This window comes from Pipistrellus kuhlii, unplaced genomic scaffold (assembly GCF_014108245.1).
Source record: "Pipistrellus kuhlii isolate mPipKuh1 unplaced genomic scaffold, mPipKuh1.p scaffold_m20_p_10, whole genome shotgun sequence".
NCBI classification, from domain to species: Eukaryota; Metazoa; Chordata; class Mammalia; order Chiroptera; family Vespertilionidae; genus Pipistrellus; species Pipistrellus kuhlii.
The window spans coordinates 25,377,151-25,521,329 of NW_023425405.1; the positions used below are offsets into that span (position 1 = coordinate 25,377,151).

At 39.2% G+C, this 144,179-nt stretch overlaps 2 protein-coding genes, 1 long non-coding RNA gene and 1 other non-coding gene across 9 annotated transcripts; 2 read left to right on the top strand and 2 right to left on the bottom strand.

Annotated features, from left to right (window-relative positions):
• Positions 1-43,411: 43,411 nt before the first annotated feature.
• On the top strand, positions 43,412-109,622 carry FAM126A (family with sequence similarity 126 member A). Of its 6 annotated transcripts, none has more exons than XR_006740895.1 (12): positions 43,412-43,546; positions 65,390-65,468; positions 75,996-76,097; positions 81,002-81,181; positions 82,311-82,391; positions 82,891-83,006; positions 85,628-85,723; positions 89,409-89,525; positions 91,664-91,751; positions 92,257-92,416; positions 105,060-106,124; positions 106,163-109,622. XR_006740895.1 is itself a non-coding variant. In XM_036429193.2 (12 exons), exons 2-11 carry the CDS (start codon positions 65,418-65,420, stop codon positions 104,109-104,111), a joined length of 1,260 nt encoding a protein of 419 aa, XP_036285086.1. In that variant the 5' UTR covers positions 43,412-43,546; positions 65,390-65,417; the 3' UTR covers positions 104,112-104,138; positions 105,060-105,197. The 6 variants fall into 6 exon arrangements, 5 of the variants coding, with proteins under 5 accessions (XP_036285086.1, XP_036285082.1, XP_036285084.1 ...); XM_036429193.2 differs by lacking the exon at positions 106,163-109,622 and adding an exon at positions 103,843-104,138 and having other exon boundaries at positions 105,060-105,197; XM_036429189.2 differs by having other exon boundaries at positions 105,060-109,622.
• Positions 109,623-122,934: 13,312 nt separating this feature from the next.
• Positions 122,935-130,356, top strand: LOC118714201 (40S ribosomal protein S8-like). Its single transcript, XM_036429194.2, has 2 exons — positions 122,935-122,942; positions 129,643-130,356. Exon 2 carries the CDS (start codon positions 129,671-129,673, stop codon positions 130,295-130,297), a length of 627 nt encoding a protein of 208 aa, XP_036285087.1. The 5' UTR covers positions 122,935-122,942; positions 129,643-129,670; the 3' UTR covers positions 130,298-130,356.
• Positions 128,174-133,133, bottom strand: LOC123651911. Its single transcript, XR_006740899.1, has 2 exons — positions 131,837-133,133; positions 128,174-128,608 (listed from the first exon to the last, which is right to left on the bottom strand). It is a non-coding gene; the product is annotated as an uncharacterized LOC123651911 (long non-coding RNA).
• Positions 133,134-142,381: 9,248 nt separating this feature from the next.
• LOC118714631 lies at positions 142,382-142,455 on the bottom strand. Its single transcript, XR_004986635.1, has one exon. It is a non-coding gene; the product is annotated as a small nucleolar RNA SNORD93 (small nucleolar RNA).
• Positions 142,456-144,179: the final 1,724 nt, after the last annotated feature.

Sequence of the window (144,179 nt, forward strand, 5' to 3'; positions counted from 1 at the left end):
GGGCTCTGCTCTGAATTCCTAACTGAGTTAGGAGGAAAAGGATCCAAAGGATTGCCAAGCAGTAAGTGTTTTGTCCATATCTCAAATTTGAGGTTTTCTGGGTGATTAGATTGCCTTAACTTTCCCAACATTATATTACAAAAACAATTCCTATCTAGGCAAGAAGGCTAGAGAATGTCTTTCAAAACCATTCACTTTTGGTCTAAATCTGAAAGGGAAAAATCTGATACTGAAGGTATAATGAGGAGTCAACATTCTTTGAAATGTGATAGCAAGAGTCAAGGTGGTGGTTTTCAGCTCATATACCAATATGTTAAGTGGCCATGCCCAAAAATATAGTGTGTGTATGTGTGTGTATGTGTGTGTGTTTTCTCAATTAAAATGCCAAACATATTTAGTCTTCCATACTCATGGAAGTCTTAAGTGAGAAAAAAGATGGTAATTTAGCCCTGGCTGGTGTGGCTCAATTGGTTGGGCATTGTGATCAATGTTTCTCTCTCTCTCTCCCTTTCCCTCCCTTTCTCTCTCTCCCTTTCCCTCCCTTTCTCTCTCAAATTTTGCTTTTAGCCCTGGCCAGTGTGGCTAAGTTGGTTGGGCATATATATATTTGATTTTTTTACAGAGAGGAAGAGAGAGAGGGATAGAGAATTAGAAACATCGATGAAAGAAAAACATCGATCAGATGCCTTTTGCACACTCCCTACTGGGGATGTGCCCACAACCAAGGTACATGCTCTTGACCGGAATCGAACCTGGGACCTTTTAGTCCGCAGGCCGACGCTCTATCCACTGAGCCAAACCGGTTTCGGCAATAAAAGTATATTTTAAAAAATAGGATAAATTTAGTCACATCCTTAGCTTAAAATATATGAATTAGATACATAGATGCTCTGTGAAAAAGACTTGGGAAGGAAAGACAATAACTCAAATACCTTCAAGGAATTATTTGGAATACAGAAGAAACCCAAGGAGACTGGAACATTTTTTTTTATAATTGCTTAATTGACTTTTTTGCCTGTGGGTCATGCACTAATTCACTGTAACCGTAGCTTGTAATTAAAATGCTGTTTTAGAAGACAACATGACAATGAATCCGTCTATGAGAGGATTTCAGCCCAAGGCGTTTGTTCTGCCTCTGAAGTCAGGTCAAGTTGGCTGCAGTAAGTACATGCTCTTTCTGAATTCCTTCCCACTGCACATCATCTTTTTCCAGTTTATCTTGAAGGTCCATCTGCTGCCTGTCCCACGCTTTTAAGGACAGATGTATTCTCCTGAGCTTATATTTATCTTCGTTTCTTCCTCATTGCCCTCCCCTTTATCCCAGAAACACACACATCAGAGCCACCCTGTAAAATCAGTGGAAATTTGCCCCCCTCCCCACTTCCTTCTCACTGAGTTCTTACAGACTAGACTTTCTAGGTAACTCTTCCCAGCTTCTCTAGGTTTATTTTCTATCCTCTTTCCCTCTACATTTCCACATATCTTTCCCCATACTCCACAAGCATTTCCAACAATAGACAAAACACACAGAAAAATTACAAATGCTGATTTTCTAAATCCCCCAAATAGGTTGAACACAATCCCAACTATTCTAATGCTGTTCCAACATTCAAAATCTGTTGAGAAAATTTCTGTGTGTGTGTGTGTGTGTGTGTGTGTGTGTAAGCATTTAAGGGAAAAAAAATCTTTTGACTTATTATGTAATTTCTGGTTCCCTCACTGAGTTCAATAAAAATCAGACAAGACAAATGATTCTAACAAATAATTTTACTCAAGAATTTTGCTTTTAGCCCTGGCCAGTGTGGCTAAGTTGGTTGGGCATCATCCTGTGCACCAAGAGGTCACCAGTTGGATTACTGGTTGGGGCCCAGGCCCAGGTTGTGGGCAGGTTGCAGACTCAATCCCCAGTTGGGGGCCTGCAGGAGGTAGCTGATCTATGTTTCTCATCCATGTTTCTCTTTCTAGAATCAATAAAAATATATTTTAAGAAGTTTGAAGCTCTGTACTGTTCCACACGTTACCTGAGATACCTGCCTGTCCTTCAAACAGAGTTCACAGTTACTTTACCTGTCACTTTCTTCTTAGCGCCTACCTGTGTGCGGAAGGAGGGAGCCATCCTTACCTTCACCCAAGAGTATTGCTTTCCTTGTAGTTTTGATGCCTTTAAGGTTGTGATAAATATACACTGTGTATATACTAGTAGCCCATCACATGGTATCGCATGCAGTAGGCTGCCCGCTGCTTCCGCAGAAGCTGGTGGGAACTGCAGTGCTCTACCGGAAGCCACGTTGCTTCCGCGGAAGGCGGGCCTGCCATCTCCTCTCTGGGATGCTCTCCTCAGCCCCCCTGGCCCTGTCTGTGTCCGCTTTGGCTCCGGGGGGTCAGCCCAAGCCAGCATGGCGACGAAGCAAGCATCCCCCCCCCCCCGCCCCCGCCAAAACTCCCCTCCTCCCCCCACCGCCCTCCCAGGACTGGGGGACTGACTCCAGTGGGGCTGAGAGGACTTGGCGCCATCATCTTGTGGCTATGGGCACCACCATCTTTGTGAGGGAGTGATGGTTAATTTGCATTATATCTATCTATATATATATATATTACACATATATATTACATATATATATTACACATATATATTACACACACACACACACACACACACACACACATATATATATATATATATATATATATATATATATTTTGCTTGCAGCAGCTCTCTAGACCTGTGCTTCCCAGCCTCTCATCAGATGACTGCCACCATGAAGGACGTGACCTGGACTTTTAAATACAATTCACTATAACCATCTCACTATCCTAAATTACCAAAGCTCTGTGTAAGAGAAAATGGTCCAAGGGTCTTTACTGAAAGAACTTTGAAATATTATAACTTCCTTATATTCGCTATATCTGTTATTCCTTCTTTGTTTCCCTGGAAAACTGGTGAACATTCTACAGGGCAACAAAACCATAACATCTTTGGGTCTGATTCCTCTAAAGGCTGCAAAATCATAACACCTTATTCGGTCCTTCAGGGTAACCTCTAGCTTCACAGGGCAGTAGCACCATTTTCTCTTTTACCAATTGTGGCTTGTTAGTCAAATATACTTTGAAAACAAAGTGGCCATACGCACTAGAATGGGAGGAGGATAAATCGGACTGCAAAGTTCCACTAAGTCTTTCTTCCAGTATTAGCTTTGTAAGTCCCCAACATTAACCTTTGTAAGGGAGCCGGTACTTTCCTATGCCACCATTGCTAGAATTGTGTTTAAAGTAGGAATAAACAGGCTCTAGGAGGCAAACCTAGAGATGTAGCCCATGACTTTCAGTTTTGTGTGAAATCTGTTTTGGCTACTCAGAAACCTCTTCTGTCCACCAGCTAATTGCCCACGGAGTTCTTTTTAGGCAAAAACAAACAAAAACAAACAAACAAAAACGGTTCCCTATTTAGCTGCCTTCACAGCCACTGCTGTTTCTCTTGAATGCAAGAGTCAGAGAACTGTTTATATAATAAAACTGGACTGACCAAGAGAAATCTTGTGGATGGCAGGGATTTATTTTTTCTCCTTATCTTAGAATCCTTATCCTAACATGGCACAGTCAGTAAATGAAGTGAGCATATACAAACATCACTAGACTATAAATACTTCTTGTTTATGACCTTTACCTAGTGCTGGAATGTGATGAAATGGGATAAACGAGTTTCTGAAATGCCTGTTTGAATGTCAGTATCTTTTCCAAAAACAAGGCAATCGGGTATCCTGTTAACTCATATGCATGTCTTTTTTTTCTTCTTCTTTTTTTTTTAAGGAAAAATTGTTGAAAAATCATCAGGAGGTGGTGGATTGATGATTCTCTCTCATCATTGATGTTTCTGTCTCTCTCCCTCTCCCTTCCTCTCTGAAATCAATAAAACATATTTAAAAACAAAAGAAAATCTTACATACATTTTTTTCATCCTCCTGCTAAGTACCTCTAATTTTTTTCTCTCTTCAACAGATATAGTAATCCCAAAATTTGGTTCATTTGTGAATTTTAAAGGACAACGCCTCTTCTTTGGGGGCACTATGAGCTTCTCAGTGATCGGAAATGAACACAGCACTTGTTGCTATGTGCTTACTTAGCACTCGCTGTTACTTGCTTCAGACAAGCAGGGAAAAAGCTCTTTTCAAGACTGAAATATAATAATAGCAGTTGACAGATTCTATAGTATTGCCTCAAAGTGGATAAAAATCATATTCTTTACCTGGTAATCTGCTATAGTCTTAGGAAGAATCTTGTAACACAACAGCAGTGTGTGTGTGTGTGTGTGTGTGTGTTTGTGTGTAAGAGAGAGAGAGGGGGGTGTTTAGATGTTTATTTAATTATTTTTGCTTGAGAAACAATCTAGATTTTTAGAGAGAGTTTGGGCCCAGCTCACATGAACTGTGTGCCAAGGTGTAACGAATCCAGGGGACAAGAGCGGGTTCTCTCTCTGCCCTCCGGCTGCCTTATGAAGGGCCTGGGAGAAGTTGTGCCCTCCACCTCAGAGTGGCGGTATTTAATGCTTAGATCCAAGAATCGGACATTAGTCAGGGATCCTGTCCTCTGGGTGGGGTGGGATGCCATTTGCTCTGATGAAAACTGCAGCTAAGGGGAGGAGCTGGTAAGAGAACCCCTTAGAACCCAGTGATACCTAATTATCACAGGCAAAGAAAAAAACAAAAACCCCACAACAGGAAAAAGTGTATTTCCTGCTTTACAGAAAGCTCCAGAAGATCACAAGCCACAGCTACAGTGTCCTTGGAGAACACTGACTTCTCCATCACTGCCAAGGAGGAGGTTAAAATGGATATTTTTACTTCAACCATTTGGGAACCCTGTTTAACCTCAGAGGAATAGGGATTGTCTGAGACTGAATATTTGATTTCTTGCTCATGACTCATATCTTGTCCTCTTTCCGCCTCTAAAACAATTTCCCCAAATTCTGTGGTTTCCCATCCTCTTCCCTTTTGGGGTTATATGTAAATAAATACCCATAAGAGCCCTAGCTGGTTTGGCTCAATGGATAGAACATCAATCCGCAGACTGAGGGGTCCCAGGTTCGATTCCAGCTAAGGGCAATGATTCTCTCTCATCGTTGATGTTTCTATCTCTCTCTCCCTTCCTCTCTAAAATCAATAAAATATATAATAAAATAAATACCCATAAGCGATTAAAGCAAGAAAATAAATTAGAATTAAAATACCAATTTTTGTTTTTCAGCCCTTTCTCAAACCCTTCTTGGCACCTGGAAATTGTGTCTGTGTTTTTCTACATATTAGTATCTTTTCTTTAGTAGAAACATGGAGGAATGTCTCAGAGGCCAGTGAAAAACCACAGCCTCTAAGAAAAGTAGGACATAGCAACTCAGTCTGCTTGGAGGAGTCAGTATAAACTCAAGATTTACAAAAGGGCTGAAATCGGTTTGGCTCAGTGGTAGAGCGTTGGTCTGCGGACTGAAAGGTCCCAGGTTCAATTCCCGTCAAGGGCATGTACCCGAGTTGCGGGCACATCCCCAGTAGGGGGTGTGCAAGAGGCAGCTGGTCGATGTTTCTCTCTCATCGACGTTTCTAGCTCTCTATCCCTCTCTCCTCCTCTCTGTAAAAAATCAATAAAATATATTTAAAAAAAAATTTACAAAAGGCATACTATGTCCCTGCTCTGCCCCAGCAAGAAATAGTAAGCAGTCACCACAAACTCTCATGAGTACTTACAATGCTCACATTTGGGTCTTTGATACTTTTCTCCACTAGAAGGAGCCTGGACTCCTCCGACTGTAGTAGTTTCCAAGATTAGAGATGGAGGTGGGGGTGGGGGTGGGGTGGGGGGGTTGGGAATTAAATGGGTAGGAAATGTCCTTCTATTGCCAGAAAATTAGGATTCTTTTAGAAATACAGTAAAGTCTGTGCAGACAGGGCCAAAGGAGCACATTAAAGGTGTTCCCACTGACTAAATTTCTGAAAAAATCAATAATCAAACAATAATTTTTACTAATTAAGTTCATAATGAAACTCAAAAGCAAAAAGTTAGGTGGAGCAGGAGGCCATCCTGGGCGTGGACACCCGACAACAGAGATGAAAGGTTCGGCACAAGGAGCCCTCAGCCAGGACGTCTACCTGCGGCTGTAGGTCATGCTGTACAGGTTTTGGGCCAGAGGAGCCAATTCACCTTGCAAGTCGTGCAGAAGAGGTTCATGAATGGCACCTGATGGCCGCCCCTGTTTCTTTCCCTGATGATCCAAAAGATGATGCTTCCTGGCTGGGGCAAGGGTGAGGATGTGTGCAAAACCGCTGTGGTCGTAGGGACATTAACCCATGACGTGCGTCCAGGAGGTGCCCAAACTGAAGGTGTGAGCAGCCACGCCCAGACACAAGATCCTCATCCTCAACTAGCTGGCCCTGGACTCCCCCAAGGGCTGTGGCGCTGTCCTGCTCTCTGGTCCTCACAAGGGCAAAGAGCTGTCCGGGGATTTCACCAAGGCTCCTGGAACCACGACAAACCTTATCTGTGCCAGGGGGCCAAGGAGCCAGCCACAGCCACACAAACCCAGATCCTAGCTTGTTATTAAAAATATTTTGGATGTTGACAAAGAACAAGGTTAAAATGTAAGCAAAAAGGTGGATATGAGACAAAAGAATGGTGACTATGAATATATTTGTTCAATTTTTACTTAATGAAATGAGATAGTGTTTTTGTTTTTAATTTATGCCTTATTAAAGAATAATTTTAAAAAGAGGGCATTATATTTATATGGCTCTCACATGTAGATACTATTAAAATACAATTCAACTGAGTAAATTTAAAGATGTAATTGCTATTATTTAATGATTCATGAATTGGGCAATCTTCCATGTAGCAGATGGAAAGAAGCTTCAAAGAGTTGTACAAAATGGAAAACTTCTATAGGCAGAACAAGGCAGGGCAAGGAGCTTGCTCTAGCAGAGTGAATTGTTTTAGGCAAGGTCATTCTCCTTTTGGGACAGAAGAGGTCTAGCAGGTTGATTACCTCACTAGTGCTGACCAGGTAATCTATCCTATATAATAAAGGCCTAATATGCAGAGAAGAGAAGTATCTGGTCTGGTGTCACACTTGATTTAAGGGCAGAATCCAGGTATCCTGATTTCAAGACCAAAGTTCTGTCCTCTGCACTGGGTCAGAAAAATCAACAACTCCATAGGGCCGACTCTGGAAGGTCCTAATACTGGAATGTAGTCCTTGGAATGACTGGTTGCTATGACATGTACTGACCACCAGGGGGCAGACGCTCAATGCAGAAGCTGCCTCCTAGTGGTCAATGTGCTCCCATAGGAGGAGTGCCGCTCAGCCAGAAGCCAGGCTTAAGGCTGGTGAGTGCAGTAGCAATGACGGAGCCTCTTCTGCCTCCTTGGCAGCGCTAAGGAGCAATGAGCCAAGCAGTGAGAAGCAGCAAAGAGGTGGATGGTAAGGAGTGAGGAGTCTGGACTGTGAGAGGGAACAGGCTAGGCTGAGGGACCTCCCTTCCCCAGTGCATGAATTTTGTGCACCGGGCCTCTAGTGTATCCTACATAATAAAAGAGCAGTATGCAAATTAACCATCACTCTGCTACACCCACCAGCCAATCCCAGAAAGTATGCAAATAAACCAAACCAAGATGGCTACAGCCACAGAGAGCAGGAGGGAGGCTTGCATTTCCCAGGCAATGGAAGAAGCAAAGCTTTCCACACACCCTGGTAGGCCTAAGTCTCCATTCCAGGCTACAAAGTTTCAGTTGTAGAAGGGAAATAAATTCCAGATACCAGGGCCTCTGCTTGGGTTGCTAGAGGGCATGGCCAGCCTGCGAACCAACACAGGCCCCTCGCTTAGGCTGCCCCATACCCCAAGGGAACCCCACCCTGATCTGGGACACCCTTCAGGGCAAACCAGCCAGCCCCCACCCATTCACCAGGCCTCTATCCTATCTAATAAAAGAGTAATATACAGATTGACCATCACTCCAACATACAATATGGCTGCCCCGATGTGGTCGAAGATCTTGCCCCCATGTGGACACAAGATGGCCAGCAGGGGAGGGCAGTTGGGAGGCACCAGGCCTGCAAGAAAGGGCAGTTGAGAGGGACCAGGCCTGCAGCTGGAGGCGATCAACCCTGCAGGGGAGGGCAGTTAGGGGTGACCAGGTCAGCAGAGGAGGGAAGTTGGAGGCAAACAGGCTGGCAGGTGAGCAGTTAGACATTAATCAGGCTGGCATGGGAGTGATTAGGGGGTGATCAGGCTGGCAGGCAGAAGTGGTTAGGGGCAATCAGGAAGGCAGGCAGGCTAGCAGTAGGGAGCAGCAATCTGGATTTGAGAGGGATGACTGGTGGGATCGGGCCTAAACAGGCAGTTGGACATCCCTCGAGGGGTTCCCAGATTGGAGAGGGTGCAAGCTGGGCTGGGCTCCCCCTCTCCCTCCACCCGTGCACGAATTTTGTGCACCAGGCCTCTAGTCTATATTATAAAAGGACTGTAGCCATAACACCATAATGCCATAACCACCAAACTACCCGTCACCTGGAGGTGCATTGATGAGTCTCACGGCATGGCGGGTCTGGGTCCCGTGGCGGCACAGTAGAGTCTGGGGTCCCGTGGCGAGGCAGGTCTGGGGTCTCACGCAATTTCACATGCTGGGGCTCTGGTATATTTAAAAGCCTAAGTGACCAGCTGGCTGGCTGGTAGCTATGATGCACAATGACCATGACCAATAAATGACCAGGGGGCAGATATTCAATGCAGAAACTGCCGAGTGATTGCAACTTTGCAGAGTGCCCTCTTGTACTCTGGGACCTCTCGAGGAATGTGGGAGATCTGGTTTCGGCCTGATCCCTGAAGCCAGGCCAAGGGACCCCACCTTTGTATAAAAATTAATATGTAGCCCTAGCTGGTTTGTCTCACTGGACAGAGTGTTGGCCTGCAGACCAAAGGGTCCTGGGTTTGATTCCGGTGAAGGGCACATGCCTCCATTGTAGGTTCCTCCCTGGCTGGGCCCTGATTGGGGCACGTACAGGAGGCAACCAATCAATGTGTTTCTCTCACATCCATATAGCTTTTCTCTCTGTCTTTTCCTTTCTCCACTCTCTAAAAATCAACAGAAAAATATCCTCAGGTAAGGATTAAAAAAAAAAATCAATACCTATTGGAAAGGCAACTAATTAAAAGTAAAAGTAAGTTTTAACTAAAATAAAGGTTTGATTTAATAACTTAAGTGGTATGGGGTAGAATGATTTTGGGCTGTGATCAGATTCCAAGTCCAACTGAGCAGCAATCATTTGATTCCCCTAACCCTGCAGTTCTGGTAATCAATATAATATTGTGAGTGTGTTTGTATTATAAGCTGGTTAAAATATTTATAAAAACCTGATAGGTTAAATTTGTGATTTTAAGTAATTATCAAGAGCATATAATTAAATAAGCTTATAATCACTATCAGGGAAATTTTAAGTAGTTAAATCTGTGATTTGGTGTATCAGCTATATGAATAGTGTATGAATGTTTAGGAAAATGTTGATAGTTTAGTATTTAAATTAATACTAATTGTTTAATGCATCAGTTAAGTTTCTTGTGCAATACTGATGCATGAAATGCAACCCCCAAATCACATATTTCATATTCATGGCCAGCAGGAGGCTCTCCGTTAGACTGTGAGTTGAGTTTAGGTTTGCTCTGTGTTCTTCTATTGTGGGACCAGTGGCTATTCAGGGCTCTTCACAAGGCAGATGGCAGAATTACAAGAGGAGAGTAGAAACATGTGACTACCTTAATTCCTTGGCTCAAAACTGGCAGGCTTTCTTTTTGGTCCACATTCCATTATCTCTAAAGCAAGTCACATGCTCAATGCCAACATAAAAAAGATAGGGGCTCTCACTGGTTTGGCTCAGTGGATAGAGTGTTGGCCTGCACACCAGAGGGTCCCAGGTTCGATTCCAGTCAAGGGCACATGCTTGGGTTTCGGGCTCGGTCCAACGTGCAGAAGGCTGCCAATCAATGATACCCTCTCATCATTGATAGTTTTTATCTCTCTCTTCCTCTCCCTTTCTCTCTGAAATCAATAAAGAATATTTTTAAAATAAGATAGGAAAAAATGCTCTACCTGCATTTTTGAACCATGGCAAAGAGGGAGGAGGGAAGGCAGAATCGTGAGCAAATAAAGTAATTTACCACACTCAGTACATCCCTGAGATAAAAATATTGGATAGTAACTGAAGCACAAATAGTAGTGATTATTTTCCATGCACAAAAGCTGCTCATAAATTAAAGACTTTCTACAGCCAAGTTCTGGGTAGTGGAAGGCTATTTATTTTTGTGGGGTCAAATGCACTATGATGAGAACTTAATATCATTTGACCTTAGTGTTTTTGAAGCAGGATTGCAAAGTTACTCATGATATAGAAATTTAGGAGGGGTTTAGTTTCTTTTGTCTACAGCTGATTTGGTCTTGTGATCTGGTACGTAGCTGGAAAGAACAAAATCAAAGCTAACTCAATTTAATCTGGTTTAAGATGTATTCTGACCTTGTAATTTAAACCACCTCTTTAGGTAATTTCTCAGGTTCTTGGGTTTCCCACATTTTCACACCCTACTGCCTTCTTATCTGAAGAGAATAGATCAGTAATCTGAAGCTATGGGGTAAGGAGAGGGGCCCCTGTAGTGTTTGTTCTCTTGGTTCTTAATTGTGTACTGCTTAGTTCATCCAAGTTTTGGCTATAGGCTTCAGTGGGTGCTAAAATCATTTTCTTCTTTTTTCTTTTTTTCTTTTCCGGTTCAGTCAGGGCCTAGTCACCCTTCCTTGTTGACTTGGGCCCCTTCTGCTCTTTCTGGCTGCAGACTCTTAAAGGTATCCCTCCACTCAGCCCCTGGCCAGGCTGTTCCTCCTGTGCGATCATCTCCCCCATGGCCACAACAGGGCCATGGCAGGCTGCTGGCTCTCCATTTTATGTGTCACCAAGGCAGGCTTGGGAGTCCAACTGAGGTCTCTCTCTCTCTCTCTCTCTCTCTCTCTCTCTCTCTCTCTCTCTCTCTCTCCCTCTGCTCTCTCCTCTCTCTCTCAGCCTTTCTCTCTTGGTCTTCTTCCTCCCTTTCCTTCCCTCCCTCTCTCTCTCAGGGACCTCAGCACTCCAGTCTCAAAAGCATGCTGGGACACGTGGACACTCACACTCGTGTTGAGATTAAGCCACTCAGCACAGCTATTCCAGAATTCCACAGAAAGGGTCCAGATGACCACCTTGGAGCATGAGTTTCTCACTGTTTGTCTTTCCCTTCCTCTGGGCGCTCTTTTCCTTCTCACCACCCCCTGGACTACAAGTGGGAAAGTTTACTTTTACTTCTATCACATCCTCCTACCACAGTGTAGGTGTTCCTTGGCATAGTGTTACAGGCAAACAGGAAAAGCTCTGTGATTTGGTTGGCCAAGTCTAGCTCCTAACATGTTAAGTGGGAGCCAAAGTGATGTAGAAAAAGATCTCTTTCACTTTGACAGTTTCCCACTGCAAAATCCTAGTTTATATGTCAGAAGCGGACTGTTATTTATTTATTTTTTTTCATTCCTAATTACCATCCACCCCTCGACAGGCACAGAGATGGATGCTTTTAGATCTGTAAAGAGAAAGTCATGACTAGGAAAAAGCAAAAGAGAAAAGCATGTGAATTTCTCAGAGTTCTGCTGTTGGCACACTGACACTTTGCATTTGTCAGGGTTCCAGTTGAGTAATAGTTCAGAAAATCTGATTTGTTTTCATGGGCAACGTTGGGAGAGCAATCTGGGACGTACATGATATGAAGGTTGACATTCACTGGTAAACAGCCATTAACTTTATGTATGTGTGCATTTTGGGGGTTGGGATGATGAGGATTACCTAAATAAGAAATGAAAATAAGTGAGTCATCTCCAAATTATCTGTCATCACCGCCGAGGCACTAGGAATCCTTGTCAGGTATATCACCCACCTTTAATCTCTGACCAAAAGAAGACATGCATTGTCATAATTCCCCTCGCTCTCTCTCTGTGGCCAGATTCTGGGATATTCAACTTTAGGACAATAAACTGGTGCCCTGTGGCATTCAGCATCTCAGAGGGAAACACCAGTTCTTCTTGACAGTGACCTGGGAACATGAGGAGCATTATTCTAACAGTACCTGTAACTCTCAAAATGAATGCTGCCCCTGCTCTTTTCTTTTTTCTTTTTTTTCCTTTTTTTTTAAGAAATGAAAACCACTTCCCACTTAGTGTTCAGCTTATCAAATCCCATCCAGAGCAGAGTTCTAGAGAGTCTCCTAGAGGAGATTTGAAACAAATGCCCAGCTCTCTCAGGACTTGTACAATCTGGGAGATGAACTGATATCTCCAAAGAGAGGGACAGGCCACATCTCCTGCTTCTATTCTATCACTGTGCTGGCATGTAGGACTAGCAGAGATACTTTGATGACTCTACACTGATAGCATCCTGCCCTGTGGAGTGAAACTCTAAGAGTTACAACCTTCTCAGTAGAAGATATTATCTCCCTCGTATATACCCCGGGGTCTTTAAAATCCCTTTAAAATTCAGAATCATATTGAAATAAACTTTTTGGGGGAAATCAAAGCTGTCAGGTTGATTACCTAGTCAAGAGGAGAGTTGTAAATATTTTGAACCACTCTGGGCAAAGAGAGAAAAACAGCATTCTAGGGACCATTACTATATTACTCACTGCTCTCTGTGGTATGAACTCAGCATGAGCACAAGGCCAGTGGGGCTAAAATTATGTGTTCAGATCTCCAGGGTAGAGAGATCTGACTCAGTTTTTTGGCTTTAGATGAGCATCCCATCCCCACCCTGCTCCTGGTCATAAGGGAGGCAAGGGAATAATCTTCAGTTGGAAAAAACATCTTGCTAAATAGTTGGTGTTTTAAGTATCTACTGCTGTGTAGCAAATCACCACAAATTTAGCAGCTTAAAATAACATTATCTCACAATCTCTGTGCGTCAGGTGTCCAGGCACACTTTAGCAGCGTCCTCTGCTTTGGGACTCATTTAACTGCAATCAGATGTGATCTCACTGGGAGGTTTATCTGGGGAAGAACTACTTCTGAGCTCACTCAGACTGTTCTGGCAAAATTCACTTCCTTCACTGGTAGTGAGGGCCCCAGCTTCTTGCTGCCATTGGAGGCTGTCCTTAACTCCTAGAAACCATATTGTTCCTAGAGTTGCCTGCAGTTGCTTGCCTTGAAGACTTCCCAATATGGCTGCATACTTCATCCAGCTAGCAAGGAGAGTCTCTAGAGGCTGTGTACTAGCAAGACAGAGGCTGACATAACGTAACATGATCACAGAAGTGACAATTCATCACCTTGGTCTCATTCTATTGATTAGTACCAAGTCACAGGTCTTGTACACACTTAGCAGGAGGGGATTATAGAAGTACATGAACACTGTGAGGTGGGGTGATGAGGACCATCCTAGAAGCCGTGGTCGGCAAACTGCGGCTCACGAGCTACATGTTGATCTTTGGCCCCTTGAGTGTGGCTCTTCCACAAAATACCACGGCCTGGGCCAGTCTATTTTGGAGAAGTGGCGTCATAAGAAGTTTAAGTTTAAAAAATTTGGCTCTCAAAAGAAATTTCAATTGTTGTACTGTTGATATTTGGCTCTGTTGACTAATGAGTTTGCCAACCACTGTCCTAGAGACTCTGGCTGCTACATTTGGGAGAGAAGATAAGTGCTGCTGAGGGTTTGGATGTTGCATAAGGTCCAGATTTAGGGGTCGGTGAGTGAGCTGTATCATACCAGGTTAAGGAAAGGCAAGGAGAAAGAGTAAACATTAAGTGGAGAAAAGAGCCAACAAGATAGAGGGCAGGATTAGGCAAAGCCAGTGAAAGAACATGGTAATAACCCGACCAAAGGGTCTTTTGAGAATGACAATGCTTATGTTACCTGAGTGCAAACTCTCCCTGTCTCCCATGAAATCTACAGTAGAATCTACTTTTTTCTGGAATGTTAGTTGGGAGTGATTTTTGTTTTGTTTTGATGTTGCAGAAACTGAAGAAGTTTGTCCCAAGTTTGACATGAGAGGTAATGGAGTGTGGGGCTGGAGCAGGTCCAGAGGACATGGGGGACTAGAGCTGAGAGGTTCCAAGGTGCTAATTCACTGAAGTCTTGGAGAGGCCTTCAAAATTTCCCCTTGTCAGGGGAAGTGGCAAGAGATATGAGAGGCTAGGGTGCCTCCAGCCATAATTGGCATTACATAGAAATATGAGGACTTTAAATAATATTATTTTAAAATTGAAAATTGGGGGAGTGGGGAGGAGAGAGAGAGAGAGAGAGGGAGAGAGAGAGATTTGGGGGTAAAGAAGGGAATGCATTTATTAACCTAAGTTGACTATGTCTTGGTTGCCTGGATTACTCCGACTTTAAGCAACAAGTCACACAGTCACTGAATGAAGGCCCTCCTATGTGCCAGGTCTGCAGAGTTTAAAGAGAGATTAAGCAAGAGAACGCTTTCTATGTATTTCTAGGTGATCCTTACCACAAGTGCTACCAAGTAAGGCCTGGACTTCCCATATGACACATTTCAAAACTGAGTCTCAGAAAAGTTAAATAATTTGTTTAAGGCCACATGGCCAGTAAGTGGCAGAGCCAAGATTTATATCCATGCCTGTCGCATCCTAAAGCTCATCTTCTTTTCATTCGTTTCTCATCCTAATGTTTAAGGGAATTTTGGGCTGTCTGACAACATAATGTTATTATGAGCCCAGTTAAATTGTGCAATGCTTATTTCCCCATAATATATGCCTGCATAGCGAGCTTTAGGAACTCTCCTAATGTCACACATCAATGATTTTAGTTTAGATTTGAACTAATTAGGAAGCTTTTGGTTGCAAGTAAGAGAATATCTGACTGAACATTGCTAAACAATAGGGGTCTATTATCTTGCATAAAAAGAAGTCTAGAGGTAGGAAGTTCCAGAAAGCTTAATGATACCTGAGCTCCTGGTCAGCTAGGCTGCCATTCTCTTGGCTTTCTCCTTGTGGCCACAAGATAGCTGCCACTACTCTAAACATCACACCCTCATCTAATAATACCAGCAAAAAGAAAGGATTTTGTTTTCATATGACTCTCTCTTTTAACAGGGAAGAAAATATTTTTAATAACTCTCAGCTGGTTATCCTTATAATTGATTTGGCACCTTTCTTTCTTAAATCACTGTAAGTAAAGAGAAATGAAAATGCCATGACTGGTTTAAGCCAGTTATGAAGAATTCCCAGAGGCAGGATGGACCTCCCCTGAGCAGATTGCTGCCTGGCATTTGAACAAGCCTGGCATTCTAGTAGCGATGGAGAAGGAAAGACAGACCATTGGATCTACAGTATCTGCTGCAGGATTCTGTGCCAAAGGCTGCTCGCTGAGGACATGTGGGCAGGGCCTCCGTGCTTAGTCACTGTGCTTGTGTTTTGGAGATCTTCCTAATAACCAATTCCTCTCTGTCATCCTTGTCCCATGGCTCAATGCAAATAGTTGGGTTCAAGTTTCGGTCTTTGCATTGTGAGAATTAGCTGCCATTCTCGGGTACATTATTATTATAAAGCACATTATTATTCCAAACTCTTTCTGCCTTACTTCTAATGTTTTTGAAGAAAGAGCAATGAGTCATTTCTCACAGGATTGGAAATGTGAGTACCTCCCTTTGGAAACAGCACACAAATGTATAAATGGCAAGCATTCTCATCATGCTTTGTGCCCCTGGTATAATAACAGCACAGTAATGTCATTACAACAGTAATGATAATAATGATAATAATAATAATACCTACCATGTTTCGAATAGTGTCAACCACTGGGCTGAGAATATTTATACAAACACATTTTAATCCTCGTAACATTTCCATGAGATAGGGTTGCATATCCCCATTTTACAGATAGGAAAATCAAGAGAGAGGTTATAGGACTTGTCAATAGGACCAAGATCTAGGCTTTGACTCCTGCGGACTGGCTCAGAGTGAGCTTGCTGAATGAGTATGGTGTTCTGCTCCCAGTAAGCTCAGGATGTTTGTCACCAGCTGCAGAGCAAAAGAGAGAGAGAAGGAAAATGTTTTCTTATAATGGAAACTGACCACCATGGAGGAAGCATTCAACATTCATTTGTAAGAAGGAAAATCCTGAGTTATAGTTTTAGACAAGCACTATTAAACTGTCAAGGTTAGCTGGGGTCAAATCCAAGTTTTGCCACTTACTAGCTGCATGGTTGTGGGCAAAGTATTTCAGCGCTGTCATTGCCTCGTGTCATCATGTATAACTTGGGAGAATGGTACCTACTTCACAAAGCTATAGAGAAGATTAAATGAGTTAATGGATATAAAGCACTTAAAATAATGGCTGGAACCTAGTAAGTCATTGAGAGTTTGTGGAAATATTGTGGGCCTGGAATCAGATGGGCTAAGGTTTGAATCCTAACTGTTATTTAACATCTAAGTGACTTAGGCCAAAATGCTAGACTCTCTGTGCCTAATATACGACTGTGTTAATAAATGAGTTTTAAGAATATGACCTGTTTTGCCTAGTTGGCATGACTCAGTGATTGAGTGTCAACCTATGAACCAGGAAGTCATGGTTCGATTCCTGGCCAGGGCACATATGTGAGTTGAGGGCTCAATCCTCAGTGTGGGGTGTGCAGGAGGTAGCTGATCAATAATTCTCTCTCATCATTGATTTTCTATCTCTCTCTCTCTGTCCCTTCCTCTCTGAAATAAATAAAAATATATTAAAAAAAAAAAGAGAATACGACCTGTTTTAATAGTATGTTTACAACATTACCCTTTCTTTGTAATCAAAATTCTGTATTGATAGATCTGATTGGTACCATGTGACTTACTAATATCAGGTTGGTGCTGCTTTGAATATAGCAACTCAGATTTCTCTACCTTAACAATAGACCTCAGTATAACTTCTCAAATTAACATCTGGCCAAAAAAGTGCCACAACTCGTAAAACATGTAGGACTAAAAGAAGGGGTAAATGTTAGGAAAGGTGATAACAGTATCCACTAGGCATTTTATCCTGAAATTCACAGCAAAGGAATCTCGATGCGGAGTAGAAGGTGAAGCTGTTGCCGCCTGTCGTAAATACACTGATGCAGAGTGTTGCTGCTACAGTACAGTACATGTAGGCACGCACACCTCCTCCCCCACTTTATAAAATTGTGTGTGGTTTTTCTGGAATGTGCGTTTTTTTTTCCATTATTAACATTTAAAAGAAGTTTATCTCACAAAAGTGAAGAGCCTCTTTTTTAGTGCATTTTATTATTATTATTTTAAAATTTAATTCACTTTTATAGTATTGTTTGGACACCAGGCTTTTTAAAAGCTTACATTACAGGCAGTTACATTCATGATCATCTAATACATTTTGGGAGCATATAATAAGATGACAAGCACAATATTAGGCCCTGGAGGTACAGAGGTCAAACACCCCAAAGATTTTAGCCATTCTAACAGGGCATTCTAAAGTGCCCCCATTCTTTCTTCTCTCCAAATTATTCCTCCTCAATATCTTTAATAGGTATATCAGATTATATCATTGACTCAGGGCCTGTTCTTGGCCAAATGCTACAGAAGAGGGAAACCTAACAAGTGAATTCACCCAACAATGTCAGGGCCCTTGCATGACCATTTGCAGTGAGGGAAGGGGAAGAACTGCTGTTTACAAAGTAAGAAACAGAAATGAATTTCTAACAAGCGTTTTGATAGAGATTGTAGATCAGAGAGTGTGTAAGGCCCCTCACATTTCCCGGGGTCCACTCTCTCAGTCAGAAAGGTCCCGAAGTCCTCTTGGACTAGACCTTAGTATCTGCACCATTACACCCTGAGCAAGCTAAGCACAAGGCAGGACTCAGGGATGCAGAGATTTTACATCTTCATTTGTGCGGTGTATTTTCCTTAGACCTCAGAATAGCACATTTAATAACATCAGGCCAAAATAATATCTTTTAAAAATATATTTTATTAATTTTTTACAGAGAGGAAGAGAGAGGTATAGAGAATTAGAAACATCAATCAGCTGCCTCCTGCACACCCCCTACTGGGGATGTGCCCGCAACCAAGGTACATGCCCTTGACTGGAATCGAACCTGGGACCCTTAAGTCCATGGGCTGACGCTCTATCCACTGAGCCAAACTGGTTTTGGCTAAAGCAATATCTTTAAACCTGGATAATATGAATAGTTATTGCTATCAGCTTTTAATTTTTTCCTGTTAGTGAAGGTTAGGCTTTCTCATTAGCGAAGGCAAAAAGTTATTATTTTGTAAAATTTTTATTACAACAGACCCAACCTCCAAATAGTTCAAGCCAAAACAAATTGCTGCCCTGAACTTGTTCAACCAATACCCAAATGTCCACTTCCCTTTGAGCTTTATGGAGCTGGCCCCAAAATATTTCCTCTTTGGTAAGTGTGGGGGTGCAGGGCAGCCCACCCCAAGATATCCCACAATGGCATACTGATCACTTTGAATTACATTCACTTGAGAAGCAGCAAGAGTGGGAGAAGCTGTCTAACTCACCTCTGTCTCTCTAAATGCAGGAAATACCAGGTATACCAGTTAATAACGGTGGATTTTGTAATCAAAGAAAACATGATAATTTCAAGAGAAGCCTCAAAAGTGCTTTATTCAAAGTAATGTCCATCACTAGCCACACATTTCCCCATATTTCAGGGAATTTGTGGATACCATCCCAATAGAACTTTTCTTGTTTTGAGGCAAACCATTCAGAGACCCAATTTTCTACTTCTTCATATGTTTTGAGGTGCTGCTCAGAAAGTGCGTGTGCCATCCATCAGAACAAGTGGTCATCTGAAGGAGCGAGGTCTGGTGAATATAGCAAGTGGATTAATACTTCCCAGCAAGATCTTTTAATGTGTCTTTAACTGGTTTTGAAATGTGTGATGGGTGTGTCATTCTGGCCCATTCTGGTCATTTATGATCAAAGCGTGGTTCAAGTTGATTATTTGTTGTAGGTAGCAATCAGTATTAACAATTTCATCTGGTTTTAGAAGTTTATAATATACCACACCTACCTGATCCCATCAAATGCAGAGCATTGTCTTCTTTCCAAAGTGATTTGACCTTGCAGTTGATGTTAATGGCTGACCTGGATCAATCCATGTGCATTTGGGATTCTCAAAATAAATCCACTTTTCATCGCCAGTCACAATTCCATGCAAAAAAGACTTTCTTTTGTGCCGTTGAAAGCAACATTTTACTGATGACTTTTTGGTTTTCCATTTGTCTTTCATTCAGTTATGTACAATAGCATCCATTTTTCTTTCTTTAAAATCTTTCCCATTGCTTGTAAATGATGAAAATTGTTTGCTGAGCAACATTTAATCTTTCTGCAAGTTGTTTTTGAGTTTGACACGCATCTTCATCCAATAATGCTTGTAATTGTTGGTCTTTAAACTTTTTTTGTTGACCAGTCATTCTTTATCTTTCATATAGAAATTATCACTTTTAAAGCATTTAAACTAGTGCTCACAAGTATCTTGAGATGGAGCATGTTCACCATAAGCTTCCCAAAGTATTCAGCAGCACTTTTCTTCAAAATAAAGTAATGAATTAATACTTCCAGCAAATGCTCTTTTTTTTTTGCACAAAATTCAACATTTAAGCATAAAAATATCTATGATGTTAACATCTTCAGCAAATTTGACATATGAAGTTTTGAAGCTTGTTGTCAATACAACAAAATAACATACATATCAAATCACATATATATCAACATATGTGTAACTCCATCTATTGGGAAAAAAAATCCGCATTATTAACTGTAAATCTCCATGTGCTAGGCACCCTCTTTGCTCCTCAGGGCTGGGAGACAACCTCATCACAAGAGGTTTCTTAAAAAAGCCCAGGCCGGTGGTTCAGTTGGTTGGAGTGTCACTCCATACCCCAAAAGTTTGAGTTCAGGGCACATACCTAGGTTGCAGATTTGATACCCACTCCTTCTTTAAAAAAAAAAGAATTAAAAAAAAAATTCAGAGTCATAAAAGCCTGTGTAAGCAAACCTTATAATGCCTTTACTAATTTACTGCCTATGCCCAAACCTTGCTTAGAGTCCTTTCTAATGAGCACTAACTTTTTTTGTCTTGCCAATTTCTAACAGATTTATTGTTTCATTGTCTAAAAAGTATTTTTCAAATGCCTGGTTTGATCGTAAGGTGATTTTTCCATGTGCATGCATTAAATGTGTTTTTTTTTCTCTCTTGTTAATCTCTTACTGTGTCAATTTTATTACTTTATTACTAGAGGCCCCGTTACACAAAGATTCATGCAATAGGCCTGCCTTCCCCTGGCTGCCATTTTTCCTCTGGCAGCTAGGGCCCAGGCCTCCACTCTGACCGCTGCCTTCCATCTTTGCTCCAGCTGAGTGCCGCTCCTGTAGCTCCTTCCATATACATACTGCCCAGACACCTGGAGCAGCTGCGGGGCAGGGCCACCACCATCTTTGTTAGGTTAATTTGCATACTCACTCCTGATTGGCTGGTGGGAATAACGAAGTGACAGTCGATTTTCATGTTTCTCTTTTAATAGTGTAGATTACTCCAACCATAAGAGATAAAGAAGGGTAGGGGGAAGCAGGCATTTTCTCTCTTGCTGACATAAGTATTAGGAGTTCAGATGAGGACTTACAGGAATCATGATTTGCTGGGCTGCCACTCTGCTCTCTGAGATAAAATGGTAATAAATTTTAAAGCCTATGACTTTCTATAATGAAACTGACAGACCAAAAGCAATTTTCAGTTTTTCACAAGGATCCAGGGAGTAGAACTCCCTTCAGCACTATTAAACATTTCTTGGCAGCAGCTTGCTCGATGTGCCTGAGAGCTCTTGGCAGGAGCTATAATAGAATCGCCCTTCTTCCCTCTCTCACCCCAGCAATTCATAGTCGATTTATATTACTTTCTGAGAAAGGCAATTCTCAGTCCTAAGGGACATCAAAATGAAAAGTACACCAAATGAGGTGTTTAATTTCATCAGCCCAGGGATTAAGTAAAAAGTCTTTTTCTCCTTTGGGCTTATAATAGCAAAATAACCTTCTGTTAGACTTGGTTACACAAGCACTTATAAAATAAACTTCTAGCATAGGTGATGTATCATTTAAAATGTAGCAGAGAAAGACATTGGAATATAAACCTATTCATTTCTTATGGGACTGCTTTTTTTTTTTTTTTTTTACTATAACAAAAAGATTCTATAATGTCTCAATATGATAGATATTTACCTTTCTAATTTAAAAGAAAGTCATAGACTGTTTTTAAGAGCTGTTGAAGGTTTACATAAAAATGGAACAGAGCTCTGGCTGGTGTGACTCGGTTGGTTGGGCATAGTCCTGTGCAGCAAAAGGTTGCTGCTTCGATTCTCAGGCAGAGCACATGCCCAGGTTGCAGGCTCAATCCCTGGTGGGGGCGTGCAGGAGGCAGCTGATTGATTGATGTTCTGCTCTCACACTGATGTTTCTCTCTCTCTCTCTCCCTTCCTCCCTCTTTAAAAATCAATAAAAGAAAAATCTTTTAAAAATTCAGCAGAAAGTTTCTACATACCACTCTCCTCTCGGTTTCTCCTATTACTAACATCTTGCACCTGTGTGATATGTGTTGCAATCAATGAACCAGTATTGATATGTTGTTATTAGCTAAAGTGCAGAGTTCACATTAGGGTTCACTCTGTGTTGTACATTCTATGGGCTTAAACAAATGTAAAATGACATGTATCTACCATCATAGTGTCATATTGAATAGCTTTACTGTTCTAAAGATTCTCATTCTGCACCTATTCATCTCTCCCTTCCCACAAACCCCTGGCAATCACTGAGCTTCTTAGTTTTTAGTTTTTAAAATATATTTTATTTTTTATTATTATTTTTTAAAATATATTTTATTGATTTTTTTTTTTTTACAGAGAGGAAGGGAGAGAGATAGAGAGCTAGAAACGTCGATGAGAGAGAAACATTGAGCAGCTGCCTCTTGCACACCCCCTACCAGGGATGTGCCCTCAAGCAATGTACGTCTTTGACTGGAATGGAACCCAGGACCCTTCAGTCCGCAGGCTGATGCTCCATCCACTGAGCCAGACTGGTTTCGGCCAGCTGAGCTTTTTAGTTTTTAGTTTTGCTTTGTCATTTCCGGAATGTCATATATAGTTGGAATCATACAGTATCTAGCCTTTTCAGATTGGCTCTTACACTTAGCAATATGCATTTAAGGTTCATCCATATCATTTTGTGGCTTGATAGTGTATCTTATTGCTGGATAATATTTCATTGCTGAATATTTCACTGTATTAATGCACAGTCGCTTGTTTTTTCCATTCATCTACTAAAGGACATCTTGGTTACTTTCAAGTGTTGGCAATTATGACTAATGCTGCTATAAACATCCGTGCAGGTTTTTGTGTGGATATAAGCTTTCAACTCATTTTGGTAATCACAAGGGGCATGATTGCTCTGTCACATGCAAGATATGCTCTGTTTTGTAAGGAACTGCCAAACTGGCTTCCAAAGTGGCTGCAACATTTGACATTCCCACCCACATTCCTAGGACACTCTGGAAAAGTTAAAACTATAAGGACAGACATAGGCTGGGGATTGATTACAAAGGGGCACATAAATGAGAGTTTCTGTTGTTCCACATACTTGCCAGCCTTTAGCGTTTAGATTTTAGCAATTAGATTTTAGCCATTCTAATAGGTACGTAGTGGTATTTCATTGTTGTTTTAATTTGTCCAATGCATGTGAAAGTGTCTGAAACAGCTCTGGCTGATGTGGTTCAGTATTTAGAGCATCAGCCGCCCTCCCACACACACACACTGAAAGGTCTCAGGTTTGATTCCCAATCAAGGGCACCTACCTGGGTTGCAGATTCCATCCCTGGCTCCCTGCAGGAAGCAACCAATCTCACATTGATATTTCTCTCTCTCAAAATCAATGGGGAAAATATCCATAGGTGAGGATTAACAAAAAATAAATAAATTAGCGAAAGTGTCTAAAAACATATTTCTACCTCCTGATCTGGACTTGAGAGATAAGGTTTAGGACTTTTATGATATTGTATGTAAAATTGTGTGTGGTTTTTCTGGAATGTGGGACATTTCCATTATTAGAATTTAAAAGAAGTTTATCTCACAAAGGTGAAGAGCCTCTTTTTTAGTGCATTTTATTATTATTATTTTAAAATTTAATTCACTTTTATAGTATTGTTTAGACACCAGGCTTTTTAAAAACTTACATTACAGGCAGTTACATTCATGATCATCTAATACATTTTGGGAGCATATAATAAGATGACAAGCACAATATTAGGCACTGGAGGTACAGAGGTCAAACACACATAATCTTTGTTCTTAAGAAAGTTAGACTTGTGGAGCTCCTGTTGTCAGCCAGTAATCATAGAGGCGGACCCAAAGATGCTCCGTCAGTTCCCATTACCTCTGGGTGCTCAGTCCTGGTTGAGCCAGTAGATGTCATTGTAGTGTAGGACAGATAACTGATCAGCTAGCCTGAAGGCATGGAATTAAAAAATGTTTTATCTTTCTTGTCTTGATTCACTACACACATACATACTAAAAAACATCATGCAAGTTTTTTCTCTTACTGACACACACACAAAGCTGCTATTAGTATAAAATTGTGGTTATTTTGAAAGGGAAAGGAGGTTTCAAAGCCTAACTAAGACGTATTTCTACAAAAGAAAAAAAAAATATATATATATATATATATATATATATATATATATATATATATATTACCAACACTATTATAACTCCTGGGATATAACGTAGCAGGCAACTTGAGACTGTTAACCTTTTAACATGATAATGGAGACTTAAAGCCTTAAAAAAAAAAAAAAACACCCCACAAAAAACCTAACAATAACCATTACTTTTATTTAGTAAAACAAGCTTTTTCCCCCTTTAAAAAAACAAAGACAAATTGAATACTTCCAGTAGCAGTTTGAAAGACTTAAATTTTAGCCTTTACTATGTTATTTCAGAGACTATTCTATTCTGATATATATAAAAATTTTGTACAAGAAAAAAGGCCTGTTTTAACTTTTCAAGTGCTCATCCATTCATTAAGTAAATCATGTTAATGCCACATAATTAATATGATTATACAGGGCCACAGCTTATTTATCTTGTACTTCAAGCTTATCCTTTCTCCATTGAATAACCTCAGCACATTCGTCAAAAATAAATGGATCACCCTAGCTGGTTTGGCCCAGTGGATAGAGCATTGGCCTGCGGGCTAAAGGGTCCCAGGTTCAATTCTGGTCAAGGACACATGCCCCAGTTGCAGGCTCGATCTCTAGTAGGGGGCGTGTAGGAGGCATCTGATCTGTGATTCTCTCTCATCATTGATGTTTCTATCTCTCTCTCCCTCTCCCTTCCTCTCTGAAATCAATAAAAATGTTTGTTTGCTTTTTAAAGACAAATAAGCTGTGATTTCTGTTCTCCAGGAGCTCATGGGCTAGTACACACACACACACACACACACACACACACACACACAGATGTTAATGTTAAAAGATTTTAAAATAGGGATATATGTATACATATTGCTCAGAGAATAAAGGGTCTAACTCAATATGGTGGCTGTGAGCAACAGGGTAAACTTGACCCAAAAAGGGACATTCAAGCTGGTTCATGAAGTATAAGCAGGGTTTTTCAAATAGACTGGGGGCTAATGTCTTATAAGGCAGCGGGAATGCAAAGAGCAGCAGAAGAGAACATGCACTCAGAGAAAATGACAAGTCATTCAGTGTGGCTAGAGAACAAGGGACAAGGTGCCTTTGAATGCAGAGATTAAGAGAACATGTGGCTAGAAAAATGGGCAAGGGGTCTTTGTATGTCACGAGAAGAGATTTGGATTTCTGTAGACGGTTGGGAGCTACAGAAATATTTTACCTAGAATAATAACATTATAAAATTTGACTGTAAAAAAACCCATTTTGCTAGCATTTTGGAATATGATTTGATGAAAGAAGAAACTAGAGGTAGGGAAACCAGTTTGATGATTGCTGTAGAAATTTAATTGTGGGGTGCTGAAGCCCTGGCCTAAGGCAGTGACAGTGAAAGTCTAGATTAAAGGACACTTCCAAAAGACATGGGAGAGCGAAACTGATGAAATTAATTGAAAGAATATAGGGAGAGAAGAGGTGAGAGGGAAAGGGAATTGAATATGTTAGAATTCTGGTTTGAGTAACTGAATGGCAAAACCATTAATTGGTTAATTTATTATTGAAGAAAGCAAATTTTAAACACAATTGTCTAATAATTCATTTTCAAATAAGAGTACATATTTAAATTAGAGAAAAATGTCAATAAAAGAATTCTGGATCCTATTTTTCTCTTCTCCCAGTCAAGGACATATTTCTTTGCTCCTTCTCATTCAAATACTGAAACAGAATGGAATCTGAGACCTTGAAAACCATGTCCAATTTATGCCTGAGCTATTTCACTAGTGATTCAATGGTTACCTTAGAGATGAGATAAACAAAAATTGTTCCCTTTTGTGTTCCAGATAATTGTCTTGTTGCCTAGGAAGATAAGTTCTAACCTCTGGCTCTCTGGAACAGGATACCACCTCTTCCTCTTTGGTAGTTTATTTCATTCTGCTTTGAGATTTATTTCCGTTAAAATCTCCAAACATGTTGTTCCAAGTTTATTTGAATTGCCTACTTCTTCAATTCACAATATATAATTATAACAATAGCTTCTGAGTGTCTACCATGTATCAGGCTTTGCAATACGTGATTTGGTGATATTATTTCTTTAAATCTTAATACACCTATAAGGTACAAGGTAGTCTCATAATTTTAAATATGAAGAAGAAGCTCTGTGAGTTTGCCCAGTCTCCTTAACTGGTTAGTGAAAATAATCAGTACCTGTACTCAGGTCTACCTGACTCCAAAGCCCTTGACATTTCCATTATGTCACACTGATTAGATCTATATGCAGAAAAACAAAACTTTACATAAAAAATGTAAATGTGCCGAAACTGGTTTGACTCAATGGATAGTGTTAGTCTGTGGACTGAAAGGTTCCAGGTTCGATTTCGGTCAAGGGCATGTGCATTGGTTGCAGGCACATCCTCAGTGGGGGGTGTGCAGGAGGCAGCTGATAGATGTTTCTCTCTCATCAATGTTTCTAACTCTCTATCCTTCTCTTTTCCTCTCTGTAAAAAATCAATAAAAAAATATTTGAAAAAAATGTAAACATAACAAAAGCAGAGGGAATATTATAATGAAACTCCATGCACCCTTCACCCAGCTTCAATTATTAACTCAGCCAGTCTTTTTCATATTTTTTAAAATTTAAATTTATTTTTATTGACTTCAGAGAGGAAGAGAGAGATAGAAACATCAATGATGAGGGAGAATCACCCCCCACTGGGGCTGGCACCCACAACCCAGGCCAGGAATCGAACCGTGACTCAACCATCCTCTGATCAAAACTTTTTTTTTTAATTTTTTTTATTAAATTATTATTTTTGTACATATACCAATGCCCCCCCTCCCTTACATACACTCCCTCCCCAGAGTTTTGTGTCAATTGGTTGTACTTATATGCATGTATACAAGTCCTTCGGTTGATATCTTATCTCCCCCAGATCTCCCAACCTCCCCGCTGTAATTTGACAGTCTGCTTGTTGCTTTACTGTCTCTATATCTATCTTTTGGTTCTTCAGTTTATAATGTTCTTTATCATCCATAAATAAGTGAGGTCATGTGGTGTCTCTCTTTCATTGACTGGCTTGTTTCACTCAGCATGATGTTCTCTAGTTCTATCCAGGTTGCTGCAAACGATGAGACTTTTTTCTTTTTTGTGGCAGCGTAATATTCCATTGTGTAAATGTACCATAGTTTTTGGATCCAATCATCTGCTGATGGGCACCTAGGCTGTTTCCAAATCCTAGCTATTGTAAATTGTGCTGCTATGAACATAGGGGTGCATATATCCTTTCTGACTGATGTTTCTAGCTTCTTGGGATATATTCCTAGGAGTGGGATTACTGGGTCAAATGGGAGTTCCATTTTCAGTTTTTTGAGGAAGCTCCATACTGTTCTCCAAAGTGATTGCACCAGTCTACATTCCCACCAGCAGTGCACGAGGGTTCCTTTTTCTCCGCAACCTCACCAACACTTGTCATTTGTTGATTTGTTGATGTTGGCCATTCTGACAGGTGTGAGATGGTACTGCATTGTTGTTTTGATTTGCATCTCGGATAATTAGTGACTTTGAGCATGTTTTCATGTGCCTCTTGGCCTTCCTTCTGTCTTCTTTGATCAAAACTTCTTGCCTCAAGAACAAGGAAATGCAGTGGAAAGCTGGTGGGCTTTGGAGATAGACAAGTGTGAAGTGGAATTTTATCTCTAATACTTTGTTGGTTAACCTAGCCACATTGGTTAACTTCTCAAAGCATTAGTATTAGATTAACCATTGAGTTGTTGCAGGCACAGAACATTTGTGCACCCTCTAACTTTCAGGTAACAGTATCAGCTAAGCTTTCTTCTGTTTGGTGAATCAAAATGATTAGCCCAGGTCTGAAGCCCTGCAGGAGGGCTCATAAAGGCCAGTGATAGAGTTGCAGAGGTGGCCAGAGAGAGGACATGATGCCAACCAGCCTTTCTTTGTTTCACTTTTAACATAGACCAAGACTTTTAGGTGACCTGCCCACAGCTATTTCCTCAAATCATCAGAGCAAAGAGGGTACACCTCTTTTAGGCTGCATACTGCTCATTCATGACTGGCGGTCACTTTTCCAGTCCCTTGGGACATTCCCTGAGACCTGAATTCTAGGCAGGGGGACAGTAGAGAGGGGAGAACAGGGTATAGTTTGCTTCCCTCCACTATCTAGTAGAAAAAGCCCTACTTAGAACGAGGAGAGGAGAACAATCTTCTAAAAATCCACAGTTACTGGGCAAGTAGAGGTCGATCCAGGATCTGCCTGTGTGGTGCTGCTTATTGTACAACTAGAGGCCCAGTGCACAAAATTTGTGCACTGGTGCAGGGGGTCCCTCAGTCTGGCCTGTGCCCTCTTGTAGTCCAGGAGCCCTTAGGGGATGTCCGACTGACAGCTTAGGCCAAAGCCCTGCTGGTAGTGGGCTTAGGCTGGCAGTTGGACATTCTTAGCACTGCTAAGGAGGCAGGAGAGGCTCCACCACCACCACTGCGCTTGCCAGCCATGGGCCTGGCTTCTGACTGAGCGGCGCTTCCCTGTGGGAGCGCACTGATCACCAGGGGGGCATCTTCTGTGTTGAGCATCTGCCCCCTGGTGGTCAGTGCATATCATAGTGACCAGTCGTTCAGCTGTTCAGTCGATTTGCATATTAGCTTTTTATTATATAGGATTCAGCAGATTGCTCTAGGCTCTTCCTCTCACATTTGAAATCAGCCTTTTTCTGGCATGTTCCCTAGTGTCTGAATGGGAGTTTTTTAAAATGATGCTATAGATAGATAGATAGATAGATAGATAAATAGTGCTCTCAGAAGCCCTGGGTTTCGATGATAATGGAGAGGGAATAGGAGAGTAGAAAGGGCTTGAGCCACTCCACTTCCATTCTGTAAGTTCTGCTGTGCTCAGATTCATTTGTTGAGTCTGCAGAAAATATAATTTGGCAAAAGAACAGGGCTTTGCTGCTACACACACACACACACACACACACACACACACACAGCCAAGCAGTTTTGGATATTCTGCCTAAGGGGAAATTTTTTAGGGATAACGGAGAGAAGGAGCAGGCAGAGAGCAAGCAGCAGACTCCTGAACTCATCTGTACTATGAGACTTTATTACTAGTAGGTGGTGTTCCCAGTGAAGTTAAGAAAACATATGTGTGCATGTTCATGTGTGGTTGGTAGAACCTTTGGGATGAGTGGCTCTTGACTCTGCTTGCACATTATGATCACCTGGGGAGCTCTGAAAAATACTTGTGTCTGGGTTTTACCTCATAGAGTTGCAAGATCCTTGATCATTAACCCAGGTCTCCATATTGTAATATCAGAACAATTATGTATTACATATATATGTGTAATAAGTGTATATTATAAATAAAAACTTTATAGGAAAATTTGGCACAATTATAAAGTTGAAGTATTAAGAATGACTATCAATAATGACATTTTTGGATCTTTCCCAATTTTATATTATTTTCTGCTCATGAAGACACAAGATATATGGCCATAGGCTGTCTTGGCATTGTGTTAGATAAAGAGAGATGCAAAACAAGTTTTGTTTTGTTTTTCATTTTGTGTTTTTATGTATCTTTATGATTTATTACTGCTTCTTGATTACAATAAAGAACATTTTAGAGAGTTAATATGACTATAAGGGGTATTGGTCATGGCCTTGGGAAAGCACAAGGCTATAAATGTCCACTCTGCTTGAATAATGTTGTAAGAAAGTATAAACACTAAATAACTTCAGAAGCCATTTATTGTAAATTTACTTTAAAAATCAGTCACTCTTCAAGATGACAAAATTAAACAGCTCAAACCAACTATAACATTAAAATTTAAAGCAAACATAAGAGCTTCTTACTTTTTATGTATTTGAAAGGTGTTTGCTAAATTGATTACCTTTTAACTTTTTAAAAATGAAGTGTTGATAGAGCCATGGAGCAATTGGCCTAAACAATTCTTTAAACCCCACGGAAGTGAGTCATGAAATATTCACAGCACACACTGTAATCTCAGAGGCTAAAATGCTTCCCTTGTTGATGTAGCTGCTTCGCGGGAAGCTTCTTTCCTAGGGAGCCTTGGCCTTCGTTGCCATGAGCCTAACAACCTTCCCAAAGCTCGGCCTGTGGGTGCTGTTACCTCTCCGTTGCAAGGGAGCCTGTGAAAGGAAAGAGAGGAATCCTCACTCCACAGTGACTATTCTGTGTTGAGGTTAACACAGGTCAGGAGGAATATTTCTGATATTTGGAAATGGTCTCCCAAATTCAAATGTAGATCTACGCAACCTATTTGAAAAAACTTGGGGGAAGAGATTGTTGGGAGAGCTTGCATGGGGGGAGGGAGGCTGATAGAAGCTCTAGGCTGTTCTCATCCTGGACAAGCTTCTCTATTTGGGTTCTTACGTCTAGAAAACTTTTAGCCAAGAAGTCACAGGTAATCTTTCCATCCCCTGTGCTGCTCAGTAAGGTCATTAAAGGAATGGAAATATTTTGGGAAATAAATAAATAAATAAATAATGAATGAATGAATGAATGTTCTACAACCCTCTTCCCCTTACTCAGCAAATGACATTTCTCAACAGGCACTAGGCAGGGAGGAAATGCACATTTATTGAATGCCAGCTATAGTTCAGGTACTGTGCTAAGCACTTTTATATGTATCATCTCCTTTAATCCTTACAGATACCAAACAAAAATGTTATTTTATAGATTGACAATTTAAGTTTCAGAGAAGCTAGGTAATTTTTCTGAAGTCATAGGTCATGAGAGTGGCGAAGCCAAGGTTCAGATTGTCGCCTGAATTCAATATCCACATCCTTTTCATTACACCAAACTGTCTTTAAAGAAGCATGATGTCTTCTTCTGGTTGGCACGCCCGGGATGTGACCTCACTGGTGCACGTTGGAGCTGCCAGACCGGAGGTCCCTACGCCCCCAGCACAGAACCCTGCAACCTGGGGGTGAATTGGAGAGGAACCCAGCCTTGGGGCTTCTCAGAAGAAGAAATTGGTGCCCAGAGCATTCTGAGCCTCTTGGACCTTCCAGGGAAACCAGGGGCTTCTGGGAGCGCAGAGAGCAGGCCTGCTGTAAGCTTTTTCCAGCTTTTATCTGCTGAGCAGAGCCTTGCCAAGTGCTATACCCAGTAAATGTTGCTGGTTCTTCCACCAAGGATCATGCAGAGCTCAAGCCCCAGATGTGCTCCCTGTTCTACCAAGGGGTCCCAAGGCTGTTTTTCATCTTTCTTGCCTTGGGTTTGGCACACAGACGTGTGTTTACCTGCCGGTGAACTTTGCTTCTTCTACCTTCCTTCCCCTGTGGCATGGTGGGTAGGTGTGCAAGTCGGCTCTGGTGATGTGGCTTCAGATGGAGGAAGCCAGGGCACAGGTCCACAGGATGGCTTCTAGGAGCTGAAAGCCAACCCCAGCCAGTAGCCAGCAAACCATATATATATGACAGTATATTCACAAAAGGATTTCAAGTGAGTTTTTGAGATAGTCCTCTTAATGATGACCTTGTTTGAAAACCCCATGGAGTGGAATATTTGAAACCAGTACTGTTCTTGAAAAATCCAGATGTGTATACTGTTAGTATCCCAAGAGGCATAACTTTCTCTTTTCATTTCCTTTGGTCTGGGATTCCGTTTAGTTTAAGGCAGTGGTCTTCAAACGTCAGAATACATGGAACACTTGTTAAAACTCAGATTATTGGGCCTCACCCTCAGCATTTCTTATTCAATAGAGCTGGAGTGAAGACTGAAAGTGTGCAATTCTATCAGATTTCCAGGTTTTCAGAAGCTTAAACTGCTGTCCTGGGGACTGCACTTTGAGAATCACTGGTTTAGAACAACAGTGTCACTTCTCTGATTGGGGGTAAGCAAATGTAGTCAACAGGCCCAATCTGACCAAAGGCAAAAGTTCCTCAATCCTTGGTTGGAGGGTTTACTCTTTCCTGACGCAGAAGAATAATGGACAGTTATTGGTTGCTGGCAGCCATTTTATTGCCAAGAGGAGAGAACCACCCTCGATAAAAAGCCAGTGTTATAGATGGCAGAATAGAGAGAGGAACAGAGTCCAAGCCTTTGATGACATTATTGAACCACTGAATCAACCAAGCACCTCCTGGTATGTAAGATTGTGTAAATTTCCTTGTTTAAGCTACTTTAAATCAGAGCTTCTGTTACTCTGGCCACATGTAACTAACTACATAATGTCAAATGTATGTCTTAAACTCAATAAAATGAAAATACATCTATTTTTAAAAATTTTATTGATCTGAGAGAGAGATTTGTTGTTCTAGCCATCCATGCACTCATTGGTTGATTCCTGCATGTGCCCTGACTGGGGATCAAACCCACAACTTTGGTGTTATGAGGACTATGCTCTAATCAACTAAGCCACCCAGCCAGGGCAAAATACCTGTATTTAAAATGAGTAACATTTAAATTTAATACCAGCTTTTTCTTTCCCAGATAATTGACAATGTTATCTTTCATTAATGAGATAATACCTATATAAATAATAATCCATTTCTATGCTTTTAATCACAGAAAGTACTCAGTAAAAGCACACACCTATTCTTAATGCTTCCACAATGTACTGTGAGCAGAAAAACAATTTTCCTTCAAAGGATTCAATGTCATTAGTTAGTAGTTGTCAGTGAGAAACATACTCCAGTACATTTCTAAATTAGGAAGCACTTGAAAGTCTCAGACAAGACAAATTCCTTCTAAAGAAGCAGATCAACGTTATCTTAATAATTGCCATTTGTCAGAGCCTCCATTCTGCTTTGTAAGTCAGGTAGGAGCAGAAGTGAAATAAATTACTTTACCTCCTTCATGTTTCATATTGTTACCTAAATAACTGCAACTGTGAGAAGGTTATAAAAAATAAAAAAGCAAAACTCTCAGACAATGTATTTGCTTGTACCACAAAACTGAAAAAAAAATGCATATGTTTATCCAGTTCATTTCTTCCATGTACAAACATGCCATTCATTCTTTATGACCATAAGCAAGCACATATTTGTCCGTGATTCTGATACATTTCCATGTAAGACTTCTCTCTGTGAAAGGTAATTTTATTGTGGTGTGAACATTCGTTTCTCTTTATGTTACCTGAGGACAGAACCTCCCTAACCTTTTCAGTTACTTTGGAAGGAGCCAATAACAAGTTTTGAGTTTTTATTAAAAGTTGAAATAAATAGTAATAGTAACATCTGTTACTACTTAGTACTCTGTGTCAGACATGATGTTAAGGGTTTTACAGGGCTCATCTCATTTTATCCAACCATTAACTCATTCACAAACATTGTGGAACACACAGCATTTGCCAGTCTGGTTCTACAGACCGTTTTGAGCTAGAATGTTCCTCAGGGTGCGGAAGAGTAGCAGTATGATTTGGGATCCCAGGGCAAGAGCCATATTGCTCAGGTGGGAGATGGAAAAGATAGAAATCACAGTCTCTCCTTTTTATTCCCTGAGTTTCTGCTCCCAGGACGGTGTACTGTGTTTCTCAAAGTTTATTTCCTGATATTTCCACAAGAGAATGATAATAGGTTATTTTAGGACTAGGCTGGCCAGTGTGGCTCAGTGGTTGATCGTGGACATATGGACCAGGAGGTCACAGTTTGATTCCTAGTCAGAGCACATGCCTGGGTTGTGGGCACGATCCTCAGTGGGGGGTATGCAGAAGGCAGTGGATTGATGACTCTTATCATTGATGTTTCTCTCTCCTTATCCCTTCCTCACTGAAATAAAATTTAAAAATATTTTAAAAAATGTTTCTATGACTAAAAATTTTGAGGGGGTAACATGGGGGTTCAATCATTAAGCAGAAGTCTTTTTATTTGTTTATCTGTTAATCCTTACTCAAAGATATTTTTCCATTGATTTTTTGTTTTTGTTTAGAGTGAGTGGAAGAGAGAAACATTGATGGGAGATAAACACATCGATTGCTGCCTCCTGCTCATGCCCCAACCAGGGCCCGGGCCAGGAAGGAGTCTGCAACCAGGTTATGTACCTTTGACTGGAATCAAAGCCATGGAGACCTTTTGGTCTGCAGGCTGATGCTCTATCCACTGAGCCAAACCAGCTAGGGCAAACAGAATTCTTTGCTACTGGAGTTTTCTGTGCTTTTGGGCTCTCCAGGAAGGTGCTGCACTAATGTGTTTTCCACACTTATTTGACCACAATCATCCACCCCCATTTCTACCCCCACAGGAGGCACAGTGTTAGGGTTCTATGGCACACTCCTCAGGAAAGGAAGCTATTTTTGCTCTTAAAAGCTTTTCCGTTCCTTTCCCCACTTCACAGCTTCCTAGTGCTCTAAGAGCTCCAGTTGTTATTCTCCACAATTGCAAAGTCCCCACCTCCATGTCAATCTTCTGCATCCACAACACATCTAGTTTTCAGACATCACAGCCATTTTCAGTCAAATCTGAGATAGCTACAATAGACATTAAGCTTCTTAAATCCTTTTATTTTTTAGATAATGTAGTGGCCCATTCATGATGACTGGGGGAGGAGGGAAGAAGAGTACATAGGGAGGAAGGTTATTATTGGGAAGAAAAGAATATAAATGTCAGTAAATAAATGAAGCTTGGTAAAGCTAAGTTCTGAAAAACTTTCAACTTTTGACTAACAACCAAAATGCAAAATGCATTCAAGTCATGGATCCTAATATCTTGGATGCAAAAATGAAAGGGAAACCTTGGAAATTGCCTGCTTAATCTGGTTATGTTTCAAAGTCAAGTCCAATAATTCTTATCAGAAAAGGTGTGGAGAGGGAGGGAATGGTCTTTGGAACATAGACCCTGTAATTTGGTATTTATATTAGCCAAATAATCTAACCGTTTCCAAACCTGGGTTTCTTTTGTGTAAAGTTTTACCTGTATATTGTTGAGTTGCTGTTCTGATGAAGTCCAGTTAGAAAACAATAGTGTAAGTCATAATAAGAAAAACAAAAACAAAAACAAACTCTTAACTCTGTATGCCTTTTCCTCCTCCACTCCGTCCTCAGACCTCATCATCCTCTGCAGATGAGAAAAGGAGTAATAGCTAACATCAAGTGGGGAGGAGAGGATGAAGGGAGTTCTATAATTCACAGCTTCCTTTTGAACAGAAGGTTTTTTGTATGAGCCAGAATCCTGATAGGAAACTGAATCATTCAATGGAAGAGGCATTAACTAGTAAAGGGACTGTTTACAGAGATGAGGGCATGGGTAAGGGAGCCAGCAAGGATGTTGAGGTACAAGCCACAGTGGGAAGGAGGAGGCAAGGAGAGCGAAGGGGTTAGCAGAGAGAAGGGTCTCTCTCTCTCTCTCTCTCTCTCTCTCTCTCTCTCTCTCTCTCTCTCTTTCTCTGTCTGTCTTTCTCTCTCTCTCTCTTTCTTTCTTCTTCCTCCCCTCAGTTCTCCTGTAGGTATCTCCTACTGGCTCAAGCCAGACAGAACCAGAAATCAAAGGAGCCCAGGGGAATGTATTATGAGTACTGAGCCTCTCAGGGATCAGAACGAACAACCTGTGGAGAGGAGATGGACAATAACCCAGCCTCTTTAGCCACACTCCTAACTTCTGGGTAAAAACTTTGAGCAAAACCCCAATATGTCAACTAAGGGAACACTATATTTTTAGAGTTTAATCCTCTCATTTTATAGATGACAAAGCTGAGCTCCACAGAGCTTGTTCAAAGTCACACCCACAGTCTGACCTTCCTTTGCCGTAGGTGACCAGGCTGATCAGGGGAAGGAGCCAAACACAGGTGGCTTCTCCCCACCTGTATAGATTGTACACTTGTTGATACTCTTATTTGTGGTTAAATTATTTTCTTAGAAGCAGGAAAAACCCCTGCTAGTTCAAAGGTGTCCATGCTGTGCTGCAATAGCAGTGTCCTCTTCTAGATGTGACTGCTGCCCCATGAATGTGACCACATCTTTGGATTTTGAAACATGAATTAAGTAACTGTGTGTTTTTGTTTCTGAATGTCATTAAAACTTCCTATCATAGCCATGACACTGTACCTCAAACTTAATTGCCTTAACTAACACAAATTTATCTGTAAGTCAGAAGTCTGACATGGGTGTCACTGGGCTAAAATCCATATCTACTGACCGCATTCCTCTCTGGAGGTGCTGGGGGAGAATCTGTTTCTCTGCTTCTTCCAGCTTCCATAGGCTCTTGTGTTCCTCGTCTTGTGGTTCCCTTCCTCCATGTTCAAACCCAGCAACAGCATGCTGAGTCCTTCTTACACTGTCACTTTGACTTCCTCTCTTGCCTCTCTCCTCAACTTAAAAAATAAATAAAGTGCAGAGCATGGAAAGGTCTGCATTATTCTTCAGGGAAATGCAAATTAAATCCACAATCAGCTACATTACATACCCACCTGAATAGCTGGAACTTAAAAGACTCATAATATAAATATTGATAAGGATATAGAGCAGCTGGAACTCTCATATTCCACTGATGAGTGTGTAAGTGATAGAACTACTTTGAAAAATGATTTGACAGTATGATGCATATGCTAGCCCTAAACCCAGTAATTCTACTCCTGGATATATACCACAAAAGTGCACATACATGTGCATTTGAGAAAAGTGCACATACATATACACGACTGCTGCAAGCAGCATTATTTGTAATAGTTCTCCACTGGAAACAACCCAAACACCCACCAACTGTAGAAATGTCATTGTGACATCCTACATAATAAAAGGGTAATATGCAAATAGACCAATCAATCAACGCTTAATATGCTAATGGTATGCTAAGGCCCCTCAGCTGCTCACTATGATGTGCACTGACCACCAGGGGGCAAATGTTCCAACTGGTAGGTTAGCTTGCTGCTGGGGTCTAGCTGATTGGGACTGAGCTAGATGGGCTGGACATGCCCTGGAGCTCTCCCACAGTCCCTCCCAGCCCGATTGTGCTCCAGTGGGTCCCTCAGCCTGGCCTGCACTCTCTTGCAATTTGGGACCACCCAGGGATGTCAGAGAGCCAGGCCACTCCCCTTGGAAAGGCACCAGACACAGGGCTCATTGCTGGTGAGCGCTCTGCAGCAGCACTAGTGAGAGCCCGGGCAAGCACAGTAAGGCTGGAATGAGCGGAAACAGCAAGAAGGAGCTGCAGGCAGCCTTGGACTTTGGTTTTGGCCCGATCCCTGCAGGCCACCCAGAGGGACTCCATCCATGCCTGAATTTGTGCACCGGGCTTCTAGTATTCATATAGTAGAAAACCATGCAACAATGAAAAAGATTAAACTATAATTACAGCAAGAAACATAGACAGACTCCACAAACATAACGTGGAGAGGAAAAGTCATACTCACAGGTATGCATTCTGTATGATTCCACTTATATAAAATTTAATAGTCATAGATCTGTTAAAACTGTAGGAGTCAAACTGGAGGTTATTTTTGGGAAGGAAGAAGGAAGTAATGATTAAGAGCAGGCCCAATGGGACTCCTGGATTATTGTCCTTTTTTTTTCTTTCTTTCTCCAGGTCAATGATTGCAGTGTTCATCTCTGACAATCCCCTGAGGTAATTATATTTTTGTTTTCTCTCTATTTTACATGTGTACTTCAACTGAAAACAAAATTAGAATGTAGATGGTGCAAATCAACAAAGCCTGTCCCTGTTTGACCCTTTTTAGCATATATTTCCTTCAACAGTTCCCCTGATTTTTCTTAGCTCCTGTCAGTGCCCAAGGTCTCCAGATTGAGAGATCTCCCTAGATATTGTCAGGCTTGGACATCTACATTCCTTCTCTTTGCCCCACCCCCAATTTTCTTTCCTTTGTTAGGGACATAATCATTTAATATTTGCCAACTTTTTGATGACTAATGTGACATTTTTCTCTTCATGGTGTAATTCAAATTTGGATTAAAAAAAAATCCTCAGGAGTGACTTTAGAGATTAGTGTCATGGTTCAGGGCATAGAGGTGGAGGTGGTTCTGGAATGGCACCCCTTAAATGAAACCAAGTAGCTGGGCCTGGACATGCACCCCATGCCTGTGCGGAGGACCTGCCTCAGCTGAAGCAGAGAGGTCTAGAGAAGGCATTCCTTGGTTCTGCAGCGTAATGGGTATGAAGACAGACCAGCTGCATGGTGTCCTTCCTGAACATTGCTGATGAGGTTGAATTCGCTCACTGAAACTTTTTATTGGCATAAATATCAGGGTGGGGTGATGATGACTAAGCATATGAGAACAAAATGTGAAAAATGGAAGTATTATTCATACACTGGACTCTCTTAACCCAAGAATTACATACCAGAGTGACTGTGCTAGCAGAACTCTTCGGGCGTGTGGCTCTCCTTCCCAGACTCATCTACCGATTCCCATTCCTTGTGCGTGTTGAATTTTTTGGCGATATCACAACCAAAGAAGTGTGTGTCCCATTTGCTGCCTCTTGTCTCTGGATGAGAAGTTAATATACAGGGGAAAAAATTGGAAATATTCAAGGTGATACACAATGAAGTGCTGCACTGAATACAACTGAAATACTTTGCTTCTGATGCATTCCAACGGTCAGAAAGGGGAGAGATCATGTTTCCACTTGGCCTGTGGACTTGGGAGTGGGTGTGCAAACCTGAAAAAAAGTTGTAAACCAAACCAAGACAGCAAAGGAAAACTGCCCACTTTTCATGTTCTCCTTTAGCCTATATTTCAGAAGTTCTTCCATGAGCTGAGCTATTATTATTATTGTTGTGGGAGACAAAGATGACAAAGCACAGTTCTACTTGGAGGTGGTGGAGTCCCTGTTAATTACAGTTATCTATATTTTCTTTTCTGTGTCTCACAAATATGAACAAAATTGGCTCAACTATTAAAAGACAAGGGAAAGAAGACTTTTTCCTTAAAATATCTGTTATAAAGATATTAAAATTAATTTTAATGTGTGAATCTTTTTTGAAAAAATAATGGAGAAAATTCTCTTCTTTCCAGATGCTATTCCTAGAAAAACCTGAAACCAACCTTGAAGAATAAAGTTCTTTTTGCACACTGCAATTGGTCCAGCTTCTTTCACTTGGTCTATAATTCTAGAAGTCCACCTATTGGTTTATACAGCGTGAAAGGTACAACAATTCACTTAGAGTATTTTAGGTGATGCAGATGGGAATTTTATAGGATTGTGGGAGAGCTGCCATTGGATCTTACATATGTTGAACACAAACACCGGTGCAGCAGTAGGAAATGAGCTGCCTCATTGTCCCCTAGACAGCAGGACTTCATCGATCCTCATCTTTGTTGCAGTGACTCATTGTACTGTCTCTACCTCTACTACTCCTTTGTTACCAATGACTTTATCCTCCACTTTGTATGTCTTTTCTCTGCCGAATGTCTTCAGATCACTCATAACTTGCCCCTCTTAGGGCTTCTCAGGGCATCTTCCTAGTTCCTTACTCCTACCATATGATTGACTTTTCTTTCCATTTCCAGTTCATATTCTTGAAAGAGAATGGAGGTAGGTATTCCCCATCATCCCTGTTTGGGTAGTGTTCCCATCAGGTCACCTTTCAGGCCTGGTTATCTGTTCTATGAAGATGGTTATATGGCATAGACCATAGCTTAGGCTGCTGCCTCAGCATGGGGAACTGGCTGGAGTGGCTCTTCAAGAGGGGAAATCTGGCATAGCAAGACAGAATGACCTCTTAGTCATGTTTTTTTGTTCTGATTTTCTTTAAAAAAGTATACTGACAAAGTAATAGATTTTTCATGTTTTGTCAAAATTCTCCTGACTCTTTCACTTAAAATAGTCATGTTACACAGAAACAAAACATAGATTGGTGGTTGTCAAGGTTGGGGGAAATAGGGAGGTTACAGTCAAAGGGTACACATTTCTAGTTATAAAATAAATAAGTCCTATGGATGCAGTATACAACATGATGCTTATAATTAACAATACTGTGTCATATACTTGAAAATTGTTAAGAGTAGATCTTAGATGTTCTCACCATGCACACACATATACAGAAAGAAAGAAAAATGGTGAGTATATGAGGTAATGGATGTGGATGTGTTAACTATCCTTATGAGTTATTTCACTATCTGCACACACACACATACATATATACACATATATATAAATAAAATTATCACATTGTACACCTTAAACTTATACAATGTTATATGTCATATCTCAATAAAGCTGGAAAAAAAGTCATGTTACCTAGCTATTTTCTGGCTGATTTTAATAGAAGTATATTTGAGCTAAAATTTTCAGAAATTTAATATCATAGGAAAGATATTTATGCTTTATAATGTTCAACTGACATTTTATTCTTTTTTTATTTGTTTATTTTTTTTACTTAATTTTCCCTTCCCCTTTTACTTTCTTTTCTTTTCTTTTTTTTTTAACTGACATTTTAATAAACATTTTGGTAAGAAGGTAAATGCATTTCAACACTTAATGTAGAATTGTGCCTATGGCTATCAGAAGCTAGCAATCATGGAAGGTCTGGAATATGCTGACTTTAATAAAGTAGGTAAAAAGCATTTCTCTTTTAAAATAGAATTGCTCTCAGGCATCTTTCTGGTGCTTTGCTGCTAAAATATTAATAGCTATATGTAGCAGTTAACTGCAGACTGTTACTGTTGAAATTATTGTTATATGCACAAATTGTGATGAAAAGGAGAGTGGATTACAAACATAAATTTGTGTTTGTGTTTTACTCTAGAGAGGAAAGACTATTTAAAATGCCTTCTGTATCATCTTACCACTGCAAAACAGGAAGTGAAGTCAGGCAGTCAACTGCTTCCTGTCTTCTTGCGGAAAAGAAACAGATATGTAAATATACTAGGCAGCCTTCAGTTCTCTCTCCACTTAATCCATCTCTATGCATGGTCCCAATTTGGCATTAGGAATGTTATGCTGCCATTTCTATGTTCTCCACCCTCGGTGTACGTTAGAATCAACTGGGAAGCTTTTAAACTAAACCTTACATCCAAGCTCCACCCCCTAACTTTCTGATTTATTTGGTGTGTCTTGGTTTGGGCATTTATATTTTTAGAAGGCGTCCTAAGTAATTTGAAGAAGCAGGCAGGAAGCCACTAGGCAAAAGGACAGAATCTGAACATTTAAATTTGCATTGAAGGCGCTCTTATGTTCTGTCTTCCAACCTACTGCTTGCTAGGCTCTGGCCAGCTCAAACAGCCTCCCATGTCCTCTGTCCATTGCTGGTGTTTCTCCTCTTTGTTCGTTTCCAGGCATTCCAAAAGGTTCTTCCTCACACTTGCCCCTCACCCCCCATTCAAATTCCTGTGCATTTCTCAAGACTCAGATCAGTATTACCTTCTTGTGACGCTTTCCCTGGCTGCTGGACTTGCTCCCTCTTCTGAACTCACACAGCGGTTAATGCCTAGAAAATCCTCTGAATAATTAATCAGTCATGTTCTGCTTTGTGCCATCTCTTTCATTGTTGCGTCGAATGATTAATCTTTGCTTAACTTTTCACCTGCTATCCAGCTATGTATGCTGTAAGCTTCTTGCATTCTTGTCAAGCTGAATGCCTTATAGTGTGCAGAAAGTCAATAAACATTCGCCCTTCCCTCCAATGCCTGCTTCCGAAGGTGTGGTTCAGGCCTTCATCTCTCCTGGAATTTTGCCCTATCCTAATGGGCCTTCCCTGACATTGAGACTCTGGCTCTTTAAATCAGGCCAACACATGGTGGCTCACATGGATAAAACGATCAGTAAAACTGATTGTGTGTGTGTGTGTGTGTGTGTGTGTGTGTGTGTATTCCTCTGTTCACTCTTGCTCTCTCCCTGTTTTGTGAGCTAACTGACCCTTTGGCTTTTGTTTTCTTTTTGGCCCGTCACTCTCCTACTCCCTGTTTTGCCATGACTTGATAGCAGAATTCAATTTCTCTGTTTTGATTACTTGTGTTCTTTACGATGTCAGGGTACAATAGACTCACTAGATCTTCCTGTCCCTGTCCTTTGGGTAAACACTTTCCCTGGCCAGGCTGTGGCCCAGCTGATCTAAATTACCACCCCAATTTTCCACCAATTCCCTGGCCTGTCCTGTCAAGATTCCCCTTAAATAGAACAGATACTCTTTACACTGGCTTTAGGGTTTTCATCCTTTAAAAGAGACCTGATTGTGTTGTCCACATGATTAAAAGATTCTGTTGGTCCTTCATTGCCTGTAGAATAAAGTCTAAATCTGAACTGTCCAACAAGGGAGTTATTAGAATGCAAATAAAAATCGAGTTCTTTAGCTATAACATATTTCAAGTATTCAATAATCACATGGGGATAACGACTATCAAATATAGAACATTTCCATCTTCCCAGAAAGCTCTGTTGATCAATGCTCACCTACTACCTTAGTGTAGCTCATGAGGCCTTTTACAATCATCTCAACCCTTTGCTCTAGCTTAATTTTTGGCTGCTACTCACTTTTCAGCATACACATTTTTCAATGTTCCCTAACTGCCCACTGCCCTGTCACAACTCCATGCCTCTGAACATGCTGTTTCTCTTCCCTTAGACTTTATTCCCTGGTAAATTCCTAGCTATCTTTTAAGATCCTATTCAAACATCCCCTTCCTTGTGAAGTTCTCTTTCTCAAAGTGTTCTCCTTGCTCTTTGAACCTAGCTCTGTTGCCCTTATCACTGCATTTTGTTATTTTTTGCTAACAATCATGGCTATGCTCTTGGAAGGGAGATCCTATCTGATTGTTCTATAGATTCCCTCAAATGATTACCTAAAATTGTTTGCTTAATGCCCTTTTGATATCAAGTAATATGTTTTCTTATTCATGTGTGGCAAATTTGGAAAGCTTACTTGTTGCTTTAGAAGTAACCTAGAATGACTTCCCATTTTCAGGTTGAAGGTCCATTTTTTTTTCTCATTAATTCTGATTAGATCTGAGAGGGATGTGGTAGTAGGAATTGACAAGGTAACAACAACAACAACAACAACAACAACAAAAAGAGAGGGATTCTATGTAGGAGCTGGCTCAGATGTGCTCAGCTTCCAGTCCTTACACAAAATAATGTGTCTTGAAGTGTAGGGAAATAGGAAGATGGAGGTATGGGGAGTTAGGGGGGAGTCCATGGAAAAAAATTGGGAAATTGTATTTGACTTTTTTCCAGGCTAAGGCCAAAAGCAACGATATAATAAAGTGGGAGGAGTTTTTATTACCATTTTATAAAAACGTGTTTTTTTGGCTTAGAATTTAGTACAATTTTGATCAATTCTTGTGTCTCCCATTACTGGGAAGTAAGTCCTTTTGATCAAGAAATTAAAATACCAGTGAGTTTCTCCTTGTGATTACGGTTAACATCACTCCGGAAGGCTTATTTTCGTCTGTGAGGACTATCAATCCTAACTGCTCAGAGTCTGCCAGACCTTCACCCATCACTCTTTGTGGCAAATCTCAACAGTCAATCATCTCCACTCGGGCGCTCCGACCACGCCCACTGCGGAGACCACGCCCACCGAGAGTAACTCTCGCTCCCACCTCACGGGTCCGCCCCCGACCGAGCAGAGGGAGATTCTCATTGGTGGAGAAGTTGTTCTGGTCCCGCCCCAGGCGGCGGCGATAGGCCGAACTGGAGTGGGGCGGTAGCGGTTGGTTGCCTGGGGACGGGTCCCTCGTCTTGCCCGTCAGAGTAGCTGGCGGCGGCGGCTGCTCTCGGAGCTGGGTTGTCAGTCAGTGAGCGGAGGGGGGGAAGATGGCTCGTCGGGACCCGCTCTGCTGAGGAAGAAGGGGGGCAGGTGCCGCTGCTGCCCGGGGGAAGGAAGAGTAGACGCCTCCGCCGTCGCTGCGAGCCGGGCGAGGGAAGTTCTGGGAGTGGAGGTCCGGGAGCCGCTCTGGTGAGTGCGGTCGGCGGCCCACGGCGGGGGCCCCCAGGGCGGCCCGCGACCGACAACTTTTTTTTTGTCCGGGAGGAGCCGGGGGAGGCGGCGGCGGGGAGGGGACGGGGACCGGGACTTTGTCTCTGGGGCGGCGGCTTCGTTGGAGGTAACGGCTTCCGCGCGAGGCGTCGCGGGTGGGCGCGGGGGCGTCCGGGGCTGCGGGCGGCGGGCCCGGGTGAGGGGCTCGCGGTCCGCGGCCGCTCGCCCCGAAGTTGGGCGCCCCTCGCCCCCCTCCTCCTGCTCCTCCTGCTGCTGCTGCCCGGGCGGCGGCCGCCTTGTGCGCGCGGACTCGAGCCTTTCTTCCCGGCGAGGAGCGGTCCAGGCTCCGGGCGTGACCCGGGTGTCGCTGCTTCGGGGTGGGGTGGAGAGGTTGGGGGGGGGGGGTGGGCCCGGAACCGGCCGCCCCTCTGCTGAGTCGACCCTCACCCCCCGTCCGCGGCTGATGCTCTGGCCTGACCTCTCCCATCCTTTCCTCCCAGCCCCCGAGGCTACCACTCTCGGTCCAGTCTAGTGGCTAACATAGTCCCGTCGACCCTTAAAATCCGGCCCCCACCCCTCTCGTTCTTTGAAAGCGTTTGCTGGGCTCCGTGGTCCCCCGCTCAGGACATGGTGGTGGTTCAGAAAGCAGCCACGATTCCTCCCTTGGTTTTTACACTGGAGATCTCTTCAGCCTTTGCTTCCTTTTTTTTCTTGGAGTTATTACTCCCCCGAGGCTGGTTTTAACCTTCTGGAGAATCAATCGTCTGGGGGTGTTTTTTGTCTGAACATGGTCGCATTGAAAGACCAAGTTTGCACGCTTCAGCTGAGCTGGGTGTCCGCCCTTGAGTGTGCACATGTGTGCATTGTGCACTCAGAGTTTAGGCAATTTCTCAAAGATTGGACGTTGCCCTAGCGGTGGTGATTGCACCGAATCGGTGAGTCGGGATACAGAACGCTATCATCGCCCGCCCGGCAGCCGCTCCGCTGGCTCTCCAGGTAGGGGAGTTGGTGCCACTGGCCTGGCAGCTCCCGCTTTTCTCAGAGCCCCCACTGCAGGCAGGAGGGCCCAGGAGGGCCCACGCAGCCCTTTGGCAAATTATTTGTCCTTTTGAGTCACACGTAGGTTTTGGAGCTGGTGTTGCCACCTCTTTGGTTCATGCAACACACTTTTACAGGTTGAGGTTTTCAGCTTTTAAAATCTTATCTACATAAAGTCATAAGATCTGTGTAACCTTGAGTCAATGTTATATTCCCGGGAGGCTTGTTTTCCTTGAGAATATTCTCTTGAACATCCAAACTCTACCCCCTTCAAGCTCCTCAACTTACAAGCATTTTTTTTTTCTTTAAGTTAATACATTTTAAGGTTTGCAAGACCCACATTAGTCCAAGGTACCACATTTTTTAAAGTGCTGGGAAAAGCAAGCAAGAAAAAAGAAAAACCTTTAGTTATTAAAATAATTCACATAAACAAAATGGTAAGGAAGAAAACCATCACATGGTTGAAAACAAATTCTGGATTTGGCTTATTCTTTTTTGATTTACACTGATTCTTACCAGAGAGGGATTATAAAACCCTCTTAGTTATCAGCCTTAACAGTACCTGGTATGGACATCCAGATAAGGCATTGGCTAGATTAGTATGTTATTCCTACTTCCTTTCTTGGTTGTATTTGTCTTTTCTGAAATCTGCTGTAGGTTGCATTTTTTGTTTGTTTGTTTAGAGTGGTGTCATTTTGACTGAGTTTAAAAATACCTTATAGTCAAGATATTTGACTGATATATTCAGGATCCTGTTGCCTGATATTTATTTTATAATGAATATTAAGAAATCTTTAAATAATGTTAGTATGAAGATCATGTTTAGGGTATCAGGTTTATGTTTTATAAATAATTGAAATTATGTCAAACAAATTTATTTTGTACTGGCCCAAGCGTTAGGTACTAGGGATACAGAAATGAATGTCATAGCTATTTGTCATCAAGGAATCTATTAATTTACAACACAGGTAAGTAAAATAACAATCCTACAACCATGTGATAAGTGATATGCCTAGTGTAGTAAGGGAGCAGAGTAGGAGATGGCTAACAGCTTGGAGTCAGGAGCACACAGTAAAGTTTTGAAGTATGGTATAATTTTGCCAAGTGCAATGAATCACTTTCCAAGAGGAGAATATAGAAAGTGAGAAGGCAAGGAGGCATGAGAAACCATGATAGCTTAGAGAAGTCATTCTCAATGACAAGTCCAAAGTCACTAACATTGACATTGAATGCAGGGGTTAGGGAAGTGGAGGAAGATGAGACTAGTGAGGGTGGTAGAAGGCTGGACCAGGGAATTGTTTCCTGGCTAAGGTGATTGCTTTGAAAATGATCAATAAGAAACTAATCGATTTGTGTTTTAGATCCTCACTCTGACAGAGTGAGGTAGAATCTGATAGGCCCTGCCACCTTTGAGAAGAAAGGAGGAGGAATCAGGACCCTGAGGATTTGACTTTGTTCCATTGATTGGAAATGAACACATAAGTGGAGGGAAGATGATAAATTATATTTTCAAAAAAAAATTTTTTTTAATTTGACCAAGCTATGGAGCATTCAGGTGAAGATACAGGTATTTGGATCTAAGGATGTGGAATTTGTAAAGGAAATCAGGATTAGAGGGAAAATTGGGGGTTAAATTGAAGCTGTATTGATTTAGTTATGCTGAAATAAGTCAGGGAAAGCCTTTAGCATGACAAAAAGCAGCAGCCAGAGAACAGACTGATAGAGTAGAAGTAGGTAGAAGAATAGTGTGAAAGAGAAGAGAAAGGTGGGAGGGCCATCAGGAGAGATGCCAAGGGTGGAGAGATTTTCACGTAGAGGAGGACTGGATGGCCAGTTTTGAATACTGTAAAGAAGTATCAAGTAAGGAGAGGGACTCCAGGAACCAGTGAATTTATCAGGAGTCCATAGGTGACTTTAACAAGTACAGTTTTAGCTGAGTGGTGATTTAGAAACCAGTCTTCAGAAAATTGAGAAAGAATGGGTGATGATGATAAAGTAAACATGCTAGAATGAGGCATTTCAAGAAAACTGAAAAGAATGGAGAGAGGAGATAAAGACCGCTATAGAGCAGTGGTTCTCAATCTTAGCTGCACATTTACAATCATCTGGAGAGTTTTTAAGAATCCCAGTTTCCAGAGGGAGCCCCCATATCAATTTGTGGGTGGGACCTAGACATCAGTATTTATTTCAACAGTTTTATTGAAGTTTAATTAACATTTAATAAACTACACACTTCAAAGTGTATAGTTTATTTGACATATGTTTACATTCACAAAATCATCACCAAAATAATGAACAGATTCTTCACCTCCAAGAGTTTTCTCACGTCCTTTTCCTTGCATCCCTGTAAACAAAAAATTGCTGTACTTCTTGTTACAATAGATTAGTTGCATAGGTATTTTAAAGTTCCCTGGGTAATTCCACTGTGCAGGCATGATGAAACCACTATAGAGGGATTCAGGTTGAAGAAATGTTATGCTTGTTTCTTTACATTTTTAAGGAAAGAAAGAAATAAGATATTCAGGAAAGATTAGATGTTTATTGGAACTAAGTTCCTGAGACAATAGAAGTGTTTAGAATTTAGTGCTTTAACCAACAAGAAAGGAAGATAATTCTGGAAACAAAATCTCTAACAAAGATGTTAAAGATATTATATTTATTTGTTATCAGCATCAAAGTTGTCATCATATAGTATCAGGATTTGTTCTCTGAAATACTAAAAAAAAAAAAAAAATTAGCATGTTGATATTGTGGAAATGGATGCCCTTCAGAAAACCCCTTAAATGGAGCCTGAGACCCCTGGCACTCCCATGTAATGTTTTGTCATTTTTATGAAAGGAGCAGATGGAATTAACAGTTTGATTATTGCTTACTGTTGAGAGCCAGAGTCTTTTTGGCCCTTGCAGAGTAAGGCTGCATATTTGCACTGAGGAAAGAGAACATTTAACATTTGAAAATCTCCTGTTTACAACATCTTTGCTCAGAAGAAATCCTGCTGGCTTGTCGTTAGGACATATGCCTTTTAAACACATTGGGGGAGAAAATAATTTCTCTGTCTCCCAAATGAGACAGAAGATTTGTGATTAGAAAGTGTTGAAGGCCCATGCTTTCTATACTGAGAAAGATAATACCTACATTCCCCCATTCACTTTTTAGAAAATAGTTCTGGCTCACAATTTGAATGTAGGTAAAAGCTGAGCCCTATTAGTGCTGAGGTCCTGGGCTGTTCCTTACTCGTGATTCTTACATTTGGCATGGGGCTAAAAGCAGAATGGCTAATATCTAAATATTGTTTCACATTGTATTTGATCATAAAGGTGGAGTGAAAAACTTTTGATTCTTTTCTAGAGTTCTCAGCATTTCTTTCACTGTGATTAAAGTACTAAAGTATGCTCTGACCTAGAGAGGCTTGGCATCTTTGATTTTGGTGCAGCCTAAATAGAATGGGAATATAAATGTTGCCCTGGTTTTGGATACCATTGTTACTACAGTCAGCAGTTTTGTAAACATTCTGTATTTTCTTAGTTACTAATGTAATACATAATAATTGTAGTAATATTGTAAAATTCAGGAAAGCATAAATAATCATTATTATCACTTTGGTCTTACTGGCCTTTTTAATAGGTATTTATTTTTATTTTATTTTTTTAAAGCCATATCACATATAGTTTCATTTTTTGGTTTGAACTGTTTTCTTGTTGTTTTATTTTCACTTAATAGAATGAATGCTTACCCAAGTCAATCAAATATTATATATTTATAACATATAACATCATTTTAAATGTGTGGATAATATTTGGCAAATGGATTTATAATCTTTTATTAACCACCATTTTAATTGTTGAAAATTTAAGCTTTTCTCAATAAATGTGAGTGAATAATGTAGCAGTTAGGTTCTTGACAGTTTAATCATTACATTTTTATTTTCTTAGGACAGTGTTTCCCAAACTTTTGACATATGTGTACCCCTTCTATAATTTTCGTAACGCTGAGTAACCCTCGTCAAAAAAAAAAAAAAAAGGATGTATTAGGCAAAGCTAAGCACGGTGCAGTGCACATCCCCACCAAACTCCGGTGCAACGCATATCCCCACCAAACTCTTCCCGTACCCCTGTGGGTACGTATACCACACTTTGGGAAACACTGCCTTAGAATAAATTCTGAAGTCAAAAGTTATGCATATTTAAATTATTTTAAATAGATACTAATAGATTGCCTTCCAGAAAGGTTTAATTACTATTCATATTTATTAATTGTTTTGAGAAAGCCAGCAACCTCTTCATATTCAGCACTAGCAATGAAAAACTGCCATTTAATTTGAAAAGTTACATCTTTTATATCCACCTTCAACTTTTTTCACCCTCATAGCCACCCCTCCTCCAGCAATCACCACACTGTTATCCATGAGTTTTTTTCTCTTTTTTTTTTTGCTCAATCCTCCCTCCTCTGCCACTCAGCCCTCTACCTCACCCCCCACAACTGTCTAGCCTGCTCTCTGTATATATGAGTCTATCAGTATTTTGCTTGTTAGTTCATTAGATTCCACATATGAGTGAAATCATATGGTACTTGTCTTTCTCTGACTGGCTTATTTCACTTAGCATAATGTTCTCCAGGTCCATCCATACTGTTGCAAAAGATAAGATTTCCTTCTTTTTTACAGACAAGCAGTATTTCATTGTGGAAATGATCACAGCTTTTTTTATCCACTCATCTACTGATGGACACTTGGGATGCTTCCAAATCTTGGCTATTGTAAATAATGCTGCAATGAACCTGGGGGTGCATATATTTTTTCAAATTAGTGTTTTGGATTATTTGAATAAATCCCCAGAAGTAGAATTACTGAGTCATAAGGCAGTTCCATTTTTAATTTTTTTGAGGAACTTCCATACTGTTTTTATAGTGGCTGCACCAATCTGCATTCTCACCAACAGTGTACAAGAGTTCCCTTTTCTCCATATCCTTCCTCAGAGGTTTTAGATGTCATCTTTATTATATAACAAATTATGTTTATATATATCCATATGAATTTTCTAGGCCTTTTATTCTGCTTCATTGGGATCTTTATTGATCCAGTAATTTCAAACAGTCCTAATTATTAGAACTTCTAATATACCTTATTATATGGTTGTGTGAATTTTCATTATCTTTTTCAAAAGATTTTCAACATTTTTCATGTATTTATTTTTCCAGATTACCTTTAACTGGAAACATTTTACTAAGATTCTAAAAGATCCCCATTGGAATTTCTAAATTAACATTTTGGAGGTAATTGTGATATCTTTACAATCCTATATAATAAAAGCCTAGGTGATGTCATGCCCTCATCCAACGCCCTTTTGTGACATTGTCACAAGATGGCCACTACAAAGATGGCCTCCACAAGATGGCCACATGCACAGTGGAGGTGGGGCCTGGGGGTCCTGCAGCTCTGTGCAGCATGGAGGAGGCTGGTCCCAGCATCTGTACCACCTTGCAAGGAAGAGGCGGGTCATGGTAGGGGAGGGCAGTTCATGGTAGGGGAGGGCAGTTGTGGATGATCGAGCCAGCAGGGGAGGGCAGTTGGGGGTGATCAGGCCAGCACAGGGAGCGGTTAGGTGTCATTCAGGCTGGTAGGCAAGCGAGGGGTTAGGCGTCATTCAGGCTGGTAGGCAGGCGAGTGGTTAGTAGCCAGTGGTCCTGAGGGGTCCCAGTTTGGAGGGGGTGCAGGCTGGGTTGAGAGACCTCCTCCCCCCATGCACGAATTTTGTGACCAGGCCTCTAGTATAATTATTTCTCCAAGTCATCTTTAATTACTCAGAGTTTTATAGTTTTCTTCATTTGATTCTGCCTGTCTTCAAAGTTAAATTTTGATATTTTAAAACTTATTTTGCTATTGTGAATGTAATCTTTTTTTCATTGTATTTTAAAGAGGATTACATCTTCTAGATATGGGACATAGAAAAGTTGATGATTTGTGTATACTGTTTTCTAAATGGCCATTTTATGAGTTTTTAATTCTAATAGTTTTTATTATTTTGTAATAAGGCAGTTATAGCATTGCAAATGATAGTTTTATCTTCTTGCCAATATTTGATATTCATTCCTTTTAAAAAAAATTATAATTATCAGAATATCTAGGATAATGTTAAATTATGGTAGCAAATAGTAAACATCTTTGGCTTGTTTCTCATTTAAATGAGAATAATTTTAGGGTTTCAAAGTTGTGCATTTTTTTGACAAATTTTTTTAGCATGTTGAGAAAATAGTTTTTCACTTTAAGTAGAAGATCATGGAATAAGAATGAGATAATATTTGCATAATGCATTTTATTTTTACTTAAAAATATATTTTATTGATTTTTACAGACAGGAAGGGAGAGGGATAGAAAGTTAGAAACATTGATGAAAGAGAAACAATCAGCTGCCTCCTTCACACCCCCTACTGGGGATGTGCCCGCAGCCAAGATACATACCCTTGACTGGAATCGAACCTGGGACCCTTGATTCCACAGGCTGATGCTCTATCCACTGAGCCAAACCAGCTAGAGCTATTTTTATTTTAAAAAATATATTTTTATTGAGGAGAGGAGAGAGAAACGTCAATGATGAGAGAGACTCATTGATTGTCTGCCTCCTGTACATTCCCACTGGGGATTGAGCTTGCAACTTGGGCATGTGCCTGACTAGGAATCAAACTATGACCTCCTAGTTCATAGTTTGATGCTCAACTGCTGAGCCACACCAGTTGGGCAATATAATGCACTTTATATAATTCACATTTTAATTTATTGGGTGTTCAAAAACAATTTGTATTCCTGAATTTTGTTTGTACCTTGTAAAGAATGTGATGTAAGATCAAAGGAATTTTGGAAACAGTACTTTCCTACTGTTTTTTAAATATTTGCCGTTGTTGAGGCTTGTGTCAGTGTAGCCCTGTAGTAGTAAATGTTAAGTGATATTTGTTTGGTGTGTGTTTCTTGAACAAAGAGTCTCTTGATTAGCTGATGAACATTAGTTGCTTTCTCATATAAATGCATAAAGATTCATGTAGTTATATTTGCACGAGACTTAATGAAAACATTGTATTTGAGTTCTTAAACTGTACTATGAAAATTATTTCAGGTTATAGAGTGATTTATAGACTTGGAATTTTAGAGAATAATGTAAGCCTTAAAAGTGCTAAAATTGGTCAAGCAATTATGAACTCTATTTTTATCCTTTTAAAAAATATATATTTTATTGACTTTTTACAGAGAGGAAGGGAGAGGGATAGGGAGTTAGAAACATTAATGAGAGAGAAACATCAACCAGTTGCCTCTTGCACACCCCCTTCTGGGGATGTGCCCCAACCAAGGTACATGCCCTTGACCAGAATCGAACCTGGGACCTTTCAGTCTGTAGGTTGACACTCTATCCACTGAGCCAAACTGGTTTCAGCTATTTTTATCTTTTTTGAGCCCTTCTGTTTTTTTGTTTCCCCCCCTTCCATTGTCAATAACATTTAATTAATTGAGTTAGGGTACTGGTCCTAATTAACATACACATACTACACCACACTCCTCTGCCCATGTGGAGCATAACAAGTTGCCCATTTGGCCTCTTTAAACTTGCTAGGTATATATATACTCTCTTCACCCCTAAATTTCAAGTTTCCTGCTCATTTGTCAACCCATAGATATTACAGTGGTAGACAGAGTGACAACATAGCCCCTAAAACGTACACACTTTAATAGTTTAGAGGAGGGAGAGATTTTTAGGGAAAATTATGAAACTTCAAGTGCATCCTGATAGAGGAATAGAGAAGAAGGTGAAAATATTTTAGAAATGGATTGAGTGAAAGCATCCACTAAGTAGGGAAAGTAGAACTGTGCAAATCAACTAAACTACTAGAGAAGTACAGATCAGAAGGATGGTTACATGGGTGATAGAATTAGAATTCTGAAGTCAGTGACATCTTCCTAGTAGAGTTTCAGAAAGGAAGACACTTGTGACAAGGTTAAAGAGAAAGAATGAGTATTGAGGAAGAACCAATAGATTTATTTATAAGACCATCGAGAGTATATGATGAGAACCAATAAATACTGTAAAGGGGGTAAGGAATAAATTGGTGGTGAAATAATTAGAGGCAGTGGCAGTAGATTAGGTTACTAAATCAGAATGTTAATTATTGAAGCATAAATAAAGATGGCAGTAACTGGAGGGCACTATAATCTAATAAAGCCTTCCTCTCATTCTCGCTCCATCTCGTTTCAGGAAGTGTAAGATCCTGAAATTCATTCTCAATTGTCAAATTGATAAATATTTTGTTAGTGATAATGAGAGCTATCATTATTTATGTCTATGGCGTGCCAGTGCTTTATTTGTATTGTTATTTTTTTTTACCTTTTTTTAAAGAGAGCATTTTTATTATCTTTAATATATTTTATTGATTTCAGAGAGGAAGGGAGAGGGGGAGAGAGAGAGAGAGAATCATTGATAGTCTGCCTTCTGCACATACACCTCTGGGGATCGAGCATTGGGCATGTGCCCTTGACCAAAATTGAATCCAGGACCTTTCCATCTGCAGGCCGAAGCTTTATCCACTGAGCCAAACCAACTAGGGCTATTTTTTACCTTTTAAAAAACTTTATTGTTTAAAGTATTACAAATGCCCCCCACCCTTCGACACTCTCCATCCTGCTGCTGACCCCTCATCAGGCCTTCCCTGACCAATGTTTGTCCATGGGCTATGCATATAAATTCTTTGTTTAATATTTGTATTGTTTTTAATCCCTAAAACATTCCTATAATGCAGATGTTGATAACTACTTTTCACAGTCAAGAGCACCATTAGTAACAGTTCTGAGGTCACTATAGTAAATACCAGCGATACACTTTTTCATCTCTTTTCTTTTTCTTCATTCCAGTAATTGAAAAAAAAAAAATACTGAAACCAAGAATTTTCTGAAAATCACAGGCTAGCAAATGCCAGAGCTGGGTCTAATTGTGAAATAAAGACTGACTCCAGTACCCTACCATGTTTTTTCTATGACCCTATAATTTTCAACTTGGCTGCCAAAGAGAATCATCCATGTAATTTATTTTTCCCTACCAATTTATTTTAGAATGAAAATATTCTAGTTTTTAATTTTAAATGAAATATTAGGGAGAAAAAAAGAATAAAAGAGTATTGGATTGTTGAATAGTGATTGAGAATGGGGTCTCTGTAGTTAGACTGCTTGGGGTCTAACCTTAACTTAACCACTTACTAGTATGTGACCTTGGACAGGTTATTTGTTTAGGCTAGCAGCAGCTCCTCCCTCCTTCCCTCCCTCCCTCCCTCCCTCCCTTTTTTCCTTCCTTCCTTCCTTCCTTCCTTCCTTCCTTCCTTCCTTCCTTCCTTCCTTCCTTCCTTCCTCCACCTCATTTTCCTTCTCCTTCTCTTCCTCTCCTCTTCCTTTTCCTCCTTCTCTTCCTCCTCTTTTTTCTGCTCCTCCTGCTCCTTTTGTGAAGTAGAGATTATATTATCACCACTTGAGAAGACTGTGAGGTTTAAATGAAAATTCCCATAAAGCACTTAACATGGTGCCGGACACATAAGTGTTTGAGGAATATTAGTCATTATCACAATATTATCCATGGACATCTATTATTGCTTTGTATGAAACATTTGACTTACACTAAGTGTTTTCCAGACTTTAGTCCCAATGATGCCAGTTGTGTCTGAACAGTAAAGGATTCATGGTCAAATGTTTTTGGGAAAATACTTCATTCTAAACACCTTTTTTGGAGATTTATAACACAGATTTAGCATACAAAGGCCCTGAAAAGTCCATTGATTAAATTTAAAAGAAAGAAAACTCTTTAACTCTCTCTTTTTTTTTTTTAAATATACTTTATTGATTTTCCACAGAGAGGAAGGGAGAGGGATAGAGAACTAGAAATGTCAATAAGAGAGAAATATCAACTAGCTGCCTCCTGCACACCCTACTGGGGATGTGCCCCACAACCAAGGTACATGTCCTTGACCGGAATCAAACCTGGGACCTTTCAGTCCACAGGCCTACACTCTATCCATAAGCCAAACTGGTTTTGGCTTAATTTTCTTTTTACATTTTTTTTAAATTAAAGTATTATATGTGTACATATCTAAGGTATTATATGTGTACATTGCCCCCCCACACACACTCCCATACATGCCCTTCCTCCCCAGAGTTTTTCGTCCATTAGTTTTGCTTATATGCATGCAAACATGGCTTAACTTTCTTGAATAGTTATATTTTCATCTGGGAAGCCTCTTTTTTTTTTTTTTTTTTTTTTTTACTTTAGTACCACTGTTAATATCTTTCTGAATAGTTTTCTTCTAACGTCAACTCAGAAAGCACTGCCTAAATTATTTAATGTACTTGCATTTACCTTGGTTAGTAAATTAATACAGAGGTTTATCCTTTTATTTCCCTGGATTATAATCTGCAATAACAATATCATGTTTAGTTGGAAGGATCCAGGAGTTGGAGATTCTGATATTTCTGTAACTAGGAGAGTGATCTTATATTTTACCTCTGTATGTGCCTTGATTCTTTTTTTTTTTTTTTAAATATATTTTATTGATTTTTACAGAGAGGAAGAGAGAGGAATAGAGAGTTAGAAACATCGATGAGAGAGAATCATCCATCAGCTGCCTCCTGCACACCCCCTACTGGGGATGTGCCTGCAGCCAAGGTATATGCCCTTGACCGGAATCGAACCTGGGACCTTTCAGTCCCCAGACCGACACTTTATCCACTGAATCAAACCGGTTTCGGCTGTGCCTTGATTCTTTTTTTTAATTTTATTTTATTTTATATTTTATTGATTTTTTACAGAGAGGAAGGGAGATAGAGAGCTAGAAACGTCGATGAGAGAGAAACATTGACCAGCTGCCTCTTGCACACCCCCTACCGGGGATGTGCCCGCAACCAAGGTACATGCCCTTGACCGGAATCGAACCTGGGACCCTTCAGTCCGCAGACCAACGCTCTACCACTGAGCCAAACCGGTTTCGGCATGTGCCTTGATTCTTAATGTGAGATAGATAGACTAGGTCTCTAAATTTCTTTTCTTCTACCTGTGAAATTCTAAATTGTTAGGTAAATGACTATAAACAATTACATTGAAGAGCTATGTTAGATTTGTCTTGCCTGTTAGATTTGACTTTTTTTCAGTCTTAGTACCAATTGTTATAGAACCAGCCTTGCAAATATATTCTAGGTATAGGAGCTAAATCCTGATCAATTATCTGATATCAAATTAATTATAGAAATAGTCACAAGCAACACTACAGTCTGGTTAAGGTAAAATTTTTGAGCACTTCAAATTTCTCAAAGGTTTGAAAAATCTGTTAAAGAAGTTCAAATTCTAGTAAGAAGTTACACTGAACATTGTTTTTTTTACAAACTTAATTTAGTTTACTTTGTCACATTCTGAAAAGTTTGTAGCCTAACAATTAAAAAAATAATAAAATCTATCCTTAGCCAGAGATCATTTGTTAAAAAGTAATTCTTCAAATCAATGCTGGTGATGATACCTTACATTGATTTATCATTCTACCATTTGGAGTGGTTTCATGTTTTATTTTCTCCTTTTAAATATTGATTGCGGTAGGTTAGGACAGCTGTCATATTTTTTTACACTTCAATGTCACTCAATGGTCAAGTCACCAAAACTTGTTACCAAATTTGCCATCTCACATTGGAATAATTGGTGTAATTGGAATAATTGGTGTAATTGGAACAATTGGAATAATAGTGGCCCCAGTCACTCTTCTAGCTTTTTTCAGCATCCTTAAACTATCATGTTCTGCTGGAGTCACTGATTTAACTTCCTTGTCCTACATATTTTCTATTATATTAATGCAGCCCAATGTGGCATTAACCTTTTTTAGTGACTATGTTACATTTTAAAATCCCTCTTAAGCGCCTAAATTGTTTTTCTGTAAGTAGTTATGTTTCCCATCTCTTTTTTGTCCACTTTTTAGAATCAACTGTATGATCTTCATTTAATTTCCATTCATAGCTTTACCTTTTAAGATTAAGTGCATGTTACTAACCTGTTACAAGAATGTGCTTTGTATAGGTGTTAGCAGATCTGTTTGTGAGTGTGTGAAGGATAAGGGTGGATTGGCTCTGGATATTTGTCTGTGGTAGTGAGAGATTTCACTTAGTTATGAACCAAACAAGCAGTTTTATTAGCTAATCAGGTTAATATTTTTCTAATTGGATTATTAATTTTTGAAAAGTTCAGGAATCTTTTTATGAAATAACATGTTATGAATCTTGTTAATTTAGCAGTAGTGCCAACATCTCTTCATATCATGTCCATGACAGCAAACTTTAATACCTGTAAGTTTAAAATGTTTGAAATGTAAAATATGACATGACAATCAAATGACAAAATTCTTATATGTAAGATTAATTGGAGATTAATATTGAAATAGAATAAAAAATTTAACTGTCAGAGCAGTTATTTAAATTAACTTGATTGTCTATCTAGAATATTCAAGATAATAGATAAGAATTACTAGAAGTCTGGCCGAAACCGGTTTGGCTCAGTGGTTAGAGCTTCGGCCTGGGGACTGAAAGGTCCCAGGTTCGATTCTGGTCAAGGGCGCGTACCTTGGTTGCGGGCACATCCCCAGTAGGGGTTGTGCAAAAGGCAGCTGGTTGATGTTTCTCTCTCATCGATGTTTCTAGCTCTCTATTCTTCTCCCTTCCTCTCTGTGAAAAATCAATAAAATATATTAAAAAAAAAAAGAATTACTAGAAGTCTGAATAATTCAGTAAGATTGATAGAAATAATCAGAATACATAGGAAAAGGATGGCTTTCCTAAATACTTGTAATTAGCAATTATAATTACAAAGAACAAAACATAAAGTTTAAAAAAAGAGAAGAGCTCATTTATAATAGTAACATAAAATAGCCCCTATCAGATAACAAAAGGCACTTGTAGAACAGATTGTTGATTGTTCACAACTAGAAGAATTAGTTTGTTTTTCACTTCTTTCTCAGGAGTAGAACCCAAATTTTTAGCTATGTGCCACCCTGTTAAAGATTATTTTGCTTAGCTTCCTATAATGTTATGTGTGGCCATTAATACTGAACTCTGGCCAATGAGCTATATATGGAAGTTATCAAGAGCTCAGGGAAGGACATCTCCTTAGATGGAAGGCATTCTCTCTTTTCCTTACCCCTTTTTCTTGAATGAGGGGAGAATGTGAGTAGGAGAGTCAGAGACCCCACATAGAGACAAGGCTCAGGGACAGAAAGTTACAATGAGGTGTATATTGAGGGCATTTTGAGCTAACAATGAGGTACAGTGTGTGTGGTCATTACAGGACAATAAGAAGAGGAGATGTTCAGTAATTAGTAGTTTGATCTGCCAGGTAGATAGGTCAAGAAAGGTAGTCTCGGAGCTCCAGTGGCACAATCGGTTAGCACGTGGTACTTATAAAAAAGGTAGTCTCTGATGATCTCTTATTATGGGTAATGCCCCTAACTAAAATTCTTCTAGTTGGTTAAAAGGGTTTTAGGGGACAGATGTTCTTATGAGCCCACAGGGTTTCAGTTGTCTTTAGATCAGAATAGTCTGAATACCACAGACACACATCTTGGGGTGACTTGTTCTGAACCCCAACAGTTCCCTCCTCTGAAGCTTCCTGAGAGAAGTATCACATTCCAGAAGTTGGGTCCATAGAGATTGTTCCATATCTCATTAAACTAGTCTGTCTAAGCATAGGTCAGATCATTGAAACAGTTATTAATTTCAGGAAGTGTTGATGCAGGTGGGCTCCCAAAATTAGTCCTATGATGCAAGCAAATCAGGGGGTTAATAAAAGGCACTTCTATGGAAACAAGAAAAATGAAGGCTAATGATTGGAGCAGCGTATGTTCTCAGTTTCTGAGTTCTGAAGACAGGCAGTAGAGATTTCCAGATGTCTAGCCATATCTAGATATTGAGCAAGGTGCTTCTATAGATGTCTGTACTTAAAAAACACATGGCTTTCTTTTTTTCTTTGGTCTTAGAATTGAGGATGATAGGTGGGCTGTGAACTGCTTCCAGAGCTGCATTTCCGGTTTCACAATGTCCTGTGTAAGATAAGGGCAATTGCTCTCAGTTTCTCAAACGATATCATAGGTTGTCCTTCCTCCCAAGCCTCTTCATCCCTAATTAGTTTTTTTTTCTTTGGGTACATAGTTTTCATGTTGTTTTATTTAGCATAGGAGAGGATGTATTTTTAAAAACATGTTTTTTTAATTTATTTCAGAGAGGTGAAAGGATAAGAGAGAGTGAGATAGAAACATGGATGAGAGAAAAACATTGATTGCTGCCTCCTGCATGTCCCACACTGGGGACTGAGCCCAAAACCTGGGCATGTGCCCTGACCTTTGACCTCCTGGTATATGGGATGAAGCTCAACCAACTGAGCTAAACCTATGGAGTGTGAGGGGTGGGGAGAGAGATGATTTCTAAGAAATCCTATCATACTCCTTAGTATTCAGCTTCCAATTTTGCCAAATTTCTGTTTTAAAAAAAGTTATTAAATCTTTTCAAATAACTTGTCAGGTTTCAGCTGGAATAAATGGTAAATATTTCTGGCAGTATTACACAATTGCATGGATTCAAGAGACTGCAAAGGTCATTACCTTCCAGATCATTCCCTCTGATAGCGAAAGAAAAAGAAAAAAAAACTGACAGACTTCATGTCCCAGGAAGGCAGGGAAATGTTTCCTGATAAGACACAATGTCTATTTCCACAATACAATCAGATAAAAGAGATGCAGTTACTTTACATGAAGCCTGTGCAAAGCATAACATCTTGCCTCTAATCTTTTATCTTAACTCCATTAACCATTAAATCTTAACTGTAGTCTCCATTAGAACTTTATCAACAAGTTTTGGTAGATGAATTGTTCCCTGCCAGACATCTTTTCCCATAAAACATTCAGACAAAGTTGACATAACATAAAACCTGTTTAAACCTTCCAGTTTTCATAATTGTATCAATCCTTACATTACTCTATTTTTTAAATCTAATTCTAGCCTGAGTTAGGGCTTCACCAATGGGTTTTTGTTCCCATAATTCATGAAATTCTCATGTCAAGGAGTCCTAGAAATTTCTCCTTGTTTTACTCTATCAGTATTAAAATATAGGTATCTTATTTTATTTGATTTGGAAGCCCTTACTTTTAACTGATCTAATATTCTATTTGGAACATTACTCAAATAATCATTGTACTTTAGGTTATAATTTCCTTGAAGGCTGGCAGCAGTTTGGTAGGACCATAGACATAAATGGATTTAAGCACACATTTCTGCTTGGCCATACGTTGGAACTTCCAACCTGACAGTTACCAAATTCAGTTCCTAGGACATAAAAATATATACATTGTCTTTTAATAAGATTTTGCCTTTTGTTTTTCTCTTCATAAGTGCAGAATGGTTACTAGGTGTACCAGTTAATAGGGTGGGTTTTTTTCAATAGATGGAGTTACACATACTAGTAGAGTAACTAGTTTGCTTTCATATTATGGATCTCATAATTGATTCTCTTGCACTGATGCTAATAAAATGAGAGTCAAAGCTTCTGTCCTCTGTCTCAAAACACACACACCCAGAACAAAACAAAACAAAACAAAACAAAATAAAAATAAAATAAAAACAGGCCCAAACCGGTTTGGCTCAGTAGTAGAGCCATAAGCAGCTGGTCGATGTTTCTCTCTCATCAATGTTTCTAGCTCTCTATCTCTCTCCCTTCCTCTCTGGAAAAAATCAATAAAGTATATTAAAAACAAACAAACAAAAAACACACACACACAAACAAACAAACAAAAAAAGGCCTGATTTAACCTTACCTTTGCTTTATATTATACTCTTATTCCTATTTTCTTTTTGCATGGATTTGTTTGTTTTTATCCTGTTATACACATTTGTGAAACTCAGTAAATATAAATGCACATGATGTGTTTTTTTTTATTTATTTATCCATTGTTTATTTAGTAAATTAGGATAGAAAGTTATCACAAATAGAATTAGTCTACATCAAGTCATAGAAAATTGAGGTAATATTCTTATAAATATTCAAAATAGCCCTAGTTGGTTTGGCTCAGCCGAAAATATGTTCTTAAAATTAAGACTAATTTTTATTTCTTTTTTGTGTGTTTGTTTTTTAATCCTCACCCACTGTCATGTTTAGAGAGAGAAACATTGATATGAAAGAGAAACATTCGTTGGTTGCCTTTCGAATGTGTCCTTCCTGGGGATCAAATCCATAACACAGTTATGTGCCCTGACCAGGAATCAAACTGGCAACCTTTCTTGTTACACAGGACACAACCAACTGAACCATTCTGTCAGGACTGAGACTAATTTTTAAAAGGTTAAGAGGAATCAACAGAGATATGCAAAGGATCAAGAATAGTCTAAGTAATCTTTAAGGACTTGGATTTCTAAATATCAAGGCTTACTATAAAGCTTACCAAAAACTAGAGTAATTAAGCCAGTGTGTTATTATCATAAGGGTCGGGGGTAGTGGGGAGCAGGGGAGAAAGGGACAATGAAACAGAGTGGCCAGAAACAGACCTACACATACATGATTACCTGATTTATGATGAAAGTGATACCATAATTTAGTAGCAAAAGGATAATCTTTATAATAAATTTTCCTAAACAAAAAAAGTATTGGGAAGAGTGGCTTTGTTTCACATTTTAACAAATTTCTTTAATGACTTAGCTTAATAGAACACAGTTGGATCCTTATAACTGCTTCAACATTCAAACTGATATATGATAATCAATTTGTGTTTTAATTTTTTTTTACATTCAATGTGATTTTGTATTAGTTTCAGGTGTATAGCATAGTGATTAGACAATCATATATGTTAGAAAATGATAGCCTCAATATTTTAAGTACTCACCTCCCACCATCACTAAATTTGGTTATTTTCTCTTGTCAATCTGTCTCATGTAGATTTAACTATTAGACAAGTCAAAGAAACCTGGGAGGGTAGAGGAAAGTTACGCCCCTCACCCCCACCCCACAGTTGGCACTGTAAACAGAAAAACTCACTGGCTGGGCACTGCTCACCCTAAAGCAGCGTTTTTCAACCGCTGTTTCGCGGCACACGAGATGTTGCCTGGTGTGCCGTAGGTGCAGACAAGACAAGAATTTTATAATTTTTCACTATTTTGTTTACTTAATATTTCATAATAAAGTAATTATAAAATACTTTCTTTGTGTTTATTTGATTCCTATTCAAGAGAATTACTTTATATATAGTCAATATAGGCACAGAGTTAAATTTTTTAACATTTTCTAATGGTGGTGTGCCTCGTGATTTTTTTCATGAAACAAGTGTGCCTTTGCCCAAAAAAGGTTGAAAAACACTGCCCTAAAGCTGCTACAGTAGAAAGATCCTAGGACCTGTAGCAAGCCCATAAAGATAAGAATCTTGCCAAATCAGACTCCAATTCTCTACCAGCACAGTCTGGTGGAAGCACAGTGGCTGGAATCCTTTTTTGTCCCCTTACTAAGTTTAGATTAGCAAAAGAAAATATATTTTTAAAATATATTTTTATTGATTTCAAAGAGGAAAGGAGAGGGGGAGAGTGAGAGAGAAAAACATCAATGATGAGAGAGAATCATTGATTGCTTCCTGCACACCTCCTACTGGGGATTGAGCCTGCAACCTGAGTATGTGCCCTGACCAGAATCAAACCTGGGACCCTTCAGTTTGTAGGCTGACGCTCTATCCACTCAGCCAAACTGGCTAGGGCAAAAGAAAATATTTGTAAAACTAATTTCTTGGGCTTATCAATGTTTGGTTATTTGGTATGAGTAGTTATGAATTTTATTCTGTATTTCTCTCTGTGTCTGATGTCTCTCCTTTTTTGTCTTGTCATATGTGCTGAGAACTTGACCTTATGACCAGTGAGAATACTTTCTCTCTGGCTTCCACTATCTAGAGGTTGCACTTGTGTACATCCTGCTCTCTGTCCAGCCAAGTTAAGCTCTCAAGGGAATTTTCTTTGTATATCCATTTCCTTCCAGGGATGATAAAAACAGGGCCTCTCATTCTTGTTTTCCATTAGTTGGAGAATATATATGCATATGGCAGGCACCCAAGTAGGCTGTGGATTTGACCTTAGGAAATCTAGACACCCCATTTAAAAGGGGGTGAGGAGGGTGGGAAACATGATTCCCTCCATTTTGGAATGGCTGTTTCTAACTCTGGGAGCCAACTTTATCTTGTGAGGGTTGCATCTTTTTGCACTCTCCTTTGGGGATGTCCCTTGCTTCCAGAATATTAGTTTGAGTAGCTATTAAGATCCTACTCGTCAATAGACAAACCCTTAGAATTGGAAAACTTTCTAAATGAAAAAGAAAGAAAAACATTTTTAGAGAGCTCTCATATTGTTATAATGGCTAGTCATTAAGATTCCTTAATAAGGTGGAGGGAGATAAAGAAAAATAAATTCAGCCCAGACCGGTTTGGCTCAATGGATAGAGCGTCGGCTTGGGGACTGAAAGGTCCCGTGTTCGATTCCGGTCAAGGGCATGTACCTTGGTTGCGGGCATATCCCCAGTAGGGGGTGTGCAAGAGGCAGCTGATCGATGACTCTCTCTCATCGATGTTTCTAACTCTCTATCTCTCTCCCTTCCTCTCTGTACAAAATCAATAAAATATATTTAAAAAAAAAAGAAAAAAAAAGAAAAAGAAAAATAAATTCAGACACCTTCCTGTTTGCCTTCAGACATTTGCAGATATAGAGAAAGCAAGCCTGGCCAGCATGGCTTAGTGGTTGAGCATTGACCTATGAATCAGGAGGTCACAGTTCGATTCCCGGGTTTTGGACTCGATACAATGTGGGAGACAGGCGATCAATGATTCCCTCTCATCATTGATGTTTCTATTTCTCTTTCCCTCTCCATTACTCTCTGAAATTAATATATACATATTTACAGAAAGAAAGGGGGGGGGGAGGGAAAAAGGGAAGAAGGATGGGATATTGGAAGTATACTAGTAAAGAATAGATTTTCCTGGTACTAAAAATGGAAGATGTGAATTTTTCCCTCTCTTGGATATAAAAGGAATAATGGGCTGGGGAGTGAGCTGGGGGTGAGGGGGAGGTGATAGGGGGGAAAAAGGGGACTTATATAATACTTTCAATAATAGAGATAAAAAGTAAAAGAGGATAATGTGGTGTAGCAGTGTTTTCAGTAAGCTTGGACATAATTCCAAAGTGTAGTGCAGATTATCTGAATGCACAGTTTTATGAAATCAATAATGTACTAATAGATGGTTTTCTGATTGTCTGACTTGATCCAAGAATAAAATTTAGAATTAAAAAATGGGCCATTTTTATTCTGAAAAATAAAATGTGTATTCTCAAGTAATTCTTCTTGAATATGAATATGTATATATATATTTTTCTTAATGTTTTTAATGGAAATTAAACAATAAGTTTTACAACTTATTCTTTAGCTAAAACTTTGTGTTGTTCATTAAGGGACATCTGTATATTTAGATAGCTGAGCGGAGACTGTTGTTGCATAATAATAATATTTTATTGTAGGTACTGCAGTAAGTTCTTTATTTACAACTTTTTGTGGAATTCTTACCACAACTTAAAAGTAGGTACTATGGTTATCCCTATTTCACGGATGAAAAAAGGCAAATAAGTTGCTCAAGGTTATACGCCCAGTATAATATAATTAGGATTCAGTTTCTGGCAATTCTGTCTCAGTTTCTACTACTTGATAATGCCGATGAAAATTCAGAAGCCTAATGCAGTTTTTGTACCTGAATTAGGAGGTTAGGAAATTTAGGTAGAGCTAAGATTTTTCTCAAGAAACAGTTTCTAAGCCTACTGTTATATAGATGGGTGGGTGAAGAAAACTACATTGAACTCTGACAAGTTTTGCTGAAGATAATTTGTTTTGCATTTCCTAAGCTTCCTTTTTTAAATTTTTTATACTTAAGTAATTCCAATCGTCTGAATAGCTATTGTTGAATACAATCATTATCTTGGGTAATACCACTTATACTTTTGTTTTATAAATATTAAGCTTTTAGGGAACCAAGTGGCTTGCCTAGGTAGACTGTTATTCCTATAAATAACTGAAATATAAGCAAATTAAATTACTTTAATGCCTTCTATAAAGTCAATTTTGGATGCATGTCCTTTTGAAAATACACAGTTTTAAAATATTTTCTGCAATTTTCTTGTGATGCATCATCTATTAGAAATTATTCACTTGAAACTAGGAAAAAATGTTCAGTATGTTTTGCAGTTGGCATTCATGAAAGCTGAAAGTTGCAGAGCCAATTTCATCATATTATGGCACTTACACTTTTGTCAAAATTCTTGCCTTTTAATGCTTGTTTGTGCATATTGGTTTTGAAATGAACCCAGTAATTTCTGTTTGAAATTGCTTTACTTTTACTAATAGGAAATAAATTTTATAGGTTTATTTCTACCTATAATAATCTGACTATAAAGAAAACATACTTAAGCCGAAACTGGTTTGGCTCAGTGGATAGAGCGTCGGTCTGAGGACTGAAAGGTCCCGGGTTTGATTCTGGTCAAGGGCATGTACCTTGGTTGCGGGCACATCCCCAGTGGGGGGTGTGCCAGAGGCAGCTGGTCGGTGTTTCTCTCTCTTTGATGTTTCTAACTCTCTGTCACTCTACCTTCCTCTCTGTGAAAAATCAATAAAATATATTAAAAAAAGAAAAGAAAACATACTTAAAATTTTAACAATTTTTTATGTTAATTTTCAGATTGAAGATTTAGAACAGATGTGGAAAGATGTTCACTTCAGAGAAAGGGGTTGTGGAGGAATGGTTGTCAGAGTTTAAGGTAAAATTTATTTTAATATAATTTTTATATTCCAAAGAACTTTTGTCTGGGGTTTAAATTTTAGTGGCTTTTTTATTTTTATTTTTATATATGACTGAAAAGCTAAATATTTGTGGAAGCAGAAGTATGTCCCAACAAATCTTGATAGGGAATTATTTACACATAGTAATCTTTTCTAAAAGATCAATTCCTTTTTCTTAAAAATGGTTCAGTTTGTTTTCTCCTTTTCATGGCAACACTGCAAAGAACGGTTGGTGTCTGAATTTTGATGTCATTCTTTTCAACCACCATCAAACTCCCAACTTGTTAAATGTGAGTGGGCATGATCAACAGTGAGGAGAAAATGGGAAGATATTCACCCAATTTTCTACCAGTGGATCTTTCTCTAGTTGGCTAACTCAGTGACTATATAAGGGGTGTATAACTTTTGGTTAGTTGATGAAAATAAAGCCTGTTTTCTTGTTTCATGACTTGTGTCTCTGATAGCTAAAATTGTGATGCTTTAACCAGTTAATTACCTTGTCCTTGTCTTCCGGGTCTCATTGTTACACATAATTATGTGAGCTTCATGATCATGAACCTTAGGGCTGCAACTGTCACCTTTTTTGTTCAGCCTTACCACCCCAAGACCTTCAGGGACAAACATATAGTCTGACAAAGTCAAATTTTCTGGCTTGTTTCAGTGAGGGAGATTATATAACAGGTACCAGGGAGGCATTTCACCAAACAAAGGAAAATATAAAATTGTTGTAGGATTTAGAGGAAGGGTGGAGTTCAGATGAAATTTAAATGGACTTAAAGCAGGGCTATGTGTAAATGGGGTCAATATCTGGTCTCAACTTTGCAGTAGACCCAGGGTACTGTTGTCTTGGAAACTACAAAGTTAACATTTATATGGAATGTTGTGTTCAAAAACCCCTCCTCTGAACCTTTGTACATACCTTGGAAATTGAGCCTGCTTCTCTGTGTCCAGGTGAAGTAGCTCCTCCCGGCAGAAGTGGGATGTTTCATTCTTACTGATTAATGTTTAAACAGCAGTGTTTTTGATATTTCTGATTTTAGACAATAAGACTTCTCAGTGAGTAACAACATAGTAGTCACTCAAAAAAGGAGCTTGTTATGATACTTTTGGCTACAGTGTGTCTGAGAGAAACAATATTTCCTATTAAATTTGCAACTGGCCTTATGGTGATGTTACCTCATCCTGATGAATGAATGGCTGAGCAGATTTTTACTTTTTCAGCTTTCATAGTCAAGAATTGAGTATCCTGCCGAAACTAGTTTGGCTCAGTGGATAGAGCGTCAGTCTGCGGACTGAAAGGTTCCAGGTTCGATTCTGGTCAAGGGCATGTACCTTGGTTGTGGGCACATCCCCAGTGGGGGGTCTGCAAGAGGCAGCTGATCGATGATTCTCTCTCATCTATGTTTCTAACTCTCTATTCTCTCTTCCTCTCTGTAAAAAAAATCAATAAAAAATATATATATTTAAAAAAAAAGAATTGAGTATCCTTCTATGGAACCCTAAGTAATTATGAAGTAAATTAGAATATTATAAAAGTGCACTGTATAGCCGGGACCGGTTTGGCTCAGTGGATAGAGTGTCGGCCTGCGGACTGAAAGTTCCCGGGTTTGATTCCGGTCAAGGGCGCGTACCTTGGTTGCGGGCACATCCCCAGTGGGGGGTGTGCAAGATGCAGCTGGTCGATGTTTCTCTCTCATCGATGTTTCTAACTCTCTGTCCCTCTCAATTCTTCTCTATGTAAAATCAGTAAAATATATTTAAAAAAGTGCACTATATAAATTTTACATATTGTAATAGATTGACTAAATCTTACGTGCTTTTTTTCATGCATATTGTTGTCTTTGAATTGAGTGTTCATGGTGTTTTTAAGTTTTTGTTATTTTTCTGCTTTAAGGGGTTTAATATGGTTCATTATATCATGATTTTTTTTTTCAGTTTGATGGAAATCGTCAAGATTAACAATTGAGTACCACTTTTAGAACATTCTTATGTTTAATGGTGAAGTCAAATTTGCAAAAGCAAATTTAGCCAGTTAGCTAATAACTCCTTAATAGGGGTGTTATGGAAAGATATCAAGTTGCAAGATGGAGAATAGGAGAGGGGTCAACTATTAAGGCAAATAATTTAAAATAATGACTGAGTCCCTTCCCTTTACCTCTGTTTGTTATTCCCCTTCCCTTCAGGCTTGACTATATAGATACCCTGGGAAGTTTAGCAGTAATGTTCCCAGTGTTTGAGGAAATGGGTTTTTGGAGGGAGGGTTTCAGAGATGGCATGTACAAGAGTCAACCAGAGTAGTTACATTGGTAGGTTGGTTACTTTGAGCAAATAGGTTATATGGAGGATAATGGGAGTTTGATTTCTCTGTGTCTGAGAAAGAAATTAGAAACATGAAATGGGGACTCTGGAGAGGAGAATCCAAGATGGCTGCTCGGGTAGGCAACTAGCCACAGCCGCACACAACAATTTCAACAAAATACAACTAAAATATAAAATGGACATTACCCAGAACTACAGGAAAGTCGACTGACTGGAAATTCTACAACAAGAAGCAAGGAGAAAACTAGAAGGAAGCGCGGAGAAGCTGTAAAAGCCCAAGGTACGGAGACACGCGGCGCGCGTGGAGAGGACAGAGCCGGAGAGGAGGGAGGCCGAGTGCCTGGCTGGCGGTCCCAAGCGGGAAGGAGAGAAAAGCTCCGACTGTGCTGGGCCCAGCTCCAACTGCTCTGAACCCCAATTCTAGGCCAGATCCCGGGGACCCAGGCTCATCCATAGGGAGCCGGGCTGTAAGGCGGGACTCCGGGGAAGCGGCGAAAGGAGGTCCCAGAGGCGTGCACACTGCGCGCAGAGAAGGGCCGGCCGGCTGTGCCACGGGATTGCCCTGACGGGAAGGAGACAGAGGCTCCAGACTGCTCTGAATGCCACCTCCAATCCCACTACCAACTGAACTGAACCCCAATACACCGGACTCATTGGGGGAGAGCATAGATAGTTTGACAGCAGGCGAAAATCGAGGGCACCTTTCTCTCAGAGGCGCTTGCAACAAGTACTGAAGGACCCTGAGTCTCAGGAGTCGCATTGGGCGGGGCTGACGGAAGCCAAAGCTGTAGGCTCCACCCTGAAACCCCGCCCCATCAGGAAAGCTGCCTGCGAAAATGCCTAAACCAAATAGATCACAAACGAAAGAAATGGAGGACAAAAAGTGACTGGATATAGAGTTCAAAACCACACTTATAAGGTTGTTCAAGAATCTCCTAGAAAAGGCCGATAAAATAAACAAGACCTATGAGGATATGAAAAGGGATCAACTAGAAATAATAAGGGATCAACAAGAAATAAAGAATACATTGTCTGAAATAAAAAATATTTTATGGAGTCCTAAAAACAGAATGGAAGATCGCAAGAATCAAGTCAAAGATTTGGAACATAAAGAGCCAGAAGACACTCCTCCGCAGACGCAAGAAGGCCAGAGAATCCAGAAGGTTGAAGATAATGTAAGAAACCTCTGGGACAACTTCAAGCGAACCAACATCAGAATTATGGGGGTCCCAGAAGATGAGAGAGAGCAAGATATCGAAAACATACTGAAAGAAATAGTGACAGAAAACTTTCCCCACCTGGTGAAAGAATTAGACTTACAAGTCCAGGAAGCTCACAGAACTCCAAATAAAAGGAATCCAAAGAGGACCACACCAAGACAAATCATAATTAAGATTCCAAGAGCAAAAGACAAAGAGAGAATATTAAAAGAAGCAAGAGCAAAGAAGGTAGTTACCTATAAAGGAGCACCTATACGATTGTCAGCTGATTTCTCAACAGAAACCATGCAGGCCAGACGGGAATGGCAAGAAATATTCAAGGTGATGAATAGCAAGAACCTACAGCCAAAGATAATCTATCCAGCAAAGCTATCACTCAGATTCGAAGGTCAGATAAAGAGCTTCACTAATAAAAAAAAGCTAAAGGAGTTCATCACCACCAAACCAGAATTATATGAATTGCTGAAGGGGGTTCTTTTGGAAGAGAAAGTAAATAAAGATAAAAATTATGAACAACAAAGATGTAATTATCAACAAGTGAATCTAAAAACCAAGGAAACTAAAAAAAAAAAAAAATCTGATGAACAATATTAACTGTTGAATATAATAGAATCAGAGGTATGGAAGGGGAGTGAACTGTTTATTCTTGGGGAAAAGGGGAGAGGGGGATGTGGGAAGAGACTGAACATAAACTGTGCACCTATGGATGAGGACAATGGGGGGTGGGGAAAGGGCAGAGGGTGGGGTGAGAAGGGGGGGAAAGGAACATTTGTAATAATATGAACAATAAAAATTTAATTATTACAGAAAAAAAAAAAGAAAAGAAAAAAGAAACATGAAATGGGAAAGGCAAGAAAGAACCCTAAGACCCTAAGGTGTTGTATTGAAATTAGGAGAATCAGGGGAAAGGAAAGTTTTCCATTGGCAGGAGAGGAGTGAAATCCTGGGCCACATGAAATAAAAAGTAATTTAACTTAATTTCCCCTGCAAGATTAAAATTACCCAATTTTCAATCAGTTTGGTATAACAAATGTTTAAAATTATTATCTAGTGTATCTTATAGCCAGTTAGAGAGATATTTCCTATTCCTTGGTAATTTGCTATGGATTCCTGAAAATTATTTTGAGTATTAGTATTATTTTGAATTATGTTAATGTGTGTTTAATTTGTTGTGGGTTTTTTTTTTATGTTGGGTAAAGAGATTAAGGATATCAGGCAAAATCAACAGTATACTAGAAGTAATAGAATGCAAAAAAGTGCTTTAGAACAAACCTCTTAAGTATTTTTAAAATTAGAGTATCTTGTCTTTGGAAATGATTTGTGATGTTCATTACATTTTTGGTTAAAATTTGGCAAAATTTGAAGACATGCTTCATACTAAAGAATCATTTGGCAGATGGTTTTTAAAAAAATGTAAGGATGTGTGATATAGGTTGGGTGGAAGAGAATTAATGAAGATGGACAGATGGCTGGAGAACCAATAAATAAAACAACTCTGTCCAAAAACATGAGATTAGATTTTTGAGTGATATATCTATAATAATAAAAGGGTATATGTTAATTAGACCAACATAAAGCTGGGGCCATGGAGAAGCCAGCCCGGGTCCCTGGTGCCTGCAGGCGGTTGGAGGGAAGCCAGCCCAGGTCTTCAGTGCCTGTGGGCAGTTGGAGGGAAGCCAGTTCTGGTCCCTGGTGCCAGCAGCTGGGGAGAAGGAAGGCCTACTCTTGCACGAATTTCGTGCATCGGGCCTCTAGTACTTATATAAATACTAGAGACCCAGTGCACAAAATTCGTGCTTGGGTAGGGTTCTTAGCGGCTGCCGGCTGCTGACCGGGACCTTTCTTTGTTCTGTACCGCCTCCTGGTGGTCAGCACATATCATAGTGAACGATCAAACTCCAAGTGGGTCGAACTCCCGAGGGGACGCTTTGCATATGTATATATTTTTAGAAAAGGCCTCTGCTTGATTTTTTTAATTAAAAAATATTTTTATTGACTTAAGAGAGGAAGAGAGGGAAACATGAATGATGAGAGAGAATCATTGATTGGCTGCCTCTTGCACACCCCACACTGGGAATTGAGCCCGCAACCCAGGCATTGTGCCCTGACTAGGAATTGAATCGTGACTTCCTGGTTCATAGGTTGACACTCAACCACTGAGCCATGCCTGCTGGAGGTTGGTTGTTTAATTTAATTACTATGTGCTAATATGGCCAAAGCCATCATGATTGGTAAAGTGGTATAAAGTTTCTGAGAAGTCAGAAACATCTTGATCTAATTATAATTCTTCTGCTGGGTGGTTTTATGATATTGGGCCAATCACATAACTTCTTTGGGTCTCAGTATTCTCATCAGAAAAATTTAAGTCTAGGTAGTCTGTGAAGATGATTTTAGTTCTTTCTACACTGTTCCATGGTCATGGTCTGAACTCCCAATCTCATAACCTCACTCAACATTCTCTCAAATGTATAAAGACAACTCAGTTTACTTTGTGTGATTCCCCCCCCCCCCCCCCCCCCCCCCCCCCCCCCCCTTTGGAAGAACCATTCAGTGTTTACTTTGGCCTTGGGCTTTTATTTTCAGTGCACTTGATATACCAACAAAATAATTAGACTGGGACTTCATTATTTTAAGATTTCATGAATTTCAACCTCTAGCTTTTCAAAGTTTTACTTGTACCAAATTATCTTTCAGATTGTATTATTTTCTTAATGCTATATATAGATTTATCTAGCAGATTTCCAGACTCCAGACTGCTAAGTTTTTTAATTTTCTGGTAATCACTGAATCTCAGTGTAACTCGGATCCAGTCTTATGTGTAACGTTTTTGAACAGAATTGCTGTATTTATTGGTTCTTTACCCATCTGTCCATCTTCATTAATTGTCTTCCACCTAACCCATATCACATCTTTACATTTAAAAAAACCATCTGCTGCCAAATCGGTTTGGCTCAGTGGATAGAGCGTCAGCCTGCGGACTGAAAGGTCCCAGGTTCGATTCTGGTCAAGGGCATGGTTGTGGGCACATTGGTTGTGGGCACATCCCCAGAAGGGGGTGTGCAAGAGGCAGCTGGTCGATGATTCTCTCTCATCGATGTTTCTAGCTCTCTATCCCTCTCCCTTCCTCTCTGTAAAAAAATCAATAAAATATATTAAAAACAAAAACAAAAAAAACCCATCTGCCAAATGATACTTTCTTATGAAGCATCTGCCTTCAGATTTTACCAAGACTAATTTTCCAACATAATTTCCATAACTACTTTTTTGTCTCCAGTTCTGCCTTCTGAAAGTGTGAAAGCTTAACTGGTATTTAAGAAGGCCAGTACTACCCTAGTTGGTTTGGCTCAGTGGATAAAGTGTTGGCCTGTGGTCCCGAGTTTGATTCCGGTCAAGGGCCCATACCTTGGTTGCAAACTCTTCTCCAGCCTGGGCCCTGGTCAGATGTGTGCAAGAAGCAACCAATCCATGTGTTTCACATCAATATTTCTCTTTGTCTTTCCCTCTCTTTTCCACTCTCTCTAAAAATCAGTGGGGATGGAGCTGCCTGCAGACTGAAGGGTCCTGGGTTCGATTCTAGTCAAGGGCACATGCCTGGGTTGTGGACTCGATCCCCAGTAGAGGGCATGCAGGAGGCAGCCAACCAATGATTCTCTTTCATCATTGATGTTTCTCCCTCTCCCTCTCCCTTCCTCTCTGAAATCAATACAAATATATATTTAAAAAAGAATTTAAAAAACCAATGGGGGGAAAAAAAGGCCAGTACCTTTGAACAGTGCAGAAAAATATAAAGATTTGCTGTAACACTATTTAAATCATTAGGGTCTTTTAGATCTTAAGGTTTTCAAAGCACTGTTCATAAATACAGCAATTATATTTTCTCCCCTTGTATAAACAATATTAACTTTTCCTATATTCACAAAATGAAATAATAATTGAATTGTGATAAAATGCAATAGTTCATGGCACTAATTTTTAGAAGACCTGTCCTGTCATTGAACAGTAGTAGGTTGGTCCAGGGTATTTTTCTAGAGGTTGGCTTTTCCAAAAAGAGCTATTTTTGTTTGTTTTGTCTTTGGCTGTTTCACAGAAAACATTTTTCCTCATGAGGCTTAATTGGCACATAAACTCAAATTGTAGCTAACATTTTTAATGAATGTTCTAATTTTAGCTTAAATAGTATATATAATATTGTAATAATCTTTATTTTTTACTAATTTTTATGATTTAATTTCAGTTCACTCAATTAAAAATTTTATAGTTAGACATACATATGTATGTGTATATAAAATAATGTATTTTGCATATATAATTCAGGTTCATTTCCATTCACTGTATTAGAAATCTGCTGTTTATTTGACTATTATTTCCTTTTATATAAATTCCTCCAATATTAGGTTACTCTTGATCAAATAAGGGAAATGAAATGTTGTCTGCAGATCTTTTGTTACAGTCTTTTGAAATATTGAAGAATACCCTAATCTCTTCTTTATATAAATAGTTGCAGTAAAACTCCTTCCTTCCACCAACACCTGAGAATGGTGGAAGTTTCCCAGATAGTTCACATTTACTTACCACTCTGCTGAACAAAACTATTTTATTAAAATTTAAAACTATATTATTTACTTATATAACCTAAAGTGAGATATGACCTAGTTTTAAAAAATCTGGTGTATAAACAGCGACAGTATTCATTTCTTATATTGTTCATTTATAATAAATTCCTTCAGCAAATGTTTTGTACACAAACATAGCTTGTGCTGAGTGCTATGGTTGGAGAGGCAATAAGATGGTTCTTATCCTCAAGGAGCTCACAGTAAAGTGAAAATGAATCAGATATCCTTATTATAAAAATTATGCTGTTTAGTTTTCTATGTGTATTTATACACACATACACCTATGTATACTAACCATAGCCTACTTTATTTGTTTATTTAAAAAATATAAACATCTTTATATTTATATTGATTTCAGAAGGGAAGAGAGAAAGAGAGAAACATCAACGATGAGAGAGAATCATATTGGCTGCCTCTTGCATGTTCCATACTGGGAATGGAGCCTGAACCTGAACATATGCCCTGACTCAGAATTGAACCATGATCTCCTGGTTCATGGGTCAATGCTCAATCACTGAGCTACACCGGCTGGGCAACCATAACCCACTTTAAATCATGAAATACTAGGATATGGGACATGTAAAAAATAATGTATCTTGGAATGATGTTAGCAATATATTGAGACACTAGTGGCCCAGTGCATGGGTTCATGCACATTGAAAGAAAAGTAATTAGAAGTAATATTTTAATATAGCTATTTGCCCTTTCTCTATGATATAAGTGTCAGAGATGAAAGAAAATTAGTAAAATGCATATATAAAAATAATATATAAATTGAAAAATAAGCAATAACAACATGATATAATAACAAAGACATGATGTAAAAATGATATAAAAAACAAAAACATGATATAAAACAGTATTGATAAAAACTGACTGATAAATTGATTAAACTTATTCTAATATCTTCCTGTACACCACATTAAGAGTAAAAACACTTTCAGAGAGCTTGACTAATTTCCCTTATGTTGAAGTATTTACAACTTTAACGTCACACACTCTTCAAACTTGAGAGAAAGTAACATATAACTGACCATGTCTGAAAACAGGTTCAGATAGGAATATTCCTACTCTGTTTAGAGTTTGTCCTTGTGATTTATTAATAGTTATTGCAAATGCTGGCATCATGGGAAACTGTCTTTGAATTAATTTAAATGGGAGGCCAGTGTCAAATGGGGACAAATATCACGCATGCATGAGTCATTTATTTTTAAATTGCCAGTGTGCATCATATTTTCTGGCCAGTCAGTTGGGTGGTTAGACAGACGTGTGTTTGGTCACTTAGCCTTTTATATATCTAGAAGAAGATGCACATCATACGTACTGGCTGGTTGGACGGATGCATGGTGTTGGTCACTCATCCTTTTATATATATAGATATATAGATAATATCTGCTGTTGGATTTTTGTTGATTGATTGCTTGAAGGAAGTAATGTGCATGAGAAAGAGTGACTTGGGAGACAGACATATTGTTAAGGAAGGGGTATTTTCTAGGATAGGTTTTTATCCTTTGTTATGAAGTGTTCTGGTTTTGCTTTTCAGATTTTCCTACTATTTTAATCCTAAACCACCTGACTTACTCCTGGAGTTTTATCTCTTCTCATTCCTCCTTGGTCATGGTGTCCTTTATGAATGGGTGATTAGTTGTCTATATTTTGAATGTCATGAGGAAAACTGGTTTGTTGGTAGTGTGGTTACCTTGTTCTGCAGTTCTGAGAAGTCTAAAATTTCTCACCAATTTTATAAAGGAGAACAGCCTTACCTAATTTAACAGCCACTCAATATGTAACTCAGAAGAGTTACTCTGATAATGATCTGTAGCTTTCAGGTTTGAAACATTCAATCCTTGTACAATGATGTTATTAATATAATGTTTATTAAAAAACAGGTTTGAAAAAAGCAGGATCAATATGGCTAATGAGATTTTTAACTTATATAATACTACAGAAAAATGTATCTCTGGCTTTACACATGGTTTGTATTCTCATTTTTTACCATACACTGTGATTAAAGATGAAGTGTTGATGTTAATTTACATCTCTGTTGATAAGAGGACTAAATATATTTTTTGTTTTATTTTTGCAATTATTTTTTTGAGAAATAATTTACATAACAATTTTTTTTTGTCTTAAGGTGACAATGTGATTTTTAGTATATTCATAATGCTGTGCAACTAAAACTACCATCTAATTCCAGGACATTTCCATCACCCTAAAAGAAGCCCCATACCTGTTAGCCACTCTCAACTCTCCCATCCCCCAATCTCTGAAAACAACTGGTCTACTTTCTGTCTATGGATTTGCCTATTCTGGACATTTCATAAAAATAAAATGTATTTTTTATTTTGTTTAGACACTACCAGAAGCATCTTTACCAAATTATGCCACAAATTTGAAAGATAAGAGTTCTTTAGTTTCATCTCTTTATAAAGTTATCCAGGAGCCACAAAGTGAGGTAAGTACTCTTACAGTTTATTGTACTAGAATTATTGATTATACTCGTACAGTTGATTGATTTTAAATTTTTATTGTGAAATATAACATATATAAAAGAGTAAGAAAAATATGTGTTTAAACAACTATAGTGTACATTATTAGTGTTTAACTGCCTTTGAAAAATGGGGTAAGAGAAGAATACTGTATGTTCAAAAATGGCAGAGTAAAAAAACATTTATAATAAAATGAACTCCAGTGTACCCATCCCCAGGCCAAGAAATAGAATTATTACTAAAATCCAAAAGCTATTTCTGAACATGTTCCTCCTCATCTTTCTCTCTACCTTGCTTGAGGTAGCCTAGAAAAGTCTGGGTCACTACATTCATCTACTCCTTTGGCAAATATTTGTGTCCACTATGAGCCAGCCACAATGCTAGGCAATAGAGAATCAAAGATAATTAGAATCTTTCAAAGATGAGTAGCATTCCTCTCAAAAGAGGAGGGAGTAGAAAGTAAGTAAACACTTACTTCCAAGGCAATTCTTAACTGATGCTAGATGGATATGCTTGAATTTGCCAGGTGTACAAGATAAAAGACCATTCCAGAGGCCTGAAAAAATGTAAGGCATTTAAGGAAAGGCAAGCACCAGCTGGTGTGTTCCTCAGTCCTTCTTTCTTTTCTCTTGCTTCCATCTTCTTTTCTTTCTTTCTTGGTAGCAAATTTAGTTCAAAGGTGCTAAAATGATCTATATTCCAGATTCTAATGCTTATAAATCCCACCATTCATAATAGAAATAGAAAAGGGTTAGAAATAGTGTTGACAAAAAGGCATGGCATTTAGGAAAAAAAACAAATACATAGGCTAATGCAGTAGATAAGAGAGGATAAGACTGGTAGGAACTGAGGCTGGAAAGATAGATTGGGTTGTAACCATTGTGGATCTTGAAATCTATCATAAACAGTCTAGACTTTTTTTTGCACTGAAGGGATGACTTGATTAGATTATTCTTTTAAGAAAGTGGCTAGGTGGTGGATATATTTAGAGAATGGAAAAGTTGAAAACAAGAGACTAGGAAGCTATGAAAGTAGCCTAGGAGGGAGCTGTTGAGAACCTGAGTGTGCCAGTTAGAATGGAAAGGGGGGGAATAGAAAGGAGGAATATGAGGCATGTGGTTCTTTTGTACTTGATTTTGGTAGAAGACATGAGATGCTCTAATACCATGAGTATCATTATTATTCAGTGCTAAAATAACTTATACTTTGGAGTTCAGTCCTATATAAACCCATGTGCCTTTGGGATGAAACTGTCAGAACTAGAGTCTTTGAATATTTGAGTAGTTCACCTCTGGAGGGAATCTGGAAAAACCCAGCTTCTGCTGAGTGTGCTCTAAAGTGCATCATGAATTTTAAGTGCTGAAGGAAAGATTAGGGAGTATAATGACAAAAATGTTAACTGGAATAACTGAATAGAATAATCATATTTTGCTTGTCCCTCCCTTCTCCCCAAAGCTTCTTAATTTATATAATATATGTAAATGGTTTCTTGAAGAGTTTTAGTTTTTAATGTTTTGGTAAAAGTTTTCTATATTTAGTGGAGAATTATTTTACCAAGTAGAGTAAGTGTAACTATGTGCTTTATAATTTTGTAAGCAAGTTAATTTTTATTTATCATTTTGTGCTTAATATTTTTGAAAGACTTAAAAATTATTCTTTTGTGTTTTAACCAGGCTACTTTGGATAGAGTTTGTAGGGTAAATTTCTGATAGGCTAGTTTGGTTCATAGCATTTCTTTTATTCAAATTAACAGTGAAAACAGCTTTAATGATTCATAGCACTATTTCTCAAACTGTGATGAAAGACCAGTTTTTAAAAGTTTTCTAATATGACACAGAATATGTATACCTAATGGTCATGGTGAACATGCAACTCACATTACATGTGAGCTCCCACACAAATTTGGTCAACTCTAACTAATTTATACTCTGAATAAGTCTGCTGATCATCCACTTGGATGTTGTAGCAATATCAAGTTGCTATAAAAGTTCCTTTTAGTTTCTGTATTTATATTGTTGGGGACTGGTAACAGTTTGTTGATGGTTTTCAGTCCATGGACCACACATTTAGAAGCACTGATTTAGGAGGTTTTGCATATAATTTTGTTTTATGTTTTTTGCCTGATTAATGTGGTAAAGACAGTGTGTAATCTGTATTCTTTTTTTAAAAATTCTTTGTTATTGAAAGTATTACATATGTCTCCTTTTCTCCCCATTGACCTCTCCCCAGCTGTTCCCACCCCTAACATATGCCCTCACCCCCCCTATAGTCTGTATCCATATCACACCCCTATAGTCTGTTATGCTTATATGCATGCATACAAGTCCTTTGGTTGCTCTCTTAAACCCTTCCCCACACCCCCCACCTTCCTTTGAAGTTGGATGGTCTGTTTGATGCTTCTATGTCTCTGGATCTATTTTTGTTTATTTATGTTGTTCATTATATTCCACAAATGAATGTGATCATGTGATATTTGTCTTTTTCCGTCTGGCTTATTTCGCTTATCATAATGCTGTCCAGGTCCATTCATGCTGTTGGAAATGGTAAGAGTTCCTTCTTTTTTACAGCAGCGTAGTACGCCATTGTGTAGATGTACCACAGTTTTTAATCCACTCATCTGCTGATGGGCACTTAGGCTGTTTCCAAATCTTAGCAATAGTACATTGTACTGCTGTGAACATAGGGGTGCACATATCCTTTCTGATTGGTGTTTCTGTTTTCTTGGGATATATTCCTAGAAGTGGGATTACTGGGTCAAATGGGAGTTCCATTTTTAATTTTTTGAGAAACTCTATACTGTTTTCCACAGTGGTGCACCAGCAGTGCACGAGGGTTCCTTTTTCTCCACATCCTCGCTTGCATTTGCCATTTGTTGATTTTGAGCGTGTTCTCATGTCTCTTGGCCTTCTGTGTGTCCTCTTTTGAAAAGTGTCTATTTAGATCCTTCGCCTATTTTTTGATTGGTTTGTTTATCTTCCTTTTAAGTTGTTTGAGTTACCTACAAATATGAGGGATTAAAACCTTGTTTGATTAAAGGTTGGCAAATATGTTCTCCCATGCTGTAATCCATATTCTTAAAAGACAACTCAGCCCAGCTGACGTGGCTCAGTGGTTGAGCATCAACCTATGAATGCACAGTTTGATTTTTGGTTGTGGGCTTGATCCCCAGTAGGGGTCGTGCAGTAGGCAGCCGATCAATGATTCTCTCTCATCACTGGTGTTTCTTTCTTTCCCTGTCCCTTCCTCTCTGAAATAAATCCTGTGTAATAAAAGCCTAATATGCTAAGTGTCCGGTTAATTGTTCAACTAATCAAAGCATAATATGCAATGATATGCTAAGGTCACTCAACCACTTGCTATGACGTGCACTGACCACCAGGGGGCAGACAGTTGACTGGTCGACCAGTTGCTATGATGTGCACTAACCACTAGGTGCAGATGCCCCGACTGGTAGGTTAGCTTGCTGCTATGGTCCAGCTGATCGGGATTGAACAAGACTGGCTGGACATGCCCTGGAGCCCTTCCACGGTCCTTCCCTGGCTGGTCAACCTCCTGCATCTCTCCCCGGCCCTGATCGTGCACTGGTGGGGTCCCTCAGCCTGGCCTGTGCCCCTCTTACAATCCAGGACTCCTCAGTGGATGTTGGAGAGCTGGTTTCAGCCCTATCCTGCATGCCAGGCCAAAGGACCTCACTGTGCACGAATTCATGCACCAGGCCTCTAATATATATATAAAAAAAAATTATATATATATATATATATATATATATATATATATATATCCATTATAAATTAGTTTCTGTACATTACAAGTATTGGTAGATTTTGAAAATCTGTTTAGTATCTTTACTTAAATTTATTGCCTGATGGTGTGAAAAATGACTACTCTGAATCTCTTCACATATTTGTATGACTGTGTGTGATCACTGAATATGCTTTATAATAATACTTACCTACAAGGGTCTCTTACCTTGATTTTCTGATTTTAAAAATGTCTGTTATACAGATAGCTCAGAGGTTGTGATGGGAGAAGAAAGGTTATACAGATAATTTCTAAATCATATTTAAAACAAAATGACAATGTTTAGATTATCTAGTGCAATTAACCATGGTTACAGTAGGGATGTAGATCTAAGGGTGTAGATCTATTCCATGCATTTGTCATTGTTGTCAAATGCTGCCTAATTCTAAACTCAGGAGGTGACAGTAACTACCTAGGATTCCCACTTCAATTTCTCTAGCCCTGTAGCCAATTATTTATATCAATATAGTGGCAATTTTTTAAATTTATTTTTTCAATATATTTTTTATTGATTTTTTACAGAGAGGAAGGGAGAGAGATAGAGAGCTAGGAATGTTGATGAGAGAGAAACATCGACCAGCTGCCTCTTGCACATCCCCTACCGGGGATGTGCCCACAACCAATGTACATGCCCTTGACCGGAATCGAACCCGGGACCTTTCAGTCCGCAGACCGACGCTCTACCACTGAGCCAAACCGGCTTCGGCAGCAATTTTTTTTTTAAATTAGGAAGAAAGGGCATTAAAGATATTAAGGAGAAAGTATGTTCTAGGTATTTTAAGAAGTTAAAAAGATACAGTTTTAATAACAATGCTAACTTAGATTTATAAAATATTTTAAAGTTTATAAAGTGCTTCTATACACACTTGGTTTGCTTGAGCCTTCCAATAGAGTTCAAAGTTTTACTGAATAGTTTAGCAATGAGTAGTTTTGCTCTCCCCTACAAAACAATGGGAAACACATTTATATATTTCAGTAATTACCAATCAAAGAAAGACTTGTATATTTTATATATCAATGTCTTTCAAATACAGTCCAATCTTTGAATTAACATTTTGCCTTGTTCCAGTTGCTAGAACCTGTCTGTCACCAGCTCTTTGAATTCTATCGCAGTGGAGAGGAGAAGTTACTTCAATTTACACTGCAGTTTCTTCCAGAACTGATTTGGTGCTACCTAGCCGTCTCAGCAAGCAGAAATGTGCACAGCAGTGGATGCATTGAAGCTCTTCTTCTAGGGGTTTATAATTTGGTTTGTATTGAATGTGGTTAACAAAATGTTTTTTGGCAAAAGCAAATGCATAACATTATCAGCAAAAGCAAATATCAACTACTTTTCATATTTGTAAATCTAATATTTGTTTTTTTTGTACATCAAATGATTCAGCTCATTCTTCCAAACATAACTTTATGCGGTTGAGGGTTATATGGGCATATCTACATATAATGTTCTATATATATATATAGAAGGCTAATAGGCAAAGTGTCCCTGTGAGTTTGACCAGGAGACCAGGAGTTCGCTCGCTCACTATGACGTATGCTGACCACCAAGGGCTGGCGCGGAATGAAAGAAGGCTCTAGCCAGTAGCCAGCAGCTGGGGAAGGGAGGCCCTGGCCGGCCCTAATCACTGACCAGGCTAGGGACCCTAGCCGTGCATGAATATTGTGCATTGAGCCACTAGTTATGTAAATAAATCTTTTGGGGATTGACTGAAGACTGAAAATAAGACCAAAATATCATTATTGAATTTAAAAGTTTTTAAACTTAAAATCTATTGTCTATAAATTGTTTGTGACCTTCACAAAAAGTTTAGGAGAAAAAAATTTAGTCTAACATCTACCATTAATAGTTCTGTAAAATCTGGACTATCTCCAAAGTTTATAACATTGATTTAACCTGTAGTTTGAATTAGTAGTAGTGTTTGTATATTAATTAGTATGACATTCTAGATAGTTAAGATTTCTACTTTTAAAATGGAAAAAATAACTTTTTCTTGACATATTTTGTAACTGTGTCAATTGATTTAGAAAATGTAACTTTTTACATGAAAAAATTAATGACTATTAAGATTACATCTAATGTCAGCCATCCTTGAAATTATGTTACTTATATTTACCTTTTTATGCTATTTAAATTTTAAAAGGTGAAAAATTTATGCAATCTGAAGGGAAACCAGAGTATTATATTACTTATATTTTAAAAGTAAAAGGTTAAATCCAAATGTTTCTGAATAATTTATGATGGATTATCATAATTTAAGATTTCAGTTGACTTTAATTCTTTTCTTTTCAGGTCATACGTGAGAATAACAATTTAAATTTAACCTTAAATTTATGTGTAAAACATAAGTATTTTAATATACTTTCTTTTACTTTTGTAGGAAATAGTTGACAAACAAGGACATAGCAAAGTGTTGAGTTTTACGATTCCATCTTTATCCAAACCATCTGTATATCATGAAGTAAGTGGCATTTTATCAGTGTTCTTATTATTGCTAAGATTTGAAGTTGCTATAAATTGGGGTCTAGTTATTGAGACAAAATTTTTGATCAATTTATTAGTACCGTAAGTATAAAACACTAAAGTATTTGCTATTTTCAAATTTGAAATGAGAATTCAAAATCATTAAACTCTAAAATCTGATTCTTAAGAAATATATTTAAAGTATTCATTTTGAAATATTTCTCTCTTTTTCCAATGGATAAGACTAGTCTATTTTTTTATTTTTATTTTTGGTAGCAATTATGTGTTTTCATGGTAGAACTTTTGAAGTTAAACTATTATTTCTATTTGTAGTTTGGTTGTTTGTTATTCTTTGAGCAGAAAATTTAGTAGACAGTTTGAATATTTTTAAGATATATGATTTCATGGCAATTATTTTTAGTGGTACATGTATTCTAAGTATCACATTTTTAACAAAGGGTTTTTATTTTTTATTTTTTCCAATGTCCTTTTTTTAGCCTTCCAGCATTGGGTCCATGGCTCTGACTGAGAGTGCACTATCCCAGCATGGTTTGTCAAAAGTTGTGTACAGTGGACCTCACCCCCAAAGAGAGATGCTAACAGCACAGAATAGGTATGCTGTAGAGACATAGCTTATAGTACTACCACACTGATTTAAAACATTATTTCAGTAGGCTTATAAATAATGTTTAATGAGTTGTATATAGCAATTTTTTATTTATTTTATTTTTGTTTGCCAATGTCTTTATATATTTTTTAAATTTAATAAATCTTTATTGTTCAGATTATTACAATTATTCCTCTTTATTCCCCCATAGCTCCCCTCTACCCGGTTCCCATCCCACCTTCTGCTCTTACCCCCTCCCACTGTCCTCATCCATAAAGTGTATGATTTTTGTCCAGTCTCTTCCTGCACCCCCACACCCTTTTTTGTCAATCAACTGAGAATTGTCAATCCACTCCCTTTCTATGCCCCTGATTCTATTATATTCACCAGTTTATTCTGTTCATCAGATTTTATTATTCACTTGATTTCTAAATTTCCTTGTTATAGATATGTATTTGTTGTTCATAATTTTTATCTTTACATTTTTCTTTTTCTTCTTAAAGAACACTTTTCAGCATTTCATATAATACTGGTTTGGTGGTGATGATCTCCTTTAGCTTTTTCTTATCTGAAGCTCTTTATTTGCCCTTCAATTCTGAATGGTAGCTTTGCTGGGTAAAGTAATCTTGGTTGTAGGTTCTTGCTATTCATCACTTTGAATCTTTCTTGACACTCCTGTCTGGCCTGCATAGTGTCTGTTGAGAAATCAGCTGATAATCATATGGGTGCTCCCTTGTAGGTAATTAACTGTTTTTCTCTTATTGCTTTTAATATTCTCTCTTTGTCTTTTGCTCTTGGCATTTTAATTATGATGGGTCTTGGTGTGGTCCTCTTTGGATTCCTTTTGTTTGGGGTTCTGTGTGCTTCTTGGACTTATAAGTCTATTTCTTATACTTCCAGGTGGGGAAAGTTTTCTGCTATTATTTCTTCAAATAGGTGTTCAATATCTTGCTCGCTCTCTTCTTCTGGCACCCCATAATTCTGATGTTGGTACCCTTGAAGTTGTCCCAGAGGCTTCTTACATTATCTTCATATTTTTGCATTCTTTTTTCTTTTTGTTTTTCCGGTTGAGTGTTTTTTGCTTCTTTGTATGTCAAATCTTTGACTTGATTCTTGCCATCCCCTAGTCTGCTGTTAGATCTCTGAATAATATTTTTTATTTCAGTCAGTATATGCTTAATTTCTAGTTGGTCCTTTTTCATATCCTCAAGGGTCTGGCTAAATTTATTGGTCTTTTCTAGAAAATTCTTGAAAAACCTTATAACTGTGATTTTGAACTCTATATCCAGTTGTTTTCTTTCCTCCATTTCTTTCATTTGTGATCTGTTTATTTGTCTCTGCATTTTGGCTGTATCCCTGAATTGATAGAGTGGCTTTGTGTGCTAGGTGTCTTATAGGGCCCAGTGGCTCAGCAGTTCCAGTTACCTGAGGTGACACTCTTGATGCACCCCTTTGTGGGCTGTGTTCACAGTCTTGTTGTGGTTGGTATCCCTGGGAGGAATTGACCTCCAGGCTAATCGGCTGTGAGGATCAGCTGTGTCTATGCTGGGAGAATTTCTGTGCTGGAGACATCCTTATGAGATAAGACTTGCGCCGAAACCGGTTTGGCTCAGTGGATAGAGCGTCGGTCTGCGGACTGAAAGGTCCCAGGTTCGATTCCGGTCAAGGGCATGTACATTGGTTGCGGGCACATCCCTGTTAGGGGGTGTGCAGGAGGCGGCTGGTCGATGTTTCTTTCTCATAGACATTTCCAGCTCTCTATCTCTCTCCCTTCCTCTCTGTAAAAAATCAATAAAATATATTAAAAAAAAAAAAAAAAGAGAGATAAGACTTGCAAAAGCCTCTGTACTCAGCTTGGATGGGGCGGAGTCTCATTGCAGAGCAGACAGCATTGGTTTCCTGTCAGTCCTGCCCTAATAGGTCCCTGTGTCTCAGTGTCCCATGGTAATCGCTGCAAGCACCTCTGAGAGAGAGCCGCCCTTGAGTTCCACCTGCTGCCAGATAGCCCAGTTTCTCCCCAAATGAGTCTGGGTCCCCAGAGTCTCGCCTAGAACTGGAGTTCAGTGCAGTTGGGAGCTTTTATCTCCCTCCTGCTTGAGAAAGCCAGCCATGCACTCAGTTGCCAGTCCTCTCCGTGAATGCATCTCAGTACCTCTGCCTTCCACAGTTCCTCTAAGTCTCAGTGTGCTTTTCTCTTTCCTTCTACTTGTAGAATTTCCACTCAGCCATCCTTCCTGTGGTTCTGGATGATGTACGTTTTGCCTTTTAGTTGTAGTTTTGAAATTATTGTATGAGGCAGCAATTTAGGTGTTTACCTATGCTACCATCTTGGTTTCTACTCTATATAACAATTTTTTAAAATATTAAGTCATTGTACAAGAGAAAAAACGTATTCCCAATTTGCCACTTATCCTTTGCTTTAGATGTCATTGGAAACATCGAATTTTTAAGATAATTTTAATGTGACTGTTACTTGGGAAGTCTTTTTTGAGTTTTATATTATTATTGTCGTGATTATTTTATATAGGTTTATTCTGTAACATACTTCTCCTCACTGCCTGCTTAATTTAATTATGATTGACTTAAAATTTTAAAGATTTGTAAATATTTTTTTGGTTTATCTTTAGGTTTGAAGTATTGACATTCCTTTTGTTGTGTTACAATGCTGCCTTAACCTATATGCCCAGTGTTTCTCTTCAATCATTGTGTCAGATTTGTTCAAGGTAAATTAAAATTTAAGTGTTTTTAATATTGAAATAATTAATCTAGGGTTGCTAGTTTGTTATATATCTAAGTTGTTTTGTTTTATTATTTGTTTAAAACTTTTTTTTTTTATTAATTTGCAAGAGAAGGTAGAGAGAGAGAAAAAGAGAAACATCAATGTGTGAGAGAAATATTAATCAGCTGTCTCTCAACCAGGGATCAAAGCTGCAATGTTGGTATATGTTATGACAGAATTGAACATTGATCAGTTGCTTCCCACATGCGCCCCAATCAGGGGTCACACTGGCAACCTTGGTATGTGCCCTAACAGGGAATTGAACCCACCACATTTTGGTGTACAGGATGACACTCCAAGCAACTGAGCCAGACCAGTTAGGGGTATTTAAAATGTTAAATAAGCCGAAACCAGTTTGGCTCAGTGGATAGAGCGTTGACCTGTGGACTGAAGGGTCCCAGGTTCGATTCTGGTCAAGGGCATGTACCTTGGTTGTGGGCACATCCCCATTGGGGTTGTGCAAGAGGCAGCTGGTCAATGATTCTCTCTCATCGATGTTTCTAACTCTTTATCCCTCTCTCTTCCTCTCTGTAAAAAATCAATAAAATATATTTTTAAAAAATAAAAATAAAATGTTAAATAAGTTGCACTAGCTGGTTTTGCTCAGTGGATAGAGCATTGGCCTGCGGACCAAAGGGTCCCAGGTTCGATTCTGACCAAGGGCACATATCTCATTTGCGGGCTCCTCCCTGGCCTGGGCCCTGGTTGGTATGTGTGTTGGAGGCAACCAATCAATGTGCCTCTCTCACATCGATGTTTCTATTTGTCTTTCCCTCTTCCATGCTCTATGAAAACTGATGAAAAAAATATATTTGGGCGAGGATTAAAAGTTGGAAAAATAAGTTAAATAAGTTAATATGAAGTTCAGCCTAGTCAACACATAGAAAGTTATTATAGTCACAAAAAATACAACAAAGAAGCTGAGGTGGACACTTGGAATATTTAATGGAATATTTCACCAGCAAAGAATAATATTATATAATTAAGAGGATGGAGCCATTATGATCTTTCAGTATTTGACATGTGGTTGTTTCTGTTTTGTTTGTTTTAAAAACAATTATTTTTAAATTTCTGTTGTGCTTTAACTTGGTACCAAGAAATAAGTAAGAGATACAGTTTTTAAGCTTTCCTTGTTTATACAAAATTGAGCCACCAGGTTGGTTAAATAAATTATGGTAGTTCTTAGGTATACTATGCAAACATTTAAAAATGTTGATTTAAAAAGGTATTTACTGATAGATTGTGTATGCAATGATTCCAGCATTAATTTAAAATATGACAATAGTCATTCTGGTTAGTAGAATTATGGTTTATTTTAATTTTTCCCTGTGTGATTTTCTGTTCTGTTCTAAATTTGCTATGCTGTGATGAACATGTTACCTTTAAAAAAAAATAAACAAACCAAAACAAAAAGATATAGAAAATGCCTTTGGTAATTCAAGTAAATAGGAATAATAGAGAATTAATAAACTTGTAGAATAATTCAGATTTGGGGGACTTATTTAGAAAATGTAACTTTAAAATATTAGTAAGAGGGAGGATGCATTGAGCAATATTTAGAAATCAAATCAAAATGAACCAAATAGAAAATCAGAAATTGATACTGAATAAGATATAAAACTGTACAGGACCAGAGGGAGAAGGTTGGTAATAAAGCAGGAGCCTTGTTAGAGAATTGGAGAGTCAGATTATTCCTAAATTAGCATAATTAAATTTCCTAGATGTTGGAAGATGATACCAATGTGCCATTTTCTCCACTTACTGAATTTCTCTAATATGTTTCTTGTTAGTCGAAGGTGCCCAGACTTTTGAATTTTATAAGATCTGTAAAATTTTTATAAAAGATGCATAGTGTTGCCAACTTTTTATCTTGCCAAGTGATATTATAAATATCTACCCTCAACATTATTATCAAAACTGAAACTATTTTAATATAAAAAAAACAGGGAGAGTGGAAGGGAAGGACAACATTTATAAATTAAAAATGGGATGTTTAGCTTTCTTTGTTTCTCATGTCACTGTGGTCTAGTAAAACTTTGTTATGGACTAAAATGAGAATAAGGACCAACACTTCATAAAAACTAGTTTAAAGAGTGACTTGATGCAGCAACATTCATCTTTAGACTTTAAAGCAGACTACAAAGCCCAACTTCTATTCTGGAGTAGTGTCTTAGATGGTAGGGCTTAGGAATGCAGATACAGATATAGATAAAGACATCTATACCATAAATCTGAAACTTAGCATCTTCTAAAACAGTATCTTATTTGTCCAAGTTCATTTAATGACACTACCACCCATACTGCTATCCACTTAGTGTAGAAATAATCATATACTCCTATTCAATTTTATTTCTAGATGTGACTCCTCCCTTACTTCTTTAGTTTGCTCACTTCATCTCACTTGTGGGATGTTTTGATACTTTCCACTCCTGTTTCAGTGACTTCCAGTACAACCTGTGTGATATAATTGAAAGACCAAGCTGATCATGTCACTCCCTTGCTTAAAACAAGACCTTTAGTTGCTTCTCATTGCCTACATGATAAAGCCTAGCAGGGTGTAAGATACTCTGTGATCTGACCCTTAGCTAGCTTCTCTGTTTCTAGCCTCCTAGCATTCTATCCTACTAAAATTTCCCCAGTCTTCTTGATATCATGCTATTTCACCCTTTTTTCTTCAAGGGTCTAGGTTTGTTAAATAAATTATGGTAGTCTTTGGGTGAGGATTAAAAAAGAAAAAAAAGTAAAATAAGTTAATATGAGTCACTAGGTTGATTAAATAAATTATGGAAGTCCAAAGAAATAGCTTTCTGGAAGCCTTCTCTGACTTTCTACTTCTTCCACTAGAGATTTCCACTCTCTCCTTTTGTTATTTCTGTAATTTGTTCATTGAAATATTTGTTTACTACACAGTCTCCATGGTTAAATTGTGAATTCCTGTGGGTGCTAAAGCTTTTCATCTATATCCCTAGTGTTTGACACAATACAAACCTTTATTTTTTAAATTTCAATTTATCTTTAAGGTATGTAGTATATGATGTTTGAATGTCATTTTAGAGTATTTTTTTAAGCCTGCAGTTTGTGTCAAGAATTTTGTCAGTGCCCAGATGGCATGGCTCAGTGGTTGAGTGTATCCCATGAACCAGAAGGTCATGGTTTGATTCCCAGTCAAGGCACCCCAGTGCAGAGTGTGCAGGAGGCAGCTGATCAATGATTCTGTCTCATCATTGATGTTTCTGTCTCTGTCTCCCTCTCCCATCCTCTCTGATATCAATAAAAATACATTAAAATATTTTTTTTTAGGAATAGAGAATCACACCACAGATCTATTTATAATAAATAGTGCTGAATCCATGTACTAGGTTTTACAGTGACTAAAAAATTGATCAAAATTAGTGAATCAACTTTGAGAATATGGTTCACTTACTATATACTAACACCCCTCTAGCTTTATGCATTTCGCCCCCAATCTAATTTGCTAAGGAAAATATTACAGACAAATATTCTGTTTGGAAAGATTCTTTTGTTTAAAGAAGTGAGCAAATCCAGTACATTGTTGGCTTATATATGTTAAAAATAAATTACCTAAAATTTTACCAATTTTACAAATATTTTTATTTTGGTCTTTCTAGAATCTGTGTTTGTGGATATCCCAGACAACATGTAAGAAAATACAAAGGTGTAAGTAGCAGGATACCAGTTTCTTCAGAATTCATGGTGCAGATGTTAACAGGGATTTATTTTTCTTTGTAAGTTTATTTCATATACAAAGTAAACATTTTATCTTTTTGGAAAATTATATTTTGTTGTTTTATTGTTACTATATACTTGCCGCAATAGATAAATAATTGGCATATTTTTGTGGAAAAATATCAAGATCTTGATAATAGTTTTATTTCAAATATATCTTTTAATGTTCTGAAGAATTTGCATCCAACTAAAACACTTAAATTTAAGAACAGAATGAAAATTAGCAACACCTAAGTATATGCACAGTTCCTTTTTTCATTACTCTTTTTGCTGTAATTTTCAAATAGCCTTTTTTAACCCAATGAATATCTTTTTCCATTCTAGAAATTTTAACTCTTAAAAAACATTTTAAAGCCTCTTTGATCACAAATAATGTATTTTTAGTTTCTAATATTGATGCTCAGCCTTAATGCCTTACATACTAGTATTTTTCTTTGAACCTTATCTTTTACTTGGTAATTCTCTTATTACACATATTTTACTGTATTTTTTATTATATTCATTGGTACTTTAACTTTCCATAGTAGATTATAAACCTCTTGAATGAGGCAGAATTTATGATCTTTGGGCCAAATGTGGTCTGCTGCCTGCTTCAAAAAAATTGTGTGTGTGAGATCTATGGCTGCTTTTTTTTTTTCTTTTTTCTTTTTTCTGTAGTGACAGAATTGAGTACAGACTTTCTGGTGGGTCACAAGCTAAAAATATTCATTATCTAGTCCTTTAAGAAAAAGTTAACCCCTGGATTAGACCTTTATTTTTATTATTTATTTATTTATTTTTAAAATATATTTTTATTGATTTTTTACAGAGGAAGAGAGAGGGATAGAGAGCCAGAAACATCAATGAGAGAGTTTCATCGATCAGCTGCCTCTTGCACACCTCCCACTGGGGATGTGCCCACAACCAAGGCACATGCCCTTGACCGGAATTGAACCTGGGACCTTTCAGTCCGCAGTCCGATGCTCCATCCACTGAGCCAAACCGGTTTTGGCTGGATTAGACCTTTAATATTGTCCCATTGTAATCACATTTTCCCCCTGATATATTGCTAATATTTGCAACATACATCACGCACACTTCTAAAGGACTATCTAAATACAAAGAAGTAACTACTTAGGATATTGCAAACCACAGTATAGTTGTAAATTCTCATTAAAATCTATGGGAGCCCTAGCCACAGTTTGGCTCAGTGGATAGAGTGTTGGTCTGTGGACTGAAGGGCCCCGGGTTTTGATTACGGTCAAGGGCATATACCTTGGTTTCAGGTTCCTCCCCAGCCCAACCCCTTGTCAGGGTGCATGCAAGAGGCAACCAATCGATGTGTTTCTCTCACATTGTTGTTTCTCTCTGTCTTCCCCTCTCTCTTTCACTCTCTCTGAAAATCAATGGAAAAAATATCCAGGTGAGGATTAAATTTAAAAAACAAACAAACATGGGAGTTTCAGAATAATCCTATATAATAAAGTGGGAATATGCTAATTGACCATCACACCCTCACAAAGATGGTGGTGCCCACAGCCACAAGATGGTGGTACTCAGTCCCCTCAGCTGTGCCACGGGCCTGCCACCGGAATCCCTCAGCCCCACTGGCTGTGGGTCTGGCTGCGCCCTGCACCTGCCGACAGAGTCCCCCAGTTCCCTCAGACCTGCCAGCCGTGGGTCTGGCCACACCACACGCATGCTGCCAGAGTCCCCCAGTCCTCTCCAATTGGAGAGGTGCAGGCTGGGCTGAGGGAACCCCACCCCGTGCACAAATTTCATGCACCGGGCCACTAGTTTGACCATAAAGTGTTCTGAACATTATTCTAAGGTAAAAAATTTACTATGTTCTGACTTGCTTTGAAAGTATAAAATGCTTTGATATTGCCTGCCTTATTTTTATATCTGTTTCATAAATAGAAATATCTTTAGAGAAGAAATGTACATCTATAAAATATTCTATTCTATTAATTGGCTTTCAGATACAATTGAAAGGAATTCAAAGAGTTAAAAATATGTATTTAAGGAGAGAGTAATGCTAGGCATTGTGCTAATGTGACCAATTATTTTCCTCAGTAAAGATAGTTTCTCATTGTATTTTGTTCAAGTATATAGAATTAATTAAAAATAATTATATTTTATTTACTTAATTTTATAGTTATAATGGAGAATGGGATCTAGCTGAAAAAGCATTGGATGATATTATTTACAGAGCCCAGTTAGAATTATATCCAGAGCCATTGCTGGTAAGTGCCTCATTTACTGATGCAATTTTTTAAATTTAAAAATTCTCAAATTAGAACTGTAAATTGAAGAGCAGCCAGTCATGTCATTAATACTCAGTAATTCATGCTCCTGTTATACTAGGAAAATTTTATATTTGAAAAGGTACACATATAATAAAATTTGATCATTTCATTTGCCTAACTTCTTGGATACCTGATAAATAGTCTTCTTAACTTAAAAGAATGTTCTCCTTAACATGCTAGAGCTACACTTATTAGTTAGCATTAGGTATTTGGAAATATAATTTAATCTTTTGAAATTTCATCACTTGCATATTATATTTAACTGTAAGTTTTCTTGTGAGTTCTTACTCTTTATTCCATAGGATTTATATATTGATATTATCTTATAGGAAATACCTTAGAGGAAGTATTTTTTTAAAACCTGTTAAAATTTAACATCTTGTTTTATAATAGTACATTTTTATTTTTAATACCAATCTTAAACTATATGTTTCCCTCTTAGGTTGCTAATGCAATAAAGGCTTCATTGCCTCATGGTGCCATGAAATCTAGTAAGGAGGGTACAAGGTGTATTCAAGTTGAAATCACACCAACTGCCTCTAGAATATCAAGAAATGCAGTAACCAGCATGTCAATAAGAGGTCATCGGTGGAAAAGACATGGTAGGAAATAAAAAAACTCTACACATTAGAGGATTGTTGAGTCTGTCGCATTTTTTCCTGGTACTGTAACTCCTGGCTTTAGATAATAACAGTATCATAGTGGCATGGAAGAAAGTGTTATTTGGTCTCTTTTAATTTCTAATTAATTTCCCATGAGTGACAGGCAATAAGGAAAGTAGAGCCCTTTATGTTACATACATGAGTGAAAATTTATTTAAATGTTATATTGGTTTTTAAATTATCTTTCAATAGAGAGAAAAGTAGAAAAATTCATTTAAAAATTATTCATACATTTTGAGTTTCTATTTACAATTACTTGAAAATGTTTCTGATTTCTAAATATCTTTCTAGCGAAGTACACTTGCATATTGAAGTAGAACAACTAATAGGGACTTTAACATTTTCTTCTGGATTTCCTGTAAAGGATGCCACAGTAGTGATGCAACCCTAGGCATTTCTGTTTTCTGGAAGTTAATTTTCTTCAAAGATTGTTTAATATTCCTCCTTGACTGTTTCATTTTATTATTTGAAAATTCTATTGAAAGTTAATTTTATTCACCATGGTCTTCTCAATGCTTCCTATTTCTCTTCCTTCTTTTATAATTAATTATTTCTTATTTAATTTCTTATTCTTTTCATAACTCCCCTTCTACCTAGAAGTTATTGTAGTGGCAAGTATCCATGTAAATATCAGTGTCACCTTTCTCAGAAGGTAATAATAGATTGGGAAGCAAAAAGTCACTGCTATGCCCTAAGCAAAGCAAAATCAGTTCTCTATTTTCTTCTTCCTACAAATTGATGAAAATGGTAGCTCCTTTTGGTATATTTAGTTATATTTGTCCCTATGGTCTCTTTAGAGCAGGCGTCTTCAAACTACGGCCCGCGGGCCACATGCGGCCTGCAGAGGAGTCTGATCCGGCCCGCCAGGTTTTTTGGGCAGTGAGCGCAGCCGAGGTGTTACAGTAGGAATTAGTAGTTCATATAGTCCGGCCCTCCAGCTCTCTGAGGGACCGTGATCTGGCCCCCACTTTAAAAAGTTTGAAGACGCCTGCTTTAGAGAAATGCAAATGTGAGAAGAATGAGATTATTTATGGTGAAATAGAAAGTTGATGATGAGAAAAGTTGTCATTTTTCTTTCTCAAGGACCCTAGGAAATAGTATGTCAAATAAAGAATAATGATGAAAATTTTGAGCTTAATCAGTGATGACTATGAATCTTTTTCTCTTTAAAGGTAGTGTGACAATTCTTGAAGGTCCTTTAGGAAGGCATTTAAACGATGGTAATGTTTGCCATTAACAAGGCAAATCATGTTACTATTTAAAACAAACAGATACTTCAGTTTCTTCAGTAAAAATTATGTTACTGAATGGAACTAGATTATAAATATAAAGTCATTTAATTAGATAGTACCTTAGAGATCAGTGTTTTGTTTGGGCATAAATAGGCGAATATAGATAGGCACAGAGACAATGAACCAAATCATATGGGTCATTTTGGGCATAATGGCTCTCAAAATACCAGTTTAGGAAATGTAAGAATGAATTTTAATTCCCTTTGTTTACTTTCCTTTCTTGCTATTAAATGGGAATATTGGGAATTGGGAAGAAAAATATGGGTCCTTCAGTTAAAAATGTAAAATATTGAAGCTCAATTGTATTTGTGCATGTGTAGGAGAAAAAGAGAAGTTGTGTGGATGTGTCCATGCATGCATTTAACAGAATAAGCTATGCACCCTGCAATAAAATAGAAAGCATTTTTCCAGAAATAATTTTAAAGGAATAAATTACCAAAACAAGAGAAAAGACTACTTGAGTTATATTGTATCAATTAGATACTTACATATTTTCCAGATTACATTTTGGCCTCTACTTGGGTAGTTGGCACTTACGAGTACAGCTTCATTAAAATAAACTTCCTTATCATCGGGTCCCTTACACTTATTCAACCTTCACAACTCCTGTTTATGGTAACAAAAAAGTCACAGATGAGGATTAGAAGAGAATGAACTACTACAGAAAGAAGTCAGGTGAATGGAGCAGATACAGAATATAGCTCAGTCTTGTTTTCCACTTCTGTAGTGCAAATTCCCTTTATCCAGTGGACTCTATAAAGTATTCCTAGTCTAAGGTCCTTATTTATCTCTACAGGTAGGTTGCATTCTCCTGTTTTTAATGTAGCCTTGGCTTTCCTTTTTACAGCAATATTTTTCATTGTTACCTTGTTTTGCCAAATTAAAAACTTTTCTGTTTTCCATGGTTGTAGTCCTGATTCTTACTTAAAAACCTTATTATTCTGGGCTCTTTATCTGACACTGGCTTTTTATGGGGAATATAAAATATCTTTGCTTTAGTTCTTACATATAAATAATTCTCAAGTTATAAATGGATAATTAAATTTATTTATATATAAATTACATTTATTATATTACATTCATATATAAATTACATATATGAATTACAATAAAATTTAATTTATTTATAATTATTTTTTGCAGAAACAATGCTAAAGGGCTTGTAAATTCCATAGTGACCCACATAACCCTTTTCATCCTTTAATGTTTCTGAAGCAGAGTACTGCAGACTATAGGTTTAGTTTATGACTGTGTGAAAACAAATTTAGAGTTTATTTGATGGAACTCTTAATGCGTTTCCTATTTCACTTTATAGCCATACTACTCCCTTACCACACCAAACTTCCCAGGAAGAGGGATATCTTCCCATACTCTGAACTGTATCATACAGTAGGGATGTGGAATATGCAATTTTAAGCCGACAAGATTAGGATTGGGGGGAAAAGAGGGAGGAGAAGCATGAACTTTAAAGAAAAGTCTTTTTCTTTTCTCCTTGCCTCTTTCTTTGTTACTGCTGGGAAAGAAGAAAGCAATTGGCTCCTTTAATCCCCTTTCCTTGAGTTTCTTCCCCCCTTTTAATCTTTTTTCTTTTATTTATGTTTTTTAATTGATATAATTGGTGTGTAAAATTATATTAGTTCCAGGTGTACAACATGATTCAATAGTTGTATATATTGCAAAATGGTCACCACAGCATGTCTAGTGAACATCCATTTCCACACATAGTTATAAATATTTTTTTCTCGTGATGAGAATTTTCAGATCTACTCTCGTAGCAGCTTTCAAATACACTTTTATTAATAGAGCCGCCATGCTGTGCATGTGCATTACATCCCTAGGAGTTTCGTTTTTGAAAAGAGTGTGTGTGTGTGTGTGTGTGTGTGTGTGTGTGTATTATATTTTTTATATATATGTCTGGAGATTTGTACCTACTGACCAATGGACCACTTTTACCCATACTCCTCAGTGCTCCCCAACCACCAATTGTTCACTGTATCGATTAGTTTAGTTTTTTCTTTGTTTAGATTTCACATATAAGTAAGATCATATAGTAGTTATCTTCCTGTGTCTGACACCTTACTTCACTTGGCTTAATTCCTTCAAGACATATCCCTGTTGTCATAAATGATAAGATTTCTTTCTTTTTTATGGCTGAATAATATGCCATTGTAAATGTACCACATCTTCCTTTTTTTAAATTGAAAGGATCTGGTTTATTATTATTTTTTATTATTGATACCTACCTGTTTGCATAAATGAGATATACAAGTTTAATCTCTTCTATTTTCATGTTAGGTGGGGATTGAAAACAAGTATTAAAATAACATTCTAAAAAATTCTGATTTAATGGTAACATAAATGTCAGATATTATAATAGAATACTGTACTTCAGGACTAGAAACTATCAATACATTTATTTTGTAAATATGATTTTATGGCTTTATGAGAAAATTGTTTAGTGGAAAACAAAGTTGCTAATACTTATAAAAGCATTTTGAAAAATGCAGAAATGGTCATTTTAAACTCCAAAGTAGCAAACTTTAAAGAATTGGCTATTGGAATTTTACATCTGCAATTAAAAATGTATAAAGCTTGCCAAAACCGGTTTGGCTCAGTGGACAGAGCATTGGCCTGCGGACTGAAAGGTCCCAGGTTGGATTCCAGTCAAGGGCATGTACCTTCGTTGTGGACTCATCCCCGGTAGGGGGTGTGCAAGAGGCAGCTGATCGATGATTCTTTTTCATCGATGTTTCTAATATATATTTAAAAATGTATAAAGCTTATGTTTTTAACTTAAAAATTATCTATACTTACTTATTATTGAAATTTAGGAAAGCTAGCAGTTTTATAAAAGGTTTAAATATTTTTAGTATAATTTTGAGAAGCCCCATTATTTTCAGATTCTAAAATGCTATTTGAGGAACAAATTTTCCTTTCCCAATATAGATGATAAAACATTTAGACCAAAAATAAGTATTTCCTTCTGGCCAAAGTTAGCATTGCATAAATTTTAACTGGCATTCTTGATATGGAACTCTACTCATGAAGGACAAAATAAAATATTAGAAAATATTAGATGACTAAAAGAAAAGGGACCTGTTGACCACGTTGGTACAATTTTCGCATATGAATATTAGGTTTAAAGAGGAAGGAATTCTGGCTTAGCCAACTTTAGAAGAAAAAAAAACAAAAACAAAACTCTTAGTCTATGTCTAAGTAAAAGTAAAATAATTGTTTCTACAGAGAGGTAAGATATTTTACAGATATTGGTCCTTAGGCAAACACATTTGTTTGTAAATTATTGGTTTATATTTTTTACTAAGGAGGTCATATGTAATTCTTGCTGTAGTTAATGAAGTTATTTATTGTTACTTATTATTGAGCACTACACCATCCTCCCAACCCCCCTTTTAGGAGCATTTGTTGTACATTGCACACAGAAGAAGAAATAAGCTTTTATAGATAGTTTACAATAGATGTTGCTTACCTGTTTTGATCTGCCTGGTCATGAGGATCTTTAATCATCACGAAGGATTCACCTGGCCTAGCAGCATCCATGTTGCAATTCTTGAAGGGATTTTTTTTTTTTTTTAACTTGAGACTTAATAAAGATGACAAAAGTTATTGAGAATGACTGAATCTACCTCAGGAAGGAGAATTGTATCATTTATTATATATGCAATAAAACTAAAGACTTGACTCTTGCACTGGCCTTTGTGACCCAGTTGGTTGGAACGTCTTCCCATACACCAAAAGGTTGCAGGTTTGATTTGGTTCATGGCAAATACCCAGGTTGCAGATTCTATTCCTGGTCAGGGCATGTGCGATGTGCAGGAGGCAATTGATAGATGTTTTTCTCTCATCTGTCTGCCTGCCTGTCTGTCTGTCTGTCTCTCTCTCTCTCTCCTTCCCTTTCCCTCTCCTTCTCCCTCTCTCCCTCTCTTTCTCTCTCTCCACCTCCCTCTTCCTTCCTTTAAGATCAATAAAAATTTAAAAAGACTTGACTCTTTTTTATTAAGGAAAATGGTATAGCTCCTGACCAATGTGTCTATAAACAAATCATTTAGACGACATTTTTCTATGTACTGCTCCTTTCGTATTTGGAAAGTCTACCTTTGGCTTCAAGAGCCAGATTTCTTATTCTTTATGCACTTGCTCAGAGTATAGTCCTTTAACTTCCAGGACCTAATTCTGTGTTTCTATGGCAGATTCACTTTCCTTTAATATGCCTTGCAAATTATTGGCCTAGGATGTTAATTGTTATAGTGTTGTTCTTTCTGACCTAGGACATACTTCATTATTTTGCATCACACAAATGTGACTTCTGTTGTTTAAAAATGCCAATAAAGTACGAAGATAATTGATCTGTGTACCTGTCAATGGCTGCTCTTTGTAATCTGAATGATATATAAGCTCCATACTATGTCACAAGTAGCCCTAGTGATATGTCTTACCTACCGCTAGTTTGACCTCATTTGAAGACTGCCGTCACCCTTCCTTCTAACCCTTCGACATATTAAGCCATTTCTGCCTAAGGGCTTTGTATTAGCCATTTGGGATGTTTGAGCTGAAATTTAAATGATGAAAAAGTGCTGGATTGCACACTTTCTTCATATTGTTTTGTATATTATCATTCAGATATCAACTCAAATATCCCTTCCTCAAAGAGAGTTTCCCAGGTCACCCATCTAATGTAGACTTTCTCCCCTAGCACTCTGCTTACTCTCCCATTTTCATTGTCTTTATTGCTATGCTACTTCCACTTTCTAAAATAGTCTTGTTTACTTAATTCCCACTCTATGGTGTAAACTCTGTGAAGGCAGTGTCTTTATCTGGTTGACCATTGTGTCCCCAGAGGCTAAAACAATGTTTGGCACATAGTAGGTGCTCAATAAATAGTAATTGAATGCATGAATGAGTGATACATTTGTAATATTGACTGATCAGTTTGTTCCTTCTTTTCTCATTGTATTGAAAAAACAGTGTAACAACATGATAATAAACTGGGTAGAAGAGTATTCACTTATAATCCCAGTATTTAAAGAGTTAAACTTTTAAATTTTTTCATGTGTGTATATATTTTTCATAGTTGTGCTTTCTTTAAATTTAAAAATATTATTTTTAAAAAATTTGCTTTTACCCTAGCTGGTTTAGCTCAGTGGATAGAGTGTCAGCCTGTGGACTCAAGAATCCCAGGTTCAATTCCAGTCAAGGGCATGTACCTTGGTTGCGGGGGGATGTGTAAGAGGCAGCTGAGCGATGTTTCTCTCTCATTGATGTTTCTAATTCTCTATCTCTCTCCCTTCCTCTCTATAAAAAAATCAATAAAATATATATTTTTTTAAAATTGCTTTTGTTCAGTTAACAAAAATTTTTCCCAAGTCCTTTTAATAGCTCCGATTATTTTAATGGCTACATAATACCACATAGAATTGATATTCCATCATTTACTTAGCTATTCCCTTAATTTATTAAATGATTTGTTTCTAATTTTTTGCAGTTATAGATAACACTGCAATGAATAACTTAATGGATATAGATAGCATTTTATTCTATTGAATATGATAAATTATAAACTTAAACTGATTGGACTAAGGATTATGAACTTGTTTAGATATTTTGTGATATTTTAAATATTTATATCCTGTAAATTATAATAAATGTATATGAGTTTCCTTGAGGTTTACTCTAAAATACTTTTAATAATATAAAAATTGTACAATGTAGACAGTTAAGTTGGGGATTAATTTTTTCAAGCTTCAGCTTATTTTATTGTTTTTGCAGATAAATTTTGTAAGTGCCTTTGGATATAACCAGATTATTTTAGATTCATAAAGCAGTCTGAGTATAAAGCTATGTGAATTCTATGAAGAAATATATTGTTCCTTAATTTAAATGATTACTTTTGATAAATAGGGCAGCCTTTAAAATATAAAAGCTAAAGTTGGGATAAAGAGTTTCATGAGTTATATGATGAAGTAGATATTTGGGATTATAACATTACACAGGAGAGAAATCACAGCTTTTCATGATCAGTTTTCATAATATTTGCAATTTGTTTTACTTTTTCTCCCCCTCAAAGCCAGAAGAAATTTTGTAGGGAGAAATTATTTGAGTGCCTTTGAGAACCAATTTGGAAATGTCCACTAAAAGTATTCTTTAACTCTCCTCATTTCTGTATATGGAGAGAAGGTTACATATTTATAGAAAGTATACAAATAAAATATTATCTGAGAAGTTTCTCTTTGGACCTTTTTGAACTTTTCGAATTATTTGAAGTCAAATGTAAGTATTGCTTTTATAGTTATAGAGCAATCATGACATCTTTTGCACAGATTTTAAGCTCTGGGCTTTTAAACAGATTCTGTTTTCTTATGCATTTGTATTCCCTTAAAACATATCTATAATTTTCTTAAAAAAAGGATTAACTGCCTCTTTTTAGGTATATATGTTATCCTATGGATGACATAATAAATGAACTATAGATTTAAAAAAATCTATTTTTCCCTCCAGGTTTTTTTGTTTGTTTTGTTTTTGTTTAAAAATTTACATATAGAATTAATATATCTCCTTTCTCCCCATTGACCTCTCTCTGGTCACCCCCACCCTCCTGGCACATGTGCTCACCCCCCCTTACTGTCGGTGTATTTTACTAAACTTACATTTAGAGATGGCGACTTTACTTTTCCAAAGCAAAGAGCCTTTGCTTTTCTTTGTCAGCTAAAAAATTCTTACTAATATCAGCTGTATATTATTTTTCCTTTTCCAAATTTAAGCAACACATTCCTAGCATACCTTTCTCTTCTGCATGTTTTATTTATTCTAATAATTTTACCTTATAATGGGAAATTTTTTAGTCCATCAAACAAATATTTGTTGGGCAACTAATATATGCAAACTACTTTTCCAGGTGCTGAATTATACAGCACTGACCAGGCAAAAATCCTTGCCCTCATGGAACTTACTGGTAGATAAGATAAGTAGTTGTAGGTTAGAGAGTGATTAGTGCTAAGAAGTAGGGAGGAGGGTATATGAAATATGGGGAATATTGATGGGATGGTCAAGCAAGGAGCATTCCAGGCTTAGGGAATAGGGAGACCAGTATGAAGGTGTGTGTAGGGAGATTGGGTCACAGAACTTTGTAGAAGATGTTGGAGAAATAATGGGGAGCAATGTCATGTAACAAATGTTTATTGGAATTGCGTAATAGTCTTTATTCATTAATTTTCCTGAGAATTATATTTCCATTCTTTCTAGCTCTTTACAGTTTCCTGCTTTTCTTTTTATGAATTTACTAAGCAGTTAAAATTTTTGCCATTTTTACCAGATAATATACATATTATTAATTAAAGATTTTTGCTTATGAAAAAACACATGCTCTTATTTTTTCTATAATACTTGCCACATAATTTCATGTTTGAAATTTTTTTAATATTATGCTTTTTGGACTGCAGATCTTCACCACTATCACAGGAAATGTAATTAGCAATCCAGTTGTCTAGTGCTGCTTTATATAATTATTCTTGTCATTTTATAGTTTTGCTTGCAGAATTCTAAATTTTCACCACAGTTGCTTTTTATGAAATGATCAGGAATCTAGCAAATAAATTAAATTTATTGAAGGATGCGAGAGAACATTTAACTCGAATTGATTTTAATGAATTGGAGAGTTAAAATTTACAGTATTTTAAGTTAAAAGATTTGCTGTTTAGCTCCCCACTGAATAGTTTTGTGGCTCTTTCTGAACTTCAGTTTTCTTGTCTGCAAATGGGAGTTAAATTGCCTACTTCAGAGGCTTACTAGAACACATTGTTTTGAGAATATCCTATATAACAAAAGGCTAATATGCAAATCAACTGGACGGTGGAACAACCAGTTGCTATGATACATACTGACCACCAGGGGGAAGATGCTCAATGCAGGATCTTCTTCCTGGTTGTCAGTGCGCTCCCACAGCAGGAGCACCACTCAGCCAGAAGCCTTGAGCCAGGCTCACAACTGGCGAACCAGCAAAGTGGCAGGAGTGTCTCCTGCCTCAGTGGCAGCACTAAGGATGTCCACCTGCCATGGGGACTGGGCCTAAGCCAGCAGATGGACATTCCCCAAGGGCTCCCAGACTGTGAGAGGGCACAGGCTGGGCTGAGGGACCCTCACCAAGTGCATAACTTTTGTGCACTGGGCCTCTAGTAATTGAATAACGTGAACACACTCAAAAAAAATGATTTAGTGGCATTCGATGCAAATAGTAGTATTTTCTATTTTGTTAGCCACCTATGCTTATTTTTAAAAACTTTGTTGTGTTAATATGCATTGGCGTTGTTATGTCTGGATAATTTCCACAGTTTATAATTTTTTGGATTGATGGTCCCTTTAATAGATCTGTGAAACTGCTTCTACAGTGTAAATAGACAAGTCTTGGTTGTCTCCCAACAGTACTGTGGTGATTTTATTCTCAGTTTTAGGGGCTTCTTAGCATTTACTCACTAAGATTTTACTTTCCCTGACTTTGAACACAGCTGTAAGTAATGGGGGATAGGCTTGGTTGGAACTTTCTAGTCTCATTAAACCTGTGTTGTAGGGACACCCAGAAACTGCAGTGTGCTGTTACCTTATCAACATGCTTTGGTCTGTTCAGGAAATAAAGATTTCATTTAGAGAACCTTGAGACAAGTTTTTCTGAAGCACTAAGTAAATGGGAAATTATACCAGCACACTGGCCAGCCAGCCCAGGGCAACTTGGAGGTTTGAGGCCCTCCAAAGTGCATATTGTGCTGGGTATGGGCTACCCAGGACATCCATAATAACCTTTAAGTTTTCAAAATGTGAAAGATCAGAATAGAACTGTGGTTTCCAAACTTTGCTGTACATTAGTTACCTGGGAGGTTTTAAAAATCCCGGTGTTCAGGTCATAGCTCATACCAATTAAATAAGAATGTCTCATGTGAGAGCCAGGCATCAGTAGTTCTTCAAGATCCCCAGCTGATATCAATGCGCCATAAAGGTCAGGATCCAAAGTTTAGGAATATGTGGCTTTGGATACTGTTTCACATACGTTAGCACCATTAGTGAGAACATTGTGATCTTATCATGAAAAGCATTTGAAAGTAATATGTAATGTCTTTCAAGCAGATTTGTGGTCTACATTTTTTAAGAGTATAAAATGTTTTACATAGTCTTACGTTGTTTTGAACTTTAATTTTCATTACTGCCCCGTGGTAGACATAGTCAGGCTATTTTTTTTTTTCTATTTCTTAGAGATATTTCCTTGACTTCTTTAAATAAAATCATGCCTTTGTGATTTAAGACAAAAAGAGTAAAATGTCTGCAAGTATAAACTAGTAGGAGGTTCATTTCTTTGTTTTGATTGCAATGGCCATTTTCAAGATTAAAAGGACCAACACACAATTTGTTTTTCCAAATCCATTTTTACTTTTCTCCAGTTTAGTAATGAACTGTTACAAGATGGCCTAAATTTGTGGAATGTTATATCACAGTTGCATTAATGTTTACTAATATAAAAGATGATTCATATGTGAGACAAAAACTATACATGTAGTGTTATTAACCATGGTATCATAAGTGAATGAGCATTTTTCCAATATTGTGATTTATGGAGTTAGCTTTATATAATCTAATAAAAAATAGAATCTTAAGTGTACAAAGGGGAATTCCTAAGTGACTTAATTTCTTTTGTTGACAAAAGCTAGAGTTTTGGCTATATATCCTTGAATATTTGCCTTGGACTTTATAAATAGGTTCAAGTGGTCGCACTATTATCTTAGAGATCCTGTTTTGATTTATAAAAAATTTCTGTTTCATAGTCCATGTCAAATATGTGTGTGAAAAAATGCAGAACCTCTGTTGATGCTTTGTGAGTTTCTTCATTGTCATTTAAAACAAGATGAACTTATTGTCTCCAGTGCCATCGGTATTGTAAATTATGGAAATTTCTGCAGTGCAAATATTTGACTTAATTTGTAACATTCAGTTGTCCAGTTTTTTGTTTTTCTTGTTTTGCATTTTTATTTTGTTTTGTTTTCAGCCATCATTTTGTCTTATCATCTTCAATTCTAGAGCAACCTGACAACAATAATGATACTACTGAATTGGGCATCCTTGTCATTCCTGAGATTAGTGTCACAAATGTGGCCGGAGAGAGAACCGGGAATGGGGAAAAAGGCAGAACACTAGGAGAGATTGATGCTCAGCATATACAGGGTGTGCAGGAAACAGCCACAGATCCTAGAACTGAAAGCAAAGGCTTGCCAGAGATCAGGAGGCAAAAATCTGTAAGAAAACTGATGGAGGATGGAATAAACTCACCTGGCAGAGTGCAGTTTTAGCACAGCACTTTATAGCTGCACTCCAAGGTATCTCATGGAAAAGGGCCACTGCTGCATGTTTTAAGCAACAGTTGTACAGTCACAACAATTTTGCATGTCATCTAATCAAAATGCATGAATTATGCACCATAATTTCTCAATGACTCTTAATGCTCTTTGGAATGATTATACCTATATATTCTCTGAGTAAATTGTTATGAAAACTGAGGCAGAGAATTGCTTTCAAAATAATTTTCTGCTTATGTTTTGAGATCAAAGTTACTTATTTCATTGTATTTTTGCCATCTTTGATATGAAGAAATATATATGTGTATATATATATATATATACACACACACACATATAGAGATATATAGATCTCTCTCTCTCTCTCTCTCTCTCTCTCTCTCTCTCCATATATATATATATATATATATATATATATATATATATATATAATTTTAACAAGTTTGAGTTTGTGATACTGATAGTCTATATTTTTATCTTTATAAAATAACCTATAATATAGTATACAATCTTTAATGATGTTTGAAAATACTTTAATAATTTTTTTTTTTAAAGTTCTTTGGTAAGAACTTTGATTTTTCTACTGCTTTGTTAGTAGAGGAGAGCTTGCCCCCAGCTTTACTGTGTGGTATTTTTCCTAATTGTTTCTGATGCTTTGCATGGGTAGTAAGAAAATTCTTTCTAAAAACACAGTGGGGTGTGGTTTATGGCATGCTCTTAGTTTAATATACTCTAAATTAGTATTATTTAATTACAATGAACTATTTTTGGCATTTTATAGAATGTTTTGATTTATTATTTGATTTTGGTCTATAAACTTTTGCTTTACCTAATTATGCTAAAGTTTAATTATTTAAAGTGTAATTGATTTGATATTAATCATGAAAAAATAATTATTGAAAATACTTAGTGTTAATTAATCTTTGTTATTTCTTTGTTTAGGAAATACAGAATTAACAGATCAAGAAGAACTGATGGACATATCTGAAGTTGACGAGGGATTTTATTCCAGGGCTGCATCTAGTACCAGCCAGTCAGGCTTATCAAACAGTAGTCACAATTCTAGTAACAAGACAAGTGTAGGAAAGACTCAGAGACGGTCGGGAGGAAACAAAACTGGAGGAAAAGAAAAAGAAACCGCAGGGGAGTCGTGCAAAGATCATTTTGCTCGAAAACAAACTCAGAGAGCCCAAAGTGAGAATCTTGAGCTTCTCTCTTTGAAGAGACTTACATTAACAACCAGTCAGTCCCTGCCTAAACCTAACAGCCATGGTTTGGCTAAGACTGCTGCAACTGTATTTAGTAAATCCTTTGAGCAAGTCAGTGGTGTCACAGTCCCACATAACCCATCAGCTGTTGTTGGCTGTGGCACTGGGACAGATGCCAACAGGTTTTCCGCTTGTAGTCTCCAAGAAGAAAAGCTTATTTACGTTTCTGAAAGGACTGAACTTCCAATGAAGCACCAATCAGGTCAGCAGAGACCTCCTAGTATTAGCATTACGTTGTCCACAGATTAATTTCTAAGAGTTTTCTCATGTGACCAATGAATCTGGAATTATGGCTTTGCTCCTTTATGAAAGTGCCAGGGTCTTTCATCCCTGCTCCTGACAGAGCCCCGATGTTTTAAGTTATGAAGGCTTTATCAAGGGAATAATGTCTAGGTTTCAGTAAAGTTGAAATATGGTTTTGTTATTTCTTGGCTATGTGTTTTTGTTTTTGTTTTCTCCTCTTTGTTTCTGTTGCCCTAAGATTGTCACTGTGACAATACATTGTGGCAGGTGGTCTGATCAGATTGGTTACATCCTATGTGAGGGCATGAGTTATTTTCCCCCTAATAACTCCTATTTTGTAGATGTAATTTGGCCTTCAGAATAAAAGGAAAATCCAAGGATGGGAACTTTTTTTAAAGGATAAAACAGAGGTGCAACTCCGGGAATTCTACAGCTGGTTGTTCAGCAAGTCAGTGTGGAAAAATGGGCATGTGAAAAAACAAAAATGATGTGAAAAGTGCCCGATGAGAATGTTTGTAACCAGACAACTTTAAGATTAGTAGAAGAATTTATATAAAGTACTGAAAGTGCTTGGTGGCTTAGTACATAGACTATGATATGATTCCAGTGGATGAACAGAGGAATTTCTATTGTTATCTTTGCAACATTTGTATGTCAAAAATCATGTTGCTAGCAGATGTGTTATTTGGAAGTGTTTGATCAGGGCTGACCAGGTGCAAATCTTTTTCAGTTTCTAAGATAGGCTGTAAGGCCGCTTGACTTCGAAAATCCTAGTAATTCAAAGCAAACATCCTTGAAGGTGACCTGGGAATTGTATAAATCTTGCAACACAGCTCTCAAGATGCCAGTGTCAGCCATATTGTTTGCCTGCAAATGAAGGAAATTAGGTAAATTTTTATCTGTAAAATATGAAAAAAATTGAGATAGGACATTTATCTATTAACTCATTTAGGGTTATTTATGTTTGTATTCTGAAACTTAAAATGATAAAGTATTAATAAAATTACATGTATTTTTTATTTGTGAATAGGCCTATTTTTAATGTTTTTGTTATAATAGGAAGAATAATCAATGTAGTTACTCCCAATGAAAAAATAAATATTAAAAAGGCAATATGGTGGAAATTAAGCAAACTTGTGTGTGGCTGTATAGAGCTGTGTGACTTCTAAATGGATGTAAAAGTTTGGTGTTTGCTAGTGATGGTCATTTCACTGTGGTTGAGGTTGCCTGTGAATTAAGAATAAGTAATAATTCAGAGTAAGAGAGAAAGCAAGGCTAAGGATGAGAGTAAGCTGACTGGGAAAGAAGGCCTAGAGAACTGTCTACTTGTTCTTTTTCACTGTTAGTACACAGTGGTCTCCTTATTCATGGCCCCTCGCTGTAGTCACACAGAGAAAATACTAGTTTTCTTATACCTGCATATGCAGAGCTCAAATTTGTGAAAAATGTGTGTGTTTTGAGTGCTAACACATTTATAATATAAATGCAGTTCTGACCATAACTGCTTTGTCTATCATTTTAAATCTAATTATTCAAAAGGCATGAACTCATTTTCATTTATTAACTCTAAATAGAATATGGTTTTTAACATAATTTGTTGCAATCTATTGGTATAGCTTGTAGTTGTTAAAAAAAAAAAAAAAGTGAGGCAACCAGACAATGAGGGTTGCTATAGTATTAAATAGGAATCCTGTGCACAATTTAAAATGTTTATAAAATGTCACTGTGAATTTTCTGTTGTCTTTTTGTAATTCTTTAACAAAGAATTTCCCCTAGGCATAGCTACTAACAGTATTAATAGACTTAAGAACTAATTTAAAAGATCAGCAGTTTAAACAAGTTAAGATGCTTAGGAAATATTGCAGATGAAGTTTGTGGAGACATTAATTGGCAAAGTGAGAGATGAGATTTTAATGTCAATTTTTATTATGAAAATTCATTTTGGTGGTATTCTAGATCATTGCCACTCATGTGGTCTGAGAACAGTAAGTATAGTAGTATTGATATCACCTGGCATCTTATTAAAAATGCAGCATTTCAGGTCATCCCAGATCTACTGAATCCTATTCTGCATTTTAGCGAGATCCTTGAGTGATTTTTATATACAATAAATTTTGAGAAGAGAATATCAAGTGCATACAAATCTAACATTTAGAGTTCTCAGTGGTCTCACAACCCTAGGTCAGATATGTTAGATACTAGCTCAACATAGCCATTGTTTTAATGGTAATTGTTTAATAGTGTCAATGATAGGACTTTTAAAGTCCTCTAATACTACATTTTAATGATTCTCATTTACTTTACAATAAAAATGTAACATTTTATATTTTTCTTATTAACCATAAATGGAATTGGAGCTGTAGATGTCTGTAATTTTAAGTGTCAGAGGAATACCACACTTTTATACAATGCACAACAAATCTGCACATTGTATCGATACATTCTTTTAAAAACTCTGAAGGCTTACTAAGTAAGGTCGTCCTGAATTTTTGCTCCATGTAATTTCCACCAGTTAATTTTCTGGAGAATATATTAACAGTAAAATTCTTTTACAGTACCTTTGGCACTATTTTAAATAAGAATTATACATTTAAAAATTTTTATAGATATTATAAATATTGGATAATGCTATGATAATGGTTGCAATTATCCCTACTATTCTCTTCTCACTCATCTTTTCAAATTTGAAAGTTGGGTGGCTTTTGTAGGTCATTTTCTCATGAAGATATTGATGTGACCATTTGGTCACAGACTTCTACATATGTAGAATAATACGTTTTTTTTTAATCATGAGAAGGATTCTGCACAAGATTGGAGTCTTACACCCCATCACTCAGAAGATCTGAGCAGACATTGTAGCTCCATTCCACATTTTAAACCTCTCACTCTTCAAATACCCAAATACCTGTGGTCTTCTATTAAAACTGGGTTCCCAGTATTTGCCTTTTGGAATCTAAGTGGGGAGAGAAACAAAGAAGACTTTTCCCAGAGGACCAAGGGCAAGTGAGCACCCTGGAGTGTTTTGTACACCACTAGTGAACTTTTTAAGGACCTCTGTGGGACTTGCAGAGTAGAAATTCTCAGTCCTTAAATGATGACAGAGTTTATTTTGAAAAGTAATACTTTATTGCTCTTTTCAATTATGATATAACTTCTTAGCACACATTACTCATTTAAAAACAAAAAATTGAATTGAAGGAAGGAATATTTTTTAAACCAAAATAGGTAAAAAGAATTTCAGTTTTAAGGGATTTTGCCTATTTTGGAAGAATAAAAGTGTTAAATCTTTAAATTATGGAAAAAATGTACTCTCAGACAATTTTAAATATTTAAAGAAGTTTGTTAAAATCTGAGTCTATAGGTACGATAAATCTATAGTTTATTACAGGGGTGCACTTCAAAGAAATATATATGTTAAATAATGTAATTGAAAAATATTTTCTTAAAAGTCTTAAAAAGTAGGAATAATTTGATGGACACTTAAACTAAGCATTGTAGATAGAAATTAATGTATAATAGTGTTTACCCAATCTTTGGATAGAAAAAAACACACACCTCTCTAATCCTTTAATTAGCATGAATTTATACTTTTAGATTTGTTGCTTAGTAAAATTATACTCAATACTTTGAGTTATTCACATTTATGTTTAATATTGTTATATTCTTCATCAGAGAACATAAATATATTGTCTTCTATACTTTGTACCTGGTGCATATCTAAGGAGATTAGCAGTGAACATTTGGAAGATGTTTTTGTGGTTTTTTATTGTAGAGTTCTAGAGTAATCTACCTGTGTCTTGCTATGAAGTTTCTATTAGTACATTCAAGATCCTGTTTCACACACTGTTACTTTCTCTTAAATGAAGTTTATTGTGTACCTCTTATCTTTACTTTTAATTATGTAGTGATACTAATTTTTTCATACTAAGTATACTTGTTTCTAATTGTATTTCCAGAGTTTACATTCCTAAAGAATAAACTATGATTTTGGATATTTTTATGTGTTCTTGAACTTTTTATCTCTATAGAAATAAACTGGAGTTTAGTTTTTTGAAATTGTATATATTTGTGTAAATGGTCTCCACATGCAATACTTTTTTACAGCAGTGTTGACTTTTATTAAACAAAAATTGAAAAATATTTTTTCCAGATAATTTCACTCATTAAAAAAATCATCATAAAACTTAGTAAAAATCATGATGTGGAAGAAGAAAATAAAGGAGGAAGGTTAGATAACCTGAGCCATTGAGAGAGCTTTTTGGAAGTAAGTCATAAAGCAATGGCATCTCATTCCTTTATGTTTTACATGGATGAGGGGTGAGAAATGTGACAGATCCATCAGTGTATCAGTGTTCATCCAAAAGGTGAGTTCCATGGGTCATGTACCTTTCGCTGGTTATTTGTCATTTCAAAGTCACAAGCACATTTAGATAATGCTTTGTCCTTTTATTTTGAATATGAGTCCTTATCTCTTGATCGCAGGTTATATGCCCAAAGTACCTACCATAGGACTTGGTGCATGGTAGGTATTGCGACATTTAATGAATGAATTAGATTGGTGTTATTTTGGGGAAAGAATCAAGGATAATTAATAGAGTCCAATGTATTACAGTAAAATTTTAGAATTTCATTTATTGGCTCTAGGAAATCTCCATGGCATTACTTGAATTGCATTACTTAGAAATGTGTGCTTAGAAGCAGGATCCTCTTAGAAACTTGAAAATCTTTTTAAAAAAAAAAAATATTTTATTGATTTTTCACAGAGAGGAAGGGAGAGGGATAGAGAGTGAGAAACATCGATGAGAAAGAAACATTGATCAGCTGCCTCCTGTACGCCCCCTACTAGGGATGTGACCACAACCAAGGTACATGTCCTTGACGGGAATCGAATGTGGGACCTTCAGTCTGCAGGCCGACGCTCTATCTATCCACTGAGCCACACCGGTGAGGGCTTGAAGTAAAAATTTTGATGAATAGTTGATTACGTATTTGGATAATTCCATTTCATCTAAGAAACTGTAATTTAGGAAATATTTGAAGGAGTGTTTGTGGTGAATCATAACAATCAGAGCAGTGATTTTGTAAGCACTATGTTAAATTTGTGGAAAACACGCCATTCTAGTGACTTTATTAATCCCAATTAATTATTGACTCAACTAATAGAATCTGTCTTTCTATTAGGTAACCAACACAATTATTTTATAATTATTAGGAAAGACATACAAATAATTCTAGTCACTTGCTAATTTTTCTTGCATTGTTATTGTGGTGTTTGTAATATTTGTAATTAAAGTCTCATCTAACCTTCGAAAACAATAATATAAAATGAGTGTAATCCCCATTTACAAAAGAGGAAACTAAAGCTCTCAATAGAGTAAGCAACTCGCACAAGGTCACTTAGCTGATGAATGGCAAAGTTAGGGCTTGAGCACGAGACTGATTACTCTCACTTTTCTTTTTTATCACTTGGTAAAACTGAGAAATACTATGTAATGGACATATATTTGGAAATCCACCCCATTTATCTTATAAGCGACAGACTTAAGTTTTAAGTTAAAAATAAAAGTTTTCCAAAAATAAGTTATGATATGTTTTATAGAATTTTAAATAATTTCATTTCAGTGGTATGGTGAATGCTGATTATTATTAAAAACATGGTAAATGCAAATTAAGATTTTATTTATGCTTTACCTCATCAGATAGATAAAGATGAAAAAGATTGATACTGGTATTGGTATAGGAGTGGGACATCATTAGGCAACACTGTATAGCTAAGTTGTATAGCTAAGTTGGTGAGCAATTCAGCAGGATCCATCAAACTTTAAAGTGCTACACATATCACCTGACATAGCAAGTCTACTCTTCTATGTTTATTCCACTTTCTCTATTGTACAGAAATGTTAGCACAAATGTGTAAAGGTATTCATTGCAGTATTGCTTGTAGTAGCAAAAACAAAACAAAACATAAAATATCTAAATGATCATTAATAGGGGACTACATAACATATGGTACATGCATATAGTGGAATATAATGTAGCCATTAAAAACCATAAGATTTGTATGTGATTATTCAAAAAGATTATATAACAATTTTCCCTGGAGGGGAAGCATATTATAGAACAATATATAGACAGAATATAACCCCATTTTCCTACGAACTATGTGAAACATTTAATATGGAGACTATATATATATATTTTTTGAGACTATATTATATATATAGTGATCTAAAGACAGCCTGAATTAGGGAAAAACTGGTGTTTTTAAAAGTAGATTCCTGGGCCTTGTGCTAATCCCCCTGAATCAGAATAACTGAGTATAAAGCATGGAAACCTGTATTTCTAATGAGTTCCTTGGTTGACTCTTTTACAAACTCAGCTCAGTAGATGACAACAATGAATCTTTGTGTTTCTAGTGGTGGTTTGTAGTTACAAAGGGTTATACCTCCTTTTTTAATTATGGGGGTATAATTAACATATAAGGTTATATTAGTTCCAGGTGTACAACATAATGATTCAATGTGTATATATTGTAAAATGACCACCATAATAAGTCTATTTAATATTCATTATCATACAGAAGTAAAAGGTTTTTTCTCTTGTGATGTGACTTTTAAGATTACATATCCATAACATATTTATTTTATGACTGGAAGTTTGTTCCTTTTAACCTGCGTACCCATTTTGCCCACTCCCCACCCCTGCCTCTAACTTACTTTACTTAGTATTATGTCCTCAGGGTCCACCCATGTTCCACAAATGGCAAGATTTCATTTTTTAAGGCTGAATAATAACCCATTTTAAGACTGAATAACAGCCCACACTTTCTTTATTCATTCATCCACCAATAGACACTTAGGTTGTTTTAAAAAGGTCAAATTGTTGAAGAGATCTTGTATTCCAAATGCGGCCTCCCTAAGATAAAGCCATTAACATAGATGCAACTAATGGCAACATAGATCTGTTAGTGAAAGGTGAATTGGCCTGACAGAAAAATAATCTTCTGTATAGTACACACCAATTAAATGAGCAATCCTTTAAAAAAAAAACACACACTCACACCCACAAAACCCACCATGTCATTGTTGAACTCTCCCACTGATCATCAGACAATCTGTTAATAAAGTAAAACTAAGCACTAAAACTGCATTAAGAGAGTACACCACTTTGATACACTTAGCTGTATCTCAGAACCTGGAAATTGGATATTTGTAGAGTTTTGGGATCTGTGCCCAAATGCTTTAAGGCACATCTGTGAAGATGGGGAACTGACTGGCTTCGGCAACATTAATGAAATGGTTTAGGATGGGTGGAAACCGAAAGCAAGGATCTTCAAGAGTCTTGATAACCTGTTTGAGAAGCTGGCAGTTTGCTCAGGTAAGCAGATTAATGTCTCCATCCTATGGGAATTTCCTTATGCAAACAAAAAATTAGAGATGGTTTCTCTTTGTTTTGCTTACAATCTTGTCCTGGGCAAAGGTTTTTTGGAATAAGCAACTAAATCATTCTAAAGGGGACTATAGTTTTATCTAAGCCATATCAACACTGATGGTTTCAGCTCTGTTTATCTGTCCCTATTCAAAGATTGTAGGTCAGTATTATAGATACAGCATATTGGTATGTCTTTTGTGACTTGGGGTTCTACTGATGATCTCAAAAGATTTTTTCCTGAGACTTCTTGACCACTATGACACTTGGTTCACACTTAAGTGTTCTAATAGAATCCTCTCCCTCACTGGACCCTTGCACCGTGGAATTTTTAGAATGGTACCTAACACATGATGGTGAATAAAGATCTGTTTTACTATTGTAGATAAACTATGAGTCCAATCCAGGAAATTGGTGGCAGCATAGAAGATACTGTGTAACTCTTCTTCCTTTCAACATTGGATAAACTTTTTCAAAACTCTGAAGTCATTGAAAAACTTTTAGGCAACTAGGACCCTCAGAGCCAAAATCCTAGAGAGAAGGCCTGCAGAAAAGAATTAATAGCAGGCCTGAGACACTTTCCATAGAAAGCTCTGCTTGCAAGGTTGACCTTGTAGTATCCCATAAATGTTGACATAATGTATTTGCATGTTGTGTTATTTTGAAATTTAGCTATGCATTTGGAAAGTATATAGAAATATACTTCTATTTGGACACTTAAGTTCTGTCATAATGTAACTTGGTTGGTTGTGGTTCGAGTGCACTGTGTGTAGAATTTCTGCCTTAGTGCATCTCCCAGTCACATCATTGCTTCCCAAGATACGGTTACTTTTTGTAAAAAACTCATGATAACTTGAAAAGAATATATATTTTCTTTTTCCTTGCTGTTATTTTAAATGGAGTTATGACTACATTGTTTATTATTTTATTCAACTTTTAAGAAAAAACCTGTCTGGTATGTTTTGCCATATTCTGATAATGGATTGTTGAGATTTTAAGTTACATTGATAGTTCCATTTCCTTTTGCATTTGTGCCACTTTCTAGTTCATGGTTTTTGTTGCTCTATTGCTTGGGACATATAATTTCAGTATCTTAGGGTTTTTCTTTTTCATATACCTTATACAATCATATAGGAGCTTGATTACTTCATAATGCTTTTGCGAAGAAATATGCTCACGATCATGTTAGTTCCCACTGTTTTTGTTTTCCTTTTTCCTGACTTCATTTGTGTTACTTAAACATTGTTTTAGAATTCATAGCATTTAAAAAATTCCACTTCTTTAAAACTGATTTGTATTTTTTTGTTTCAAGTACGTCTTTTGTAGCCTTTTGTAGAACATCAACCAGATGTGATTATGATTCAGTTGAATTTCGGTTTACCATTTCTTTTCCTCATTTGTACCCTCTGTTTTTTTGTTCTTCTGTCCCCAATGTTTTACTTATTTATTTATTTTTTTTAGTATTCCATTGGCATTTTAACTATACCTCTTTGTGTGTGTGTGTGTATGTGTGTGTGTGTGTGTGTGTTTTAGTGGTTGCTCTAGGAATTAAAATTTACATCCCTAATCAGAGCCTGTCTTTTCAATACAGTGAATTAAGAGCTATCTTGGAAGCCTTCCTAGCAGAGGTCTATTTACGTCTCATTGGCTAAAACTGGTTCTTAGCACCACCGTCATAGCAATCATTGTACACACGCAGAGTGACTTGGTTTGACAAATTAAGATTCTTATTCTGGAAATGGAGGCAAAATCCAGCTACGTTGAGATAGAGAGATTTCTGATGCTGCCTGAATAAATTAGTATTATTAGCAAAGAAGGGGTGAATACATGGTAAACAGAGCCTGCCAAAGTAATTAATCTTACTTAATATACTTAGTTTGCCAAAATTTTAACTTCAGTACATTTAAACTCTTAATTTTTGTTATTGATAATTTATTTTACTAACTAAAGAAAGCCATCTCTTTCAAAAAATTACACAAAGTTTAGCTTTTAGAGTTTGTTGCTCCTCTACCTCCTATTCCTATTTTGTCATTTATTTGGTCTAGGCGTGCTCTTCAGAATAAGATTTGTAAGTTTGTGCAAAACTGGCCTACGGTAGATAATTATGATCTGTTAGTGAATTAAAGAATAATGAATGAAGGCATCGAAGTGGTTATTCCCTGACTAAAATAAATAAAAATAATAAGAGATTAGTTTAATTTTATTCTAGCAGATCAGAAGTTCTCCCAACAACACTATTTTGCCATAAAGGAGATACTCATAATTGAAACAAAAACAAGGCAAAACAGAAAAAGCTTACCCTGTGCCCTGGGGTTGTTTCCTTTTCTATTTTAAAAAGAAGATGTGTGCCATAAACAATTTTACTTGTAATTTTGTTTTAAAAGTCCATGTAGCATTTTGAGTGTCTTTTATTTAATATGTTTTAGTACAATATTAATATTCTTGGGGAAATATGCTTAATTCAGGGAAAAATAATTGGCATTTGCAAAGTTTAATTAAATATAAAATGTTTGGCTTGCAGAAGCGAGGCCTGTGATTTTGAAAGCACATTTCCTACTTCTCTAATGGGAGCTTGCAGCTCTTTGTTAATGTTGATTGAATTGTAATTTCTCTTCTATCTCATTAGTGACTTGTGTGTGCAGAGAGACAGGTTGTTTGGCCTCGTGATTATATTTTAATAAATGCCCACACGGGAAAAGATAAAGTGAATTTCCCTAACCTTCCAAGGGTATTCAAGGAAAATTCTCCTGTTTTTCTTTAAAAAAAAAAATATGAAATGTTTTTATTGATTTTAAGAGAGAAGAAGGGAGAGGAAGGAAGAGGAATAGAGAGATAGACACATAGATGACATAGAAACATCTGTTAGCTGCCTCCTGTATGCCCCCTGCTGGGGATCGGGATCAAGCTGGAAACATGGGCATGTGCCCTGACTGGGAATGAAACTGGCAACTTCTTGGTGCATGGGTCAGCACTCAATCACTGAGGCACACCAGCTAGGCTCCCATTTTTATGGATAAAGAAGCTAGATAAATGAAATATTGAAAGTCACATGACTTGTGTTGTTAGAGTTGAGACTGATGCCTGATCCTCTATCCAATGCTCTTTCCTCCACACCAGCATCTCCAGGTCTCCCTGCCCCATTGCACAACTTCCCTGGAGGTGGGCTGTGCACACCTGCATGGAGGGAGACTCTCCTGCCACCCACCTGTTTCCCAGAGGGACAACAGGAGCGGTTTGAGTTGGAAACAATTGTGTGGGGCTGTCCCATTTAGTATCCCTGAACCTCACTCACTAAGGGCCAGCACTGACCCCTGTCATTGTGACACTCAGACATCCACCCTGCCCCCATGACCAAATGCCCCTGAAGGGCTGTTGAACCAGTTGCTCTCCACGTCACCGTGCTGCGCCTCTACTGTCATCAGCGGCAGGCCTTACTACCACAATCAGCAAAAATAGTCTTGAGAAAGCCTTTCGAACATCTGTAACCAAACACATTGTATGTAGGACTGCTTTAGGAGTAAGGCCTATTTGGAGTCCCTTGAGCAAGGGGAGTGCCAAAGCTCAGAAAAGGTGCTACGCATTGGGGTAGAAGACTTGACCCCAAGCAATCGATGATAGCAATAGTAATGCTCCCGTTGAGTTATTGCTATGTATTGGGTGCTATGTTAAGCCACTTACATGATTTCATTTAATTCTCACAACAGCGCTAAGCGGTTGTTGATCTTATCCTCATGGTATAGGTTAGTGAACTACCAACATCCCTTGCCACAGTCATTACTATAACTTCCTTTCTGTTTCCATGGTGACCTCCAGATAGTCCATTCTCCATAAATCAGCCTGAGCCAACTTTATAACATGACATCATATCACTTCTCTGCTAAAATTCCCTGACTACTTCCTGTTACTGAATGGGATCTAAAGGCCCACAGGCACTCAGGCACTGGCCCCATGGACCTCCCCGACCCCGTCTCCTGCTCTGCCTCACACTGACCTCGCTCCAGCCATGCCGGCCCCTGGCCATTCTCGGAGCAGGTGAGCTGTTCCCATCTGCAGTCACTGTTCTCCCCGCAGGGATAGTTCAGTCCCTTGCTTCCTTTAGTCTCGGACCCAGCCTTACACCCAGAGTCCGTTTTTGAGGCTTCATCTAAAACAGTCTTCCTTCACTCTCCACCACCGGCTACTTCCAGCCCTTAGGGTTACCTGACAGTACACTAAATGCCTCTTCATCCACCTGCTCATTGTTTCTCACTTCATAAGATTGGGAGCTTAGGAAGTGCGGACTCTGTCTTGTTCACCCCCTAGAAAACGGCTTGGCATATAGTAGTAACTCAGTATCTGTTGAGTGCATGTGGCTTATAGAAGGTAAGTCAGTTGCCCAATGTTCAGAGCTAACAAGAGATGGATTTGCACTCTGGACTCCCAGATGTCAGAGAAGACTCCTCTTTGCGGGGGGAAAAATGATGGCTCAGGGTGGTGGGAGATGGGAACAGAACCAGGCCGTGCTTCTCTCTGCCAGGAAAGGCTCAGTGAAACTTTTTAAGATCCATGACCTCCTCCTCCCTCCCTCCAAAGAAGTCCGTGAAATAACCAAAGAGAATTTAACAAAAGTCAAAACTAAGGTACAGACACTTTCAGAGACTTCATCAAGTCAGGAGTCTGCAGCTAAACTAGGATCAAAGCCCACGTTTTTGCTAGGCAGCAGTTGCTTTAGCCTTGCTGCTTAATTGTCATATGAAAGGAATTCATGCAACTGTGAACTGTGTGTCCTTCAATCAGCTTTGCAGGGGTCAAATTGAACCAATTATTGGGTCGGCAAGTAAGTAATTGCGGGTTTCACACATATATGGCTTCAGTTGAATTTTTAGGTTTGCAGACGTAGTAAAAATGTAAAACACATTTTGTTATTTGATAGTTGGCTATTCAGCTGTTAATCAGTAAAAAAAGTTTTTTGATCTGTTTTGTAGTTTTCGTTTGGCATTCGTTGAAAAATGGAAAATCAAAAGGAACATTTTCGTCATATTTTGATTTTTTATTTCCACAAAGGGAAAAACGCATCGCAAGCTCATAAAAAGTTATGTGCTGTTTATGGTGACGAAGCCTTAAAAGAACGGCAGTGTCAAAATTGGTTTGCCAAATTTCGTTCTGGTGATTTTTCACTCAAAGATGAAAAACGCTCTGGTTGTCCAGTTGAAGTTGATGACGCCCTAATCAAAGCAATAATCAATTCGGACTGTCACAGTACAACACGTGAGATTGCAGAGAAGCTTCATGTATCACATACATGCATTGAAAATCACTTAAAACAACTTGGCTATGTTCAAAAACTCGATACATGGGTTCCTCACGAACTGAAAGAATCACAGTTAACGCAACGCATTAGCAGCTGCGATTTGCTAAAGAAACGTAATGAAAATGATCCATTTTTAAAACGACTGATAACTGGCGATGAAAAATGGGTTGTTTACAACAATATCAAGCAGAAAAGATCGTGGAGCAGGCCAGGTGAACCAACTCAAACAACATCAAAAGCTGATATTCATCAAAAGAAGGTTTTGTTATCAGTTTGGTGGGATTACAAAGGAATTGTCTACTTTGAACTCTTACCACCCAACCGAACGATCAATTCTGATGTCTACATTGAACAACTAATGAAATTAAACAATGCAGTTGAAGAAAAGCGGCCCAAATTGACAAATCGAAAAGGTGTTGTATTCCATCATGACAATGCAAGGCCACACACATCTTTGGTCACTCGGCAAAAATTAATGGAGCTGGGTTGGGATGTTTTGCCACATCCACCATATAGTCCTGACCTTGCACCATCTGATTACTTTTTGTTTCGATCTTTACAAAACTCCTTGAATGGTAAAAATTTCAATAATGATGATGATGTCAAATCGTACCTGATTCAGTTTTTTGCTAATAAAAACCAGAAGTTTTTTGAACGTGGGATTATGATGCTGCCTGAAAGATGGCAAGAGGTCATTGATCAAAATGGGCAATACATTACAGAATAAAGTTATTTAGTTCCATGAAAAAATTGTCTTTGATTTTCTTTAAAAAATCCGCAATTACTTACTTGCCGACCCAATTAATTCAGGGTTACTTCAGAAATGGCTCAACCAGAATTGCAGTCCGCCCAATAATGTTCGCTTTGTTCCATTGCTTTAGAGTCCTATTCAGTTTATGGATTTTCCTCGTCCAGTTCTTGCCATGTGTCCCTTTATCCCTTGCTCGCTCTGCACAAGTCCCAGGGAGCCTCACTAGCTGTATGTTGAATACTTAAAGCTTATTTTTAAAAAGTAATTATACAGAATTTTTAAATGGCTTATCTTTTTGGCTAGGGGGAAGCAAGGGAACTCGACAGAATAGACCCTCGAGGGATATGGACTCAATCTCTTGCTGGAATTTGCAAAGCCGGTTTAAAAATGATTTTAATTTCTAGAAGACTGTTTTTAAAAAATAGAAATTCAAGAAGACAGCTTTTGAGAATGCACATTTTGAAGAACGTGGAGCCATTTTTCATTTCAAATACGATATTAGCCACAGAGCCCAGCTAGCTGGATATCACGGTGTGTACAATATAAGGAAACCACAATAATAAAAACAGCCTCTTTGCCCTGCTGAGGTTTGGCACTGTCTTTGCCCTACACCATTTCCTGCTTGCGGTTGCTTAGAGAAATAGCACTGTACACAAGGGATCTAAGCGGTGGAACATTAAATGGTGACAACTAGCTAAGAAGCAAAGAAAGGATTTCGACAGGTGAAATATGATTTGTAATGTGGAAGTGATGCTTTTAAAAATGTGCAGGGCTGTTTGCCTCACTATCGGGGGCAGAATAAGGTTTATGCGAAGGGAAAAATGGTAAGAATGCCGAACATCTCACAGAAGTTAGGAGAAAAGTGCAGCTCACCAGGAGGAAAGGGTAGGGTAGGGAAGGCTGGTCCCCTGAGGTGGGACACACCCTTGGGATTCAGGTGTCTGATCTTTAGCATTTGTTAGGTCTCTCTCTCGCTTTACTACTTACATAGCTTTTATGTTTCTGTCATTTCTGCCCATACCTCTGCTAAGGTTTTCTGCAAGATAACATTTGCCCATAAATGCCTCAAGTAGAACTAAGTTTAACAGAGACTGGTGTACAAAGGGATACGAATGAATGAAAGGGAAGAAGGAATGTTAGACCTTTTATTCAATTTTACATATTTATCGTTCTACCGTTCTGTGTTCAAAATGCTCCTAGATACAGCGGAAATGAATTATAATTCTAAAGAAATCACTTTATTAAACACACTCATTATGCTCATGCATTTTTAACTAGCTAAAACGAAAGTTTTTGATATTTCAAATATTTTTTCTTAAAAGTGAAATGTCAAGAATAAGTAAAACTTTTCTTGACATTCAATTAATATAAGTGGAATGATTTATCTGAAAAGGAGTATGTGTAAACATGAGTAATCTATGTGGAATATTTTTGAGAATTTCTGCCTGCACAACAGAGACCTAGTAGTTAATGACTGCTTTTGGAAGTCTAGAGTATTTTTGCCAAAGTGTCCATATAATCCAGTTTTCATTTCCTGAAACTTGTTTCCAGCTTACATAAACGTTAATGGATAGCTTGTAGTCAGGCCTGTCTTGCTGAATTATAGGCATATGGCATTGTTATTTTCTGTTTGCAGCCCTTGGGTTTTGAGGATGAAAAGGGACACCAGGGAAACTCATAGAATAACGAATTTCCATTATTAGCAGGCCAATGTGGGGAGGTAGGAGCTGTGTCAGAAAAATCTTTAACTCCTTTCACCCAATAGAGTTTGACATAGTTGGGGATGTGAAGTGGTCCAACAGGATGTGGGGCAAAGGAATTGAACTTAGCTTCCCTGAGGGCTTAGTACCAGGGGGTGTGGGGCAGTCATGCTACGGACTCCCCAGGTCTTTACAACCCACTGTAGTTCAGAGAGTAAAAGGGAGAAGGTAGGTGGAACTTGCTGGGTCTCCTCCTCCCATCCAACACTGCGACCTTCACCTTTAACCGCCCTACACACTCCACATTTTACCACTGCTCATTGACACCCTAATAGGTCCCAGTTTTCTGTCGAAAGAATATTTCTTTTTGGTGTCAGTAACAATTTTTAAAACATACTTCAGAAATACTGATAAGAGAAATAAAGTGGTTATTGTGAGCCACCTTCCCCTCCCCTGCCCCTCTGAATACAGCATGAGTTGTGGGGTTGAAGGGAAGCATATTAAAAAAGCATGCGGACAAGCAGCTCCACTGGCCAACCTGCACTGTCCTCAGCAGGTAGCTTGGTGATGGAGGGGGAGCAACAGGTCTCACCATCATGCGGACACCCTTTGGGTGGAGAATGGCCAACGGCGAAGGATATGGAAGTACAAAGACTAATGGCCTTGATTCTTTAATGTCCTCACCAGTAGACATAGTGGTCATTCAGGAAGTGTTGAACAAATGATGGAAATGAGCCGTTTTAGAGCTCTCAGATCCCCCTCTTTTAGCACTCACTTCCCCAAACCTGCTGTCTAATACCCTACTTCCATCCCCAATAAACAGCCCAGCTGCAGATATTTTCAGCTAACTTCTACCAGACAAATTTGTGTACAAGATGTTGACTCTAATCAAATAAAGCCTACTTCTAATTTTAGTATATGTGCTGCTGAAGCGAGCACTAAAGCCTACTTCTTATTAAATACTCTACATGCATTAAAAGAATGAGTCAGACCATAGGTCATGAACAGACCTACCTTTGTGGAAAGCAGATACTTATTCACAGGAAGAACCTCCTGAGAAGGCATCGGCTCCTGCCCACTCACGGCATTCCCTATTCCAATAGCTGAACACTGACTGCTGTAGCTGCATCGGAGCTTAGAAGCCATGTAACCCAATTCTCTCATTAACTCGAGAGGGGAACTGGAGTTGAGTGCCTTCATGATTATCTCAAGATCTCACTTCTAATTAGAAGTGCTGGAACCAAAGCACACATCCTCAGATTCTCGAGCTAGTGACATTTCCCCACAAAGCAACTGCTTCTGGACCCAACCGAGGGCCAAGAGAGGGACTCTCAGCAGACCTATTACAGCAATCCATTCGGTTAATGGGAATCGGTACACGTGAAAAAGAATGAAGGAGGTAGAACTATCTACATATACCGACATGGAAACACCTCCAGAGAGTGATGAACCCAAATGAACAGTGTGTGTTTCCAATGGACAAGGTCTGGAGGATGCATTGCACCCTAGTAGCATTCCGTACCTCCGGGGAGGGCTCTAGAATTGGCAGGAATGGTCGAGGGAAAGTTTGTCTTTATTTGTATTAATTTTTATGAGGAGAATCTATTTATGCATTAATTATTTAAGATTTAATTTAAAAGGAGTAAAACTACCTTTTTTTTTTTTTTTCTTCTTATCCTCTGTGTCCCTCTGATGGCTTTGCTCATTTCTGTGGATCATGTTCAGAGGGACTCGGTTTGTTAGCTTAATCCCAGGGGAATGCCTCTGGCATGGAGGGAAAGGAAAGAGAGAGAGAGAGTGTTTGTGGGCATAATTTTATCTTTCCCACGTTTTCCTCATTGCCTTCTCCCTCATGATAATGGTCATTTCATACTTTTATTTCAAGTCAGGCCAAATCCTTGAATATAATAATGATGATGATCATAATAATGGTGATAATGAAATATGCAAATACTGCTAATCATAAATGATACTAGCTATGCTCTTTTGAGCACTCGCTCTACCCCTGAATCTCTTTTAAGCACTCTCCCGCATTATCATAACCACTCTGAGGTAAGTACTGTGATTATCCCCATTTTAGAGGTGAGACTGAGGCTGGGAGAAATCAATGAACCTGACTGCCACCACAGGGCTGGTGAGTGGAGTGTGGATCTGAACCCAGGCAGTTTGACCGAGTAGGGGCTTGGGCACCGATAGGTGTGAGCATTTCCTGTGCATGGAGAAACACTGCCCACCAGTGTCTGTGGGGGGTGTGCTTCCAGCCCACAGCTGGCCTAAACTAGAACAGGCATGCCTTGGAGGGATCTTCTGTCTGAGCTGGTGCCCCATCACTTCCTCCTTGTGGTACTTGGAGCCTGCACATAATTCTACCAGCTGGTGTGCAGGAAGGGAGGAACCCACCTACTATCATTCTTAAGCCTTGCAACCGTTTCCCAATTACCAGTTCCTCCTGCTTAGAATAACAACAGTAAGAAACATCTTTTAAAAGAGAGAAGGGCTGGCTTCCTGGAGGCCAGTGACAAATAATTCCTTTTCTTTGAATATTGACTTTGTATCGGTCAGTTTTGTTCCTTTCAGGTACAAATAAATATTTTGTTCCTTACAGGAGAAATAAAGTGGTGAATTTTGAAGTTTTTATAGTTGATGTGGAGAAAAGTGCTTTTTAGGAAACTGATTGTCTTACGCCAAATAAGGAAGTTTTCTTTCCACCCCTGCTTCTGTCTAAACATTGGGAATTATTTCATTATTTCTCTATTCATAACCAAAGCATCTGTGATACATCACAGAAGGTGTGTTTAAATATATGTACATATACTTATGTATATATGTATACATTTACTATGTATATATTTGTCTGTCTACATCTCTAATACAATGTAATTCTCTCTCTCTCTCTCTCTCTCTCTCTCTCTCTCTCTCTCTCTCTCTCTCTCTCTCTCTCTCTGTGTGTGTGTGTGTGTGTGTGTGTGTACCATTGGAGGGAGAACTGTAATGTTCTTTTCCCATTCTCAAGTACCATCGAGTTTCTGCCTTGAGCACTAAATTCGCTTCTTTGACTTTCGCCAAATCCTGTTTAGGGAAGCCACTTGCAGTTTCAAAGTTGTGTTAATATTTCCATATGCTTTGTGAATATTTTCCTTTAGAAAAAAACCACACCTGCACCCTTTTCTCTCCACGTGGTGTAACACGTGTGTGCGTCCAAGGTGAAGGACATGTCCTTGTCATTCTTTGAGCCCCAAGCTCAGGGCCCCCTGCTATTGCTATACTTTCACACGATGGGCTCATGTCTGGCTGCCTGCTCTGTGCCCAGCCCTGTGCCCGGGGCCTGAGACAGGTGGGAATGCAGCTGACATTGCCCCCTACCAGCTTGCAGGTCTCTGCCAGGCTCCCCGTTTCAGGACTGCAGCACCTCCAGGTGGATGCGGAGCTTTGACAAACACGAGGTACCAAACACATTTCTGCAAACAAAGCCATTTATTTTAGGCTGAAGCATTTGCAGCTAACCTTACTACATGATGTGTCTGGGATGTGTCAAGTGGAATGCTTTGAGGGTGGCTTTCTGGCTTTCTTTGGTAGAGCATTTACCAAGTGAAAGCCTTCTTATCTTAGCTGTGTCACCAGGAACCCCAACAGGAAGTATGGACTAAGTACGGAGGCTGTCTGTTTGTAAGAAATATTTTAGGTCATTGCTGAAGCAGATCAGGGCCTCAAGGATTTTTCACTCAATGCTCTAAGGTTTTGTGACAGAAAAAACACACACATACAGATTTTTTTCTGGGCCACAGCTGCCACTACATGTTATCCGTTATGTTTATGTCATGAACTATCGGACTGGGAATATCCCCAAACCCACCCTCCTCCACTCAATAGGGAAAACACTGATTCCTGAAATTTCCATAAAAGATGAATTCTTCTGGGTAGGCTGTCTTGCTCCCTGAAAGAAGGCCAATCAACCTAAGAAGCCCAGAACGTGTGCTGGCCTTAACCTTCAGTAGGGAGTCATCTGCTCAGGGGCTGGGCAGCGAGACAGCAAGGATGAGCATCAGTGCTTCAAAGCCTGCAGGGAGGAAGAGGAGGATGCTGGGTAGCTTTGCTCTCGGCAGGCCTGGGAGCCAGGGCCCTGAGGGGACACTGTGAGTGTTAAGGCAATCTGGGGACCTGTTGCCTCATAACTCTGAAGAGGGCCAGTGCTTTTTTGCCTCAATGATTTCTGACATATAGCAAAGCTCACTATAAAACTCTTTTCTCTAAGAACCTTAGAATTATGGCACATGGCCTAGGTTTTTGAGAAAGGAACTTTTTTAGGCCCAGAGAAGATCATTTTATTTGGTATAAATCTTTATTGTTGAAAGTATTACATATGTTCCCCTTTTCCCCCCACTGACCCCTTCTGGCCCACCCCTGTCCCCCACCCCTGCTCCCCACCCTCCACCCCAGGCCTTCACCACCCTATTGTCTGTGTCTACGGGTCCTGTGTATATGCATTCAAGGTCTTTGTTTGAATACGTACCTCCCATCCACCCACCCTGGGATGTTTTGGTCATCTCTCATCCTTGTCCAAACTGAGACAAGAGAGGTGACATGTCTGCTTCTCCCAGTGTGGCCACCTCCTGTCATGAGTGGCAGGAAATTCTGGCCCCATTCTCTCCAGCCCATGGGCAACATGGCACCCCAGCACTTTCACACAAAGCGCCCATGGTAGCTGCACTGCTCTGTGATTCATCCATCTGCACTGCCCGAGTCCAGTGGGAGACCCAGCCCTCCTCACTGTCAGCGTTCGGTAAGCACAATATTCAAGTTTGAGACATTGCATAGCCTCTAGCAGAAGCAAGCATTCTCTTCTTGTGGAAATATGTTTGTGAAAGCTTTAATGAAGCTTTTATTTATTATGGGCATGCATTATACCAAGCGTAGTACATCTGCCCATTGGAACAATTAAAGTGGGAAAAGGAACACGTTAAAGAAGGACAAATGACTTATACTCGTGGTCAGCAAACTGCGGCTCGAAAGCCACATGCGGCTCTTTGACCCCTTGAGTGGGGCTCTTCCACAAAATACCACGGCCTGGGCGAGTCTATTTTGAAGAAGTGGCATTAAGTTTAAATTTTTTTAAAAATTGGCTCTCCAAGGAAATTTTAATCGTTGCACTGTTGACATTTGGCTCTGTTTGACTAATGAGTTTGCCAACCACTGAGTCATCACTCCTGGGATGAACGGCAACACAGATAATTTAGTCAAAACATATTTTTAGCCACTTTTTGTGTGAAAAACGTGTGTGTCTGATTAGAGCTGGTGAATGTCTCCCCCCCCCAAAAAAAATAATAATAATGGGCTTTGAGCATTAATGATAGGGTCTGTCTGTCAACAGCAATTGCTAGGACTTTGTTCAAATGCAGTCAAGCCCTGATAATAGGTGACACAATTAACATTCTGTGGTTGAAATAAATAAAATATTAATGGGTTTAGGGGAATCCAATGGAAAGTAAGTTAAAACACTCTGCATTCTTCCAGTTTATGAACGTACTGCAGTCGTGTAATTGCATTTTTTATTACTTGAAATATTTTTCTCCTAGCATGCAGTAATGGTGGGAGAATTAAACGACATCGCAATTTTTGAGAAGGAGGAAAAGCAGAGAGAACCCGCAAGTGCCCGGTGAATGAGGAGAGAGAAGGGTGGTCTAGGTGAGTCTCTGGCCAGGCATTAAGCAGCTCTGCTTGGCGAGGGGCATATTGCTGCTGCGGTTCCATCAGCATCCTGGCATTGCGTGGCTCCTCTGAGCTGTGAGGTTTTTATTAAGTAAAACAGGAGGGGTTTTTTTTTTGTGTGTGTGTGTTTTTTTAAATCAAAGGCAGTCAGCAGTACTTTTACATAACAAGGTTTTACAAAAATTTCAATTGATGTCACTAACTTGAATGTCACAAAACAATGAGCTTTGTTTCCCCGGCACTTTCTTCCAGAGTGCAGGTGCATCTTCATTTTTCCTAGTTATATTTATAAAGAGGGTTGGCAATGTCAAACACGCCGTGAGTGTTATCATGACCACAACGGTGGGTAAAAGGTGTCATCTTCTATTTGTTTATTTTTTCAGACTGTTGCATGTAAATTGCGGAGTGGGATGTATACAATCCGAACTCGGCAGCTTTATTCATAGCTTCTGAGGGGCTGTCCTGGGCTCTGAAGCCATAATAGGGGAGAATGAAATTTTGTTATAAAAAGAGGGTACCTTTTTTTTTTTTTTTTTTTTTTTCCTTATTAAATGAAGAAGGAAAAGTAAAACAAAATCCCAAATCCCATTTGCACCATTTAAATGGAAGTTTTCTCCAACCACAAAAGGATATTTAGGAGAAAATTGGGGAAACTGAATAAGGACTAGCTCTCAGATATCAGAGAATGAGTAATGTTTTTTTTAATATATTTTTTATTAATTTCAGAGAGGAAGAGAGAGGGAGTTGAAAACATCAATAATGAGAGAGAAAAAATCATTGGTTGGCTGCCTTCTGCATTACCCCTGCTGGGGATTGAACCTGAAACCCCAGCCCTGACTGGGAATCAAACGGTGACCTCATGATTCATAGGTCAAATGACCACTGAGCCATACCCGGAGGGTGAAAATGAGTGATATTTTTAGGAGGGATAATATCGTTGTGATCATGAAGGAAAACAATGCTTATTTTAGGAGATATGTACTGAAGAGGTAAAGGATTTGATGTCCACAACTTATTTCCAACACAGATTGAAAATATACATATGGAAATAGAGCTATTGTGTTAAATATTAGCAATAGGCAAATTCAGAGAGTGGGTATATGAGCAGTCATTGAACCAGGAACTGAAGGTCTATCTTTCCTTGGAAATGTTTCTGGCTGCAAGTAAAAGACAAGGGTTGAACAGTTAGTACTCATTACTTACCGAACAAGAAGGTATCAAGTCAGGGTTGGTTCAGCAACCCACTGATGCCATCAAGACCCTGGCTAATCCTGCCCATCTGCCTTGTCCCCCTCAGCTAATTGGTTGTCAATTCACACGTGTGAGGCAGGTGCGGTGGCTCTGGCCATCACAGCCACCGTCAAAGGCAAGGGGGCGGGTAGGTCACAGCTGAGTACCATCCTCTCTCACTTGCCTCTTTTCTCAGAAAGCAGAATCTGTCCCAGAAGCCCTCAGGAGACTTTTGCTTACACCTCAGTGGTTAGAACAGTCAGAGGTCAGTTCTAGCCACAGAGAGTCTGGGCAATGGCGTCAGATGTGAGTCATCCCCTTGGGCTGTGGGTGCACTGACTCTGAACAAAACTGATGTTCTTTTCACCAGAAAGAGGCAAAATGGTAGCTACTTTCCATTGGCTAAACAGATGCCCTTTTTCTCTGGAAGAGAATTGTTCTGTTTGTTTGTTTTTAACTAGGTAACAGAATTGATTTTAAATGAAATGAAAACTAAAACTTATCCCATACTATATTTGTCACGAGGCTGTTTAACAGATAGACAAATGGTGGCCCAAAGGAACTAGATTTCTTGTCTTCCTGCCCATGATCTCTTTAGCCCAGTGAAATAGAAACTTTTTACCCACCCATGAAAACTACCTTTTGTTTCACTTTCAAGTTTGGTAATATATGTTAATAAACCAGTTACTTTTAAAGATGGTTCTGGTTGTGCTAGACATTAGGGAGCAGAACAGAATAAATTCCAGTACTCGTAGTGTGAGCCACCGTTGGTCGAGTGTCCTCTGTATGCAACGTGGGTGACGTGTTGTCTCATTGACGCAAGAATAGTGTGTCCGGCTGTCACAAATATCCCCAATTCAGTCTGAATTGTTGGACTTAATAAAGAATGAGAATATGAAAAGCTTTCAGCAACTGTTTTAATTTCTACGTTCTCCCAAACCTGTGTGAGGCCATGTAATTGGATAGTCTCAATATCTGGGCTCTTTAAATGAGAGCTAATTATTGATGATAGCAGGTAATAGCCATAACTAGAGTTTCCTCTGGTTATGTTCCCTTCCCTAACCTTTGATCCAAGAGTAGACTTTCTCTTAGAAAGATGCTGCACACTTATTGTAGTGAAATGAATTCCCAAACCAATCATAGCCACCTAAACATTGCTGGGAGCCATAGTCACGTGTTCTTGGAAGGCACAGAATTGCACGGCCTGGTTTCAGAAGGTCTTTGAGTGTCCAGAAGTCCCTCCCCACCCCAACGGCCTATTTGGTGTTGATGGCTGGCATTGTGCTCAAATATGTTGTGGCTAGCTGCCCCCTGTTTCTGTGTATCATTTGGAATGTGACTGGTTATGACACTGATCACTACATGGAGGATTAGCTGCAGGACTGGCTTGGGATAGGCCTAAGAGCCCCCTGCTCTTTTGTGTCAGAAAGTACAACCAGGCTCCCTGCCTCAAGTGTCTTATTGGGGCTGTACCTGTGGCCTATCTCCCTTCAATGACCCCTTGAGGCTGTCCTATCGCCAATAGAAACCAGGTGACTGTTCTGTCTCCAAAAATAGAGTTCACCCTTAGGATAAGTATTTTTTAAATAATTCCTCCAATGTTTTATAGGAAACATTTCCTTTTGATTTAACCTTAATATAATAAGGATGCATTACTTAAAAAAAAAAAAAAAAGCGGGGGAAGGTCAATGTCTTAGAGGAGGCGAGATAGAGATGGTGAGGAGTTGGCTTAGCAGGGAGTGTAGACAGGCACCCATAGGAACAGGAAGGAAGGGGGAGCATAGGTGAGGGCAGGTAGGCAGGAGCTATCTATGATGGGAACTCAAAGAAATCCTCTCCACTTCTTTAGTGACACAGGAAACCAGGTCATCAGGTTAGCACAACAGCGAGAAGGATTTCAAAAAGGAAGTCAGGCTCTTTCCTGCCGGTGCCGAGCTATGGGGATCTCCCAGGACAACTGGCACAAGCGCCGCAAGACCGGGGGCAAGAGGAAGCCCTACCACAAGAAGCGAAAATATGAGCTGGGACGCCCTGCTGCCAACACTAAGATCGGACCCCGCCGCATCCACACAGTCCGAGTGCGAGGAGGCAACAAGAAGTACCGCGCCCTGAGGCTGGACGTGGGCAACTTCTCCTGGGGCTCAGAGTGTTGTACGCGCAAAACAAGGATTATTGATGTTGTGTACAATGCCTCGAACAACGAGCTGGTCCGCACCAAGACCCTGGTGAAGAACTGCATCGTGCTGGTGGACAGCACGCCGTACCGGCAGTGGTACGAGTCCCACTACGCACTGCCCCTGGGCCGCAAGAAGGGGGCTAAGCTGACTCCTGAAGAGGAAGAGATTTTGAACAAAAAACGATCGAAGAAAATTCAGAAGAAATACGATGAAAGGAAAAAGAATGCCAAAATCAGCAGTCTCCTTGAGGAGCAGTTCCAGCAGGGCAAGCTTCTCGCATGCATCGCTTCAAGACCAGGCCAGTGTGGCCGAGCAGATGGCTATGTGCTCGAGGGCAAGGAGCTGGAGTTCTATTTGAGGAAAATCAAGGCCTGGAAAGGCAAATAAACCCTCTTCCCTCCTGTGTTAGCTCATGTAATAAAGGTGTGTGTTCTAAAAAAAAAAAAAAAAAAAAAAAAAAAAAAAAGGAAGTCAGGATAATGGGAAAGTTATTATAAAAAATGCAATGGGGGAAGGGGTGTAGCCTATAAAGTTAGTGAGTGACTTTGAAGTGAGATCAGCTGGGGACTTGGGGGCGGAGAGGGGGTAATATATCCCTGGCCAGACCCTCTCCCCTGGCTAGTCCAGATGGAAGATTAGGAAAAATTCCAGGGAATTCCTGATGTGAGAGGCCAGCACCCAAGGAGTTCTTGATACCAACTGAGAGGAGGAGAGGGAGGGTGTGCAGGTGGCGGGGGTGGGGGGGTGAGGGGGAGGCGGTGTGAGTGGCGGGGGACCTGGCCCAGCTCAGGCTGTGATGCCAGCCAGATACCCTGCTCTTCAGTGCAGTGCCTGCCGCTGGAAGAACTGTCCAGTGCTAGGGTGTGAGGCAGACTGCACACCCCTGATGCCTCAGGCATTAGTGAGATGGTAAAGGATGAGGCGCCCTGGAGAAGGGTCACAGGGTTGGTGACCTCTATAGGTGTGAAGGACCCAAGACACTGGTCTTCCAGCTCTGGGGTAGGAGGCTGGGTAGTGCTCCTGGGCCAGGAAATGGTATGTCCAACTTTGGTGTCTTCCTCTGTGTCTTATCCTGCCTTTTGAGTTCCAGAAAGCCTCTTAAAAGGATTGTACTTTCTCTGAGTTATCTAGCAAATTTTGCTATATGGAGCAACTTTATTTTAGGAGCAACTTTGATCTACCCCATGAGCCCAAGATTTTTGACTTACCGTATGTAAGCCGTGCCTTGTTCATACGGGTAAGATGAATCAAAATGAAAGATGTATTTTGGGGGGTTAGGAGAAGTATAATAGACAGTTAGAATGTCTCAAAATAATGGATGCAAAATGTGTGTATATTTTTTTTTTCTTCTCTCTCTTCATTGCAAAGGCTTTGCTCCAGTGAGCCCGTGAGCCTGTTCTGTGCCTTTTGCTTAAGCCTGCAGTTGCTGAGAGAAGCAAGAATGTGGTTGGCACAGCAATTTGGTCCAATGCAGTTGCTCTGCAGGTAGCTGCAACCTCAATCTAAAACCAAGAATAAGCAGTGTTTCCAGCCACCGCTGCTCAGGCCTCACTCTTCACTCACAATTCCTCTATGGCTGCTGGCTGTGTTGTCCTGATGCTGGTGTCCGCCAGCAGAGGGGAATGACACAGACCTGGCCTGGCTGGTTCGCTGTGAGTGCCTCCACGTCCCACTGGCTCCACCAGAGCGGAGGTCGGGGGCAAGGCATGAGTACCCTTCAGTGAGTCAGGTCTGCACGGCCCTGCTTGCTGGTTTTGGATCTGGCTAGTCTTTGCCACGGTTCTCCTCACCCCTAATTTGTGAATCAGAGCCCAAATTCCACAGACATGAAGTCAATAGACAGCAGAGTCTCTGTCGGCAAAGCACAAATGATCTGGTGCCGATGGGCTGGGAGGAAGAAAACACTTAGAATCAATGCAAACCTACCTTGAACCTCTTTCTCTCAACGGTTTTTGTGTTCGGTTAGCTCATCCTTGGGCTGTGAGATCAGTCGCTGTAGGTACCACGTGGGCTGAGGAAGTCTGTCCTTGAATTCCAAGTGCCTTTGCCCTCCTTCTCTGGGGGCCTGCTACGCAGCTGTGACTACTCTGGCGGCTCTGGCAAAGCTGGCCAGCACGGCGCTGACCGTCACCATCCAGGGGGCGGGATTGTGAGCCTCCCAGGTGACAACAGCGGCCAGCTGGCTGGTGAGCTGTGCTGCCCTGGGCATCACAGGTCCTCGGGACCAAGAAGTAGGCCTGGCTCAGGGAACACAGTTGATGGGCCAGCCAAATAGGTCTCTGAGGGAGGGAGCAAAGTAGCCTAGAAGAGAGGGTACTTGGAGTCAAACAGGCCTAGATTTGAACCCAGCTAAAACTAGCTATGGCTCGTACCAGCTGCAAGTCACTTAAATTGTCTAGCCTTTATTTTCCTCATCTATACAATGGGATAAATAACCACTCTTTCCCCTTCCGCCAGCCCAGTTGGAGTTGGAAAAGCCGTTGGCACTGTATTTGCACATAGGAAGCACTTAAGAGAGGGGTGACATTGTTGTTATCAAAGGGATATAATATATAAATGGTACTTTGAGGAACGAAGCCCCTCAAAATACATCATGGAAGTGTTCCTTGGCCATTTTAGACCTAGAAAAGAAGGGCACTGAAAGCATTTTCAAATTCTGGCCAGTGATAAGCTTCCACCCCGCCCCCCATTCCCAAATTCAACCCCAAATGTGACTGTTGATCTCCACTTGTGTGACAGTGAGAGGCAGAATTTTTTTTTTTTTTTTTTTCAGGAATGGAGCTAAATGGAGGAATCTGGCATCTTCTTTGTTTTTTCTTCGTTTATAAAACTTGGATCATTCACACTGCGACGTGTTCATATTGCCAACCTCAAGCTGGAGCCCGTGGCCCGCCCTGCATTTGTGCAGTCGGTCCCCTCCGTTAGAAAATGTTCGTGAGCGCTGAGAGCCAAGATAAAGGAAGCTATTACGGGGGAGTCTATTAAGATGTACTTACAAAGCCCCTTATAATCACGCTTTCTTTTAAGCTGCACTTCTTTGGCTGTAGCGTGGCTTAAATAACACCATCCAAAATAAAACAGCTCTGTGGTAAGAGCCTGGTGACATGGCATTGAAAGTGCCTTCGGTCTTTGCAGAAAAGAAAATCTTTCTAGTCTCTGGTAATTCTTCTTAAAGATGCCTACAATACAGCACGGGTTCTGGTTTGAGCTTCATTATAATTTTTAAAATTATCTTGTAAATAGAGTCTTCAGTTATGGTGGAAGAGTTAAGAGGAAAAGCTTGGGAGTCAGACTGCCTGGGTTTCAACCTCAGCTTCTCCTTTCCCCTCCTCTGTGACCTTGAGCAAATAACTTCATCTCTTTGTGCCTCAATTACCTAACCTATAAAAGGGAAACACCATCAACTTATCCGAGTTGTGAGGATTAAGTGAGACAAATATATGTAGGAAGCTTAGAACTCTGGGCCTGGTCATAATAATGTCTATTGATATTATCGTAGCTGTTAAGACAGTATGGTATGATAGGAAAGAGTGTTGAGACAGGAGTTGACATAATTAGCTCCACAAAACCTCGTGTCTCCAGTCCTCAGCTTACCCATCTATTAATGGCTCAGATTCCCACACCTGATCCCAAAAGCCTTTCCCAGGTTGAACATCCTATGACTGACTAATCTGTAGTTAGACCGAAAGGAATCTTCCTTGTTTCCGCCATCGTTCACCCAGCGCATGGGTCACAAAGCCAGCAAATGCATGACATTACTTCCCAGGAGGAAGGATGGAAATCCAGTGGCTCGTTTCCTTCCTCTCACGTACAGGGATGAAGGAGGTGATCCGGCGGCTGGGCCAGATCATCAATATATTTGCTCCCCTGTCTGTGGGCCATGTGTTGACGTGGGCATCTCATGTGATCAGTGGTGATTTCATTTTTGGACGGAACTTGGTTTCGCTTCTTATAGAGTTCCTGTTTCTGTCCAGGGTTTGCCAGCGAGTTCCCCAGCTAGCTGTACAATCCCAGCCACATGCAGGGGGCCTTCCTAGAAAGGCTGCAGGAGACTGCAGACATACACAGTAATGGACCTTGGAGATGGCTTTTGTTCATTGTTTTCTCCTTTATTATCAGTGTTCTGTGTCTTCGTTCCAATGCATGTGTCTGAGCATAATCTCAACTGGAGAAAAAACACATTACAACTTTTTTGTAAAAAAGGTGCACTGAACTATGTGCTACCACTGATGGTGGGTGCAGCCCCATGGGACGCTCTCAGAGACTCTGTAGGGCATACCTCCGAATTCTGCCCCAGGGGCCAAGGAAACTGGGGTGTTTCTCCACCGAGTCTTGTCACTCATCGGTTGAAGGTTGTTCACAGGGACATTGACCTCTGTTCACGTTCAGCCTGCCCTTCTGTCCCTGTGGCTGTAGGGAGGCCCTCCGGCAGAGACACTGGTGCTAGAGAGAGGAAGCCATGGCACACACAGGACTTGTCCAGGAAAGAAGCAGATGGGGGTGGGCATGAGCTGAGGGTGTTTGGGCAGGGCCCTGACAACATTTATTTGGATTTTATTTGAGGTGAAATGGATGCTAAGGAAGCCACTGATGGATTCTTTAAAAAACCTAAAACTTTGGCCTAGCCGGCTTGGCTCAGCTGATAGAGCATCGGCCTGTGGACTGAAGGATCCCGGGTTCAGTTCTAGTCAAGGGCACATGTCTGGGTTGTGGGCTCAATCTCCAGTAGGAGGTGTGCAAGAGGCAGCCAATCAATGATTCTCTCTCATCATTGATGTATCTTTCTCTCTCCCTCTCCATTCCTTTGAAGGAGAGAGGAATGGAGAGGGAGATGTGGGAAATGTGGTGATGGTGGTGAAGGTGGAAGGAGTGGATAAAAAACCAAGGATGTCTTCCTCACTCATTCAGCAACGTCCTCTGTACCGCCCCGCATGCCTCACCACTGCTCCAGGCACCAGGCTGCAAGCCCCTTCCCCCTGGGACTCAGTTTCACCTCCCCATCTCTGAGGCCATAGTGATGGAAGCTTGTGGTTGGGTGATACGTTTCTGATTTCTCCATGGAGACCAGAGCCCCTTAGTCCACAGGAGCTTTGGAATGTTGTGAAGGAAAATGCAAATTTTGTAGGTCCAATTTAAGAGGTTATAAAAACATGGGTTGGCCAAAACCAGTTTGGCTCAGTGGTAGAGCGTCTGCGGACTGAAAGGTCCCAGATTTGATTCCGGTCAAGGGCATGTACATTGGTTGTGGGCACATCCCCGGTAGGGGGTGTGCAAGAGGCAGCTGGTCGATGTTTCTTTCTGATCGACGTTTCTAGCTCTATCTCTCTCCCTTCCTCTCTGTAAAAAATCAATAAAATATATTAAAAATAAATAAATAAAAATAAAAAATAAAATCATGGGTTGACCTGGGAACCTTATTTCTCTGATATAATACGGAAGTGTACAAAATTTTTGAGTGTGAGAGAGAGAGAAACATTGATGTTCGAGAGAGACATTGGTTGGTTGCTTCCTGTACATGCAGAGAATAAGAGCCTGCAACCAGGGTACATGCCCTTAGCTGGAATCGAACCTGGGACCCTTCAGTATGAGGGCTGATGCTCTATTCACCGAGACAAACTGGCTAAGGCAGAAACTGTGTTCTTAATCCCAAACAGCTGAGTTAGAAACCTGAGCTTTCATATGGAGATTGCCTAACCTCGAAATTATTTTAAGTGGGAGGATTATCTTTATTGAAGTTTATTTTAAGTGAGAGGATTATCTTTATTGAAGTTTATTGAAGGTTTGCACTTCCAGCTCTTAATTTTATGAACAACTGAGAAAAGATTAGCCATTTAAGATTTATGCAATTCACATTATATGATAATAATCAAATATTTAGTTCAAAAGGAAGAAAAATAAGTTCACCAGTGACTCTTGTCTCCCTGACACAGAGGAAATGATCGCATTTGGAAAATGTGAGATTTCATCATCGATGCCTGCAACCGAGAAAGCATTCAGTATGAGAGAACCTCAGGCTTTTCTCTATTGCAATAGTGGATTTTCTTTTTTTGCTGACCCTTGGAAAGGATCCAGAGGCAAAGGACACTCTGGATACTCAAGAGGTAGACAGTTCTGTACGTGGAGCCAGGCAATGCCTGCTGATGCTGATGAGGTACCTAAGGTCTCCGTGGCCTTAGTTCCTTCTCGGTGGGATGGGATAGTAGTGATGGTGCTTACCTGTCAGAGAGGTCCTGGTGATGCACTAAATAACTCCTGTGGGCAGTGTGGTCCACAGGGGCTACTTGTTAAACACGAACATTAATTCATCTTTAGTCATCACCATCATTCTTATGTTTTGGATGCAGGTTCAGCGTTTTCGTGAGCATTGCTGTGTAAGGGCGGAGTGCGGGGTGCGCAGGGAGACAGAGAGAACCACAGAGCTGAGCGAAACAGGTGCTGAGTGGTTCCCACATACCCAGTGCCAGCGAGGTGCCATTTACAATTTGAATTACAACAAATGACCTTGGGGTTGGTGGTGAGCTGCTGAAATCATACACGTTGAGAGCGCCAGTGCCCAGGGTGCATCGTGCCCTGGTCCGTGTGGTTAGCACACCAGGCCTGGTGGCCGTGACTCCTGTCCCCTCACCTGGACCCGTAGCCTGTGGCCTGCCTTGGTATTCACCAGGTATCCCCGAGCACAGGACCCATTCTAGGCATTTGCTTAGCAAATACTGGTTTCCGTTCTGATGGAAACTAAGTCACAGAACTTTGGCTACAAAACAGCTTGGCACATTGCCCATAAGTCGCTTTACTTTCCAGAATCTAGGAGCTATAACTCTTAGTGCCGCCCCTGATTTAGAAATAATTCTGTCACTGCATAATTAACCCTCAGTTCTCTGAGTGCTTTGCACTGTTCTGCTGCAGCCGATTCCGAATACTCCTAACTCGGGAAGCACTGCGAGCTCAGGACCAGGCGTGGGGGTCACAGATGCCCTCCAGGTCAGAGTGCAGTGTGGGGCGAGGCCTTCGGCAGGCCAAGCCCTGAGAGACATGGTGGATGTGCCAGGGTGTCAGGACAGCCCAGAGGATGTGTGGTGACAAGGGCAGCCCTGTAGGAGAGCGAGCCTGGCCAGTGCTACAAAGGCAGACACTGGAGGACATGGCATATTTGCTCCCCATATTTCTTTCTTCTAATTTTATTGATTTTCAGAGAGAGAAAGGGAGAGGGAGAAGCATCAATGATGAGGGAGAACTATTGATTGGCTGCCTCCTGCACGCCCCCTAGTAGGGATCGAGCCCGCATCCTGGGCATGTGCCCTGGTTGGTAATTAAACTGTGACCTACTGGTGCATAGGTCAATGCTCAACCATTGAGCCAGCCACACTGGCCGGGCTCCACATAATTCTTGAGTTCAGAGTTTAATCCAGGGATCAGGACAGAGGGTAGAAGAGAATTCTAAAGGACCAGAGCTAGACCATAGGGATTCAGAAGGCCAGCGGGCTAGAAAAGCACCCAGGCAGCAGCTGGGAGCCAGTGCCCGCACCAGAATCCGGGGAAGATGCTGTCGCTCCAGGGCAGCATTGTCATCAGCACGGTTGGCTATTGGCTATTGCCCTAGTTGATGTCTGAGCGGCAGGCCCTGAGGCTGCTTCTGGAGTGCGATCAAACGTAGCCTTCGTGCGTGTGTGTGTGTGTGTGTGTGTGTGTGTGTGTGTGTGTGTGTTGTGAGGTAGAGGGAGAGAGGAGGCCAATTCCTTATCTGCTAAACCAGGAGTGAAGAGGAAAACTCTGGAAACGGAACTGGATTTGGAACTCAAGATTTGGCTCTGTTTTCTAAACGTGTTTGAAGTGAACTGGAAGCCATAAATAAATGCATCCACAATGAAGTTTTTGTTACCTAGTGACGATGGTGGTAATGGTGATTCACAGAGATAATTATAATACCACAAATTAAGGCAGTAGCTACATGTGCAGATGGCCATGCTATGCTCTTCACAATCTTCTATCATGTAATCCTCCAGCGAGACAGTGCTCTTAAATATTCCCATTTTGCAGATGAAGAAACTGAGCAACAGGAAAGTTCATTTAGACAATACAGTGCAAAGGCCGTGATTCTAAGTCTCTGCTACCTATTCACATCTATTTTACCCTCTCTGAAGCTGCCCTGCAGGTCTCTGGTCCTTTGACCTCACTGTGACTCAGCTTCTTCAAGAGAACATTCCAGAAATGGAGCGAGGGGCTGAGAACGAGGTACAGTGCTCCCTGAACTGCCTTATGGGCTTCATCCATGTCATCATCATGTTGGCCCCGTGCCCACAGCAGCTTGGCATGCTGGTCTTCATCTGCACACTGTGTGTAAGCACAGGGCATTGGATGTAGTTTCTTTACACAAGGAAGTGTAAGATTAAAAATGCCCACACTCTGCAAAGATACTTCATCTTGGGAGGTAGGTGGCATCTGACTGCTCAGAGCTCCAGGAACACTGGCCCTGTCTCATTGGTTCCAGTAATTTCCCTGCACTGCTCCTGGGGCCTGCCTTGTCCTCTGGCTACACTGGAGAGCAATCGTGTCTCTGGTCACCTTTAGCCAATAACACCGACTGTATTCAGTGCACGTTTGCAGTGATGGACACCTGCCAGGACTTGAACGGGGGTCTGACTCATGGCGTGCCCATTCACTGAACTCGGATTCCAGCACACAACCTGAAGGGTTTAATTTTGCCAACACGACTCACTGTTTCCAGGTTTTTATTGTTCTTTGGGCTCTAAAATTAGAAGCTTCTGGTCAATGTTAAAACCAGAGCGGTGGAGCTTGGTCCCAGTTCCTTGGGTGTGGGTTCGTGTTCTGCAGCTGGTTTGTGAACGTGCCTCTGATGTGCCCAGTGCCCCGCAGGAGCCTGGAAGCTCCTTGTGGAAGTAGAATGTTTGGGTGGTCTCTGGACTCGGGCCAGGACGGGGGTCTGGCAGTCCCTCAGTGGACCTGGCCGAGCCTCGCCTTAGCTGTCAAGCCAAAACTTCCAGTTCAACCAATTCTGATGAAGAAAAACACTAGTTTGCAGGGAGCTAATTCTGAGTTTCTGGCCACTTTAAACAGTCAACACGAAAACTAGCATTTGAGGAGCCTGGAAGAAAAATCCTTGTAGCTCTTCACTTGCAGTCTTGGGCTGCTGTCCTGTAAATGCTGATATAGGAGCGAGGACACAGGCCTCCGTGCAGAGCTCCTTTCTGCATGTGGCAGTCACATTTGGGGAGTAGAGGTGAAGGGTACCGCAAGACAACTGGCCCCTTGCAGTAGATAAACTCCACTTAGGGGGTCTTCCAGTCATGGCTGCATAGTCCCAGATTGTGATAAACCCCTCTATCACAAAATATTAAAATTGGAACTTTTTAGTTTATGAACACAAAGTAAATTTTGGAAAGGCAACCTTTTATGAGTACAAAGCAACAATAAGCCTTTCAAACTCATCTCTGGCTGTTTATCTGTTCAATTTCAACATGGCTTTGCTCTCAAGAGATGTTCTTTATCCCAGACTCTGGCTTGATCATCAGCAGAGTAGGCCCAGCCTCAGGGCTCACTAGCCAGCTGACCTGACTGCATGTGTCCACTATCTCTACATCCCTTTCATTATCTGGACAATCTTCTCTGTTCTACTTCTTCATGGCACTTGAGATCATTAAGTGGGAGAAGGCATCTTCTCATTTGGGTTCTAAGGAGCCTGGAATGCAGATGGCCCTGCCCCTTTCTCCTCCTCCTCCTCCATTTAAAGCGTCAAGTGCTCAATGTCAAATCTGCCAACTGGTTCTCTTCTCTGGCTCCCAGGAGGCTCAGAGTGTAACTGGCAGAAGCCAAAAGCATAAGGTCAAATAGCTCGTTTTACACAATCCTGCTCTCTCCTTGCCAAGCTCACTCCCTCTTCTAATTATTTTACTGCTTGCTGTTTAAGCCACCTCAAGTTAGCCTGGAAATGTATTGGTGTTGTGTAAATAGCTATCATATAGTCTTTCCAGTTTGTTCTAACAGTTGAGCCTTTCAGTTATTGATTCAGAAATTATTGACTAGATGAAATTATTCCTTACAACATAAGTCTTCTAATCAATTTCATTTTACATGCTGATGTGGTTAAATTACATAGCGCAATCTCCATCAAATCAGGAGTCCTCTATCACAGAACTTAACACACAGGGAAAACAGCAAATATTTCCCGAATCATATACATATTTTAAGGTTTTAGGAATGTCAAAGAACATACCTTCGTTTGGAACAGTCATTTGAACTACAAAAATTTGCTTGCTTCTAAGAAACAAGAACTACTTGTTCTCAGGAACGCCATCGGGGCCATTGGAAACGGGCCTTCTTGAAATCAGATTAATGCAACGTGTGTACCTGAACTGGCATAGCAACCGTGTAACTGGGATACTGGGCAAGTCACATCTGGGGAGATTAGTGACTGGAGCCCACATTTTCAGCAAAACCATAACCATTAGCATAACACAGTATTTCAATCCCATTTTCTTTTATAGTCTCTTCATGCCCAAGCCTCTCCCCTAGAATTAATAAATCCTCTTTGAAAACACTCAATTCAAGTCAATTCGCTTGTTTCTCAGGGAACCTTGAGCACAAAGGAACAGCCTGGACTTGTAATAGTCACGCTGGCATCTTGCCATTACTGCTTTCGCTCTTAACACACAGGCATGTGCTGTGCCGGAGGGCATGCCAACTGCAGAACACACGTGGGCATGGCTCCATTCATCCCGATTTCTTTGGTGATGCTAGGCTACTCACCAAGGCACAGGACAACTGTTTCTGAGATGGAGCAGGGAATGTACCAAACCTGGAACCATAAGCGGACATCTGAAGGGCACTGCTTGCTCCTACAGAGAAGATGCCAAAGCAGCTGCTGGAAGCACCCTTAGTCACAGTTAGGCCTCAACAGCTCTGCAGGTTAGAGCTACTTACTGGAGTTATGGCTCACAACCAGCTCATGGCCCATCCCTCCTTTTAAAAGCATCTTTGACTATCCTAAGAGAAAGGGGGTGAGTTCAGACTGATTCTTCCAGGACTAACCTACGTGGCTTGATTATCCATAAAGCTTTGAGATCAACCCACGTCAGATTACTTAGCAGCACCTCTGTTCATTTCCTAGTTCACTGGCTAGCCAGTATTGGCCAAGAGCATGCAACATTTTTTTCCGAAGGGAAAATTGCCAATATGGAAAGCAAGACAATCCCAGGTAAAATAATTTTCACACTCCACTTTCTGCTACTGTGTGGCCACTAGAACAGATTATTGAGATTGAGGGAGAAGGGCCACACCACAGGTGAGATTTAAAATGCAACTATTAAAGAAGTGTTGCCCCAAACACTCATAAACAGAAATGGTATATCCTTGATAACTGAGCCAACATACACCTCTTGGTCCTGTTTCTCAGGTTATTTATTGTGAACCACACGAGTCACTTATGTGATTCATACTCCAAAGTGATTTCGATGTGTTTGCCACTTCTCACATCTCAGGAAGTCACTCAAGTGCTGACCCAGGACTATCTTCCCCAGAGACTGCATTAGAAATGTCATTAAGACGCCAGAAAGGGTAAGTTTTTAGTCATGTTTATTGGAACAATTTACATTCAGTAAAATTCACACTAGATCAGACCACTGCATAATAACCAGCGTAATCAAGATGTCAATTATTGCCCAGGCCTCTCCACACCTCTAGGAATCCCATCAAAAGGGTCACATTTAATCATTAAAGTGTTCTATTGTACATACAGCATTTTAGAAAAATCTGTAAGCCTATAAAACCAGGATTTTAAAAGGATAACCTGGTAAGGAAAAAATCTTTACAGTCAAAAGAATAAAATTTTAAAATAACTTTGTAAATTGAAGCACAGTGGACAAAACTGCCTTAAGATAAGTATAGAATACCCAGTCTGGTTACTGTTCTAAGCTAGGGCTGTGGAACAAAAACTGAAATAATGGAATTGAATTCCCTGGGAATTCTCTGTGGGGCAGACACATGCTCTTACAGAAATCTGCCCCCCACCCCCAGAATTCACCCCTGCTGTTAGCATGAAAGGGACACAAAGAAAGCAAAAGCCTCTGTTTTGCATATATCAACCATCACCTGTTCAGATACACCTTTATCTACTTGAAAAGCTTCTTTCCCACACAATTCTGTCTCTCCAGCAGCGCCAGCCCTGTAAAAAAAGTGCCACCAGAGGTAATTAGATCAGCAATTACTAGCTAAAACATGACATTAAGAAAACAGCTTACCAAACTCTGTATATAACAGAACTCCCCACTCAGACAGTCATGGTTTGACTTAAAAACCACATTTTTAAAACTCAAAATTCTATGTTATGCTAACAATTCATCTCCACCCTTTTTCAATCTCAAAATAGTAACCATTGGAAAAATATTTTTAAAGATTAAATGTCCATCACTTAAGCATTCTTTTTAAAGTGGGGAGGGATTTAATAAATTCCTACTAGTTTGGCCTCAGGTAAATCCTTTAACCCATCAGAGCAAGGGCATATCCCATCAGGTTAGAGTTCTCATCCTTGGCCAAGAATTCTACTCGACTATTTAATCATAGCTTAATCCAAATTCTCTCCATTTACCTGAAGTTTGTCAGCATCTTGAGCTGGACTGAGCCTGGTAGGAAAGTAAGAAGAACAACGTTAATAATATCATGTGATGACTTTCTGTTTTGATAAATAATGTCTTTCATTGTGACCATGTACTAGCACATTGTTTTAGAATAAAGAGCTACTATTGAATAGAATCCCTATTTTTAAAAAAGGGACAATCTCCAAATTTCCTGACACTTGGGAATCACCTAGATTTCCAGCCAGGAGTAAAATGAAGTGAAATGCATTCCTGTAATCTGGAAATCCATTTAACAGAATGTTAGCAGCCACCGCTTTTCCAGTTTCATAGCATGGAATAATAATCAACTTTAGAAAAAATAAACATTATTGGCAGCAGTTATCTGCCTAGAAGCGGGGGGGGGGGGGGGGGGGGGTTAGGGGGGGAGAGACAGCTCCATAGCTGATTTGGCTCAGTGGATAGAGGTCTGCCTGTGGCTGAAGGGTCCTAGGTTCAACTCCTGGTCAAGGGCACATGGCGGGTTGCAGGCTCGGATCCCCCAGTGGGTGGTGTGCAGAGGGCAGCTGGATCAGTGATTCTTATCATTGATTTTTCTATCTTTCTCCCCCTCCCTCTGAAAATATATTTAAAAACAAACAAACAGCTTTAATGGATTTTAAAACCAAAGGAAGCCAGCCACTTGTTTGCCCAGAGCCAGAGGCCAAAGCGTTGAGAGCAGGCATCCTCCCTCTCCCTCACTCAGCTTCCACAGCCCTTAAATAGCCGCAGGCTGCCTGGCTGTCAGTACATGTCTTTCTCAGATGGACTTGTTTAAACAGTGTGGCTCCTAAGGCAACGGTAAAACAAAGCCTGGCCATGGCATTGCCCTGGGAGGTGGTGCTCCTCACCAGACACAGAGGCGCCGGGGCAGCAAACGTTGTCCATGTGCTTAGAATACAGCCTGCAACACTCTATTTCCCTCTCTGAGAGCATGATAAAAATAGACGTGCAATGGTTGCCTCATCAGTAAGAGGATCTTTCACAACTGAGGCCAACGCCTACCCCACACAACCTCCCATTGCAAACCAAGATTGCTAAGTAGTAACTCTGAGGGCTCCAAGGACTCCTTCCCTCCCTCTCTCTGCTCTAAATTTAGACTTTTCAACTCGGATACTAACTTTCTACAGCAGTAAGGACGGAGTAACGAACCCTTCCTGTGCGCACTGAGCTGAAGAGCCTGCCCCAAACTTAGCGCTTCCTGGAAACTAACCTCCCCCGGGGGGGCAGCCCTGGAGTTTGTCCTGGTGGAACCCGGGGCTCAGATGTTCTCCCAAGACTGGCCTGCCACGCTGGAAATGCTACCCGCTCCCGCAGGGTTCACCCTAGACCTTTATTAAAGCCCAGCCACCGTGGCCACGGGAGGCCAGCTGTGGCGGGAGAGTGGGCGAAGTTACCCCGTTTGCTGCCACCACCGTCCTGACCCGGCCCCGCAGGGAAGCTCAGAGGTTCCAGACCTGGAGCAGCCGCTTCCTAACCTGCCTGCGCCCGGTCATCGGACCCTGGGCGCGCCGTGCGCCCCGAACCAGGACACCGCCCCGGCCTCGGCGCCCCCGCCCGGGGAGGCCAGTCCTCGAAATGCTAAGCTTTCCACGAAAAGACGGTCTCAGCTCCCCGTGGGCCGAGCCCTGGGGCGTCGGGGCCAC

Excerpts from the sequence above, each read along its gene's own strand:
- FAM126A (XM_036429189.2), top strand. The coding sequence starts at position 65,418 with ATGTTCACTTCAGAGAAAGGGGTTGTGGAGGAATGGTTGTCAGAGTTT. Across the intron at positions 81,182-82,310 it reads TTCTAGGGGTTTATAATTTG|GAAATAGTTGACAAACAAGG; the intron begins GTTTGTATTGAA and ends TTACTTTTGTAG. Across the intron at positions 91,752-92,256 it reads TATATCCAGAGCCATTGCTG|GTTGCTAATGCAATAAAGGC; the intron begins GTAAGTGCCTCA and ends TTTCCCTCTTAG.
- LOC118714201 (XM_036429194.2), top strand. The coding sequence starts at position 129,671 with ATGGGGATCTCCCAGGACAACTGGCACAAGCGCCGCAAGACCGGGGGC.